Source organism: Ipomoea nil, unplaced genomic scaffold (genome assembly GCF_001879475.1).
Source record: "Ipomoea nil cultivar Tokyo-kokei standard unplaced genomic scaffold, Asagao_1.1 scaffold0319, whole genome shotgun sequence".
Taxonomy (NCBI): domain Eukaryota; kingdom Viridiplantae; phylum Streptophyta; class Magnoliopsida; order Solanales; family Convolvulaceae; genus Ipomoea; species Ipomoea nil.
The window spans coordinates 306,075-427,970 of NW_017616747.1; the positions used below are offsets into that span (position 1 = coordinate 306,075).

At 40.3% G+C, this 121,896-nt stretch overlaps 1 protein-coding gene, 2 long non-coding RNA genes and 1 pseudogene across 4 annotated transcripts; all 4 read left to right on the plus strand.

The window, feature by feature from the left end:
* The first annotated feature begins 15,382 nt into the window (after positions 1-15,382).
* Positions 15,383-19,575, plus strand: LOC109171494 (annotated as a pseudogene).
* Positions 19,576-68,974: 49,399 nt separating this feature from the next.
* On the plus strand, positions 68,975-70,040 carry LOC109171525. Its single transcript, XR_002052604.1, has 2 exons — positions 68,975-69,519; positions 69,595-70,040. It is a non-coding gene; the product is annotated as an uncharacterized LOC109171525 (long non-coding RNA).
* A 23,469-nt stretch (positions 70,041-93,509) lies between these two features.
* Positions 93,510-99,546, plus strand: LOC109171559 (cysteine-rich receptor-like protein kinase 2). 2 transcript variants are annotated; one of them, XM_019320602.1, is made up of 9 exons: positions 93,510-93,810; positions 95,045-95,583; positions 96,072-96,354; positions 96,447-96,560; positions 97,068-97,207; positions 97,306-97,516; positions 97,826-98,063; positions 98,159-98,309; positions 99,067-99,546. In XM_019320602.1, the coding sequence occupies exons 2-9, from the start codon at positions 95,083-95,085 to the stop codon at positions 99,406-99,408; spliced, it is 1,980 nt and encodes a 659-aa protein (XP_019176147.1). In that variant the 5' UTR covers positions 93,510-93,810; positions 95,045-95,082; the 3' UTR covers positions 99,409-99,546. The 2 variants fall into 2 exon arrangements, with proteins under 2 accessions (XP_019176147.1, XP_019176146.1); XM_019320601.1 differs by having other exon boundaries at positions 93,510-93,806; positions 95,050-95,583.
* A 4,359-nt stretch (positions 99,547-103,905) lies between these two features.
* LOC109171531 lies at positions 103,906-120,391 on the plus strand. The gene is made up of 3 exons (XR_002052608.1): positions 103,906-103,917; positions 105,901-105,917; positions 120,319-120,391. It is a non-coding gene; the product is annotated as an uncharacterized LOC109171531 (long non-coding RNA).
* The last annotated feature ends 1,505 nt before the right edge of the window (positions 120,392-121,896 follow it).

Below are 121,896 nucleotides of genomic sequence, written 5' to 3' on the forward strand. Positions count from 1 at the left end.
ACTAGTCTAACTCGATCAACTCTCAAACGCTAGGCCCACCTGAAAGGGGTTTTGCAAAATAACACATAGACAAGTAGGAAAACACCCGTTAGCACGAAGTTAAGTATAACCAAGCTCAACCATGTAAAGTACTTCAATATATACTTTGAAAAAAACATAATAAAGCAATCTCAGCACTTAGAAGGCTTTAAGATACATCACAGACTTTCTATATGGTTGCAACCTATAATATCATCAGGCATGCTCCAAATATATAAAACTCATCATAATAAATACTCCAACACATATTTCTCATAACAAATCTCATCATAACGAACTCATTCTATCAATCAATCTCATACTAAAAAAAATACGAAATTATATTCATGCTTTCAAGTTCTCATTATGCAAACTAGATATATAAGACATCAAAATACAACTAAGCAATCATGCTCAATATCCAAACTCAGTTAATCATTCTCATTATGCAATCTCATGCAATACAATACTCGAATGCAATCTTGTACAATACTATACTCAAATGCAATCTCGTGCAATACAATACTCAAATGCAATCTCATGCAAACATTCTCATTATGCAATCTCGTGCAATACTATAAGTATACTCATACACTCGTTTGTAAAATAGAATACTTTTCTGTGCGGGTTTCATAGAGTCACGAAGACTCGCTTTCTTTCTCTTGAGTCTCTTGACTCGATATCTTTCTTGTACAAACTTTCTCATGCTTCTCATTTCTCTTCTTGTGTGAGGCAGGTACTCCGCCACAGCGAAGCCCTAGCGTACGGTGCAATCTCGTGCATCCGCCACATCCGTAACTACGGAACCTCTAACTCGTGGGGAGGTAGGTCTTCACGAATCGTGAATGGACCTAACTGGCTCGGCAATCTAGCCGGCCACATACTCAACTCGCCCACGGAACCAATCTCGTGGTTCCAATACTCATACTCTATGGAATCAGGTATCGTACTTTTAGAGTGCACACCCCCTAACCAGGATTCCAAGCCTGGCGGGCAGTCTCCAACCTTGTAACGTGGGAATGCACCGCGTTACATGATAAATCTGTCGGATCGCAATATCCGTTACTTTCGCTTTTACTCCGAAAGGACATAGTCCCAACGGGCCCTCTAAAACCTCACTGATATATATATATATATATATATATATATATATATATATATATATATATATATATATATATATATATCATGCACCAAACCTATGCATGTCTCATCTCAACAACTTCTCAATACAACAAGGTAATGACATACCACATGCTCATGAATTTTGGAAAATAACACTTAGGCTCACGTTGGCCATATATGTGCTTTATAAAACATGGTATGCTTGGAATGCAATTTACTGTACAACATACTTCAATTCTATAAATTTCTATGAACTCTCAAAGGATACATAATCATGCTTGAAATTCATAATCTGACAAATAATAGCAAATAATTCTCATGCATTTGGAACTCTAATTGCTCAATTTAAACTCATTCTTTGGATAATCACATTCAAGACTAACATGCTCTGTATACTTCAAATACTTGGAATTTGACAAATAATCTCTATGAATCATAACACACTCTTTAGGCATGCTTTTCTAGCAAACTAATCAATTTGAGTTCATGCTTCTCAATTTTAATACACAAATAGCATCAGGGGAATAAACAAAGTAATTCCTATTACAGTGAACTCAAACAAATCATACTGTGAAGCAATTTCATCACTAAATCCATCATAACATACTCATTTCTAATCCAAATCCAACGAAATCAAAGCCAAAACGTGCGTCAAGACGGTCCCAAGGTACCGAGCCACAAGGGCCCGTGACACCCGGTCCGAAATGACACGTAGCTGAGCCACAAGGGCCCAGCCACTGCACAGAACTAAACCAACGGGGCTAGCGGCGGGAGCCCCGCTGCCTGGGACCGCCTCGGCAACTGCCTAGGGCCACGGCCCTTGCCTAGGGCCGTGCCCTAGGACCGGCCCATCATGGCCCTAGCAAGCGGCTCCCCTCATGGGCCGTTGGCTAGGCCTGTGACTCTATCTGGTGCACACTGTGTTGTGCACCAGAGTGTTCTTCTTCGTCTGTAAAGCATAACCAGGTATTTCTCCACTTCTAAAACATCAACAAAACATCATACAACACCAACAAATCATCTAATAGCTCAAACACACAACATTCTAGCATTTCTACTAATTTCTACCTATAAAACAAAGGCTTCACAGAGCCAAAACTAAGATGGGAGCCCATGGGGTTATACCTTTGTTGTTTCCTCTTCTTGTTGGGATTCCTCATTCTTCCCAAGTCAGCTACAACCCCCTTCACCACCTAAACATCCCAAACAAACCATACAACAAGCCTTAAGAGCTAAGTTTTCAGAGATGGAAGCTAGAAATCAAAGAAGCTAGGAGAAGAGTGGATGATTGGTTGATATAGGCTAAAACTTACTGTGTTTTTCTTTGGCTTCTTGCAGGGCTTCTTGGTAGGGAAAACAAGGTTGGAAATCAAGAGGCAATGGCTAAAAAAATTTCATTTTATAGGGCTCTAAACCCTAGGAGAAACATCAATGATTGGTGGAGGGCAAATGAGTAATTTAGCTTGGCTTCCAAACGATTAGACAATGTTTTGATAAAGCTTATGGTTCACCTTGCATCATGGACCATGGTCTAAAAAGATGATTTTAAATAGTTTGGGGTCAAAATAGATTTTTCCAAAGATGATTTCTAAACAAACACTTGGTTAAGGTTTCTCCCGGTCTCACTCAAATTGGTTTCTCAGTTTAAAACTTGGTACGCGAAGTACCTGAAAATTTAGGATTTTGGAATTAAAATAAGTTTCGGTGTTAAATTAATTTAAAATGTAACTCAAAATAATTTATTCAAACACTAATTCATCTCAAAAAATTTAACGGAGTGAAAATGGCTATTTTGAAATTTCTTAAAATTGGATTTATAAAATTAAATTTTGGGTTGTCACAAGCACTTATAACCTGACCCATGCTCAACGGCAATCAAGTCAAAGGTGGGTTTGTGCCTTTAGCACAGTAACCGCTAGGCTTGTACCTTTAGTACAATGACCGAGCACAAGTGGTGCCAACCGCCAATAATTCATTTCCACCAATCACAATCTCATCATCATTATCATCATCATCAGTCACACCGGCCATTGCGCAATGACCACGATACTTATCATCATTCCATCAATCAACACATAATCAATCAATAACAATCAAGACATAACCACAACGACACGTATTACACATAAATTCCTAAAACGGTACTCAAAATGCCAAATCGGACTCATACACGACAAGCGGGGCACAACGGGACACAGGGAAACAACAAACGGGGAAAAAATCACGACGTACCAACAAATTCTAGCGGGTGGTCGGCGGGCAGACCACCGCCCACCGGCTGCCCGCTGGAACAGTGTTCCCGGGCAGCGGGTAGGTGGCGGGTACCCGTGCCCCCACTTATCCCCCACTGATACTCAGGCAACTTTTCGTTCCCGGGATCTCTCGTGGAACCCGAAACCATGTCCAGACACATTCAAACACAGAACGACAACACCACAGATTCAATTAACGGAATTAAACCAAGAATCATACAAAATATGTTTTAACACGATTCCTAAACATGCCAAGACTTCACATTAATCATACAACGGTTCAAGAGCATCAGGAACCTCAAGAACATCAAGAAATCTATATGCAAAGTCCTAAATACAAGTCCTAGGCTAGACTCAACACCCGATCATGCACAATCCCACCCAAATATACCAAGAACATCATAATACGAAATTCACGCTATAAACCCTAGGGCTCTAGACATAATTAAAATACGAGATTATACGTATAGTCAATCACAATATCAAGAAGATCAAGATTATCAAATAAGCACAATATAAATCCTATGCAAGGGCTCTATCAAGACTCAATCACAGAATTACACATACGATTATCAAAGGAACCAATAAATAAGATATAGCAAGGAAAATAGGTGTTGTAAGACATGGGTTACCTCTTAGCCTTAATTAATCCTCCCTTGGCTATTAAGGTTATTCTCTAAGATTTCTATCCGATTGATCTCCCTAGGCTTGGCAGTGGGGAATATCTTAGGAATAATTTCGTGTAATATAACTATGGGTGGTAAGGGTTCTAATTTCCTTCTAATCCCCTATTTATAGAGTTAGGAATTCTAATCAGAGTCTGAAAACTAAAGACCTACTTTCTATTCCTAGCAGGTATATAGGTCTATGATTCCTAATTAGAATCTGAGTAGTCAAGGCCCACTTTCTTTATTCCTACCAGACTTAAAGTCCTTATTATAAACAAGGGTCCATGGTCCTTCGTGGACTACATTAATTATTTAAGGGATCCTGGCCAGATTATATCTTTTTTAACTATTCTTTAACGGAATTAATTAAATAATTAATCTGGGATTAAAGGGCGTAACACGGGGTGTTACAGTCAGATTTTGGTGCTACTACTCATGTCTCTCATATTTTGCAGGGATTCAGTTCGATCCAACCCACAAAAAGAACTGATAAATTCTTGTTTATGGAAAACAAGATGAAGGCACAGATAGAGGGAATATGGATGTATAGATTGATCTTAGATACTGGATATCATTTGGATCTAGCAAATGTCTCTATGTCCCTGACTGTGCTAGAAATCTCGTTTCAGTTAGTAGGTTGGATATGTTGGGATTTTACATCAAATTTGAGAATCGTACTTTTCATTTATGTAAGGACAATAAATATTATGGTTTTGGTACTTTAATTGATTCTCTTTATTGTTTTAATCTTGATGTAAATTTTGCTGAATCCTTATTTCAAGTTGAGACTAGTATATGAGTTAAACGTAGTGCATTAAAGGAAAACTCTGCTTACTTGTGGCATAAACATCTGGGACACATATCCAAGGAAACGTTAGTAAGGTTGGCAAAAAATGAAATCCTCCCTGCCTTGGACTTTAGTGATTGGGACGTGTGTGTAGATTGTATTAAGGGAAAACAAACCAAACACATAACAAGAAACCTACCACAAGGAGAAGTGAGCTGCTTGAAATAATTCACACCGACATTTGTGGACCTTTCGATGTTCCTTCTTGGGGCAGCGAAAGGTACTTGATCACCTTTATAGATGACTACTCATGATATGGATACATATATCTACTGCATGATAAATCTCAGTCTGTGAACACTTTAGAGGTGGTCATTAATGAGGTTGAAAGGCAATTAGATAGAAAAGTCAAAATTGTGAGGTCAGCCCGAGGGGGGTGAGTATTATTGTAGGTCTGACGAAAAAGGACAATGTCTAGGTCTTTTTTCTAAATTCCTTGAAGGTAAGGGTATTTGTGCACAGTATAAAATGCCCAGAACACCACAACAGAATGGTGTAGCTGAAAGGAGGAATCATAATGTAACACCCCACTTTTCTTAAACCTTACTAACAATACTTAACTTGGAAAGGAATACTAAACAAGCATAATAAATTTATTAATCAAACTTTAAGAGGTGTCACCGCCACAATCACCATATATGGTGATTGCACAGGCAAGGAAGGATCTAAACAAAAGCAAGCTTACTAACTTTAAACAAATCTTGGGGAATAACCCCGGTGTCCAACACCAACAAAAACATCTAAATAGGTCTACAACCAAGTCTCAAAATAAACATAACTGGTAAGAGTTTAGACTACAACTAGCACATTAAGCTAATCTAGTCTAACTCGATCGCTCTAAAGAACTGGGCCCACCTGAAAGGGGTTAACAAACAAATAAGTAAAAAAACAACCCGTTTGCACGAAGCTAAGTATAACGCCACTCAACCTTGTAAAATACTATAGCATAAACTTTTTGGAAAACATTTGTCACATACACTTAGATCAACTATTCTCAATCAATTAAACAACATTCAAACATACTCAACAGTATTTCTATATGCTTGTAACCTAATTATCAAACAGGCATACTTTCTCAATCATTTAACTCATCAACAATCTCAAGCTTTCACAGATATGACTATCGTGGCGAAATACATTACTTAAGCTCACCGAATGGATAAAAAGATACTAAATACTTTCCGCTTCACGCAAGAGCACGCGTCGAAGCTAACTTGCAATCTCATACTATCATATGTCTCAATATGCAATCTCATGCTATCATATATCTCAACAAGCAATCTCATGCTATCATATAATAAATAAACCACAATATAAAGTCATGCTTCTTTTCATACTTTCATGTAAAACATGAAACTCTTATAATCATCCAATAAAATGAACATGATGCTTTAGTATAAGTATAGATAGATATACATATACACTCTTTCTTTGGTAACAAGGAACACTTGTTCGAAGGAGGTTTCTTAGAGTCACAATGACTCACTTTTCTCTTCTTTCTCTAGAGTCACGTTGACTCGTTTTCTTTCTTTCTTTAGATTCACGATGACTCGCTTTCTCTCTATACTTTTACTCATGGGCGAGGTAGGAACTTCACCATAATGTGAACAGACCTATCTCGGCTCGGCATCTAGCCGGCCTAATACTCATCTCGCCCACCGAACCACTCTCTTGGTTCTTTTCTCAAACTCTGTGGAATGAGGTATCATACTTGTCAGTGTGCGGTGACACCCCGTAAATCTTAATACTAAATTGGGATTAATTGAAGAATTAATCCTAGCCTTCTTTGGTAATCCATGTCTAAAAATCCTGAAATTTAATAGTCGAGGGACTAGAATTTGACTAGTCACTTAAGTCAATCAATTATACCTTGTGCTTTATGGTTTGTGCCCTTACCCCCTTTGTCTTTCCAACCTTAGTAAGGGTAAAAGTGACCTTTCACCCGTGAATTGTTGTTCAAGCTATCCCTAGCAAGACATTTCATTCATTCCTCATTCAAACCTAAGTCTCAAACACTCTATCGTCTCTCTAAAAAGAACCTAGCTTATTCTTCAAGCAAAAAGGAGAACCTTCTAGATTTGCAAGATCCTTCATCAAGATTCCTACTTTCTTTTTCCCAAGCATAGGAAAGGGTAAGATTTTTGGCTACTTAGTGTTTTTAGCCATCTTTTGGGTGTCTTTATCTAAGTTAGAATCTTTCTTGTGTTTTGGCTTGTGTAAGAAGTTGTTGAGGAGGAAGAGCTCTAAGAAGAGGCTTAGGAGAGTGTTAAGGAAGAAGTTGTGATCTTCAAAGGTAACCCATGCTATACAAAACCTATTTTCTTACCTAAATCATGATTATTGGCTTCTATTTGATGTTCTTGATGTGATTTGTGAGATTTGATGCATGATCTTGTGATGATGCATGTCTATAGCTTGTCTTTAGGTTTGTTGAATGCCATTGCTTGGCTATTTCTTGGGTTCAAGTCATACCTTTGCTGCGTGTGAGATTTTGGGTGTTTTGGACTTGAACTTGACCTTGATGATGAAAATCCCCGAAGGGAATTTCTTGTACAGAGGTGTACCTCGTGGGCGGAATGGCGGGCAGTGGCCTACCCGCCGCCCCACCCGCGGGGAACGTGCCGGTGTGGGGAGTGTACCCCGCGGGCAGGCCCATGGGTGGGGGCCTACCAGTGGTCCCACCCGCGGGGAACGTGAAGGTGGGTTGCGGGGATTTGTTCCCCGTGATCCTTTTCTTCTTGGTATTGATGTTTTGACCTCCCGTTGTTGAATTATTGAGCTCTTTGTGAGTCTTCTTGATGTTTCGTATGTCTAGAACGATGTGTTAGGAATCCATGTTAGGATTTGGTGTCTTGAATCGTACTAAGGGTCCAACTTTGTGATTCGTTGGGCTATTATGAGTCTTGAAGGTTCGTTGGAACCCTTTTGGTTTATCCGTTTGATGAGCATGCTAGTTTGATGTTGATATTCTAGTATGTGCGGTTTGTTCCTTCTTATTGGGGTTGGCAACTTGCGTTGTCAATCATTTTGATGTTGGATTGTAATCCTTAATTGTTGAGTATTGTCTCATGCCTTTGTTGAAACCTCTTGATTGATTCATATGGTGTGATCGTGTACAAATTGTTGTACTCTTTGTTCATACTTGATTAGGGCTATTGATGAGCCTTAGTGTTCTTGATGATGATGACTATGTGTGATTATGAATGAGATTGGTGGTTTGATACTTGAGCTTTGCTCACATGAGATCGGTGGTATGTGACTATGAATTGAATAGTACCCTTGTGTACTTGAGATCAGTGGTATTCTGATTGGTGCTGTATATTGGTGGGGGACGACGGTCCCAGACCGGGAAATGGTTGGACTCAGAAGTACAGGGTGGCACTCGGAGGTATAGGTTGGAACTGAGATAAGGTCGGGGGTATCCATAAAGGTGGTACTAAGGTATAAGGTTGGAACTTGACATGAAATTGTCATTATGTGATTGTGAATTTCCTTGCTTATATGCATGTCTTTGATGAACTCTACCTTGTGAATGGTAGGTTGCATGTAGAGTTGTGTTGTCCCTTGTTGTTGTGATTTGTTGTCTTGTTGAGGTTGATGATCCTCGTTCTTGTTGAGAGTGTGATGAGTCTTTGATGTTGATTTTCTTCTGGCTGTGAAATGACTATATATTGTATTCCTCTGTTCCAAATGGCTTTGATTATATCTATCTATACTATGCTATTTAACGCGTATTGATGGGTTACCAGCATTATTCGCTAACCGGGTGTTATCCCCATGTTTTACAGGTTTTGATTAGTCCGGAGTGCGCGCTAGATGAAGACTCTAGATAGTGTAGCTCTTATGCTTAGATGTTTTGCTTTTGTTAGCCTGTGTGCCTAGACTAGTAGCCTGTGGGCCTAGACTCATGTTATGTTTGATGATTGTGATAGATTTAGCCTATGCACCCATAGTTTTATGGGTGTGGCATAACACCTTTCCCAGTTTTTAATAGCTTCCGCTTCATGTTTGTTTTGATGACTAGTTGTTTATCTTTGAATTTTAAGTTCTAAATTTGTTGAAAATCGGGGGTGTTACATGTGCACACCCCCTGACCGGGATTCCAAGCCCATCGGGTAGTATCCTACCTAGTAACTCGGGAATATCGACCTCGTTACTTCACATCAGATCGCAATATCCGTTTCTTTCTTTACTTTCTCTTTCCTTCCGAAAGGACATAGTCCTAACGGGCCTCCAAAACCTCAGATTACTAACACTAGGTACATATAGATATAACTCATGCATTTCATTCTCATGCAACAACTTTACTTTTGCAAACTTATGCACATAGCTTCTCAACAACTTTTCTTTTCTTACAAATTGGAAATCAAATATCATGCAACTTCTCAATGCAACTAGATAATGATTTTCCAAAATAGATATAGGTTTTGAAAGAATGCTTAGGCTTACTTAGAGCCGCTAATGCACTTAAGTTCATGATATAATAAACTTGCCCTTTTACTATAAAGAATATCTCAAATACTCTTTGACTATGCTTTAAGCCAACAATGAGCTATTTCATGCTTATCACTTCATAGATATCAAAACTTCTTAGCAAATACTTATCAAGTATTGATCATGCTCTTTGAACTCAAAATAGACATCATGCTCTAATATTTCACTTTACTAGACAAATAAGTTCATGCACTGTACAACCAAAATATCTCATATTCTAGACAAAATTCCCAGTAACTCACAATGGTTATTTAAACATGCTAATCAAGCAACTTGGCAAATAATGATCATGCTTCTTAATCCTACAGTCAAATAATTGTCATGCTTCTCATTCAAAAAGCTAGGTCTAAGAACTTCACATTTTCCTTCTCTATAAATACTACACACTACACCTCAATGGCAATTCTCAAACACAAAAGCTACTGTAATTTACTCATTTCAACTCCAAATTCAACGAAGTCAAATTCTACAAGTGCTTCGTAACAATCCCGAGTGTTCGAGCCTCATGGGCCTGCGAGTCTCGGTCCAAACGACACGTAGCTGAGCCACAAAGGGCCCGACCACTACACTGGATTGGCCTGGCGGAGCTTACGGCGGGGCTTGAGGAGCCCCGCCACTTGGCTCCGCCAAGTAGCGGCCTAGGACCACGGTTCTAGCTGAGAACCGTGCCTTGGGGCCATTCCTCCACGGGGCTTGCCAATGGTCTTTGCCTAGGACCGTTGGCTAGCTCCGTGACTCAACCTGGTGCACACTATCTGTGCACCAGTGGTATACAGTGAAAGGTTCCGGTGCGGTTGGGTGCTTCCCGTGCGATTGATTAATGTGCATGAGCTTTGTACTTAATGTGCGTGAGTCTTGTGCTTAATATGTCTGAGCTTTGTACTTAATGTGCGTGAGTGTGTAATGTTAATGTGCTTGAGTTTTATACTTAATGTGCCTGAGTCTTGTGTTTAATGTGCCTGAGATTTGTACTTAATGTGCGTGAGTGTGTAATGTTAATGTACTCATGTTGCTCTTGTACATATACGTCTTCGTCTTATCTTCATCTCTTTTCCCTTAATCCTCTCTCCCTCTCCCTCTGTTCTTCTTCATATACGTTTTCGTCTTCTCTTCCTATTCCCTTAATCCTCTCTTCCCCTCTCTCTGTTCTTCATCATATACGCCTTCGTCTACGTATTTAGCTTATCTTCCTATTCCCTTAATCCTCTCTTCCCCTCTCTCTGTTCTTCATCATATACGTCTTCGTCTTCGTCTGACTTTTGTGTTTAATGTGTGTGAGTTTGTGGTCTGAATGTATTTTGTTTCTAGCTTCCTGTGCGATTGTGTTAGAAGTCACGCACATTAAGCATAAACCTCTCGCACATTAAGCACAATACTCAGGCACATTAAGTACAAAACTCACGCACATTAACATTGCACCTGATCCCTTCCCTATACATATATATATATATATATATATATATATATATATAGAAAACTGTTCAGATGTGAATTCTCATTATCATGTGCATTTGTGCACCATATCCGGCCGTGCATTTCCTTTGATCAGTGGTCATTCTTGGGAGTGCCCTGCTGATTTGATGTAAGACTGAGCTTCTCTTTTTTTCTGTGTATAATAGGACTGGGGTCCCACCTCACCACTCCCCTTCCCCTCGGCCAACGACAACCTCTGAGATGCTGCTTTTCGTCGGCCGCTATGTCGGGATATCTTATCTGCTCTTCCAGGGAAATATATATCTCCAGAAAAGATTTTCAGTTCAATTCTTTTTTTTTTCCAACTACACAAGCAGTTGCACTTAAGCCGGCTAACACACCAACATTAACGCAAAACACATCCCCCAACCCGCACGCGTAGCGAAATTACCCTCCAGCTCGACGATTCAATTGCAAAGGTGCCCTCCACTCTCCGGCGAAGCGTGCGTTCCCGATCGCGTGATGACTCGATCGAGTGGTACACCGAGGCGGAAATGGCGCCTGCTACTCCGCCGTCGCATGGGTTGCGCAGGGTGGCGTCGGGGTCCCGGGCACATAGACGGCATCCTGGTCTCGGGTTGACGAATTCGACGGTTGTTGGGGGTGTCGGCAGGGCTTCTTCCGGGATAGCTTCTAGGGTTGCTGCCAGGCATCAGGGGTCGTACCCCTCGGATGTGGCAGGTGAGTATGACCCGAATCTTTTACTGTGTGTAAACTCCTACTTTAATTTGCACTTTAATTACCTCAGAGAGAGTAAACTCGTGTGTTTTACTGCATATATGTATATTTGTAAGTACAAGTTCAAATTTGGAACCTTATGTTGCTTTCTTTTTTGTTTTTTTTTTTTCTGTTTTTTTTTTTTTTTTTTTTTTTTTTTTATATAATGAATTCTAGATTGCATTCTGTTGGAACCTTATGTTGCTTTCTTAGTAGGGTGTTTTTATTTTTTTTATTTTTATAATGAATTCCAGGTTTCACAGAGGATGGGGGTCGGAATCCCAGATTGCAATCTGTGTTCTTCCAATGTGCATTTGAACTAGTGTATAAGTGTATTTATTAATTCTGTTGTGTAATCCATAAACCATAATAGTAGTTAGCTTCACAAAATTACCATATATCCCTTAACTAATAATATACTATATATCCTCTAGCATTTACCAGTCAGTTGGGATGGGTTAATACTATTATGTGCATCTGTAATAGTATTTGTTATGTGCACTGTTTTTGTTTCACAGAGGATGGGGGTTGGGTAATTAAAGGTAATTAAAACAATAGTGGGTGGGTAATTAAAGGTAATTAAAGTGGGCATTAAAGTAGGAGTTTGTATTTACTTATCAAAGTAGTAGAGTCGGATCTGCAATTGTGGTCGTTGATTACTTCTAAACTTATCTCCTCACTAAAATCAACACAAAAAGAGTGATGATAATTAGGTGACAAATCTAGAGAAACAAGGAAAGAATCCAACAACATATCTCAAATCTCTGATTCGCAGCCTAATAAATCTGCTGATCAACTTGTGTATTTATTATCTAGTGACTCTAAATAGGGAGCGTAGTTTTAAACAGTGATCTGGACTAGGACTCCCATGCAATCAAATTGTTATGTGCATGCATTGCATGTTTCAATGCGTAGTAGCATAATTAAGGTAAGACAAATTGGTACCTGTGTTACCACCTGCAGAGGTTATTAACAACAAAACTGTTGGTTCAATATGTTTGTGCACTGATTTTTGAAAACAATAGTGGGTGGGTACTGGGCACACAGTTATACAGGATTGAATAAAGTAAAAATTCTTGAAGTTTTGCTTGCCATATGGGAAGTGGGACCACTTAAAGATCTAGAAACAAAAATGCTCCAGAAACAATGAGGTATTAATCAAGGATTATTAGTTTATACATACTACTAGCTACCGTGTTCAAATTTTTGACTTTTAAATGGATGAAATTAATGTTTCTCATTTTCTTGGTCTACAAACCTGTGGCCAGACAAAATTCTTGAATTTATTCTATCCTAATGTTTCTTTTAGCAGCCAAAATAATTGTGTATGTACATTAATCATGTAAATACTATTTCCACTCAACAGCACACATTGCACTCTCACCAGCTCCACGGTATGAACACTGCACATATATGGCTCTATTTTCATTTCCTTCTCTGTAGACTATGGATTCAAGTAACTTGCCAGACCCTCTGATTTCTGACTGTTACTACAGTCACCATGTTATATGTTGCTTTCTTTTTTTGATTTTTTTTCCTGTTATTTTTTTTTATATATATAATGAATTCCAGGTTTCGTCTATTTAAGCCAGTTTCTTACTAGGGTGTTTTTTTTTTTTTTTTTTTTTTTTTTTTTTTATTTTTAATTTATAATGAATTCCAGGTTTCACAGAGGTTGGGGGTCGGAATTCCAGATTGCATTCTGGTTGTTCAAGTCTCATTTGCTACAGTTACCATGTTATATGTGAACTAACCATGTTTTTGTGTGTGGTGCCGCAGGTGTTGACGCCCGACAACCGATCATGTTGAGCGACGACGACAGCGATGCAGACGTGGAGTACCACACCTCCCCGTGTGAACCAGAAGAGGAAGAGCACGCAGAACCAGCAGACGAAGAGCACGGTGGACCAATGAGCACCCCCACGCGTGAACAGGTACAGGAGGGGGGTGCAGACCCGTTACCCCAGATCAAGACACGGGGGGGTCCGAGGGAACTCGTGCGCCTGGTCACATCACTGACGCCAAGGCAGAAAAAAGATGTTATTGCGATGGGCACGGGGGGGGGGGGGGGGTGGCTGCTAGGCCTCCGGGCAAAGGTATTACCCTCACGGATCGGGTATTGGGTGGCGGACAACTATGACCCCGAACAAATGGTATTGGAGTTGGGTTACGGGAGGAAGATAAGTGTCACGAACGATGATTGGCGAGTGTGCTTGGGCTCCCAAATGGGACTATTACGATGTCTGAGCGCGATACCCACATAGTGGGCCCCGACTTGAAGGCATGGCGGAGTAATGTTAAGAAGCGGAAGGGAAATATGATGAGGACATCACACAAGGAGACTCAAGTTCATTAGCTCAACACGAAAATAGGATGCAAGATCCATTACAAGTGTAGGATGGTCCTATGACACGAGCTCAGACTGCAAGGGTACGTGAGGCCATTTGTGCGTGGACAGAGAAGATTGAATGGAACAAAATTTATTCCTCTACAAAAGAGAATGGAGGAGAGAGTATGACCAGCAAAGGAGAAGGCCAATACTACCATATTATTACACTTAAAGAAGGCTAATGATAGCAGCACAAAGGACCGTATAAATGAGACATCATCTCATTATTTATAACTTATGTTAGGCTAAGTTCATATGTAATTATTTTAGCATAAGTTATTTTCTGAATTTTAGACTTCCAGCACAAATAAATAGGCTAGGACAAGCTTGAGAAGACATAGTCTTCTTTTAGTTACAAGAACACTAAGTCAAACACAAATATAGGATCATACAACCACTAGGAAGAATTTCTCTCCTTGTGGGGCTGAATTGTGTGGTTTTCCTTGCTTGAATAAGTGTATTTAAACCCCTCTATGTCTACTTTGAGGGACAGATTATGAATGAGACAATTGAGTTAGCTTTTGCATACTTCCAACTCTTGTGTTACATAGAGTCACCTCTAGAAGCTGTGAAGTGCATGCTGTGATTGTGTGTATGTAAGCTTCTATTTTTCTTCGTGTGATGCGAAGCTTCTATCCAAAAGAAAATCCTAAATACATTAAGTCTTTAGCCTTCCAAGAGTCACGTCACTTCCACCCAAAACAACATCCAAAACACTTCATGAAGAACCATACATAACGTGAAGCCTCCTGGCTGAGTTTTTAACACAGAACGGAGTGGAACAAGATGAATATTTGACACGAATCATATCATCTATTTTGGTATCAGAGCCAAGTAGTCATCCTCATCAAAATCAGGTTACAATGTCAAGTCCAGAACACAACCAAGATGTAAATGCTACGCTTAGATCCATGCAGCAACAATTTCAAAGGTTTAATGTTGTCTTCGATGGTATTAGAGACCAACTAGAATTACAAGACGCTGCTATCAAGGAACTTAGGCTTCAAGGCAGACCGGAATCCGAGAGGGGGAAGGAAGTGTTAGAGGTGGTGGAAGAAATCCTAGGGGAATTGGGAGAGAGGAAGAAGATGATGGGGAGGAAGAAACGTTTGAAAGGGGTAGAAGGGGATTTAGAAATATGAGGGACCATGACGAGAGGGATGATAACATAGGCAGCATTAAAATGCGTATCCCTTCTTTCCATGGGAAAAATGACCCCGAGGCTTATATTGAGTGGGAAAAGAGGGTAGAAAGAGTGTTTGATTGTCATCACTATTCTGAGAGGAAGAAGGTGAGCTTGGCAATAGTTGAGTTCAAGGACTATGCCAACACTTGGTGGGATAATTTAGTAATGAGTAGGAGAAGGAATGGTGAGGGCGCAATTGTTACCTGGCGTGAGATGAAGGCTGTGATGAGGAAGAGATTTGTACCAGCTTGGTATCACAGAGAGCTTTATCAAAAGCTCCAAAGTATTCTCCAAGGCTCTATGAGTGTTGCTGAATATGATCAAGAATTGGAGACCCTTTTGTCAAGACTACGCATAGATGAAGATGAAGAAGCGAAGATGGCCAGATTACTTAAGGGCCTAAATCACGACATTGCTGACATCGTGGAACGGACACCTTATCTTGATTATGATGAATTGTTTCAACTTGCTGTGAAAGTTGAGAAACAACTACGAAGAAGAAGATATGAACGTAACCAGCCAAGAGAACAAACCAAGCAATGGCGGACTGAAAAGGAGAAGAAAGGAGGGACAACTGCTACCTATTCCAAATCCAAAAGCAGCACGTCCAAGCCCACCCAAGACATGCTTAAAAATAAACAAGAGCAGAAGGGGAAGGAGAAAGTTGAAGCTCCTCCACGTAAGCTCCGAGATGTAAAGTGTTTCCGATGCTTGGGTTTTGGACACTATGCATATGATTGTCCTAATAAAAGGACCATGGTGGTGAAGCCCACAGGTGAAGTACAATCCGAGTCAGAGGAGGAGCAAATGGAAGAAGATATAACATTGGTGAGTGAAGAAGAACAACCACCTGCCGAAGGGGAACTCCTAGTAGCACGTCGGATTTTAAGCACACATGCTAAGGTGGAAGAGGACCAGCGTGAGAACTTATTCCACACACGCTGTTTGGTCAATGAAAAGGTATGTAGTGTGATCATTGATGGGGGCAGTTGCACGAATGTGGCCAGTACGGAGATGGTGAACAAACTAAAAGTCAAAACCAGCAAGCATCCAAACCCATACACCCTACAATGGCTTAATAACTCTGGAGAAATCAAGGTGGATCAACAAGTTCTAGTTACATTTTCCATTGGAAGATACGAGGAGCAAGTAATGTGTGATGTTGTACCAATGGAAGCCGCACACATCCTGTTGGGGAGACCGTGGCAGTTTGACAAGCGAGCCCAACATGACGGATACTCCAACAAGTATTCCTTCATGCACAAAGGAAAAAAGATTGTTTTGACTCCTTTGAGTCCAAAACAGCTTGTAAATGATCAAAAGAAAAAAAGTGAAAAAGAAGCAAAAGCCAAGAACAAAAAAGATAAAGATGAGAAAAAGCTCAAAAAAGGCATGAACCTAATGTGTAAAAAGAAAAATATTGAGAGGGCTCTTAACTCAGGAAGAACGATATACTTGTTACTTCTCAAAAGTGACAAGCCCATCGAAGCTAACAAAAGCCACCTCCCGGAGGCTATCTCTTCCCTTTTGCAGGAGTACATGGCATTATTTCCTAAGGAAATGCCTAAAGGGTTGCCTCCAATAAGAGGAATTGAACATCAAATTGATTTGGTACCAGGTGAACCATTACCAAATAGGCCAGCCTATAGATGCAATCCTGAAGAGACCAAAGAGATTCAACGCCAAGTTGAGGAATTGCTGACCAAAGGACACATTCAAGAGAGTCTTAGCCCTTGTGCAGTGCCAGTGCTACTCGTGCCCAAAAAAGATAGAAGCTGGCGCATGTGTGTGGACTGCCGAGCTATCAACAAGATCACGGTAAAGTATCGCTTTCCCATTCCTAGGTTAGATGATCTCTTGGATGAATTGCATGGATCACGAATATTTTCAAAAGTTGATCTTAAATTTGGTTATCATCAAATCCGTATATGTGAAGGTGATGAGTGGAAAACAGCATTCAAGACCAAACAAGGTCTGTATGAATGGCTTGTTATGCCATTTGGACTCACTAACGCACCTAGTACATTTATGAGGTTGATGAATCATGTTTTGAGAGACTTCATTGGAAAATTCGTAGTTGTGTATTTTGATGATATTCTGATATATAGCTTGAATCTAGAGCAGCATGTATCCCACTTACGTGCATTATTTGATGTTCTGATTGAGCATAAGCTATACGCAAACTTTGAAAAATGTGAATTTTGCACAACTTCTGTCAAATTCTTGGGCTATATTGTGTGTGATGAAGGAATTAAGGTTGACACTGAAAAAATAAAAGCAATCCAAGAATGGCCTACACCTAAATCAATTAGCGATGTTAGGAGTTTTCATGGGCTTGCTAGTTTCTATAGAAGGTTTGTTAGGGATTTTAGCTCTATTGCTTCACCATTAACTGAAATAATAAAAAAAGATGTTGGCTTTAGTTGGGGAGAGAAACAAGAAATGGCTTTTAATATTCTGAAAGATAAATTGTGTTCTTCACCTATTCTCGTCCTTCCTGATTTTAATGCTACATTTGAGATTGAATGTGATGCATCCGGAGTAGGAATAGGGGCTGTTCTGATGCAAGGGGGAAAACCAATCGCTTATTTTAGTGAAAAGTTGCATGGAGCTTGCCTAAATTATCCTACTTATGATAAGGAACTGTATGCATTAGTTCGTTCACTTGAGCATTGGGAGCAATACTTAAGACACAAAGAGTTCGTCATACATACTGATCATGAATCTCTTAAGTATTTGCGGGGCCAAGGGAAACTTAACCGCAGACATGCTAAATGGGTTGAATACATTGAGACTTTTCCTTATGTGATTAAGTATAAAAGTGGAAAGGAAAACGTGGTAGCTGATGCACTATCACGCAGGTATATTCTTATCACCTCATTGCAAGCCAAATTTCTAGGTCTTGAGCATATTAAAGGTTTGTATGAAAGTGACTCTGATTTTTGCACCCCTTATCTTGCTTGTAAGGATCACGCCTTTGGAAAATTTCATTTGCATGATGGGTACCTTCTTAAGGAAAACAGATTGTGCATTCCCTTTTGTTCAATGCGTGAATTACTAGTCAAGGAATCTCATGGGGGAGGGCTAATGGGGCACTTTGGAATTCAAAAGACATATGACATTTTGCATGAACATTTTTTTTTTGGCCAAAAATGAAACATGATGTTTATAAGTATTGTACTCATTGCATTGTTTGTAAACATGCTAAATCACATAGCATGCCCCATGGTTTGTACACTCCGCTGCCTGTGTCCACACATCCTTGGATTGATCTTTCAATTGATTTTGTTTTAGGCTTACCTAGGAGCAAAACTAACCATGACTCTATATTCGTAGTGGTGGACAGATTTTCAAAGATGGCCCACTTCATCCCCTGTAACAAAACTAAGGATGCCAGACATATAGCTCACATTTTCTTTAAAGAGATAGTTAGATTGCATGGATTACCTAGAACCATAGTATCTGATCGAGATGTAAAGTTCCTTAGTTATTTTTGGAAGACTCTGTGGTTAAAACTTGGAACTAAATTGTTGTTTTCTACTACTAATCACCCTCAAACGGATGGCCAAACTGAAGTGGTGAACAGAACATTAGGCACATTGTTACGGGTGTTGATTAGTAAGAATCTGAAAAATTGGGAGGAGTGTATCCCTTTTGCTGAATTTGCCTACAATAGACAAGTTCATAGCACTACGGGTTATTCTCCATTTCAAATTGTTTATGGTTTTAATCCACTAACTCCTCTAGATTTGTTGCCTTTACCTTGTCATGAAATGTTTAACCTTGATGGTGCAAAGAAGGCCGAAGTGGTGAAGTCACTACATGAACGAATTAGCCAAGCAATCGCCAAAAAGAACCAACAAGTGGCGGACAGGGTCAATCGAAGCCGGAAGAAAGTTGTATTTCAACCTGGAGATTGGGTTTGGGTCCATATGAGCAAGGAACGATTTCCTAATCAACGCAAGTCTAAGCTCATGCATAGAGGTGATGGTCCATTTCAGGTGCTATCCAGAATCAATGATAATGCCTATAAGATTGATCTTCCCGGGGAGTACGACAATGTTAGTACAACTTTCAATGTTGCTCACCTGACTCCTTTTGATATAAGTGCAAACCAAGATTCGTGGTCGAATCCTTCTATGGCGGGGGGAGCTGATGAGGACATCACACAAGGAGACTCAAGTTCATTAGCTCAACACGAAAATAGGATGCAAGATCCATTACAAGTGCAGGATGGTCCTATGACACGAGCTCGGACTGCAATGGTACGTGAGGCCATTTGTGCGTGGACAGAGAAGATTGAATGGAACAAAATTTATTCCTCTACAAAAGAGAATGGAGGAGAGAGTATGACCAGCAAAGGAGAAGGCCAATACTACCATATTATTACACTTAAAGAAGGCTAATGATAGCAGCACAAAGGACCGTATAAATGAGACATCATCTCATTATTTATAACTTATGTTAGGCTAAGTTCATATGTAATTATTTTAGCATAAGTTATTTTCTGAATTTTAGACTTCCAGCACAAATAAATAGGCTAGGACAAGCTTGAGAAGACATAGTCTTCTTTTAGTTACAAGAACACTAAGTCAAACACAAATATAGGATCATACAACCACTAGGAAGAATTTCTCTCCTTGTGGGGCTGAATTGTGTGGTTTTCCTTGCTTGAATAAGTGTATTTAAACCCCTCTATGTCTACTTTGAGGGACAGATTATGAATGAGACAATTGAGTTAGCTTTTGCATACTTCCAACTCTTGTGTTACATAGAGTCACCTCTAGAAGCTGTGAAGTGCATGCTGTGATTGTGTGTATGTAAGCTTCTATTGTTCTTCGTGTGATGCGAAGCTTCTATCCAAAAGAAAATCCTAAATACATTAAGTCTTTAGCCTTCCAAGAGCCACATCACTTCCACCCAAAACAACATCCAAAACACTTCATGAAGAACCATACATAACGTGAAGCCTCCTGGCTGAGTTTTTAGCACAGAACGGAGTGGAACAAGATGAATATTTGACACGAATCATATCATCTATTTTGGTATCAGAGCCAAGTAGTCATCCTCATCAAAATCAGGTTACAATGTCAAGTCCAGAACACAACCAAGATGTAAATGCTACGCTTAGATCCATGCAGCAACAATTTCAAAGGTTTAATGTTGTCTTCGATGGTATTAGAGACCAACTAGAATTACAAGACGCTGCTATCAAGGAACTTAGGCTTCAAGGCAGACCGGAATCCGAGAGGGGGGAAGGAAGTGTTAGAGGTGGTGGAAGAAATCCTAGGGGAATTGGGAGAGAGGAAGAAGATGATGGGGAGGAAGAAACGTTTGAAAGGGGTAGAAGGGGATTTAGAAATATGAGGGACCATGACGAGAGGGATGATAACATAGGTGACATTAACCCATAATAAGGAGCTGGATTGGTGTGGGTATCTGCTTCGCTCGCTGGCAAAAACCCATGCTAGGTGGTCTCTGAACACTCGGGGGAAATTCCTAGGCCCACTACTATTCTTGATTGTAAGTTATGTATCTCGTATGACTCATGGATGAATGTGTTGTTTGTTAGGTGTGTTTTAATGTGTGTAAATGTTGTGGTACAGCTCTTATATGTTGACAGGGTCGTTGTAGGCGCAAGAGATGTCCCACGGACCACCCCGGTGTCGCATGGGTGGACTTCTAAGGGGTTGGAAGCACGGGAGGAATGGGAGGTTGCAGCGGGCGGGGGGGGGGGGGGGGGGGGGGGGGGGCGGAGGGGTTGGCAACGGGCTGGTGGATGCACCGTTGCATCAATCAGCACCGTGACCACCGCGTCAAACTACTAGAAAGACTCCACTCGCCAGTCAACCACACGGTGCCCCACTCCAGGTGTCTTCACAAGTCCACCTTAGCTCAATGGCAAACACCCTCGTACTCAGGGGGTTATAATAACACCCTCACTAATAACATTGTAATGCACGCGCAGGATGGACCACGGAATCGTGCACCACCTCTGCCTACCGCACGTCCAACGTCTGCAGGGGATGCCTGACACGGACGACATGATCTTGGTGCATCGCCCTCACAGACCCAGTCCTCTAGCCGGCTAGGGGGTAATCACGTGCTTCCTGACCGTACTCCGGGTGTAACGATGGTATGCATAATTATTGGACTAATGGGGGTGGCATGTGGGTGAGGTGCTTTAACTTGTGGTCACATGCAGGGGTTGGCCCAGGGGTTCACCAACATGGCAACAGACCTTCGTTCTTTAGCTGTGAGGGTTGTAGTGGAGGTCCGCAGGAATCCTAGCGAGCCTCACGAACATCACGACTTCTAACAGATCATCGATGTAGCGGCTATACTGGCACCCCTAATCACGGAGCACTCAAAGAGAGCACCTCACCATATGCCGGGAGTAACGCGTGCACCCCTGGAGGATGCGGTGTGGCAGAGCACGCAGTTTTTGAGGCAGTTGGACCGGGTAGAAGAGGAAGCCACGCGGGCTAGAGCATTGCCAACTACACAGGTTCGGGGGTGCTATATTGTTTTGGAAAGTGTGTTGTGGCGGTAGAACCTGTTTTTTTCTAAACGGGGGCGTGCTGCTAATGTGTGGTCCTATTATTTTGTGCAGACACTGCACGAGGGGGGGGGCGGGGGGGGGGGGGGCTCCACCACGACAATGACGGAGTGGGACGCACCGAGCTTTAGTCTGGGAATGACGCAAGAACTAGCACCGCTGGTGGTGGATACCACAGCTGCCACGGCTGGTGTAATTACACCAACTGACAAGGTTTGTCATGGTACCTCAAGGATGGTGGGCTCTGTGGTGGGTAGTATAGTGGCATATCTCTATCTCTTTTAATGACAATGCTAGCCTGGTCTGTTGTGGGGTTTTAATTCTGTTTTTTTTCCCTGTTTTTTTTTTTTTTGTTTTTTTTTGTTTTTGTTTTTTTTTTTTAAATAATTTTTTTTTTCCTGTGTGTTAATTTGCTTTACTAGTAGCATGGTAATGTAGGGGAATGTAGATTACAATCCATTACAGATTACAATGTTCAAAAATGAAAGAAATGAGCATAGAATAAACATGTTAAAATTAAAGATCATTACCTTGTGCATTATCTTGTCCATTAAGTTTGGTCCTGTTATGGGGGGTGTGCTATAGTAGTGGGGGGTCATATTATATATATTGATATGGAATACATATACAGTGTACAACAATATATATATATATATATATATAACATCACTAATTGGCAGTAGGGTGAAGCATGAAGCAGGATGTGGTTTTTAGGCAATAGGAGGAGGGAAGTGCGGAATTGACAAGTCATTCCTTGTACCCTTGCATGCTTTTAGAATTCAATTTATGTACATCAATTACGGTTCCACTACCACTCTTTGAGGTGCCACTAGTGCACGGAACTGTGGGCTAGGGGGGGAGGGGGGGGGGGGGTTTGTGTGATTTATTTTTTCTATTTTTTTTTTTTTTTTTTTTATAATGAATTCCAGGTTTCGTCTATTTAAGCCAGTTTCTTAGTAGGGTGTTTTTATTTTTATTTTTTATTTTTATAATGAATGGGTGTTTGATAGCTGTGCATTTCTGGTGAGGTAAGTGTGCATTCCAGACCAAAAACTGCACGACTAACCAACCACATATATATGTATATATGTAGCTGTGTTACTAGTGCACGGAACTGTGTTGTGACTAATGTGTGTGCTATAGTAGTGTGGGGTTTGTTAGGGGGGGGGGGGGGTTGGGGGTTTGATAGTTGTGCATTTCTGCCCTTGAAGTGTGCATTCCAGACCTAAAAGTGCACGACTAACCAACTACATATATATGTATATATGTAGCTATGTTACTAGTGCACGGAACTGTGTTGCGATTAATGGGTGTAGATTAACCATGTTTAAATAAAAAATCAAAATGCAAGTGGTCCTGTTCTGCGAGCTCAGTTCATGGTGCACTCTATACGGGTCTGTTGGTGTTTTGTAATCTGATTTATGTGAATGAATTCAAGTTCTGGTGCAGTCCAGATCGATTACTGATGCTTGCACGGACTACTTGTTGCAGCCGTCATTCGTTCCAAGTTCTAGGCCAAGGGCCACGCCAGAATTAGCATCGCACCAGGAGAAAGGCACCACGGCTGGACCGTCAAATGAAGTGACGCCCACTGCGCAGGTATCATTGGTGATCTGTAGGTCTAAGATTTAACCTAAATACTATTGCAGGGCAGTGAATAACCTAAATACTATTGGCGAATATTGCTGATTTGTGAAGATAGTGATTTTCTGGATTGATAAATTGTTATGTGAATGCATCTCAGTTCTGGTGCAATTTTATTAACACGTATGGTTCATCATGCAGGTTCTACTACATGCGCCCGACAGGACCACCATATCGGAGTCACCACCTCAGTTAAGGGCAGACCACAAAGGGAAAAGGCCCATCGATCGGGAGCCTGAGCCTGTTGGCTTTTTTTCAGCACAGCGTCAGGCTACCCCGCAATTCCACTACCACCAATATATGTTGTCTGGATGTGGCTTTTTAATTCACCGCACGGTGACCGGTAAGTAGAGTACAACACATGTAGGGATATGGATGCAACCTCGTAAACTGTGTGTAACAACCGGTGTATGTTTAATTTGATAGCAAAGAAGTACTATTCGAGTATGCTAATCGAAAAGCGGTATGGGCTAACCTGCACACGCTAAAGGAGGGTACGAACGTCTCCAAGGCGGTAGTAGATGCTTGGTGTCTTGTGCTGAATGCGAGAGAGAGACCCAGGGGGCGGAATGTGCCTTCACGCTTGTTCTTTACAACAGCCGTTATGGTATGTACCTAGAAACGCACTAACGGGTGTAGGGGTCCGGTGCATTTTTCTCTTTCTGTGCAATATAACCTTCTGTGTAGTATGAAATTACCTGTGGGCAGTTCGGTGAGCCCGTTTAAAAAAAAATTGTACCATGCCTTGAACTTGAACTTGACTACATGCTTTGTTCCAACTCTAATTTTACTACATTGTGATGGTGTGTGTGTGTGTGCAGATTGGGGCTGTCGTGAATGTTGCTGCCAGCAGAAATGAAAGGCTTTCGTGGTTCACACGCCGTATTGATGCGGAGGTCCATGCTGTAGGGCACGTGGGGGTGGCCACGGTAGACATGGTAAGGACATGATCTGTGCATAAAATGTTCTGTAATATACACAATTTCGATGACATAATTGTACAACGTGGCAGTATATTTTTGCAATAATGCACCAAGCCCGTTACTATGTCATGAGCATCAATTTCAAGCATCCCGCCTTCGACATCATTGACAGTGCACCACCTACATACACAGGAGTCCAAATGTATGGGCGGGCTCCGGGCGAAATGGTAACCCCCATGCAATCATAGTCGTTCCCCCTACCGGTTAGTACCATTGCATGGCATATTGTAATCCGATGTTGTTTGCAGGTTGACCTGTTAGCTGCATACCTTGAAACGAAACATCAGCCAGTCCGTGCACTACAACTGAGGTCCATGACTCCCACGAGGATGCCGTTGGTATGGGGTGAAACCACGTGCGGCGCAGAATCGACAATATATACGATGCGCCATATGGAGTCGTTTATGGGGGACCGCTACCCAAAATGGTACACTGGATTACAAGCAGGGGACGCTTCATTGTTTCTGAACTTGCGCAGGCGTTATTTGCATAACATTCTGCTCAGTGAGGCAAATATCCACGTGCGTACCATTGTCACAAGGGTTGGGGAGTACGACTCCATCAGATCGGAACGGTTGCTTCATGGGTAGGGACGTCCACGACGGTACCATGGTAGGAAATGCAGAATGGGACAGTAAAAAAACTTGATAATGTTATTTTTTTGGTGTATATAAAGCCACTAGCATTAGCACGGTAGTGGTGCAACACATTTTATTCCGTGGAGGGTCGTTCAATAGCTTTTTTGACCACCCTATTTCGGTGGGGATTCTGGTTATGGTAGTGATGGAATAATTGGTTATGGTAGCTTTTTTATTATATTCATTTTTCTCCCCCTTGTGTGGTACTTTGCTACACTAGTAAATACTATCATGGAATAAATACCAAAATTCATAAATATTGTAGGGGTAATGCACGTTGGACTTGTCATAGTTATCAGTAGTACCGAATGCCAAAAATAGGCCCAAACGCACATGTCCTGTACATTAAATGGGGCGACCAAATGAAAGTCAGACAACATTTCTGTGCTTTGTTGTCGTTTTACTGTGCGAGAATATTCATGTTTAAATGGAAATTGGCCAATTAATATCCAATGACAGAATAGCATTCCAAATTATCAAGGTGAGCAACACAAAGTATGTGCTACACACAAGTTTAAAGGCCTACAGAAGAAGAGAAGTGTACCAACTGCCCGTTCTATGTGCAACAAATTGCACTTCATCAATTACAAACGCAATGCGTTTCAAAGATGGAAAAAAAAAAGGTGTCGACAAAGGAGTTACAATAAACAAAATAAATAAAATGATACCGTGGTCACAATGTCTACCAAGGGTAGATAAGGGGTGGGGGTTGTTATTCTGACTGTACCGCAACAACTACTTACTTATAAGGACAACTACGAGCGTTATGACGGGCGTACTCCCCGCACACACCGCATTTACGCCCTATTTTAGCACTGCTCAAAACAGCTAACTCACGTTGGCTTTTAATACGCTTGCCCGTCTCTTTGTTTTTATCTTGAGCAGGGGGCTTGATGGTGATCGATGCCGGGGGTGCAACGCCACATAAAGCCACGATGGCAGCATTGTTACCTTTTGCAGGGGCAACGTTTGGACCAGCACTCATAACTTCCCCTTTCAAATCTTCTAATACTTGCACCAGTCGCGACTGTCGTTCTGTGTTGCTGCCTACCAATGCAGCGCATGCGTGCATCGCATTCCATATCCGGCTAGGACCAGAGTCCGTAGAAGGAACATCGCAACACTGCCTGCAACATACAACACCTCCAACATGCCTACACCAACGTGGAAGAACATAGTCCAACGGCAAGCTTTTAATCTGTGCATCCCTGAACACCAAGAACATATGACGACAAACTAACCCCATCCGCTCAAATAGCTTGCAACTACAGGATGCATGATTCCCTATTGGGGTGTATTGCACAGTGTAGGTAGCGGTGCCTTCCCCTCTTATGTCGTAAGTGATGACCTCCCCCTCCTCACGGATACCAACCACTCGACAATAAAAACACCCAACTTAAATTTCTTGTTGTAGCTCATAAAAAATTGTTATCGTGAACATCTGTGCCAAATACCATTCAAGTGCCAAGGGGGTTTTGAAATCGGGCAAGTACCCCTCGCTCTCGGCGTTTAACTTGCTTTGCTTGTAACGCTGGGTCTCAAATACACTCTCATACTGCATATAAAACTCCACCAGACTGAAGTGGGGTCGAGAACACTTCCCGTAAACGCTGTTCTCTGCTTCAGATCGGGACGTAGTGCGCAACAGCCCACTCATGGGCAAATCTGTAAAATATGCAGGGATCCAGAACTCCCTTTCAGTTTACAACTTGGTGAACCAGCGGTGGGTTCTTAGGTTGTACTTTTCCATTAACAAATGCCATTGCACTTCGAACTCACCTACACTGATGGTCTCGTTCCAGGCGCTGGAGTTATGGCAAAAAAAACAAAAAAATAAAACCAAACAACAAGTGTACCACTCATACCTATTTGTACTGTAAGTAGCATCGAATGAGATCGTGTCGCCAAATAAGGAAAAATTGCGACGACCGATGGGGTCAGCCCAGAAAAGTCGCGCAACTCGGTTTTCTTCGTCCAGGTCGTAACTGAAAAAGAAGTTCTGGCACATAGCACACTTCGTTTTAACCTTCTCTATAATAATTTCACCGTCTTTGCCATCAACATATACCTGGAGGTCCAGTCTGAAATTGTGGAACTCGATGTCCATCGCACCAACATTTGCGTATGACCCGGTGACCTCCATGTATAGTTTGAAACCTTTGGAGGAACCAACATTCGCTCTAACACAGTTTGCTGCAAATGCCTGGTGTGCCACACCCAATTTTCGGTTAACTCTCATGAATAACTTCGATGCGTCAGAACACATACGATGACTGTGTCCCTCAACGAACACAGTTATCTCAAACTCCCCACTGCTCACCTTTCTAAAACATATCCGGGCTCTGCACTTAACCCTGTTAGATATCCATCTTCTTCGTTGCTTCCTCTTACCTCCACTATCCACGTGTGCACAGATAGGCTTGCTAATACCACCACCCTTAATGCCTTCCTGGTTACATACCAAATAACGCATCAAGTTCTCCCCGTCGCGGGCCCGTTGCATGGTGTAGAGCCGCACATCAAACCCGCAGACCCGTGCGTAGTTCGTGTAAAAGTCGATGCCTTCGTCCAATGTGCTGAAACGCCGCTCAACAACCGGGGTGATTTCGCTGTCCACAGCCGGACACCAATTCGTGGTTCGCTCTGCTAGTAGTTCGCGAACACCATGTGAGACGTAGTCACTGTCCGCCTCGCTCGCATGGGCACCTATGGACGAAAACACACACATAATACAATTGAGGCGAAAAATCCAGTAAAGAAAACCTGCCAGCCTGATGGGTCTATCACCAACAACCAACTTATAATAATATCAGTGAAAACATAAAATGGCATCCAAGATACAACACAGCATAATTAGTCCAATTTCCCCTTAAAATACAGTGATATTATTAGCATATACATATCATTCTCAAAATGATTTTTCTACCAGGCAGGCTAAAGTTGCAAGAATTTCGGGGTGAGCAATCCAAAACTGTACTTGGTCTTAGCAATTATCCGAGGGCAGAGAAACATAGACACCTCTAAATTAAAAGTGTTTCATTTTTTCATACGACAGACATTATTGTATAATCTTCTGTACCTTAATTAATACTATAATGTTGCAGTCTCACAGAACTACTGCTAATTGCTCTAAATTCATTCCTTTTTTCTATGTTGGTGGACTGCATCTGAACTGTTAGTTTAGAAGAACGCAAGAGAAATGAATTGAAGAATCAGACTCAAGTCAACAAGACGTGCTGAAGACCAAAACGACACTCAAAACTTCGAATCAGTTTTGACTATGATGCCAAACATTGATAAGAATACAATGGCATGCATTCTTAATAGAACAAGTGGCACATTGCAGTAGAATTCCAAGAAAACAAATTGCAGTAACGAACTAGAGTTAAAACAATGGGTATAACTTGCAAACATGTAAATAAAATTTCTATTTCAATTCTGTAAAGTGAATGTACTGGGTATAATTGCAATGCGAACTACCATTTTGACTGAACTGAATCATTCTTATTGCCAACAATATGACTAAACATGGATTCTAAGTTTAATTCTTCTTCATTGTAATACTACTAGAGCTAACAACAACTATACTCTGTAGTATGGGCGTAGGAGGTGAGTAAAAATGCACTCATTCTAATGCAATTACAAGGATATACAGAACTTCCTAACCCAACCCACACCACTAATTTCATCATACGCTCTTCTCCATCAGGACTAAGCACTGACGGGGGCAGATGCGTATGTAGTAAATAAAAATAGGGGGACATGCATGCGCAGGAATGCTAACCTGATATCGCTGGAGACCCCGTGTCACCCATCGCAAGTATGCCTACTGCACTCCACTAACTGATTCGCCCGGCCGTTGCAGAACACAATCACCGGCCGACGTGCACTGCGATGGGAGGCTGAACAATGGAGTTGCAATCACCCGATGTCTATACACCGCTCCACTCGTCGGAACTCCTCGCGTGTGTTTCCGTCAATCCCACACTTCCTCCGATAAACATGCACGAGAAGGCCTGTGTTTCCGTCACCTTCCGCCAACCTCAAACTTCCTCCGATAAACATGCACGTGAAGGTAGGTGTAGGGAGTCGGCAATTCAAAATTCAAAAAGAAGAATTTACGGAATTGCACTATGCCTATGTGTTCCGCAGGTACATCCCGAAAGGTGCACTGTAATTTTGAGCCATCGGATCAACAAAAATCACCGCACCATGGTGGTGCACAAGTTCACACAATAAGTGTGGTGTGCACCCGAAAAGCACCATATATATATATATATATATATATGTTGCTTTTACGGCCTTTGGTAGTCATTCGGCGGGCCAACACTACCGTAAAATACTTAGGGTGTTTCGTGAGTGAAAGACTAAGTGTAGCTGAGAGAATAATTCGATATTATTTCTCTAGGGTTTCGGCCGTTCGACCTCCTACATGATGATCTCATAGGGATATTTATGCAAGAGTACAAGATTCCTACAAGGAAAGTAGGGCTGACGTGGAGCCAAATCAGCTAGGGGATCCGGCCTTATTAATGGTAGAAATACCGAAATTAACAAAGAAAACTACTTGTCTTAAAAGAAGAAAGGGATTATGTGAAATCTACGGTAACCGCCTCTAGTTGAGCACTCGGGCGGGAATGTCGCGGCTGCCTGGCAAGCCGATCCACTCTAGAAGGGCTACGACTGTAACACCCCGTGTTACGGCCCTTAATCCCGAATTAATTATTTAATTAATTCCATTAATAATAATTAAAAAGGATTTAATTTGATTATAAATCCCTTTAATTAATTAATGTGGTCCACCACGGATCGTGGACCCTTGTCTAAACTAGAATCATAAGCCTATTAGAAATAAAGAAAGTATACCTTTACTATTCAGATTATGATTAGGATTCTCATTAATTAATTAATATGGTCCACCATGGACCATGGACCCTTATCCCTAAAACAAGTCCTTAGTCCTATAAGGAATAGAATTAGTAAACCCATACCATTCAGACCCTAATTAGGACTCCTAAATATATATATAAGGACATAGGAGGCACTTAGAAGTCACACCACAATAGATATCACCACACAAGAATTCCCAAGGGACTCCCCACCACCAAGCTTAGGGAGATCAAAACGGATGGAAATCTTAGGGAAGAACCTTAATAGCCAAGGGATGATTAATTAAGGCTAAGAGGTAACCCATGTCTCAACAAAACCTATTTTCTTCGCTATAATCTCCTTCCTTGGCCACCCTCTATATACTCGTGTCTTGATGAATTCTTCTATGTGAATTGTGATATATTCTTAATGATTGATAAGATGATTTATGTGTATTCTTGATGATCTTTATGATCTTGATGTTGAAAAGAGGTTCTTGATATTGATATGATGATTCTTGACGAATCTTGATATTTCTTGATAAAATATGACTTTGATGGTTTGGGTGGGATTAGTGTAACACCCCGACATTTTTAAACTTTTGAAGCTTATATAATAAAGGTGAAATCTCATTAATTCCCAAAACATAATACAAGGAGTACGGGGTGTTATGCCACACCTGAGCTATAGAACTCAGGTGCACAGGCTAACTAACTATTATCCTCAGAAATGCAATACATAATCATGGCACGCATGCCGAAAGGGAAACTAACTACTTCTACGCTTCAAGGTTCTAGCGCGCTCCAGTGTCTACTCTTCTGTGCCTGAAAGCCAAATATATCTGTTCAGCGAGAGATGCTGGTAACCCACTCCAACACGTTGAAATACGATACATATAGATATATACATAGTTATACGAAAAACCATTTCGAAGCATGAAGATATATCCTAAGAGACTCTAGCTTTCAAAACAGGGAATAGACTCGACAGATAGAGCTAAGCACAGACAATAGTTATACCAAGCATATACAGTTTACAACAAGGGGAAACAGGCAGGGCAGATAAAGATAAGCACAGTCAATATCCATAACCCAACATATACGATTCCCGACATAAATCCCAAAGTCACCTCCCAAGACACTCATAACGACAACTCATCCATATTTCATCACACAAGCACACTTTGTTGGCGCCACAGGACCAATCGCATGCCCATACATGAGGGTCAGCGCATATAGCTCTGACACGGCCCCGCAGCACCCTGCCCCGTATCGCAACACGGAGGGGTCGATCGCAACCGACCGATGAACCGCAGCTCATCATAGTTTGATCGCAACCAAACAGTGGACCGCAGCCCAAGAGTATGTCATCTGACCGCAGCCAGGAAATATGAACCGCAGCTCATGTAGAAACGTTTGATCGCAACCAAACGGTGGACCACAGCCCAAGAGTGTAAATCTGACCGCAGCCAGCTTCTGAACCGCAGCTCAGGAATAACCAATCCGATCGCAACCGGATTGGGGTATCATGCACATATAACACATAGCAAGCACATGCAGCCCACATTAGCACATTGGGAAGGGGGAGAAATCGTATAACGAAACCTATGCGTGATCAGCCACATACTAAGAACAATCCTAAGGGGTTCATACTTCTTACACCTAGGCCAACGGGATACCAATTCACTAGCATGCAATATATATAAGACTTATTCAACCTACGAATGGTACCCGAACATCAAACTAGACACAGGTACGATGGACGGAGTCCGTTGGGACACCACGGGGGTCGGGGGAACATCAAACGGGGAAGCCAGAATCCCGATGTGGGGTATTTTCCAGCGGGTAGCCGGTGGGTGAGGGTTCACCCGCCGGCTGCCCGCCGGTGGCGTAATTCCGGGCAGCGGGTGCCCGGCGGGCAGGTGCCCGCCCGCCGGCTGCCCGCTGCCGGCGTTGCCCATGTTGGCCGCGGGTAGGTGGCGGGTCCCCTACCCCCACCTACCCCCCACTGACTCTTTTTCACCAAAAACGCCCCAGGAACCTTTGTGGAACCCGGAACCATGCTTAGACACTTTCAAACGCAATTGACAACAATACGTAGACAATTAATGGATTCAAAAGCAAGAACATACTGCACATAACCTATCATGCTTTTCTAAACATAATCAACACCCAAACATACGAATTCCCACCCAATATACCAAGAACAATACCATACGAGTTCCACGATACAACCTAGGGTTCTAATTACTTTTAAATCAACAAGAACACAATTCATCTTCTAATATCAAGATTCGGTAGGAATATCACATAAACATCAAGAACATCATATAATCATCAAGAACATCAAGAACACCATATAATCATCAAGAACCTCTTAATACCATCAAGATCATCAAGATCACCCATGGAATCATAACACCAATTACCAAGATCAATATAACGAATCATCAACACACAAGAATATGGGGGAAATCCTAAGAGGGGAATCATAGCTATGAAAATAGGTTTTGTTGAGACATGGGTTACCTCTTAGCCTTAATTAATTCCTTGGCTATGAAGGGTTTTTCTTTAAGCTTCCTTCTTTCTTGATTTCTCCTAGGGGAATTCTTAGAATTCTTGGTGTGGTGAGAGATTATTGTGGTGGGGGTTCTAGGTGCCTCCTATGCTCCCTATTTATATACCTAAGAGTCTTACTTAGGGTCCAAATATTATAGGCTTGCTAACTCTATTCCTTTTAGGACTAGGATTTGGGTTTTAGAGATGAGGGCCCATGGACTATGGTGGGCCTCTTCCTAATTAATTATTGTAATTTTATTCTTTCTTTTGGACAATTGGTTAAATGATTACTTGGTTTTAGGAGTCGTAACACGGGGTGTTATAATTAGAGCCCTAGGATGGGTTGGGAATTTGTGTTGTATTGTTCTTGATATATATTTGGGTGGGAATTCGCATGTTCGGGTGTTGTTTATATATTAGAAGTCATAATAGGATAAGTCCTACGTGATTCTTGCTTTTGATCCGTTAATTGTCTACGTGGTGTCGCTATGTGCGCGTAAAAAGTGTCTAAGCATGGTTTCTGGTTCCACAAGGGTTCCCGGGACGAAATATTGATGAATGAGTCAGTGGGGGGTAGGTGGGGGTAGGGGTACCCGCCACCTACCCGCTGCCCGAAGATCACTACCGGGCAGCGGGCAGGCGCCGGGCAGGCGTCCGCCCGCCGGTAACCCGCTGCAGGCGGGTGATCCCTCACCCACCGGCTACCCGCTGGTTCGTGACCCACCCCGGGTCCCCGGCTTCCCCGTTTGATGTCCCCCATTCCCCGTGGCGTCCCAACGGAACCCGTTTGTCGTGCCTGAGTCTAGTTGGATGTTTCGGGTACCGTTCGTAGGATAGATGAATCTTAGGAATCGCATGCTAGTTGAATTGGTAGCCCGTTGACCTAGGTGGAAGTGGTATGAACCCATTAGGACGATTCTTAGTATGTGAATGATCACACGTAAGTTTAATTATATGTCTCCCCTTCCTAATGTGCTATTATGTGCTATAATGTGTTATGTGATGCATGATTCCCCAATTTGGTTGCGCTCAGATTGGCTATACGGGCAGTTGGATGGGTTGAGAACCATACCAGCTGTTAACCAGGCCGGTTGCGATCGGTCAGGTATATAAATATTATATAGGGTTGCGGTGCACTGTTTGACTACTTATGAGCTGCGGTTCATTCTCCTGGCTGCGGTCAGTGATAGACTTCTTGGGCTGCGGTCCACATGGGCCTCGGTGCTATGACCCACCGGACCTGAACGCGCCAGGACGGTGTGTAGGGCCAATAAGCCGAGGAAGGCTGTAGTCCACCGATCCAAATCGGGGCGGTGTGTAGGGCTACGGCTGGCTGCGACCCACCGAGCGATGGGACGACGGTGTGTAGGGCCATAGTCTCCGAGGATCTTCGCCCACCGACTAAGTATAGCTCCGCGATGTGTCGGGCTTGATCCGCTATGGTCCACCGGCGTACCCATCGGCGGTGTGTAGGGTCGTAAGTCCCCCCTTGAAAAGGGGATCGCGGTCAACCGACTGGGTGCGTCAGCGGTGTGTAGGATCGTGGTCCGACATTGAGTTCGTCAACGGTTCTCAAAGGGTTGGTTGCGATCAACTCCCCTCATACCGCGGTACTGAGGTAGGGTGCTGCGGGGCCGTGTTAATGCTATAAGCATTAACCCTCATGTTCGGGGCATGCGATTGGTCCCGTGGCGCCATCAACGATTATGTGATGTGAATGATGATTGAATGATGATGTGATTTGGAAATTTGGAAAGTGTTATGTGACCATAGATGCGTGTTCCTTATGAAGTTATCTCTACTTAACTGTTTATTGTTGATTGATGAACTTATCCCTATTTGCTGAGTCTATTCCCGGTTTTAAAGCTAGAGTCTCCTAAGTATATATCTTCTCGCTTCAAAATGGTTTTCCTATATCTATATCTATATACATACCTATATTGTATTTCAACGCGTTGGAGTGGGTTATCAGCATCTCTCGCTGAACAGATATATTTGGCTTTCAAGCACAGATGAGTAGATCCCAGAGCGCGCTAGAAGAATCATGGATTAGATAGATAGTTTTTCCTTTCGGCCTGCGTGCCATGATGATGTATTGAGGATATTTAGCTAGTTTAGCCTGTGCATCTGAGTTCTCCAACTCAGATGTGGAATAGCACCCCGCACACTTATAATTAGTAATGCTCTGTTTGGGATTTTATGGGAAATTACCTTTATTATATAAGTTTTAAAAGTTTCAAAATTTCGGGGTGTTACAACGACACCCAGGCGATGACACATCGTCCGCTAAGCCTGTTCGCCTGTCTGGGTTCTCCATGGGAGCCCGGTCGGGGACACGCCGCCTCTTGAGCCTGGTTGCCCATCTGGGTTCCCGAGGGGATCTCGGTCGGGACTCGCCAACTACTGAGGCTAGTCGCCCAGTTGAGTCCTGAGTGCGAACCTAGTAGAGGATATACCAGCTACAGGAACTGGTCGCTCTGCCTGAGCCAGCCGGCCCCCATTGGACGACAAGTCAACTGCGTCCTCCCTAGCGTGCTTCAAGATAAGCGGGGACCGCTGCTGTCTTCTTCCTTGATCATGAAGTGTCGTGTCGCACTTGACCCTAACTGCCTCGCCTTGTGCTCCTGACCCGACGCCATCAAAACGGGCTTAGCCCGTCGGGCTTTACTGCTAAAAGGGCGGGGCGGGCTCGTGTTTTAAAAGCTCGTTTTAAAAATGGGTTTTTTTCCCGCCCCTGTCTAGCCCGCAGGCTAGCCCGCCAGCCCGCCTTTTTTTTTTTAAAGGGTCTAAATCTTAAATTCCTAATCCTAAAATAAAATAAAACTTAAACTATATAATGCTATTGGTAAGTTATTATGTTTCTTTACAAAATAATGAAATATTTGATTATATTTTAGTTAGTTGATATTTTGGTGTATTGTAATTAAATTTTTAACTCTCTTTTATGGTGAATTTTTATGTAGATACTGAAGAAAGTTCAAATGCAACATCAAATTTTTCATATAAAGATTCAAATGTTGTAAATTTTGTTGATGACAATGAGGAAAATGAAGATGAAGAAGATGTGAATCTTGGAATGTTTGAATAATGTAATGGACTTATGAATTTATGAACTTATGTACTTAATTAGTTATGTTTTGTACTTTTGTGGAGTTTGAACTTTGAATGTTTGGTTTATGAACTTATGCAGTATGGTGTATTGACTATTTGGACTTAATGGACTCTATGGTATCATAGGTGTCATGATGTGATAAACAAATTTGTGTTATTTACTTATTTTTAATGATTTGTGAACTTTTTACAACTATATATAATGACGGGCTTTGGCGGCGGCCCGCGGGCCCAGGGGCAGCAAATTATGTTGTGCATTCGTGGTGCATACAGATGCAAAAATGACGTCGTTTTGCATCAAAACACGTGTCCTACTTAAAAAATTAGTTTCGATTCCTAGTAACAACATTATGTTATTCATTTTTTAGTTCATTCATTCTGAATTTTTAGTTATGAAATTCTGGGTGTATAGTTATGCAATTCTTGGTGTACAGTTATGCAATTCTGGATGTGTAGTTATGAAGTTATGGATTTATAGTTATGAAGTTATGGATGTGTAGTTATGCAATTCTGGATGTATAGTTATGAAGTTATGGATGTGTAGTTATGCAATTCGGGATTTATAGTTATGAAATTATGGATTTATAGTTATGTAATTCTGGATGTATAGTTATGAAATTATGGATGTGATGAAATTATAGATATGTAGTTATGCAATTCTGTATTTTTTTTTTTCAAAGTTAGACATCAAAATGACGTCGTTTTTGCATCCGTATGCACCATGCATGGTGCATGCAGATGCACAACATAACGATTGCCTAGGGGCAGGGCGGGCTGCCCCTACCTAGGCGTATTTTAAAACGGGCTTTTTAGCCCACCCCGTCAGCCCGCATTGACAGCTCTACCGGCGTCTAATTCTGGGTATATATATATATATATATATATATATATATATATATATATATATATATATAGAATTAGGTTCTGTGCGGTTAGGGTGCCCAGGTGCAGTTGTGCGGTTTAATCTGGGTTATTCATCTCACTTCAATCAACGTCCAGGATTACTAATATTTTTTTTAAAAAATGCGGTGGCAATTTTGTAATTTTTGCATCTTGGTCAAAATTAAGGTGAGCGGTTCTGTGATTAATGTGCGTGAGTTTTTTATATAAGATGGAGTGAGTCTTGTGCGTAAGGTGTGTGAGCTTTGTGCATAATGTGCGTGGGGTTGTGCTGAATGTGAGTAGTTGTTAAAACTTAAAGTGTGGTCTTTTGTGCTTAAGGTGCGTGATATTTGTTCTTAATGTGAGTGGATTTTGTTTTTAATGTGCGTAGGGTTTGTGCTTAATGTGTGTGAGGTTAGTGATTAATGTCAGTAGTTGTTGAAACTTAAGGTCTGTGACTTAATACTTAAAGTGCGCGGGTTTTGTGCTTAAAGTGCTTGAGTTTTGTGCTTAATACTTGAAGTGCGTGGGTTTTGATCAGAAAGGTGGGGGTACCCAAAGCAAACTAAAAGGGATCAAACACGTCCCAAAACATTCTGGCTGCCCCTTCTCAAGAAGCTTGCTCCCAATTTATCATGCTTTGCAATATTCTGGATCTCCATCAATGGAACAGAGATAATTCAAAGCCCAACCGGGTGGGCAAGAGCCGTGTTCGCGAGGGCATCCGCTAACTTGTTGTGCTCCCGGTGAATGTGCGTAACCTTGACTGTGACACCCCAAAAATCCACATTCAATCCATGGATTAATTGAGTAATTAATCGTATATTATTTGAGGAATTGATTCCTAAAATCCTGATTTTTAATACTCAAGGACTAGTATTTGACTAGTCAATCTTTAAGTTGTGTTGTACCTTGAGCTTTGAGGGGAGTTCCCTTGTTCCTTACACTTTCTAAGGGTTAGTAAGGGTATTCTTGACTTTTTACCAAGAGTTAGTATTGTAACCTAACCTAGAAGACTTCTTCATTTCATTCCTTACAATTCCTAGAAAATTTCTCTATCTTCTCTCTAGAAAAGAGGAGTAGTTTATTCTCCAAGCTAAGTTGAGACCCTTGTCAAGATTTCAAGTTTTGCTTCCAAGATTGAACCTTTCACCTATTTGGGCATCTAGGAGGGTAAGATCTAAGTCTATCTTGCCTTTTTGGTTCCATCTTAGTTGTCTTTTTCTTAAAGGTAGGATCTTTATGATCTTTTGGTTTGATCTTGAAGTGGGTTTGGAAAGTAAGCCTTGTAAGAAGCTTGTTGAGGGTAAAGTGAAGTCTTTTGGTCTACAAGAGGTAACCCATGCTCTACTAAAACCTATTTTGCTTACCTATATGTGATTTCTTGGATTCTACTTGTTCTTTGCTATGAAATGTGAGGGTTTATGCATTTGTCTTGTGATATTGCATATCTAGAGCTTGTGTTTAGGTTTCCTTTGTGCCATTGCTTGGCATTTTCCATAGTTCAAGTCATTTTGTTGTATTGGGTGAGATTTGGCATGTTTTGGACTTGAATTTGTGTTTGGAGAAGAAAATCCCCGAAGGGATTTATTGTGGAACAGGAGTGTTCCCGCGGGCAGAACGGCGGGCGGGGCACCACCCGCCGGCCTACCCGCGGGTACACAGCCTCGTGGGAAAGTGTTCCCGAGGGCGGAACCACGGGTGGGGCACTACCCGTGGGTCCACCCGCGGGTACACGGTTGTTGTTGTGAAGGGATTTGTTCCCCGTGATTCGTTTGTCTCGGTATTTGGTCTTTTGACTTCCCGATGTCCTTTTGTGGAACTATTTGAGTGTCTTCTTGATGTTTCGTATGTCTAGAACTATATGGTAGGGATCCATGTAGGACTTTGGTGTGTTGAATCGTGCTAAGTGTTCAACATTGTGTTTCGTTAGACCGAGAGGTGTCTTGTGTGTTCCTCGAAACTATCTAGAGTTTCCCCGTTGATAAGCATGCTAGTTTGTTGTCTAAATGCTAGCATGTGTGTGGTTTGTACCTTCCGTTTGGTTGATGATAACTCGTGTTATTCATCGTTGATGTTGTTGGGCTGTGACCCGTTCCTTGATTGAGTATGTTTCATACCTTCGTTGCGATCCGTTGATTGACTCGTGTTGAGTTGTGCTGCGTGTGTGGCTTTACCTGGATTGGACGATTAGTGGTATGGGACACTAGTCACCAAGGTATTGCAGCGGTCCTCGTGGTGGCCGTGGCGTGATTATGGAGCTGTGGCCTTTGTGTAAGGTTCACGTTTTTGGGGGATAACAGGTGTTATCCAGGCATGTGTGCCATGTGCGTGATAGTGCCGCGGGTACTATGAATTGGTGGTGTTTGTCGGAGGTCTGTTGAAGGGGGAATGACGATTCCCGGCGGAATAAGGTTGGACTGTATGTACAGGGGTCTTGGAGATAAAGGTTGGAACAAGATATAAGGTTGGGGGTAGCCATAAGGTTGGAACAGGGCATAAGGAAGGCATATCAACTCGTGGCGGGGGATGTCACGAGGGCTTGTGTAGCCGTGGTTGTGTGTTCTCTCTTGTGACGTGTGTAGTCACAAAGGCATGTGTTGCCGGTTGTCGTGTCTTTATTCTTGTGGTGTTGTTATCCGTTGTGGTCTTGGGATGTGTTCCCATGGTGTTTGTTGATGAGTGTTGTGTCTTGAGTTGGTGTTTACTCCTGGTTTTACACTTATATATATGTATTCCGTTTCGAAATGATTTTGTATATATATCCTACCTATGTATGATACTTAATAGGTATTGGTGGGTTACCAGCATTATCGCTGACCGGGCGTCGTCCCAATGTTTATCTTTGTATCTTTCAGGTGATGTCTAGACGAGCGCGATGTTTAGAAGCCGGTAGTCTAGTACCTTTACCTTCGTTTTGTGGCCTGTGTGCCATTGTAGTGTTAGACTGTTACCTTTTGGGATAGATGTATACACTTGTAGATTGGCTGCCGTAGCGTTTAACGGGTTTGGTAGACGTGGCATAACACCCCGTTGGATTTCTTTTTATCCAGTTTCCATTTTATCTTCCGCTGTGCTAGTTTTGTTGTTTGATCTGCAGGTGTTAAGACCTTTTATATAGGTCGTGTTTGGGGGGTGTTACATTGACTTCCGGAATGTGTGCGGCTTCATGCACGCATCGGCGAATTATGTTACTGGTTGGGGTCAGACCGTCCAGCGCCAAGATCATCCTATCTACGATCCTCATAGAGTCACACTCCACGACAACCTAGAGGGCGCCGTGAACTCTCGCCATTCGAAGACCCTGCAGAATCCCCCATGCCTCAGCTTCCTCGGCTGTGCAACGACCAATATTGTACGTAAATCCCTTCTGCCAAACACCTTGCGAGTCTCTTAGAACACCCCCACAGCCTACTAGGTTGCCCCCTTTACTACAACCGTATACATTAAGCTTGAGCTATCCAGTATCTGGTCATTGCTATCCCACTCGGGCGGTGGTTGTCATCGTGCCACCCGATGCCGGCGACCACTGCTTGGTGAAGGCGATTTTTACCTCCATATCATATCGTATTAGCCAGTCGCGCTTTTGTCCAGCCGGAAATGCCTTAGAGTTGAAGACCTCGTCATTTCGACATCGCCACAGCCACCACAGTCGCACAGCTAATCGCTCCAACCAATCCTCATCGAAGAACCATTTCGTATCGCCCCTCTGGTTCACCGCAAACCAGTCATCCTAATTCAGGTTTCTGTGCTTGGATCTTGTACTCCAGTGCATAGACGCTTCCCACACCTCTTTCGCAGTCGGGCACAATCGGAAGATATGGTCTAGATTTTCCACCTGACCTGCACAATGAAAACACGTATCGTTAGTCGTTAGTTTCCGCCTAGACCTTTCAGCATTCATAAGAATCTTTCAATGTTTAACCAGCCAATCTTTACGATCATGGTATATGCAGATTTTATGGAGAATTTGCCATCATCCTCCAAAGCCCAGCCTGTGTCGTCCTACGTCTCTCTTTATGATAAAATGAAACTCGCTAACCTCTCCTTCATCTCCAAGGGAAGAACTTGCTCAAAAGCTTCCCATTTCCAACCACGATTCTCATCCCAGAAGTCTCTCACGTTAGCATACAGTTCGGGAAGGCTGAGAGGGCCTCGCATGTGCCCGTACAAAGGCTCCAGGGCCAACCATCTATCCACCCAAAATCTGGTGGTGTTGCCATTGTGTACAATGCGCTTGATACCTTTCTCGACATATATCTGGGCAGCTGATATTCCACGCCAGGCATTAGAGATCGAACGTCTACTTGAAGGCCCAGCATGAGCCGCTCCTGGCTTGTAATACTTCGTGGCTAGGGTTCGGGCCCATAGACTGTTCGGTTCTTTCCGCATCCGCCAGCCCAATTTGGCCATATAAGCTTGGTTCATCTCATGGAGGCGCTTGATGCCCAGACCCCCCAGATCCTTTGGTGAAGTGACAACGTCCCACCTTGCTAAGCTCAATTTATTGTTCATGCCACTCCCTCCCCAACTAAATATGCGGGTTCGCATCTCGATCTCTGCACAAATGCTTTTTGGTAGCACGACAGTTTGCATGGTGTACGCAGGCATGGCATTCAAGACCGACCTGGACAAGACGATCCTCCCTGCCACAGAAAGAGTCTTTGACTTCCATCCTTCTAGCCGGCCAGACACCCTGGAAAGGAGGTCCGCATAAGTATTATGGGTAACTCGCCCATGGAGGGTTAGGATACCAAGGTACTTGCCGAGGTCATCTGTAGCTGCAATGTTGAGCCGGTTATGGCCTCCGTGAGGTCCCGGTTCATGTTTTTGGAAAAAAGAACCTGAGACTTGCTCAAACTAATCCTTTGGCCGGAAGCCCTGCAAAATCTGTCCAGGCATTCCTGGATCACTTCAACCTGGTCTAGCGTTGCCTCCGTGAATAAAACCATGTCATCGGCAAAGCAAAGGTGAGTTAGTACGGGTCCTGAAGACGCAAGCTTAATACCTTTCCACCTGTTTTCGTTCACTTCAGACACAATGAGTTGGCTTTGTCTCTCCATGCAGAGGAAAAAAATCGCCGAAGACATGACATCCCCTTGCCTAATTCCTCGTTCCGGGCTAAACGGCCGTAACCTCTCGCCAATCCATATAATTGAAAGCGTGGGGGTGCGGATGCAAGTCATCATGAGGGTTCTCCAACTCGCGCTGAAGCCAGCTAGGTCAAGGGTTTCGTGGATGAAATCCCAGGATAGCCGATCATAGGCTTTCTCCAAATCTAGTTTGATGGCCATGTAGCCCGTAGATCCTCGTTTTTCCCGCATGGACTACACAAATTCCTAAAAAATTAACACATTATTAGTAATCTGCTTCCTCAAGACAAATGAGCTCTGGTAAGGCCCCACGATCTTGGGAAGAATGAGCTTAAGCCTGTCGGTGATAGTCTTGGTGATGAGCTTGTAACTAACATTACACAAACTGATGGGTCAGAACTGTTTAATCGTGTCAGGGGCCCTGACTTTTGGAATAAGGGCAAGAAGGGTTTCGTTCAGACCGTCTGGGAGTGCGCCCGTCCTGACCGCCTCCTTCACCATATTGAAAAGGCTAGTTCCCGTCGTGTCCCACGTGTTTTAGTAAAAACCTGCTTGGAACCCATCTGGTTCTAGTGCTTTAAAAGGCTTCATGTCCTTTAGGGCAGTGTGCACTTCTTCCTTCGATATCGGTCTGTTGAAACACATCCAATCTATGTCCCGGAGGGCGAGGAAATTCGTGTCAAGTTCATCATGGGTGATCGCATTGTCCTCCTTCTTAAAGAGCTGGATGTAGAAAGATTGGATATGGTCCCGGAGTTCATTCTCACATGTTAACCAAGTGTCGTTCTCGTCTATGAGCGTAGTGCTAGTGCTTCAAGATTTGCGGACCGCCGCGGCCGCATGGTAGAAGGCAGTGTTCCTATCCCCGGAGCGTATCTACTCTTCCCTGGAGCACTGATACCAAAAGATTTCTTCTTGATGCAAAACGTCTTCCAGGTCCTCCCTTAGTTTCCTTTCGAACTTGACTAGTCCCTTGTGATACTTCGTAGATAGGGCTCGCTGAACACCACTAATCATGGATAGTAAGATCCTTTTGCGTTTAAAAACGTTGCCAAAATTTGTTTTGTTCTAATCTGCCAACTTAATAGCCAGCCCTCGGGTATTTTCCGTGATTGCAGCGTCCGACTTCCAAACATGCTCAACGACCTCTTGAAAATCGGCGTGAGTGAGCCATACAACCTGGAACACGAAGGGCGTCGCCTGTAGCGTGTGTCGCTCACCTTCTAACTGGACCAGCAGGGGCGCATGATCCGACTTAACGCGGGCTAAATGGGAAACTCGAGCGTCTTTGAATCTTGTGCGTCACTCGGTGTTACAAAGCGCTCGGTCGAGCCGTGCGCCTTTAGCGTTCTCGGATTCCCCATCTTTAACCCAAGTTAAACTGGGCCCCGAGATTCCCAAGTCTATGAGCCCCTCATCCTGCACCCAATTAACAAAATCAGAGTTGCGGTGGGAAAACGAGGAAGTTTAATTACGAGTTTCTTCGTGGAGAAGAACATAATTAAAATCCCCAGCAACTAGCTAGGGCCCCGAAATGTTTCGGGCCGACTGTCTCAAGTCCCGCCAAAGCCTACGGCGAAGGTGGTGGGCCGGGCTCCAATAAACCGACGCTAGGGTCCATGGAGCACTACTACAGAAATGATATACTACATCGCTTAATAGAATGCGGTTTTTTAAATAACCGCCTTCTATTATATTTTGTTATACTACGACACATAATAGACGTCGGTTTTCTAAATAACCGCCTTCTATTATATACTACGGCACATAATAGACGGCTGTCTTTAAATAACCGCCTTCTATTATATACTACGACACTTAATAGACGGCGGTCTTTAAATAACCGCCGTCTATTATATACGGCGTCACTTAATAGACGGCGGTTGTTAAATAATCGCCTTCTAATATATATTTACGTCACTTAATAGACGGCGGTTTCAAATAACCGCCTTCTAATATATATTTACGTCACTTAATAGACGGCGGTTTTAAATAACCGCCGTCTAATATATATTTACGTCAATTAATAGACGGCGGTTCTTAAATAACCGCCGTCTAATATATATTTACGTCACTTAATAGACGACGGTTGTAAATAACCGCCTTCTAATATATATTTACGTCACTTAATAGACGGCGGTTTTAAACCGCCTTCTAATATATATTTACGCCACTTAATAGACGGCGGTTTTAAATAACCGCGGTCTAATATATATTTACGTCAATTAATAGACAGCGGTTCTTAAATAACCGCCGTCTAATTTATATTTACGTCACTTAATAGACGGCGGTTGTAAATAACAGCCTTCTAATATATATTTACGTCACTTAATAGACGACGATTTTAAATAACCGCCTTCTAATATATATTTACGTCACTTAATAGACGGCGGTTCTTAAATAACCGCCTTCTAATATATATTTACATCACTTAATAGACGGCGGTTCTTAAATAACCGCTATCTAATTTATATTTACGTCACTTAATAGACGGCGGTTGTAAATAACCGCCTTCTAATATATATTTACGTCACTTAATAGACGGCGGTTTTAAATAACCGCCTTCTAATATATATTTACGTCACTTAATAAACAGTGGTTCTTAAATAACCGCCTTCTAATATATATTTACGTCACTTAATAGACGGCGGTCGCCGTGTAAAGGTGTGATACTCCATATTTTTTTGGGCATTGTACGAGGACCGTATGTGCATACGACTAATTTTATTAAATTTTCCTAAATCAATATTATTCATTAAGCTTAATAGTTTCTTAATCCAAGAAAACCTAGTATTTTCTAATTATATACATGTGCACGTATATTATGTTCCTACATAGCATAATTAACCATCTCCCTTGTGGTCTGATGGTATTTGGTATGGACCTTCAAAAAGGCAGGCCAAGGATCGATTCCCATCCCAAGCGTGGGTTGGATTATTGTTGATAAAAATGATCCTTGGCCTTACACTGCACCCTGGGCTTAGGGCCCTAAGTTCCCTGAACCCTCAAAACAACTGCACCTTGGGCTTGGGGCCCTGATGAACCAAGTGACCCCAAGAGCCATCGAATATATAATGTAATTTTATTTTATTTTCTTTTAAGGTGAAAATTATATGTATAGACGGCGGTTCCTCAAGACAACCGCCGTCTATACATATGCATAGACGGCGGTTCCTCAAGACAACCGCCGTCTATACATATGCATAGACGGCGGTTCTTACATTGAACCGCCGTCTATTCATATGTATTGACGACGGTTTTTACATTGAACCGCCGTGTAAAAACCGCCGTCAATACATATGAATAGACGGCGGTTCTTATATTGTACCGCTGTCTATACATATGAATAGACGGCGGTTCCTCAAGAAAAGCGCCGTCTATACATATAATTGTTGAGATTACACGACATACATCGTGAGATTAGACGGCCGTGTTTTAGAAGTATACACGGCGGTTCAAATAACCGCCGTAGAAAGTTTTTATTTACAAAGGCGGTCACTTACACGGCACTTCAAGAACCGCCGTGTATTTATAAAAATAACTGCCGTGGTAAGTGTGTTTTGTAGTAGTGGAGGATGATTGTGCGCCCTTACCTGCATTAAAAAAACTGGGGGTGAGTAGAAAGAATTGATATTTGCATCGGGTCCCTCCAAAAGACCCAGATTCCACCGCTGAAGCCTACAGTTTCCACTCGGTTCCAGTCTGAAAAACCAAGCTGTTTACAAATGGAATCGACATTAACGCTCGACACTTTCGACTCGATGAGACCCAAAATGCACGACTTATGCACCTTGAGAAATTTTTTAGGGCTCGGAGGAACCGTTTGCCTCCCGCGCCTTGGCAGTTCCAGAAAACACAATCCATAACAACAAAAAGAAAAAGAAAGGAAACCACAAACTCCATCGTCGTTCTCACAGCTCGAGGCGGGATACCCAGTTCGACCGGGAGCATTATCTTTCCTTCCGGGTGAATGGTGTCGTCGGTGAATCCCGACAGGGGGGAGGCAATGGGCATCAGCTCGATCGAGTCAAGGTTTAGCTTCCGAAATACTTCAAGGTACAGCACGTTGACGCTGCTTCTGATGTCGATCAATACCCGCTGCACATCTACTTCCATTATATCCATTGTTACCACGAGGGCCTCCGCACCGTGGTCTGTCCCGGTGGGCATGTCGATTGAGTTTAATATGATGGGTTCGGTTTTCTGTCTCTTTTGGCTCCCCGACCCTTCCTCCACGATGCCAACCGGTATGTGCTCGGTCGGCTCGCCATTATCTTCCAGACCACCGAAGATGACGTGGATCACCTGCTTGGCGGTCAGGGGCGAGGGGGGGGGGGGGGGTCATTCTTTGGGTCCCGGTCCTTCTTGTCTTTCTTATCCTTCTTGAATATTTTCTTCCAGCCGGACTTCTTGCCCTCCTTTTGGCAAGGAACTGATCTAGCTTTCCGGTCTAAAGTAGGTCCTCAATCAACTGCTTTTGGTATGTACACTCTTCTGTCTCGTGTCCCTTGCACCGATGGTATGGGCAATATTTTGTCTTGTCCTTGCCATCTTTGTACGGGCCCGGGAGCTGAATCATGTTGCATGACTGAGCATATTCAAAAATATCGACCATGGGACGCGTCAGTGGGGTGAAGTCTGTTCGGCCACGACCTCTCCCAAACAGCTCTGGCTGTGGGCCCTCGGGCCGGCCACGGCCCCTGCTAGAGCCCCCTTCTTGGAGCCGTTTTGCTGCAATTGCCTCTCCGGCGTTCGCATGGTTAGTAACGTGGGGGATAGCCTCATCGTACATTGTCGAGGGTGGAGGATGAAGTCTTCGTACAACGCCCCTGTCCGAAGGCAAGAATCCAGCGTGTTGATCACTGTTTGGTCATCCATGGGCTCCACTTCGCCGACCGTGTTTTTCCATTTTGCAAGGAAATCGGAAAGCGAATCGCCTTCCAATTGCTTGACCTTTTCCAGATACATGAAGTGTTTTCTGACTGCTCGGGACGTGGCAAACTTCCTTACGAATTTCGCCGCCAAGTCGGTAAAGCAAGTGATGGATCCCGGCTCTAAGGATTTGAACCAATCGGCCGCTCTACCTGTCAAGGTGGAATAGAAGGCCCTACACATCACGGAATCGGTAACGCCCATCATCAGCATCTTGCTGTAGTATGATTTAACGTGCGCTTCGGGGTCAGTCTTCCCATCGTAATCCTTGCTGCCCGGGACCCGGAGGTCGTGGGGGTAAAGCTGACTCATCAATTCAACTGTGAAGGGGGTTCGCAGTAGCGCGAGACCGTTTCCACCGGGCTGGAGCCGTGCTCCTGTTTCCAACGATTGAACTCTTGGCGAACTTGATCGAGTTATCCTCGGGCGTCGGTCTCCGTGTTAGTTTGACCTTTCCCACGCATCTCATCTGACGGGCCGATTGAACTGAGTTGACCTCTTCCGAACCTTCCTGGAGGCTAACCTTCGGCCCATTTGCATATTCACGAGCCTCGTCGCGAGATCCAAGGCGCTGCTGCACCGGTCGGCGGAGTCGGGCGAAGGCGCTGGTCCTCTCGTTTTGGCCCCCGCTGTTATCCCTAGGGGGGTCATCGGTTTCGAGCCTTGATCGCACGGGGCGACGCTCTGACTGAGCCCGGCGATGCTCTGGTGCGCTGGTTCCGGAAGTGGTATGAGAAGGCACAGTCTCCGGTGTGCCAGGCCTCAGCGCCTATGGATACGGTTGATAAGCGGGCAGGATCGGCTGGATCGGATACTACGGGGCATAGAACCGCGGTGGGTTCTGCCAAAATTGGTAGGTGGGGTCATACATTCCAGGTGGGTACGCTGGGTACTGGAAAGGTATCTGCCCCGCCGCTGCGGGGTAGGCCTGCCCCTGCTGGATGACATTGACAGGGTCGGGGGTCGGGCCTCTCCCGGGGGAACTATTGAGATCCAGTCGTGAACTGGGATGCGATCGAAAGTCCGAGGAGCTTGATTCGACTTTCGCGTCGTTGCGTGGGTTCACAAACGGATACATAGCATTGGGATTTGTACTTGTCGTACTAAGCGGCTTCTTGTACCGTCCCCCAAAGACGGCGCCAAAATGATATTGTATATACGATTTCCTCTACGGTTTCGTACGTGTTTAGGGCTTGAGCTCGGGGTTAGTCAACAGCTGGTCGAACAGCTCCCGGTCAAGCTTTGAGTCCACAGTCCCTTCCCAGTGTCATAAATGCGAGTATTTATAGAGGGTGAGGGGAGAGATCCGAGGTCTCGGCATGTCGGCCGCGTGGCCGTCATGCACCCGCGAGCCCTCTGCCCAAGGAGCACCGCCACGTGGCACAGGCCTTCTGCCATTATTCCGCAGAATTTCACCCCGACCGAGGCGGTCGGGTCATTCATGTGGGCCGTTGGGCAAGGCCGGTCGGTATCAAACGGGTTCCACATCCCCTACAAGTCTCGACCGACGGACCGTACGTGTAACGGGTAATAGTCTACTAGTGCTTAATGTGCGTGAGATTGTGCTTAATGTGCATGAGTTTTGTACTTAATGTGCGTGAATTTGTGTTTAAGATCTAACACTTAAGGTGCATGTTTCTATCACTTAAGGTGCGCCATTTTTAGCTTATGCTTCTTTCTTCCAGACACGCGTTTTTTTTTTTCATTGATCAACGGCTCAGATGTAACCGCACAACCACACGAGAAGCTATACCCGTACCTGAACCCTTTCCTATATATATATATATATATATATATATATATATATATATATATATATATATATATATATATATATATGGATGGCTCGCAAGCAACTTAACGAGCCACGAGTCGGGCCAAGAGTATCGAATTGATGGACTATAATTTACGGAGTAATAATTATTGCACAAAAATGGATGACTTTGAAAATTCACGTTGGATGGAAAAAAAAAATATTTCAAGAAAAAACTTTTCTTTAAATTTGAAGACAATGAAACTATTTTTTCCACAAGAAAATTTTTTCTTTATTTATGAGGAATTTTTTTCACGTGGAGAGGTGGCATTTTATTTTCTGTGGAATATGGAAACAAAAAATAACTGACATGATTATTATGTCCTTGTGATTCATTCATATTTTATTTTTTTGAAAATCATTCATACTTTTATTATCATTAGAGTGAAATCCATTTTTGGTCCTATTGTTATAGGGGTGTTTCGAATTTTAGTCCACCTTAATTTATTTTGCCACATTGCGACCACTGTTATTGAACATTTTCCACTTTTAGTCCACCTTTAATATTTTCGTCAGTTGGCTGTTTATCCAAGGATATTTTGGTCTTTCTATGATTGTCTATTCGGTGGTCGGTTCCGTGACGTCTTCTGTCACGAATATTCGAAAGATGTTGGGGCAGCTATGTCGTGAAGGTTATGTATTCTCCAAGGAGGCGATTGGCTGGATCCTGGCCGGCGAACCTCTGCCTAGACCATCCAAATCCTTTTTCCGGCCTCTTCCTGGTCATCGCCTGTTGAGGCTTAGTTTTAGGCTTTTGTTATGTTTATCTGGTTATGTTTATTCTTCTGTTTATTTCTTTACCTAGTCTTGTGGTTTAGGTATAACCACTCATCTTTTCATGATCTTGTACTCTATTTAAGCATTGTGCTTTACGTTGAATAAACACAATTGATTACACTCCAACATGGTATCAGAGCCAACACTCTAGCGAGAAAAATTATTATCATTATTTTTGGTTTCCCTCCCTATCACCACCCATGGTTGTCGTTAACACTCCTCCCATTACTCACCTTCACGCTCCAACCCACTTGCCGATTAAACTCACTCATTCGAACTTCCCTATTTGGAAGAAACGGGTTGAGTCTACACTTATGGGACTCGATCTTCTAGGCTACGTTACGGGCTCCACTAAAGCTTCGGCACAGTATTCCGATGCCACTCGCACTGCAATAAATCCCGCCTACACAACTTGGTTCAGGCAGGATCAAATTATTTTGAGTGCTATCTTCAGCAGCCTCTCAGATGTCTTGTAGCCGATCATCTCATCCGTTGTCTCTGCGAGTGATGCCTGGACACGTCTATCCACGAGTTGTGCTGCTGTGTCTTGGGGACGTGTGGCTTCGCTAAAGGTTAAACTTGCCAAAAATCCTAGGGCCAACCAGCCTATTGACTCGTATATGAGGGAAATGCGAGCAATTGCTGATGATCTGGAGCTAGCTCAAAGTTCGGTTAGCGAAGAAAATCTCGTGGTACATATATTCACGCAGCTTGGCGATGTATACAATCCCATTGTGGCGGCTCTTCGCGTACGAACCGAGGTCATCTCTTTTAGTGAGTTGTAGGATGTTCTCACTGACTACGAAAGGTTGATGAAGGATAACGAAGCTGCCTCGCACATTCACATGCCTACTACAAATGCCACCCAACGGCGCTATAACAGCTCATCTGACTCTCAGTTTCAAAGTTACAATCGTCGTGGCCAAGGGGGTTCTGCTTCTTCAAATGGGTGACAACACCAAGTAAGGAATAGCGGGAACCGGCCTCCCAGGTACTGTAACTTTTGTGACTACCCCGGGCACGACATCAAGTTCTGCCGCAAGTTGGCCAAATTTTTAAAGGAGAACAATGTGGTCGTGCTCGACCCTCAAAACACTACTCGGCAATCTCCCTCGGTTCATGCTACGTCCACCATGGCATCACCTACTCAGTCCTGGCTTAAGGACTCTGGAGCCTCGCATCACACGGTTAATGATGCCACCTCGCTCCACACTCTCTCAGACTACAACGGACTTGACGAGATAATGCTAGGCGATGGTAAGTCACTATGTATCTCACACACTTAGTCTGTCTCTATACCCGCTACTAATCGGTCTCTTCTCTTGTTCGATGTGTTGTGTGTTCCAAGTTTGCATAAAAATCTACAGTCGGGAACTCCTCTCGTACGGGGCCCAGTCGTGAGTGACGTCTACAGCCTCCCTATCTAGCGGCCTCAGCTTAATGTCGCTACCAAGTCCTCCCTGTCACATTGGCACCATCAGTTTGGTCATCCCAGCTCTAAGGTGTTAGTTTATCTGCTTAGAGATAATAGTGTCAATTTTACACCTGATGATCTCAAGGCATTGTCTTGTAATTCTTTCCACATTAGTAAGAGTCACAAACTTCCTTTTTCTTTCAGCTCCATGTCCAGTTCACGACCGTTGCAAGTAATTTACACGAATGTGTAGAGTTCTACAACGGTCTCTGTAGATGGGTTTAAGTATTACCTCAATATTGTTGATCACTATATCAAATATGTCTGGTTATTTCCTATCAAACTAAAGTCAGATGTTCCCACTATATTCCTCTGGTTCAAACGTATGGTAGAAACCTATTTTGGCCATAATATTGTTTCAATATTTTCTGATAATGGGGGGGAGTACATCAAGTTAATGCATATTTTTAGCTCACTGGGGATTTCACATTTCACTTCACCACCACATACTCCGGAACACAATGGTCCCGTTGAACGCCGGCACATGCATATTGTCGAGACCGGTATGGCGCTACTCCGTTATGCGTCCATGCCATCTTCCTATTGGCCCTATGCGTTTCAAATCGTTGTGTATCTAATAAATAGAATGCCCACTGTGATTCTCAGTCACTCTACACCGTATGAAAAATTATTTAATAAGCAACCGAACTACCAAAAAATGCAGCCTTTTGGGTACCTATGTTATCCCTGGTTAAAGCCGTACTTCCCAGCTAAATTGAGTCCAAAGTCCCTACCATATGTCTTCTTAGGTTATTCGTTGAGTCAGTCCGCTTACAAATGTCTAGTAACATCCAGTGGTCGGGTCTATATTTCACGTCACGTCAGGTTTGTGCCAAATGAATTTTCGTATAGTAGCATTGTTCGTCAGTCTGTGTCCTCTAACCTAGGTGTGTGTTCGAACGTAAGTGTACCTCTGCCTTTGTCTTTCTCTTGCACTGCAGGTAATGCTATACCGCGGCCCACGGGTCCTAATCAGCTGCCTGGTTTATCCTCGACGTCGGGCGTGGCTTCAACGTCGGCACAGGTTCAGCCTCACCCACGGTTGGCTTCAGCGCTCGACGTCGTGGGGTCGCCGTCCAATACTTCGCCGGTGCCAGCTGGTCGGAGCTCGAGAGATCGCACACCACTCCTCCCTCCTGCTATGTCATCGCCCATGTCGGCCGTTCCTGGTGATGAGCCCTCGGCGGTTGTCTTGGGAGTCTCAGACTCGTCGCAGGCTGCTAGTTCTCCAGGGCAGTCGCGATCCGAACATCTATCTCAAGCGGTGGAGTTGGTGCCCGTAAAGGGTTCAGGTTCGTCTGTCGGCTCCATGCAAGCTACCTCCACGCAACTTGGAACCGTGACAAATGTTCTACGCGACACAACAGCTTCGACAGATCAGATGGTTGCAGTTGCTCCTCTGTGTCGGTCGAACAGGGACAGGCGTCCTAATCCTAAATATTTTGGCAAGAAATTTGTGAATTTGACCATTTCTCATCTGGTTACTCCGTCTGTTGAACCACGTAGTATAGACCAGGCATTGAAGAATGACTTGTGGCAGGCTATTATGACAGACGAATTCAATGCAGTCGTGAGGAACCCCACTTGGGAGTTAGTGCCCCGGGCCAATTGTCATGTGGTTGGCTGCAAGTGGGTGCTTAGGGTGAAGCGCCGAGCTGATGGTTCGGTATACAGGTTCAAGGCTCGGCTAGTGGCTAAGGGGTTTTTACAAGAACCAAGTCGAGACTATTTTTAAACCTTTAGCCCGGTGGTAAAACTGGTCACTGTGCGCATCATTCTTAGCATCACGTTATCCCAGGGTTGGTCGTTGCGTCAATTGGATGTCAATAATGCTTTTTTGAATGGTACACTGTTCGAGGAGGTTTATATGGCGCAGCCTGCAGGGTTTGTTGATAAGGAGAAGCCTAATCATGTTTGCCGGTTGAAGAAGGGGATATATGGGCTAAAACGATCCCCTCGGGCTTGGTATATTGAGTTGTCTGACTTTCTGATTTCTTTTGGCTTTAAGAAGTCTGTAGCCGATTCTTCTTTATTTATTTATTGTTCGTGTAATATCGTTCTGTATTTTTTAATATATGTCGACGACATTATCGTCACAGGCAACAATGATGCCTTCACTGCTGCCTTTATTCGGCGCCTTGCTAAGCGGTTCTCCTTGAAGGATTTGGGTCCGTTGCACCATTTCTTGGGTGTTGAAGTGGTGTCTACAGTAACTGGCTTGTTTTTGTCTCAGGGTCAGTACGTGGTTGACATACAAGACCAGTTTAGCATGACGGGGGCGAAATCATTCTCTACTCCAATGTGTCCATAGGTTAATTTGGGTGCGGATGCCGTGACGTTTGACTCCACGACTTATCGACGCGCCATTGGTCGCTTGCAGTATCTGGCGATTACCAGGCCTGATGTTTCATTTGTAGTGAATCTGTAACACCCCCGATTTTTACCACATTTTTAAAACTTAAATGCACAGGAAAACATCTAATCATCAAGACATAAAGCAAGCGGAAGCTATATAAAATCGGTACGTGTTATGCCACACCTATCTCAGACATAGGTGCGCAAGCGGGAAAACTAACAATTCAACAAAACGTAAAGTGTCTAGGCACACAGGCCGCTAAACTAGGCTCACAGGCCAACAAAATATAACATCTACACAGGACAGCTAAACTATCTAGCGATCCACGTCTAGCGCTCTCAGACATCTACTCAAAACCTGTAGAACAAGGGAATAAACATGGGGATAACACCCGGTCAGCGAATATTGCTGGTAACCCATCAATACGCGTTAAATAACATGCATATATAGATAAGTATAATCAAAACCATTTTGAAACGAAATACGGTATATATCATTTCAAAACCAAGGAGAGAAGTCAACTTCAAAGGCTCATCAAATCACTCTCAAAAAAATAGGAATCACCATCCTCACAACAACGACAAGACAATACAACTCAGGATGCATCCTACTGATCACAACGTAGAATACATCAAGACATGCTCATAAGCAAGGGAAAACACATTCACATAGTGACAACCACAGGTCACGGTGACAACTACATGTCACAAGTTTCATAGTTCCAACCTTATGCCCTGTTCCAACCTTATGGCTACCCCCGGCCTTATTTCAGTTCCAACCATTACCTCCTAGTGCCACCCTATACTTCTGAATCCAACCTTATACCGCCAGTGTAACACCCCGAAATTTTTAAACTTTTGAAACTTATATAATAAAGGTAAATTCTCATTAAATCCCAAAACATAATAAAAGAGTACGGGGTGCTAGGCCACACCTGAGCTGGAGAACTCAGGTGCACAGGCTCACTAACTAAAATCCTCAACAATATCAATACATAAGTATGGCACGCAGGCCGAAAGGGAAACTATCTACTCTACGCTTCGGGTCTCTAGCGCGCTCCAGTGTCTACTCGTCAGTGCCTGAAAGCCAAATATATCTGTTCAGCGAGAGATGCTGGTAACCCACTCCAACGCGTTGAAATACAATACATATAGGCATATATATAGATATAAGAAAAACCATTTCGAAGCATGAAGATATATCCTAAGAGACTCTAGCTTTTAAAACAGGGAATAGACTCGACAGATAGGGATAAGCACAGTCAACAGTCATAACCAAGCATATACAATTTACTAGCACAGGGAACAGACTTGACAGATAGAGATAAGCACAGCCAATAATCATAACCAAGCATATACAGTTTACTAGCATGTATCCTATGGTCACGCTTTCATAACGTTCATAACATCAAACCATCCATATCTCATCACATAGCACACTTTGATGGCGCCACAGGACCAATCGCATGCCCATACAAGAGGGTCAGCGCATATAGCTCTGACACGGCCCCGCAGCACCCTGCCTCGTATCGCAACACGAAGGGGTCGATCGCAACCGACCGATGAACCGCAACTCATCATAATGTTTGATCGCAACCAAACATTGGACCGCAACCCAAGAGTAGTCATCTGACCGCAGCCTGGAATATGAACCGCAGCTCATGTAAAATGTTTGATCGCAACCAAACGGTGGACCGCAGCCCGAGAGTGTTATTCTGACCGCAGCCAGCTTCTGAACCGCAGCTCAGGAATAACCAATTTGATCGCAACCAAATTGGGGTATCATGCACACATAACACATAACAGGTACATGCAACCCACATTGACACATTGGGAAGGGGGAGAAATCGTATAACGAAACCTATGCGTGATCATCCACATACTAAGAATAATCCTAAGGGGTTCATACTTCTTGCACCTAGGTCAACGGGATACAAATTCAACTAGCATGTAATATATAAGACTTATTCAACCTACGAATGGTACCCGAAACATCAAACTAGACATAGGCACGATAGACGGAGTCCGTTGGGACGCCACGGGGGTCGGGGGAACATCAAACGGGGAAGCCGGAATCCCGAGGTGGGATAATTTCCAGCGGGTAGCCGGTGGATGAAGGGTCACCCGCCGGCTGCCCGCCGGCGACAAGTCTCCGGGCAGCGGGTGCCCGGCGGGCAGTCGCCTGCCCGCCGGCTGCCCGCTGCCGGCGACGTCAATTCTGGCCGCGGGTAGGTGGCGGGTCCCCTACCCCCCACTGACTCTCTTTCACAATAAACGCCTCGGGATCCATCGTGGAACCCGAAACCATGCTTAGACACTTTTAAACGCAATCGATGACACCACGTAGACAATTAACGGATCAAAAGCGAGAAACGTACGGCACGTACTCTATCATGCTTCCTAAATACAATTAACGCCCAAACATGCGAATTCCCACCCAATATATCAAGAATAACACCACACGAGTTTCACGATACATCCTAGGGCTCTAATTATATATAAATCATCAAGAACGTAATTCATCCTTTAACGTCAAGAACCAATACAATTCATCAAGAATATCACATAATTATCAAGAATCCGAATTCCTCAAGAATATCACCCAATCATCAAGAAACCCTTATCATCATCAAGATTATCAAGATAAAACCATATCACCAATTCTCAAGATCACATCATCAATATCATAAACAATTCATCAAGACACAAGAATATAGGGGGATGCCTAAGATGGAGATCATAGCTAAGAAAATAGGTTTTGTTGAGACATGGGTTACCTCTTAGCCTTAATTAATTTCCTTGGCTATGAAGGGTCTTTCTCTAAGTCTTTCTTCTTTCTTGATTCCTCTAGGGGAATTCTTGGAACTCCTTGTGTCGTGAGATATTATTGTGGTGGGGGTTCTAGGTGCCTCCTATGTCCCCTATTTATATATCTAAGAGTCCTAATTAGGGCCCAAATACTATAGGCTTGCTAACTTTATTCCTTTTAGGACTAGGGTTTGGGTTTAGAGGTGAGGGCCCACGAACTATGGTGGGCCTTTTCCTAATTAACTATTGTAATTTAATTCTTTCTTTGGATAATTGGTTAAATGATTAATTGGTTTTAGGGGTCGTAACACGGGGTGTTACAGCCAGGGACCGTCATCCCCCCTCCAACAACCTCCAACATACCGCCGAACTCTCTGTACACGAGGGTACCATTAATTTCACAATCACAAAACCGCCAAACTCGTGAGCAAAGCTCAAGTAAGAAACCACCAATCTCAACCATAATCACACACAAGGTCATCATCATTACCAAGAAGACTAAGACTCAACAATAGTCTTAATCAAGTATCAACAAAGGTACAACGATTTACATACGACCATATCATAGGAATCAATCAAGAGATCACAATAAAGACATGAGCCCATACTCAATCAAGAAAGGATTTCAATCCAACACCAAATGATTGTCAACACAAATTGGCAATCTCAATACGAAGGAACAAACCACACGCACTAGCATATCAACATCAAGCTAGCATGCTTATCAAACGGGTAAACCAAAATTAGTTCCAAAGAACGTTCAAGACTCATATTAGCCCAACGAATCACAAAGTTGGAACTTTAGCACGATTCATGACACCAAATCCTACATGGATTCCTAACAAACCGTTCTAGACATACGAAACATCAAGAAGACTCACAAATAGCCCAATAAAACAACATCGGGAGGTCAAAACATCAATACCGAGACAAAAGAATCACGGGGAAAAAATCCCCGCCAACAACCAACCACGTTCCCCGCGGGTGGGGGCCACGGGTGGACCTCCACCCATGAGTCCGCCTGCGGGTACATACCCACAAGAGGCCACGTATCCCGCGGGTGGGGCGGCGGGTAAGCCTCTGCCCGCCGTTCCGCCCGCGGGTACCTCCTTTACACCAAAATTATCCCTTCGGGGATTTTCAACAAAAATGCCAAGTTCACTCCAAAAAGCAAACGTGCACTCCAACTTTCCCAACAGACGACTCTTATTATTATTGGGCAACAAACAGTCAGAAACAAGCATGACCGAAATCCTTTGCTCAGCAGATAACCACTTTCTTTCCGACCTCGTGGCCTGGGTAAAACCACTTGTTCTCCCCAACAGGTAACTCAGGTAATCCCGACAACTCATGTTGTCCGTCCCAATCCAAGAGTCACCACTGTACTGCGAGACTCTCGCAGTTGTTAAACTCAACAGTTGAGCCAACCTTTTCTCAGTCAAAACAACCTTTACACCTCCCACTTTAGAGGTAACCTCCAACCTTCCACTATCCTTAGTCACACTCATGTGACGGTAGAACTCTTTCACCAAGCTTGGGTAAGTCTCGGTCCTAATGGCGAGAAACCCATCCAACAACCCTCGGTAGTTCAACATTTCCAACAAAGAACTTGAAAAAGAGTCGAGATCAAAAGCTTTACCTTCTAACACTAGGTAGTGGGCATCCACCCATTCCACTCTCCTCATCAAATTAGACCTCCTAGGCATGATTTTGAGATGACCCAAACTTCTTCCTCTTTTTCTTTTCCCTTCCTCGGTTTCTCGGCGAGTCCGACAGCAGGTCACGGCGGCGGCGGCCGCTTCTGGCTGCGATGGCTTCGGGCGGTGGTTGATCGGCGACGGCAGGGAGTGGTCGACGGGCGGAAGGCTGTCGAGGGGTGGAGGTGGGTCGGCTGCTACTCGTGGGTGGGAGAGAAGATAAGAGGGGAAGGGTTTTGGGAATTTTGGGGAAAATTTTGGGAAAAGAAGATTTTAATTTGGGGTTTTCTATTAAGATGGAAATTATAGGTTAAAAGGAATTTAAGTGGGATAGGGTTCAAGAAATATAATTGGTTTCGATGGTTTAAGGGCTGGGTTGGTAACTTGGACACTTGGGTTTGAAACTTGGTGGCTATGAGTTAATTCTTTTTTGTCTTTTTAGGCTTCACATGAAGGGATTTTCTATAAGTTGACTATTCTAAATTTAAGGGTAACAAATTAGGCTTGGATGGCCCAAAGGAAAGAGGTTTGAATTAAAAAGCATATTCGTAAGGCTTCGTGATTTCAACTAACATTAAACCATTCAGAATTAACAATCAATTCACGGGAAGCTCACTTGAAAGGCATAAGAGGGTCACATAGAAAAGAATGAGGAAAACATAGTAAGGCACACTCTCAAACACTCAGCCCGAAGGCTTCGCTCCAGCTACACCTCGGCCCGAACTCCCTCCCGCGGGTCCACTAGGTCTCACACCGGATGGTGAAGCTCTCTGATTGGGTTGGAATCGACATTCAAATGCCTTGTGTCCTCTTTCCCCGCACTTGAAACATCAAAGTGTGAATCCTTGGCAATCTTTCCCCACATGCTCCTTTCCACATCTCTTGCATGCAAACGTCTTCTCTTGAGCTCCATTCTCCGCCCGAGTTGATCCTTGAGGCGGGGAGGACACGGGTCTGGATCGGAAGTCTTGTTTCGGTTTCTTGAAACTGTGCGTCCCACTTCCCTCATTCCTCTTCTTGTCAGGGCATCCCACAACGGCGGAGATCTTATTAAGGGTCCGGATCCACTCCTCGAGTATCACAGGATCCTCCTCGCCAGCGAACACTGGTGGCCTATGTCCCGAGACTAAACGTCCCACATCCCGATTTCCGGCAGGCTGCGACGGAGGAGCAGGATGGTTGTTGTGCAGAAGGGCTTCACTCAAGGTCTGCATCGTTTGCGTGAGATGTTGCAAGTTCTGAGCCAGCAGCTAGGTGGTCAATGTCTTGGGCGTGCGAGCGTGGTGACGAGGCGGAGCCATGACGAAACTTCTACAGAAACAACAAGGTTACGGTAGGCACAAACAAACAACGCACCCTTACCTGGCGCTAGCTACAAGAACGCTAAAGCTAAACAGAAACAACAAGGCAAACAGAGCAAACGGTAACAACGCACAGCTCACCACGCGTCCTATAAGTCTTAAGTCCTAAACACCTAGGTACTTAAGGGTCATCTTAGGGTCTCAAACCACTCTTAACTTCTTAAAGGTCAGACTCTAACATCCTAGGCTCAAACCTAGGCTCTGATACCAACTGTAACACCCCCGATTTTACCATAATTTTAAAACTTAAATGCAAGAGATAAACAATCTAGATAACCATTAAACACAAAGCGGAAGCAAGTCTAATCGGGAGTATTATGCCACATCTTAAATACTAAAGATGCACAGGCGGGAAAAAACTAAACCATTCAACAGAGTATAAAGAGTATCTAGGCACACAGGCCGCTACAACAGGCTCACGGGCCAACAAAACCAAGCGCCTAAACAAGGTGACTAGGCTATCTATTGCTCCAAGTCTAGCGCTCTCGGGTCTCTACTCAAAACCTATAGAACAAGGAAAACATAACATGGGGATGACACCCGGTCAGCGAACATTGCTGGTAACCCATCAATACGCATTAAATAGCATATATAGATAAGTATAAGTCAAACCATTTTCGCAACGGAATACAGTATATATCATTTCAAAAGCCATAGAGAGAAGTCAACTTCAAAGACTCATTCACACTCTCAAAAGCAAAAGGAAATGAACATCCTTACGACAGCAACAAGACAAGAATCATGAAAGACAATGCTCATTAGCAAAGAAAACACATTCACACATTGGCAACTACATGCCACAGTGACAACTACATGTCACAAGTTTCATAGTTCCAACCTTATGCCCTGTTCCAACCTTATGGCTACCCCCGGCCTTATTTCAGTTCCAACCATTACCTCCTAGTGTCACCCTGTACTTCTTAGTCCAACCTTATACTGCCAGGGACCGTCGTCCCCACTCCAACAATCTCCAACAAACCACCTACATATCAGTACACGAGGGTACTATTCCACTACAAGAAAAATCACGAATAGCGATGGAAACCTCACGACAGAACATAATCTGTTTCCATTTTGCGATGGTTTTTGCGAGGGAACGCGTTCTGTTGCGATAATGTAACGGAAATGGTGACAGAATTAAATTCCGTAGCAATTTTTGGCGCAAAGTGAGAAAAAGCTCGCGAAATCTTGGCGCTAAAATTTTGATGACGGATTTTGCGACGAAATGATGTTCTGTCGCCACATTAACGACAGAAAATGCAACAACTGATATTTCCGTCTCGATTTTGCGACAAATTTGCGACGAGAGTTAATTCCGTTGCGATTTTTGACGCAAAGTGGGAAATACTCCCGCATAATCTTAGCGCCAATGAATTGACGACGGTGGATGACGACGGAAATTGCGACAATCATTTTTTCCGTCGCGAAAATATTTAATTTTTTAAGTAAAGTTTATTTTCGCTATAGAATAGATGATGGAATGAATTCCGTCGCCAATGTGTTAACATAGTGGCAACAGAAAATGCGACGCCATACATGAGCGTCGCGCTATGGCGATGGAATTGGCAACGAAAATTAATTATGTTGCAATGTTTTGGCTAAAAGAGAGATTTGTTGTTTGAGGTTAGCGACGGAATTTGCGGCGATCATTTTTTCCGTCGCGAAGATATTTAATTTTTTAAGTAAAGTTTAATTTCGCTACAGAAAAATGACGAAATCAATTCCGTCACCAATATGTTGACATAGTGGCGACAGAAAATGCGACACCCTACATGTCCGTCGTGCTATGGCGATGGAATTGGCCACGAATATTAATTATGTTGCAATGTTTGGCTAAAAGAGAGATTTGTCGTTTGAGGTTGGCGACAGAACTTGCGACGATCATTTTTTCCGTCGCGAAGATATTTAATTTTTTAAGTAAAGTTTATTTTTGCTACAGAATAGATGACGGAATCATTTCCGTCGCCAACATGTTAACATAGTGGCGATATAAAATGCGACGCCCTACATGTCCATCGCGCTATGACAATGGAATTGGCAACATGAATTAATTATGTTGCAATGTTTGGCTAAAAGAGAGATTTGTCGTTTGAGGTTGGTGACGAAACTTGCAACGATTATTTTTTTTCCGTTGCGAAGATATTTAATTTTTTAATTAGAGTTTATTTTCGCTATAGAATGCCCCTACCGTTATAACTTCCATTATCTTTTTTCATTATTGTCGCCATGCACTTGCATCCACCATATATATACTTATATCTTTAATTGTAATAATATATGTAAATATTATATTAGAGTAATATAATATGGAGTGAATAAATTTTATTTCATTTATATTTTAGTTAGTAAAAATTAGTTAGTTATTTTGTAAAAAATAAATATCGAACTTATAAAAATAGTTTACATTATTATTATTATTATTATTATTATTATTATTATTATTATTATTATTATTATTATTATTATTATCATTATTATAACATAAATATCTAAAATCTATAATAACAAATTATAAGAGTGTATCAAGATTAGTACTCTTGATTTATGTTAGCATTTCTATACTTATTGAGTTGTACATTAATATTATATTTTCATTCTTACCAAACAAAATTACCTTACACGGTTAAACTTCGGTTAATTTGTATTAAGTGATATCATAATTATATTTAATCATTTACCAAATTTAAAATTTGTACTTTAAAAATTATTAATCATACCATAATTATTAACCAAATTGTCAACTACACTTTTTAATATATAACAATATATATTACATCTACAACTATAAATTTTATGATTAAAAAAAATATATAAAATATTAATTTTTTTTAAAAAAATTATAACAATAATTTTAACATTAAGTACTAATGTTGAGCATTTATTTTTGCACCTCATACAAAGCATAGTTCAAGCGAACCCACTTAAAATCTTTACTGAAGTATGACCGGCCATCATATTAGCAAATAAACGTATTCTTGAGCATCGAAAAAATTAATACACACACACACAAATTATAACTATATATGATTTTAACATTGAGTACTAATGTTGGACATTTATTTTTGCACACACACACACATAAACTATTACTTAATCGATTTGTTAATTCAGTTAATTAATTAATACTTTATAACCAAATTATCAATAACCAAAATGTTTAGAAATCGTTAACCATTGATCGAACTGGAATATTTTGTTTAAAAACTTATTAACTGAAATTCTTCGAAACGTTAGGCGCCCCCTAATCGGCGCCTAGGCACCGATTTTTTATTTTATTTTTAAATTTTTTTATTTTTTTAAATTTTTATTTAATTAAAAATAAAATTAAAAATTAAAAAATTTCAAAATTTAGTAATAAAACATAAGGTTTATATAGTTATTTCTTACAAACTATTTACGTAAGTGGTTGATTGTTTAAACTATCTAAATACATACAAAACTAAAATTAAGAGCAAAAGAAGCATTTTTTTGAGAAATTAGTGGACCAAACTGCCTTCGGCGAAAAAAAAGTGATGCCTTCCCGAACTTGAAAAAATACGCGATTTGAAAAAAAAAATTGTCCAAAACGAACAACCGAGTCAAAAGTTATGCCTTCCCGAACTTTTCGCAATTTAAAACGCAAAAAAAAATAATAATAATAAATAAAATATTAAAGCGCCGGTTCAGCCGGCTAGGCGGCCGCCTAGACCGCCTAGCCGGCCGGCCGCGGAAGAGGCCGATTCCGGCCTTCTTCGCGGCGGCGGCTGGGCGCCTAGCGCCTAGGCGTGATTTTTGCAACCATGACTAAAATTATTCGATTCGATCGTTGTGAACACACGCCTAAAGATAATAATTAAAGTTTATGTCAATATTTAAATATAAGAAAATTTTGATTATACACAAATGTAAAAAATAATTAAATATTTAAGTTTCTCAATTAATTATTTGGGTAGATATCTTTTGTAATCATTAATCTAAAATGACGTCGTGTGTGTACATATACATATATATATATATATATATATATATATATATATATATATATATATATATATATATATAATATTATAATTTAAAAATTTATTTTTAACAATTAAAAATTAAAAATTAAAATTAAATTAAAATCCAAAACCCCTAATAAATAAAATTTATATTAAAATATATATAATATTGTAATTAAGAATATTAACTCTTTACCAATAATAAAAGACTAAAACCTAATTTCCTAAAATCTAAGTCAAACCGAAAATCCCTAACCACTAATTCCTAAGAGACTAAAACTACTCTGAGAGCTGCGATCTGCATCGCTCCTCCAAAATTTTCGGCAACACTATGAACGTGTCTCCTCTTCCTGCTGCGATCTGCTACGAATCGTGCCTCCTCCTGCTGTGACACCGAGTCTCTGTTGCGACGAAACTCCCTGCTGCGACACTGACACCTTGCTGCCAACGCTAACTCGAGGTATTTCTTTGATTTTTTGACTGAAATCGTTGATATTTTGGTATGGTAGTATCTTTGATATCTTTGGTATTTTTATTTGGTTGTTATGAATGTATGAAACAAGTTTATTAATTTCATATTTTTGTTTACCATCTTGTTGTGGTAGTTGAATGAAACAAGTTGTGTTATCTTTGCTCCAAATCCAGTTTGCTCTTCTATGATTGCATAACTAATAAAAACAAAAACCTGAGAAAAATTTTAACCTATGTATTCCTAAATCATTGACCAAAAACCAAAGACCACAGATTAGATATTATGGTTTTTCCATGGCTACGCCATACGAAAAAAGCTATATATATATATATATATATATATATATATATATATATATATATATATATATATATATATATATATATATATATATTTCATCCAGAAAATGCTATATTTAATTAATTGAAACAAATAGCTCAAAAATTAAACTACGAAATTGAAAAAAAAAAAATTAAAGTGCATACAAAGCTAAAATATAAATATTTAAATTTAAATTAAAGGTTAATTTTTTAAAAAAATAAATAAATAAATTTAGTTGCTGAGTTGCTGCAACGGCAGCTGCAAAGAAAGAATGAGATCGTTTTATACATGCATTGAAATAAATGTTCTGTGCATTCTTTCTCATGGCTATTTATAATTGTAGTGTAATAGAGTTCAAACTTCAATTCAAGTATATATGCTTCTTCTATGTCCCTATCTTATTAGTCTTGGATACTTATCTCAATATTATACATTACATGTGTGAAGTATGTTTTAGAATTGAGAGAAAATGAAATAGAAATAAAAATAGAAATAGTTTTATATGTTCTTTAAGTTTAGTGTCTATTTGTCATATTTCGAGATCAGCAAATTATACAATTCATGCTTTGGCTAAAGTTACGGTCTTTTAGTTTGATCTATCTAGTATTTTTATATAGTTCTTTTTCAATCATGTTTTGTACTATGGACAGAATTTCCTTATAATGGAATGGATGTATATATATTGTATGTCTGCACATGTCTTTTTGTAATCAATTTTCATGCTCTATAGGTCTCAGTATACGATATGGACTAGTCATGCCCTACTGCAGTTGTTGGAAATGAGAATAGGTAATCTTAATTCCCTACTTTAGTGTATGCAGTTCACTGGGATCAGTTTCTGAGAAACATTTTGCCCGGTATATTTGGGTGATATTGTTAACCGTCATGACCTTATTTTTGTCATATATATGTGACGCTAAATTAACATATTTTGGTTCTGAAACATATAATTTTAAGAACTTTGTTCTTGAATCCTATGAGTTTACTAATCTTGAGTAGGTTATGCTCTTTTCCAGATGTCTCAAATCAAGCTGCAATATGGTAAATGAAATTGTAATTGCAGGGGAATAAGCAATGAGGATCTTGAATTCTCAGACTGCATATTCCAATGAAAGACATGGTAGACTCCTTCAATGTTTCAGTATCTGCAGGAATTCTTATGCACCATGCTGTGTGTGACAGATCTTCCCGCATGGTAGGGATTTTATTAAGGGCAATTCTACCATTTGATAAAAACAAAAAGATTGCACTTTTTTTTTTTTTTTTTTTTTGCTGAACGATACTCGTTTTTATTGTTTGATTAGTTTGTGTTTTCCCTGCTTAATTAATATTATTTATATTGTGTATTGTAGAAGTATTTTGATCGGAGTGCTGCTAAAAAGAAGATATGTTGATTATATAAGCAGAATGAAGAACAAGCCAAGACCTCTCTATATCATACGAAATATGGGCTAAGTAGAATGATGTTTGGAATTCCAAAGATAGTTAGAAAAAATTATAATCGAATTGAATTTGATATTGATTTTTCTTTTATGGATTACTATATTGTTGTTTTTACATGAATTTGGTATTAAGTATAACGTTTAATTTTTTTAACAACAAATAGTATCACTTTTATATAACAAATTATATTATATTTTAGTTTGCATATTAATATTTTAAATACAACTATTAGAATTTTAAAAAATAAGAATAATTTAAAAATATTTAAAAAATAATAATTTAGTAGAATTGCGATAAAATATGATTTTAACGATGCGACGGAATCATGGTAGTGAATAGTTTCGTTATTTTTTGTATAACGAAATTTTATGACGGAAAACAAACTTTGCAACGGAATATCGAGCGATGGAATCACTACGGAAATTTGTTCCGTCGTTTTCTAACGATGAAATTTTGCGATGGAAGATAAAATTCGCAAAGAAACGTTAGCGACGGAATCACGACGACAATTTGTTCCGTCATTTTTTTACCACAGAATTTTATGACGGAATAGAAAATTTTCAACGAAAATGTTAGCAACGGAATTGCGAAAATAATTATTTCCGTCGTTATATTTCACGACAGAAATATGCAACGGAATATGAATTCCACGACGGAGTATTTTTTTCACGCGATGGCGACAAAACAAACATTTTCGTTGCCAAAACTGCGACGGACTTGCGACAGAATGGTTTCCGTCGCTTACTTTGCGACGAAAAATTCTGTCACCATTTTCCGTCGCCACTGCTCACGACGAAAATAATCCGTCGCGAAATGAAATACGACAAGCCTTGACACTACGGAATGGATTCCGTCGCGAAAATGTAAAATTCCGTCGCAAATTGCGTTTTGCGACGGAATTTGGCGTTTTCACGACAGAATTTTTTCGTCGCGAATCGGGATTTTTCTTGTAGTGTTCATTTCATTCACACAACCACCTACATGTAAGCAAAGCTCAAGTAACAACCACCCACATTAAATCATAGTCACATAAGTCATCATCATTACCAAGAAGACTAAGGTTCCACAATAACCTTAATCAAGTATCAATCAACGGGTACAACGATTACATACGTTCATATCATAGGAATCAATCAATGGATCACAACAAAGATATGAAACCATACTCAACAGCAAAGGATCTCAATCCGACACCAAACGATGGTCAACACAAGTTGCCAATCCCATTAAGAAAGAACAAACCGCACATACTAGCATTTCAACATCAAACTAGCATGCTTATCAAACGGGTAAACCAAAAGTAGTTCCATAGAACATTCAAGACTAACAATAGTCCAACGAATCACAAAGTCGGACCCTTAGCACGATACAAGACACAAAATCCTACATGGATTCCTAACATACCGTTCTAGACATACGAAACATCAAGAAGACTCACAAATATCCCAATAAAACAACATCGGGAGGTCAAAACATCAATACCGAGTCAAGAGAATCACGGGGAACAAATCCCTGCACATCACCAACCATGTTCCCCGCGGGTGGGGCCACGGGTGGACAACCACCCACAGTTCCGCCCGCAGGTACCAAGCCCACAAGACACATGTACCCTGCGGGTGGAGCGGCGGGTGGTGCCCTGCCCGCCGTTCCGCCCGCGGGTACACCCTGTACACCAACATAATCCCTTCGGGGATTTTCAACAAGTCCAAATTCAAGTCCAAGACACCCAAAATCTCACACAAAACAACAATATGACTTGAACCCAAGAAATAGCCAAGCAATGGCATTCAAGAACCCTAAGAACAAGCTCTAAACATGCATCACCACAAGACAATGCATCAAACCTCACAAATCAACACAAGAATCACAAGTAGAAGCCAAGAATCATCATATAAGTAAGAATATAGGTTTTGTAAAGCATGGGTTACCTTTGTAGCCTAAAACTTCACTTTCTCACCCTTAGAAAGCCTCTCCTAAAGCTCTTCTTCCACACCAACTTCATAAACAAACCAAAAGACAACAAATATTCTATTTTTAGAAAAAGACATCTAAAAAGATGTTAAAAACACCAAAAGATCAAGGATCTTACCCTCCCCTATGCTCAAGATTAGAAAAGTAGGAATCTTGGAAGACAACCTGCAAGATTTAGGATGCCCAAATTTTGGCTTGGAGAAGAAGCTACCACTTCTTAGAGAGAAGTTAGAGATTTTGTGTTTAGATTGTTGGTGAATGAAATGAAGAGATGTTGCTAGGTTAGCTTGAAGCACAAACCTTAGGTAGAAAGACACCTTTGCCCTTACTAAAGTTGGAAGAATAAGGAAACAGGGGAACAACCCAAAAAACATAAGGTACAACCCTTTGACCTTGAATGACTAGTCAAACTCTAGTCGTTCGACTATTGAATTTTCAGGATTTTTAGGAATAAATTAACAAGGAGACTAGGATTAATTCTCTAATTAATCCTTGATTAGGGTTTGGATTTACGGGGTGTCACAGGCCACGTACCCCGCGGGTGGGGCGGCGGGTAGTCTTCTGCCCTTCGTTCCGCCCGCGGGTACCACCTGTACACCAAAATTATCCCTTCGGGAATTTTCAACAAAAATTCCAAGTTCAAGTCCAAAACACCCAAAATCTCACACACAACAACAATATGACTTGAACCCAAGAAATAGCCAAGCAATAGCATTCAAGAACCCTAAGAACAAGCTCTAAACATGCATCACCACAAGACAATGCATCAAATCTTACAAATCAACACAAGAATCACAAGTAGAAGCCAAGAAATCATCATATAAGTAAGAAAATAGGTTTTGTAAAGCATAGGTTACCTTTGTAGCCTAACAACTTTCCATTTTCACCCTTAAAAGCCTTTCCTAGAGCTCCTCTTCCACACCAACTTCATACACAAACCAAAACACAACAAAGATCCTATCTTTAGAAAAAGACACCTAAAAGAAGGTTAAAAACACCAAAAGGCCAAGGATCTTACCCTCCCCTATGCTCAAGATGAAGAAAGTAGGAATCTTGGGAGACAATCTTGCAAGACTTGGATGCTCAAATTCTAGCTTGGAGAAGAAGCTAAACCATTTTAGAGAGAGACTAGAGGATTTTGTGTTTTAGATTGAAGGGTGAATGAAATGAAAGAATATTGCTAGGTTAGCTTGAATCACAAACCTTAGGTAGAAAGACATTCCTACCCTAACTAATGTTGGAAAGACAAGGGAACAGGGGCACAATTCAAGAAGCACAAGGTACAACCCTTTGACTTAAGTGACTAGTCAAAATCTAGTCCCTCGACTATTAAATTTCAGGATTTTTAGGAATAGATTAGCAAAGAGGCTTAGATTAATTCTTCAATTAATCCTTGATTAGTGTTTGGATTTACGGGGTGTCACATAATCTTTTGGCTCAATCTATGGACTCACCGACTGAGAGTCATTGGCAAGCTGTGAAGCGAGTCATGCGCTACTTGAAGGGTACGTTGCATTTTGGCCTTCATTTCCGGCGTGGTTGCCCACTCTCGCTGGTGACATATTCAGACTCCGACTAGGGTGGTATTCGTGACGAGGGGCGATCAACCACGGCCTATTGTGTTTTTTTTTTTCTTTTTTGCTCCAACCTCATTTCCTGGAAGTCTTCTAAACAACGATCAATGTCTCGGTCGTCCACGGAAGCCGAGTTCCGGGCTCTTGCTAATTCTGCTGCTGAAGTAATGTGGGTCGAGAGTCTGTTGCGGGAGCTTGGTTTTTATCTACGGTCTACTCCCTGCTTCATAACGGATAATTTAAGTGCCACTTATGTGTGCAAAAATCCAGTGTTTCACTCTAGGATGAAGCACTTGGCGCTTGACTATTTTTTTGTCTGTGAACAGGTTACTTCTGGTGTCCTATGTGTCGGCTATGTTCGTTCCGCTGAATAGGTGGTTGACCTCCTTACTAAGCCTCTTGGTTCTCATTTGTTTGCTGTGTTTAGGTCCAAGCTTGGGCTCACTGACGGAGCATCAATCTTGCGGGGGCGTATTTAAGCATTGTGTTTTACGTTGAATAAACACAATTGATTACACTCCAACATCGCCCTCAACAATTGAGCAATCGAACTCCTTCTGCGAACAATCGCGACCAACCTCTGGTCTCATCATTGGCGGCCCTGCTGGTCGTCTAACCGTCCGATCAAGCTTTAGATTATGTGGATGGTGTTGGGGATGAGGCAGGAATGATATTTGGTGGTCCAATTGGTGATCGGTCGGGGTCTAAGAACTCTCGCGATCGGACCCAGATTTCGGCGATGGTGGATTTACCGGCGACCCAACTGTTGCATGGACGATCAGAGAGTCCGATGGCTGCTCTTTCTCCCAGTTGCTGGCCGGCACCATGGCTTTCCCACTAGCGAAACCCAGTCTTTTGGAGGATAGCTCATCGAAGAAGGCGAGTTCTGGGTGGGGTAGTGAGAAATGATCCGGGTATAAGCAGAATCGGCTGGTGAGCTTGGCAGGGGCTGCTCTTTCGTTGCTCTTAGTTGTCCCGTCGGGGTTAAGTCCTTCCGGGTTGCTCAATTCACCCGGGTTCCTCTTTCCGCTTCATGTAATTTGCTCAATTGCTCAATTTCATTAATTATTACGATGGATTCTCTATTTCGATGGCTGCTCTTTCTCCTAGCTGCTGACCGGCGCCATGGCTTCCCCACTCGCGAAACATAGTCTTTTGGAGGATAGCTCATCGCAAAAGGCAAGTTCTAGGGCGGGGAGTGAGAAACAATCCAGGTATAAGCAGAATCGACCAGTGAGCTTGGTAGGGGCTGTTCTTTCGCTATTGTTGATAGTTGTCCCGCTGGGGTTAAGTCCTTCCAGGTTGCTCAATTCACCCGAGTTCCTCTCTCCGCTTCAGGTAATTCGCTCAATTGCTCATTTTCATTGATTATTACGATGGGTTCTCTATTTTGATGTTCTTAATTAGCTTTTTGTTTTTCCCCCTTTCTTTGGGTTTCAATTTCTCACTCAATTTTTTTTTCTTCTCCCCTAAATTGTATGTTGCCATAGATTCCTGCTAGCATTCCTTTTTCCATGGCATGCTTTGTTCTTGCTAATGTAATGTTATGTTAAAGATTCTTGATTTACAAGGTCACGCCGGCCACTATTACAAATTGGCTGAGAAAGGAAAATGGAAACCAGTGAAAAGCTTAAAGGAGAAGAGACAAAGGTGGAAATACCAAAATATCCGTGGATTAAATGGGCAACTGACGGAAATATTAACGGTGGACTAAAAGTAGAAACACATTCAATAACAGTGGTCGCAATGTGGCAAAAAAAATTAAGGTCGACTAAAATTAGAAACGCCCCTATAACAGTAGGTCCAAAAATGGAATTCAGTCTTATCATTATTATTGTATAGGGCATATAGGCCTTTATACTCATTTATCCGGTACAATTTCAAATCCAACCAAACAATGGAATCAAAATTCTTAATAATTTATTTTCGGGGAAATCACCATTTTGGTCCTTCAACTGTTTCTCAACTTTCAATGTAGTTCATAGTTTTCAATTTCAGTAAATTTGATATCTGAATTGTTAAAAATTTCGTCAATTAAACCATTCCAGGGACCAAATTGACGAAATTTTAAAAATGTGAAAATCACCATTGTGATCCTTGAAAGAGTTTAACTGGCGAAATTTTAAATAATTCAATGATCAAATTGGTTGAAATTGAAAACTAGAGACTACATTAAGGATTGGGAATCAAATAAGGGCCAAATGGTGATTAACTCTTTATTTTCCACCGATCAAACAATAGAATCAATCTTCATAATAATTGTTTTTCCATAGAATTTCAATTCCATTTTCCCTCATGCGTTGGTCGAAAAAAGAATTCGCTATATTCCAAGATGGTTGACTTGATTAGTCTCCAATCTCCATTAGTGTTCTAGCTTATAAGGTGTTTTGGATGCATTGGTGGAAAATAGAGGGCAAGAATTGGAAGAAAGAAAATTATAAATAGGAATTAAAAAAAAAAAAAAAAAGTTTTGCTTTATAAAATGCGACCGTTTACCAGCACACCATTTTCTAATGATGATATGACCAATTAATTGATTATGGGTAGCAATGAATTAGGTATCCATTCATATATTTCAAAAAAAAAAGCTATCCATTCATATAAAATTATCTAAATTCAAATCCGCTTTGAACTTGATTAATGTTTAACCGTACTCTCTCAAATTCATTTATCGCTAACTACATAGTACTCGATCTCGTAGGCCAGCACAAAATAAACAAAAGCAAATTCTAATTAATGGAATAATTATCGTTTTATTTTAAATCTCTTCCTTGCTAATTCGTTTTCATATGTAACTAAATAGAGTGCTACAAAACTAATTTATAATAATAATAATAATAATAATTATTATTATTATTATTATTATTATTATTATTATTATATTTAGACACCCGACCGTCCAAAGGGCGACTAGCGATGATTTTTTCAATCATGTTTTTAAGTAAAATCAACTGTGAGAAATGAGCCCACAAAAGAACTTTCAAAGTCTTCGTTTAGAAAATGTTGTCCAAACCAATAAAGAAATGCTTATTATCTTATCAGCTTGACTTCCCTGACATACAACTTGCAAGCTAAGTCCACCATCGCTTTTTTTCTTCATCTGTATTTTCGTTCAATTCATCACTGTTCTCATCTTTCATTCTTCGTTATCATACACACACAGATATATACATACCCATCTGTTATAATAATAATAATGATATTATTATTATTATTAGTAATATTAAACCAAGTAGTTAGCAGTTAATTTGTTAAAAAATAAAAGGAGGTGTGTGAATGTGGATGCATGCATAGCACTACGTGGAAATGGAGTACATGGAATCATGGCCTCTAATTACTTCCTAAACTTTAGCATTGTTGCTTTTCTCTTTCACTATAAATATGTGACTTTTGTTTATTCATAATCATCAATCAAATCACTTATCTATTCCCCTCTCTCTCTTCTCAATATATATAAATATAATATATAAATATATTATATTTAATATATATTATAGATATATTATATTATATTTAATATATATTATATTAAATATATTATATTTAATATATCTTACATTTGGTATCAGAGCCAGTCAACCTTTCAATCCCGAGATATTATTCGTAGTGAAATATGACTTCAAATTTCAATATTGTATGGTCGGGTCCCAAATTGGACGGGAAACTCGATTACAATTATTGGCAAATTATGATGTCCACACATTTGAAAGCTCAAAATCTTTGGAGCTTTGTTGATCCCGGTCTACCCGAAGGAGCAGATGCAGCCCAAACACGATGAGATCAGTTGGCTTTAGGTCAGATTCACCAAGGTGTTCATTACTCCATTTTTGGGCAATTAGCTCGTGTCAAACAGCAAAGCAAGCATGGGACATCTTAAAGGTGTCAAACAAATGAGTCGATCGGGCACTGAAGTCTAAGTTGCAGTCGTTGAGAAGGTTGTACGATAATTGTGAGATAACCTCTACGAAATAGTAGATGCGTATTTCACTCGTCTTATTGATATGGTGAATAAGATGAGGTTATACGAAGATACGATTGAAAATGGTTCAGTGGTTGAAAAAGTTCTTCGAACTATGCAGATGAAGTATGACCATGTGGTGGCTTCGATCACAGAGTCACACAAAACTGAGCTCTTATCAATTGCAGAGCTGAAAGGTATGGTAGAAAGTCATATTGACAGGATTGCGTCAAAATCGGAACCACTAGCAGAAGAAGCTTTTAAGAGTCAAGTCACCCTTAATGTGACTGGCACTAATCAAAGAGGTGGAGGATCTGGTATAGGTCGTGGAAGAGGAAGAGGAGGTTCTAGTGGAAGAGGTCGTGGTAACTTCAACCAAGGAGGAGGACGTGGTAACTCCAACCAGGGAAGAGGTGGAGGTAATACCAAACAAGGTAAATTTCCATTTCCTTGCTACAATTGTGGCAAATATGGACACAAGATTGCAGATTAGTGGTATAATGAGGACAATCGGAGTTTTTACCCATTTTGGTCCCTTGACTATGACTCATTCTCAATTTTGCATTTCGACTTTCAATTGCACCCAATGTGGTCCCTTGACTTTTAAAAATTATCTCAAATTGGTCCTCCATTAGGTTTTGCGTCAACTGACTGTTAAATGTGGGGGTATTTCAGTCAATTCACACTAAATGACTATTCTAGGGCTTTGTGGGCGACTTTTCTGATCAACACCCTGAGCATCGGATTCCACTACTCCATTCCATCGGCGCTACATACTCTGCCGCCACAAACTCTGTCTCTTCCGTGATTATTCTCTGGAGCAACCCCTCCACTTCAAGCCAAACCCTAGTCGACCCCAATATCGAGTCCATCAACTTCGCCTTCAACGTCTGGAAATCCAATCCGGATCGCCTGGTTGGGTTCTTCGCCCGGGCCGACGGCGGTCACCGCGCTAAGGAGATAGCGAGAGATGGCAGTCGCGACTGGGTCTGAGATTCCTGAGAGGGTTTGAAGCAGCGGTAGTCACGACGGAGGAACTAATACATACCAATCACCGGCGAGGCAGCGAGCGGGGATGATGGTGGTTGCTCACCATTCTTTCTGAGCTTCTTTATAATTCCATCAATTTTGTCTGTTTGATGTCTTTTCTTTCTGAGCTTCTTTATAATTTCATCAATTTTTCCTATTTGATGTCTTTTCTTTCTGAGCTTCTTTATAATTTCATCAATTTTGCCTTTTTCTTTCTAAGCTTCTTTATAATTTCATCAATTTTGCCTTTTTTCTTTCTGATATTCTTTATAATTTCGCCAATTTTGCCTTTTTCTTTTTGAGCTTCTTTATAATTTCATCAATTTTGCCTATTCTGATGTCTTTTTTATGATGGCAGTGACGGAGGTAGAGGTACGGTAGTTGCGGTGGTGGATGTGGTTGGTGAGGCTGTGGTGGATGTCGGAGATCTTCAGTTTTTCCAGTGAGCTTACCGTCGGTGGCGGTTGGATTACTTCGGTGGCGATGAAATTGGGAAAATTCCACAATAACATTAATATTGGGGTGAATTGACTGAAATACCCCCACATTTTACAGTCAATTGACGCAAAACCTAACGGATGACCAATTTCGGATAATTTTTAAAAGTCAATGGACCACATTGGGTGCAATTGAAAGTCGAAATGCAAAATTGAGAATGAGTCATAGTCAAGGGACCAAAATGGGTAAAAAGTCGGACAATCGTGGAAATCAAGCAAACATTGGTGAAAACACTGCTGAAAATTCTGGTGAGAGTTCTGAAACATTACTTTTGGCCATCAATAGTTTTTCTGCAGATAAGAACATATGGTTCTTGGATACTGGGTGTAGTAACCATATGTGTGGGAAGAAAGAATTGTTTTCTGAACTGGATGAATTAGTCCGGCCTGAAGTGACATTTGGAAATAAGTCAAAAGTGCTAATTTTGGGAAAAGGTAAAATCTCTATTCAGTTGAAGGATGGTACTCGCAATTTTATATCCGATGTGTTCTATGTTCCTGAACTACACGAAAATTTGTTGAGTATGGGTCAGTTAGAAAATGGATATAAGATACATATTGCTCAGGGGTGTTGTACCATTGCAGATGCTAAAGGAGTTTTGATTGCAAAGGTAAATATGTCCCAAAATCGACTATTTCCTTTGAAAATTAAGCATACTCTCATTGCTTGCTTTAATTATGAAGTTTGCGATGATAATTGGTTATGGCATATGCGGTTTGGGCATTTTCATTTCTCTGGATTAAACTATCTTGTGAGAAAGGAACTTGTTTCTGATTTACCTATTGTGAATGTCCCTGATCGTATCTGTGAGATTTGTGTGATGGGGAAAAAGCATAGGGATCCCTTTCCCGTGGGCAAGTTAAGGAGAGCTACAAAACAGTTGGAGATTATTCACTCAGACCTGTGTTTGTTGGAGGTTCCCTCACATGGAGGTTGTAAGTACTTTATTACTTTCATTGATGATTTCAGTAGGAAAACATGGGTTTACTTTCTAAAGCAAAAGTCTGAAGCATGTGATGTTTTCAAACAGTTTAAGGCTTTTGTTGAGAAGCAAAGTGGTTATGAAATTAAAATCTTGAGAACTAATAGAGGTACATAATATATTGCCTATGATGATTTTCTGAAGAAGAAGGGTATCTAACACCAGATGACAGCTAGATACACTCCACAACAAAACGGAGTGGCTAAGAGGAAGAATAGGTTTATCATGGATATGGTAAGGTGCATGTTGAAATCTAAGAATCTGCCTAAGCCTTTTTGGGCAGAAGCTGTTGCTTGTGCTGTCTATGTGTTGAATAGGTGTCCAACAAAAAGTGTCCGTGATAAGACACCTGAAGAAGCTTGGGGTGGGAGAAAACCCTCTATCAAATATCTCAAGGTTTTTGGATGTTTGGCATATGCACATGTGCCAGATCCATTGAGAAAGAAGTTGGATGATAAAGGTGAGAAGTGCATATTCATTGGTTATAGTGACGATTCCAAGGCTTATAAACTATACAATCCTGAAACTAAAAATGTTGTTATAAGTCGTGATGTCACTTTTGATGAATATGGTGCCTGGGATTGGTTAGCTAAAGATGAAAGTTCAGCTGTTATTCCTTTTGTTGAAAATATTGTTGATGAGCAACCGATTCCAGATAATGTCCAGTCTCCTTCACAGCTAGAGTCGTCAGTTCAACGATCTCAGCGCGAGCGCCACTTACCAGCTCGCTTGCAAGATTATGTTTTGGGTCATGATAATGACATGTCTGATGAAGAGATTGTTCAATTTGCTCTCTTTGCAGATTGTGATCCTTTAACTTTTGAGGAGGCTGCTACAGAAACTCATTGGCTTAAGGCGATGGATGAGGAGATACGTGTCATTGAAAAGAATTGTACCTGGGAGTTAACAGATTTACCTCATGGAAAGAAGTCAATTGGAGTGAAGTGGGTTTACAGAACGAAATACAAATCAAATGGAGAAATTGACCGTTTTAAGGCACGATTGGTAGCAAAAGATTACAAGCAGAAACCAGGTATTGATTATTTTGAGGTTTTTGCTCATGTGAGTAGACTTGATACAGTTTGAATGGTTATTTCTCTCGCTGCTCAAAATGATTGGAAATTGCATCAAATGGATGTCAAGTCTGCTTTTTTGAATGGTTTTCTTGAAGAAGAAATATATGTTGAGCAACCTGCATGATTTCTGAAGAAAGGGGAGGAAAATAAAGTGTACAGGTTGAGAAAAGCCTTATATGGCTTAAAGCAAGCGCCTAGGGCGTGGTATGTTTGCATTGACTCATATTTTGTTGAAAGTGGTTTTATGAGATGTCCTCATGAACACACATTGTATGTCAAATGCACGAATTCTGGTGATATTGTTCTAATCTGTTTGTATGTTGATTGTGACACCCCAAAAATCCACATTCTATCCATGGATTAATTGAGTAATTAATCCTATTTCATTTGAGGAATTAATTCCTAAAATCCTGATTTTTAATACTCAAGGACTTGAATTTGACTAGTCAACCTTAAAGTTGTGTTGTACCTTGAGCTTTGAGGGGAGTTCCCTTGTTCCTTACTGTTGGTCCCGATAGGGTGGTGAAAGTCTAGAGAGGGGGGGGGGGTGAATAGACTTTCAAGCTTTTTCAAATTAAATAACTCTTCGGTAACTTCAACTCTAAGTAACAAGTAAATAGAGCAAGTTTGTACTGCACAGCGGAATAATAGTAAAGAGTTATGCCCAACTAGTAAATTAAGTGTGCAAGTATGAGTAAGATAGGTACAAATGATATGTAAAGTGACAGAGATATCTTGAATATATAAAGGAGATGGTGCACTCAATATATAATAACAATATTCAAGATTGTAAATAAATATCGTGTCACGTCGTCCGTGCGACGAATGTTACATGCAGCACGTCAAACTTGCTTAGAATAAATTAGTATTTAAGCTCGAGAAGTTTGAGTCACATGCATACGTGAGAACACACTAAACCCGGATGATTAAGATTAACTGTGAATAGTAAACGGGTTAGTCGGATGAGATAGATAGATATAGCAAATAATGTAAGTGCGGTATGTAAATGAGAGAGGCAATTTATAGTGGTTCGGAAGTGGCGTAATCTTCCTAGTACACTTTTCTCCTTTCACGTCTAGGAGAAATTCACTATTTTCCACACACAGTTATAATAGTGAACAAGTGCTACACAGGCACTTCCTCCGGATGTCTTGCACACAGCTACACCCAACTCTGAGTGTTTCGCACACAGCTACACTCAACTCCCGAGTATTTCGCACACAGCTATACTCAACGCCAACTAAGTGTCTTGCACACAGCTACACTTAGCAACTACGAGTGTTTTGCACACAGCTACACTCACTAGAGTATTTTGAACACAGCTATACTCTTTCTACAATTTACAAATACAAGGATTTGTATTTCTCTCTCCAACTAGATTTGAGACTATTCAGACTAAGTCTCTTAGAATATTTTGAGCACTAGCACTTTTGAATTTTGCACTTGTATTGCACTTCTATCTCGTTCACCTCTGCTCCACACACACTTTGTCTTCAAGTCTTCATGGCTTTTTATAGTCAATCAAATATATCCGTTGGAGTGGGATAATTTGATGCCTTCCTCATACCATATGATGCACTCTTCTAGACTTTTTCCATCTTGTAGCTCGGTATCATTGACTTTGATGTAGTCCCTTAGAACCATAATCATCAAGGCTCTAGCATAGCTTTGAATTCTTCTGAAATTTTCACTTGAAACCCACATGTTTTGATCACTAGGACCACTTTTCTTCATTCCTTTTGGTAGATCATTCAAAGTCACCAACTTTGGCATTTCAACTCTATCATCTCTCGGTGTGGATTCCAAATAAAGAGCTGCACGGTTGTACCAATTTATTTGCACAATGTTTCCTCCTACACAAACAATATCACGAAAAGAATGGTTAGTGGTATTTGCACTGCTTGATCCTCCTGGACTGCCAGCTTCACCACCACCGAACCAATACTCCAATCCTCCTCTTCTTGGTGCATTTCTTCCAGCAGATCTGCCTCCTCCACCTCTACTACTGCTTGTGCCAACATTTCTGCTAGCCATGGCAGTCATCATCATCTCAATCATGCTCTCCAAATGACTGAATCTCTCTTCCCCCTTTTTGGCGTAATCAAGAAGTGTATGAACCGATTCACGAAGAGATGAAATGGATTCGGAAATATTCTCATAAGAACCCCGAAGACAGCCCACTTTGGTGTTAACTGAGATGAGATCCGTGTGGACATCACTAATCTGCTTTTCATGTTGATGAACAACATTGAGAATACCTTGGCTTTGGCTCACGGCAATTGCTTCATTTACCTTTCCAGAATTCTTGAGGATTTGGGAAAGTTGGATATAGAACTCATTGAGTTGCCCTTTGACATTGTTATTCAAACTTCCAACTTGTATTTCAAGTGCTTGGTGGGTATCAATCAAATGTTGTTGACTTCTCCGATTTTCATCAAAAGATGCTTCGAATTTTCCACCTTGAATATTGACAACTTGATCCACATGAGTGTAGATCCCTTGAAACATGCTCTCCATTCGGTCAACAAGGCTTAAGACAACATTCTCCAGATTTTTTAATTTCTCATTTGTAGGTGTGCCATCAAGTTCTTGCTCTTCTCGGGATGAGGGAAAACACCTTGCTCCTTCTTGAGCAAAATTGGCTTCAAGCATGTGAGATTGAGCTTGATTTTCCACTAGATTTCCTTCCCTTTCCGGAGTGTGTAGCACGTGAGTGTCACCATGTGCACTTTCTGCATTAATAGATTGAATTTCCTCCGTATGTTGACTAGCTTGCATGGCATTTTGGTCTTGACTTATTTCAGTGAGATTTAACACACTCACATCATATAAGCCACTATCCATCAAATGTACACCATACGTGACATTTTCTTCAACATCCCTTGTATTTGGGTTAAGACATGTGATAGGATTTTGGCTTGTGGTAGGGTTAAGGCTTGAGGTAGGGTTATGGCTTGTGTTTGGATTTTGGCTTGATGTAGGGTTTTCATGGGATTGAGAGGGTAGACCAAGAATTTCTGCAACTGGTCTTTTTCTAGCTGGGATACCTCTCGGCTTCCTCTTTCTTTTGGAATTTAGATCACTAATCACTTCATGATCTTTAAACAAGATTCTATTACTCCCAAAAGGCTTCTTTGACCTCATAGTCAACCCTGTTTTTTTGATAATCTCACCAATGAGCAAACCGAACCCTAATATACGGTTGAACTTCACATTCCTTATTTTTGCACCTTTCACAAAGTGTGCAATTCGGCTCAAGACAAGCTTACTCCAATCACCCCTAACAACATTCATGATAGCATGTACATAACCAATTCTTACGGGTGAAATATCTTCCATGCTATTTAATTTGCACAACACACATTTGTAGAGAATTTTAACAAGCATTTCATACTCCAACTTCAACTCAGATTTTTGACCGGAAAGATTTGGTTCGAGAGAGGCATTCTCATTCCGAATTTCTGTCCAAATTTCCGTATGATCATATAAATGAACATCTAAGTCCAACAGTGGTTGTTCTGGACTAGATATGGGCAGTCCAAAGGTTGTGTGTAACTCGTGTTCATCAATGGTGATGAGAGTTCCATTCACGGTGGACTCAATGGTCCATCCAACAACCTTGGCATTCATATAAAACTCTGCTACATCTTCATCATAAAATCCAGAATATGAGTAAGAACATAACCTCATTAGATTGCTTTGTTGAAGTGCATTGATGATTCTTTGTGCAAGATGAGAGTTCTCGGCTTCTTTGAGGAATCCTTGAGGGTCAAAACTTCCTCCGGCCTTGATTCCCACTGCTAGCTTTGTAAGGTTGAGTTGTGTGGTGTGTTCTTCATTCGGTTGTGAGCTTGTATCTCCAATGGTGGCCATAATGCGATTGATATTTTTAGGAGATTTGAGGGATTGAGAATTTTTGGAAGAAGAGGTTTGTATTTCGGCTATGGAAGATGAAAGGCTTTTGAAAATTTGAGTGTGATGGTGGCTTCTCCAACCGATTGGGTAGAAAAGAGGTGTCTTTACACAAATATCCTCACAATTAAATGTTGACTTTTAATAAGTGAGGGGTATTTTTGAAATTCCAATAGCTTCCAACCTTTGACTTAACTGATAGTTAGTTTAGGTTATATATTCTCCATCCATTTTGTCTGCTGATGTGGCGCCAAAAATTTAGATACTCGGACTGATTTTACCTGAAATAAAATTCAAAGAGCACTAAATCTGTTCGAAAATAATATGTATGTATCTACACGTTTTTATGTAGATGGAAGAAAGAGAAATCTATTCTTTCTAGACTATTTATTGTGCACAACTACCATAAAAAGGTGTTCTCATTTAAGACATTCTATCATCACACCATCTTATCACTCTTAAATGGTAAGATTTGGCATATCTAAATGATTTCTACTTGTATATATGTATATAGATATACGGTTAGAAAGATATATAAGCACTATGTGCTTTAACACCATTTAATAGATATAGGTGGACTTTAAAAAGATGTGACATTTTTTGCATGTGTGACACATAGGCACGAAAATTTAAATCAGATAAAGTGTCGAAATATCAGATGAAAAATTGAGCTTATAATTAGAATAGAGTTTAGAAACTTAGCTCAATTCAATCATGCCCATTTCGTGTCTCAATTTCGAAAATCTTGATTCACACAGAGGCTTTGTGAGAATATCAGCTAATTGATTCTCGGTCGGGATATATTCGATTGATAATTCCTTCTTTTCAACATGATCCCGGATAAAATGATGTCTCACATCAATGTGTTTTGTTCTTGAATGTAACACGGGATTATGTGTTATGGCAATAGCACTTGTATTGTCACACAATATATTGACATTTTCACAATTCACGCCATAATCTTTCAGCTGTTGTTTCATCCAAAGAATTTGCGCACAACAACTTCCAGCAGCTATATATTCAGATTCGGCTGTACTTGTAGCTATGGAGGTTTGCTTTTTGCTGAACCATGAAACCAACCTTCCCCCTAAGAACTGGCACGTTCCTGAGGTACTTTTGCGATCGATTTTACATCCTGCAAAATCTACATCTGAGAAACCAGTTAGTGTAAAATTACCTTCTTTGGGATACCATAATCCCACATTGACTGTTCCTTTTAAGTATCGGATGATTTTCTTGGTAGCCAGAAGATGACTCTCTTTTGGCTTTGACTGGAACCTAGCACATACTCCCACTGAGTAAGATATATCTGGTCGACTTGCAGTGAGGTATAGTAATGATCCAATCATTCCTTGATATTTTGTTTCGTCAACATCCTTGCCTTCATCATCTTTATCTAATCGTAAAGATGTGCTCATCGGGATCTTGATTGAGGGTTTTCCATCTTGACCAAATTTCCTTATCAGATCTTTTGTGTACTTGGCCTGATTGATGAATATTCCTTCGCTGAGTTGCTTTACTTGTAGTCTAAGAAAGTAATTCAATTCTCCCATCATGCTCATCTCAAACTTATTCTGCATGAGCTTAGAAAATTTCTCACAAAGAATTTTATTAGTACTTCCAAAGATAATATCATCAACATAAATTTGTACCAATAAAATGTGATCATTTTCTTGAATTCTAAATAAGGTTTTATCAACAAGGCCTTTTGTGAAACCACAGTTAATTAGGAACGTTGATAGGGTGTCATACCAAGCTCTCGGTGCTTGTTTTAACCCATATAACGCCTTCTTTAATCTGTAGACCTTATTAATATCACCTTTTACCTCGAAACCGGGAGGTTGCTCAACGTAGACTTCCTCTTCAAGTAATCCGTTTAAAAATGCACTTTTCACGTCCATTTGATAGACAGTGAAATTCTTGTATGCGGCATAAGCTAGAAATATTCTGATGGCTTCTAGTCTTGCAACGGGTGCAAACGTTTCATCGAAATCTATGCCTTCTTCTTGTGAATATCCTTTTGCCACTAAACATGCTTTATTTCGAATGACGATTCCATCCTCATTAGCTTTATTCCGAAAGACCCATTTTGTTCCAATTACATTGTAATTTTCAGGTCTTGGAACTAATTCCCATACGTCATTTCTCTTAAACTGTTCAAGCTCTTCTTGCATTGCATTGATCCAATCTAGATCACTTAGTGCTTCTTCAATGCTTGTGGGCTCCACCTGAGAAAGAAAACAAGAGAATAAAGAATTTATACTTGAGGACCTTGTTTTTACTCCTTCTCGTGGATCTCCAATCACTAGCTCTGGAGGGTGATTTTTGAGCCATCTCAAGTCAGGTTGTAGATTGTATGAGCTTTCCACGTTTCCCTGTTCAGTAGGTAAATTGGAGGTAGACACATTTTGCTCATCAGATTGATCTCCAATTTGTATATTGACTTGAGAGTTTTGATTTTCCACGTGTGCATATTCATTGGCTTCCACGTGTCCTTCACTATTGCAATCAATGTCCAATTGCTCCATACCCTGTACAATTTGATCTTTAAAAGATATGTCAGCATCATTAAATGATTTTTCAACTTGACAAATCTCCTGATCATTTTTGTTGCTTTGGGTTTCCTTCATATGAGCTTCATCAAATGTGACATGAATTGATTCTTCTACCACCATTGATTTCTTGTTCAATACTCTGAATGCTTTACTGGTAGATGAATATCCCAAAAATATTCCTTCATCTGCACGCTCATCAAAAGTCTTTAGATATGTTTTTCCATTATTAAGAATAAAACATTTGATACCAAAAGTATGGAAATAGTTGAGTTTAGGTTTTCTCCCTTTCCATAATTCGTACGGAGTCTTATTGTAAGATTTATGTATCAAGCTCCGATTTTGTGTGTAGCAAGTGGTGTTGATTGCTTCAGCCCAATATCTTTTAGGTAGCTCGGCTGACGTAATCATCACTCGTGCGGCTTCTTTTAGCGTTCTATTTCTTCTTTCGGCTACACCGTTTTGTTGAGGTGTACGTGCGGCAGATAGTTGATGTAGAATTCCTTGGGAATTGCAGTAGGCTTCAATCACTTGATTCACGAACTCAGTTCCACGATCCGTTCGGATTTTTGCAATTTTCAAGTCTTTCTCATTTTGTAGTAGCTTCAGTAGCTCTAGCAACTTTTGCTCCACTTCATTTTTCTTTTTGAGAAATATTGTCCATGTGTACCTGGAAAAGTCATCAACAACAACTAGTGTATATTTCTTACCACTTAGACTTGTTGGGTCTACTGGACCAAATAGATCCATGTGTAGTAGACTTAGCGGTCTTGTTGTAGATTCTTGAGCTTTGGATTTGAAAGATGACTTGACTTGCTTTCCTCTTTGGCAAGCATCACATATTTGATCTTTCTTGTAGACAATGTCGGGTAGACCTTCAACTAATTTGTTTCTTGCTAGCTTGTTGATAGTCTTGAAGTTTAGATGATTCAACTTCTTGTGCCATTCCCAACTTGTTGCGTGTGAGTTGTTTGCTAGTAGACACACTGATTCTTTTGTTGTGTTTCAATCCACAACGTACATATTTTTCTTTCTTATTCCTTCGAGAACAACTTCTCCTGTGGAATTATTTTTCACTTGGCACTTCTCTTTGAAGAACTCTACTAGATATCCTTTGTCACAAAATTGACTTGTACTTAACAAGTTGAATTTTAGACCTTCAACAAAGGATACATCTTCGATTTTCAAACCATTTCGAAATATTGTACCGATTTCTTTTGTTATGCCGTATCGTTCATTTCCACCGAATACGACTTTTGGTCCTTCGATATTTTTAAGATTCACAAGACTTGATTTATTTCCAGTCATGTGTCTAGAACATCCACTATCGAAGTACCAAACTTCCTGCAAATGAATTAAACATTTTTAGGTACCCAACTTGACTTGGGTCCTTGGGTGTTAGTCATTTTTGGTACCCAAATCCACCTTGTACTCACTGATCTAAGTTTAGGTGATTGGTAACCATTAAACACATTATAATCATATTTAATTTTTGAAAACATTTTCTGTGCCGGTTTTTGAAAATTGACTCGATTTCTTGGCACGTGGGATATAGATTGTTTGGGCCTGTGATAAGCATTAAATCTGGACTTAGTCCATGGTTTAATATTTCCAAACCAATCTTGTTTAGAGGGATAGAATCTCCCTGCCCCAATCCTCGGATTTCTTCCCATTTTCCTATGAGGACTTTGTGCACTAGACTCATTGGTATATTTCCATTTAGGAACAAACTTTTGTCTTTTAGTGTACTGTTTGGACGAAATATTGTTTCTTTGAGGCTTTGGTCCAACAGTGTTAATTTTGACATCAGTTTGGTAACCAATTCCTTGTCTCACTGTGCTTTCTTGACCTTTTACAAATTTTACTACTTGAACTTTATTACTTAAAGTAGTAGTAGAATTGGTCAATTTCTCGGAGGCTTGAGAACATGATGGATCATAACCAAGTCCGGTTTTATCACTTGAGGGTTTTTGCATATTTACCATTTTGTCCATTATTTTGGATGAATGCGTAAATGTTGCTATAACCTCTCTGAGGTTGTGTTCTCTCACTTCCCTTGATTTACACTCTTCTTGAAGACAAATAATTTTATCTTTCAAGTCTTTCACTTCAAGTAGAGCATTTTGAAATTTTTCATTTAATTGATCTTTTTCAAGAATCAGATGATTATTGCGCTCTTTGAGTTGAGAGTGAGTGTCCATTACGGTTTGACATTCTTCCATTAAGTGAAAGAGGGACTTTCTAGAAAATGAAGAATTAACAGAGTCATAAGATTTAGATGTTACCTCATTTTCTTCATGTCCATTAGCCATAAGACACATGTCCTCGTGTGGTGTGTTGTTGGAGATGGTCATGCAAAACATTGCATTGTCATCCTTTGAGGTGTCACTTTCATCACTTGAAGATTCTTCTGACTCACTTATTTCAAGTGGGTCACTGATGAGTGCTTTTCTTCTTTCTTTTAATCTTTTATCTTTGGGCTTGAATTCTTCCTGTTGAGGGTTAGTAACATTTGTGTACTGACTTTTACTCACCTTGGGATATGGACAACTTGCTGCAAAGTGTCCCGGTTTTCTACAGTTGTAACACAAATTTGAATCTTCCTCAATAATTTCTTTCTTCGAATTCTTCGTTGTATTCCATGATTTCCCTTGTGGATTTTTCTTGTAGTTGCTTCTCTTCATGAATTTCCTGAATTTCTTGACAAAGAGAGAAAATTGATCATTAGGCAATAATTCAACATTTTGTACTGACCTTGAGGTTGATGGTTGCTCGGCTATAAGCGCGTTGTTCTTTTCTTCATGATCTTCCTCTAATCTTGATTTCATCTCAAATTCATAAGCTTTTAGATCAATAAAGAGCTTATCGGTTGATAGGGTTTTTAGATCCCTATGATCTCTCATGGCTGTGACCTTCATGTCCCATGTAGATGGTAGACCACGTAGAATTTTGAGTGAGATTTCTTTTTGATTAATATCTTTACCAAGATCATTAATCTCTCCTAAGATTTTGGCAAATCTTGTTTCCATGTCGGTAATATTCTCGCCGGTTAGCATTTTGAAATCCTCGAATTTCTTTAATGCTATAGTGAGTTTATTATCCTTTTCTTGTTCGTCTCCTTCACCAATTTGAATGAGCGTTTCACATACTTCCTTCGCGGATTGACACTTTCGAACTTTTGAAAATATCGTGTCATCGATAGATTTAAACAAAATATCCTTGGCAATATTGTCCAAGTTATTTCTTGTTCTATCTTCACGAGACCATTCCACTTTTGGTTTTGGAATGTACTGTGGAGTGTCACTTGTTTGTACGGATGAAGTGTTGACTTGTAAAATCTCAATAGGACCACTTGTAACTATTTCCCACATTTCATCGTGTAATGCGGATAAATGTACCTACATGCGAATTTTCCAATCGTCAAATTTTTCTAAGGAAAATAATAAATTTTGGGCAAGAGCATTATCTCTTTTCATCATCTTGATTTTCCGAGATCTGTCTAGCAGTCAAAATTGACTCAAATAGACAACCGCTCTGATACCAATTGTTGGTCCCGATAGGGTGGTGAAAGTCTAGAGGGGGGGGGGGTGAATAGACTTTCAAGCTTTTTCAAATTAAATAACTCTTCGGTAACTTCAACTCTAAGTAACAAGTAAATAGAGCAAGTTTGTACTGCACAGCGGAATAATAGTAAATAGTTATGCCCAACTAGTAAATTAAGTGTGAAGTATGAGTAAGATAGGTACAAATGATATGTAAAGTGACAGAGATATCTTGAATATATAAAGGAGATGGTGCACTCAATATATAATAACAATATTCAAGATTGTAAATAAATATCGTGTCACGTCGTCCGTGTGACGAATGTTACATGCAGCACGTCAAACTTGCTTAGAATAAATTAGTATTTAAGCTCGAGAAGTTTGAGTCACATGCATACGTGAGAACACACTAAACCCGGATGATTAAGATTAACTGTGAATAGTAAACGGGTTAGTCGGATGAGATAGATAGATATAGCAAATAATGTAAGTGCGGTATGTAAATGAGAGAGGCAATTTATAGTGGTTCGGAAGTGGCGTAATCTTCCTAGTCCACTTTTCTCCTTTCACGTCTAGGAGAAATTCACTATTTTCCACACACAGTTACAATAGTGAACAAGTGCTACACAGGCACTTCCTCCAGATGTCTTGCACACAGCTACACCCAACTCTGAGTGTTTCGCACACAGCTACACTCAACTCCCGAGTATTTCGCACACAGCTATACTCAACGCCAACTAAGTGTCTTGCACACAGCTACACTTAGCAACTACGAGTGTTTTGCACACAGCTACACTCACTAGAGTATTTTGCACACAGCTATACTCTTTCTACAATTTACAAATACAAGGATTTGTATTTCTCTCTCCAACTAGATTTGAGACTATTCAGACTAAGTCTCTTAGAATATTTTGAGCACTAGCACTTTTGAATTTTGCACTTGTATTGCACTTCTATCTCGTTCACCTCTGCTCCACACACACTTTGTCTTCAAGTCTTCATGGCTTTTTATAGTCAATCAAATATATCCGTTGGAGTGGGATAATTTGATATTTGAAATTTGAATCTTCATAGCCTGATATTGTTGACAGTAGTAGATCTTCAATTTTGATTTGATTTGTCAACTTGCCTGACAAAGTAATTCTTTAGCACAACTTTGATTTTCTAGTTGTTTCTAAAAATATTACTTTAATTGTCAATTTGAATATCCAACGAATCTTTGAAATAAATTCATCTGATAGAATTTATTTCTAGGATAAGTTTTTATATTCATGCCTTCATAAATATTTTTCCGTTCTGATCAAATGTCTTTCAGGCAATTTTGGAGTCTTGTGGCATGTGGGTGGACTTGGAGTAAATTCCTTCGAATTTATCCAATTTCTGATCATCTTGCTCTTTTGCCACATTGTGCTCCTTTGACTTGAACATCGTGCTCCTTGACTTTGAACATTGTGCTTCTTTCGATACATTGTGCTCTTCTGACAACATTGTGCTTCTTAGACAACATTGTGCTTCTTAGGTAGCATTGTGCTCTTCTGATAGCATTGTGCTTCTTAGACAACATTGTGCTCTACTGACAGCATTGTGCTTCTTAGACAACATTGTGCTTCTTAGGTGGCATTGTGCTCCTTTCAGATTTGGTCACATTGTGCTCCTTTCAGATTTGGTCACATTGTGCTCCTTCGGACACATTGTGCTCTTTTAGACACATCGAGCTCCTTCAAAATCTGCCTTATAAAAAACATAGGTCCTTAGGGGGAATTGATCTCGGGTGTGATCGTTTAGAGTAAAGACCTCTACCATTTCACCATTAGGCTCATCCGATCATTCCTTGCAACGCCATTGCTTTATGCTTCTTTCACGGATGAATACTCGTAAGACCAAAATTAATTTCTCAAATTAATTTTGTTCTTCCTATGGTAGATTCCTTCTGATTTCAATATTCTGATTTTTTATGCTTGTACTAAAGACTTAAAAACTAAGGGGATCTAAAGATACATTTGGCTCATCAAAACTTACAAAAATATTCCTATCACTTACACTTTCTAAAGGTTAGTAAGGGTATTCTTGACTTTTCACAAAGAGTTATTATTGTAACCTAACCTAGAAGACTTCTTCATTTCATTCCTTACAATTCCTAGAAATTAGCTCTACCTTCTCTCTAGAAAAGAAGTGTAGCTTATTCTCCAAGCCAAGTTGAGACCCTTATCAAGATTCCAAGTTTTGCTTCCAAGATTCAACCTTTCACATATTTGGGCATCTAGGAGGGTAAGATCTAAGTCTATCTTGTGTTTTTGGTTCCATCTTAGATGTCTTTTTCTTAAAAGTAGGATCTTTATGATCTTTTGGTTTGATCTTGAAGTGGGTTTGGAAAGTAAGCCTTGTAAGCAGCTTGTTGAGGTGTAAAGTGAAGTCTTTTGGCTACAAGAGGTAACCCATGCTCTACTAAAACCTATTTTGCTTACCTATATGTGATTTCTGGATTCTCCTTGTGTTTTGCTATGAAATGTGAGTGTTTATGCATTTGTCTTGTGAAAATGCATATCTAAAGCTTGTGTTTAGGGTTCTTGTGTGCCATTGCTTTGGCATTTTCCATGATTCAAGTCATTTTATTGTATTGGGTGAGATTTGGCATGTTTTGGACTTGAATTTGTGTTTGGAGAAGAAAATCCCCGAAGGGATTTGTTGTGGTCCAAGTGTGTACACGCGATCGGAACGGCGGGCGGGGCACCACCTGCCGGCCTACCCGCGGGTACATGGCCTTGTGGGAAGGTGTTCCCGTGGGCGGGACCACGGGTGGGGCACTACCCGTGGGTCCACCCGCGGGTACACAGGTGGTGATGTGAGGTGTTTTGTTCCCCGTGATTCGTTTGACTCGGCATTTGGTCTTTTGACTTCCCGATGTTCTTTTGTGGAACTATTTGAGTGTCTTCTTGATGTTTCGTATGTCTAGAACTATATGGTAGGTATCCATGTAGGACTTTGGTGTTTTGAATTGTGCTAAGTGTTCAACATTGTGTTTCGTTGGACCGAGAGGTGTCTTGTGTGTTCTTCGGAACTATCTTGAGTTTCCCCGTTGATGGGCATGCTAGTTTGTTGTCTAAATGCTAGCGTGTGTGTGGTTTGTACCTTCCGTTTGGTTGATGATAACTTGTGTTATTCATCGTTGTTGTTGTTGGGCTGTGACCCATTCCTTGATTGAGTATGTTTCATACCTTCGTTGTGATCCGTTGTTTGACTCTTGTTGAGTTGTGGTGCGTGTGTGGCTTTACCTGGATTGCACGATTAGTGGTATGGGACACTAGTCACCAAGGTATTGCAGCGGTCCTCGTGGTGGCCGTGGCGTGATTATGGAGCTGTGGCCTTTATGTAAGGTTCACGTATTTGGGGGATAACATGTGTTATCCGGACATGTGTTGCCATGTGCGTGTACGGTACCTCGTGTACTATAAAATCGGTGGCTTTGTTGGAGGGATTGTTGGAGGGGGAATGACGATTCCTGGGGGATTAAGGTTGGACTGTATGTACAGGGGTCCTGGAGGTAAAGGTTGGAACTAGATATAAGGTTGGGGGTAGCCATAAGGTTGGAACAGGGCATAAGGAAGGCATATCAACTCGTGGCGGGTGATGTCACGAGGGCTTGTGTAGCCGTGGTTTGTGTTCTCTCTTGTGACGTGTGTAGTCACAAAGGCATGTGTTGCCGTTTGTCGTGTCTTTATCCTTGTGATGTTGTTATCCGTTGTGGTCTTGGGATGTGTTCCCGTGGTGTTTGTTGATGAGTGTTGAGTCTTGAGTTGGTGTTTACTCTCGATTTTACACACATATATATATGTATTCCGTTTCGAAATGATTTTTGTATATATATATATACCCTACCTATGTATGATACTTAACAGGTATTGGTGGGTTACCAGCATTATCGCTGACCGGGCGTCGTCCCAATGTTTATCTTTGTGTCTTTCAGGTGATGTCTAGACGAGCGCGATGTTTAGTGGCCGGTAGTCTAGTATCTTTACCTTTGTTTCGTGGCCTGTGTGCCGTTGTAGTTGTAGACTGATGTTTTTGGGATAGATGTATACACTTTGCAGATTGTTCGCCGTAGCGTTTGCCGTGGTGGTAAACGTGGCATAACACCCCGTTTGGATTCCTTTTTATCCAGTTTTCGTTTTATCTTCCGCTGTGCTAGTTTTTGTTGTGTAATCTGCAGGTGTTAAGGCCTTTTTATATAGGTCGTGTTTGGGGGTGTTACATTGATGATATGGTTTTTACTGGAAATAACTTGAAGCTAATCTCAGAATTCAGGGAGGCACTCATTAAGAGGTTTGAAATGAACGATATGAGCCTTTTGTCTTACTTTCTTGGCCTTGAGATTGTTCAGATGGATTGTGGAATCTTTATTTCACAAAAGAAGTATGCTGCTGATATTTTGAAAAAGTTCAAAATGGAAAACTCCAAACCAGTTTCAACGCCGTTAGCTGAAAAGTTAAAGGTGTCCAAAGATGAGTGTGATAAGAATGTGAATGTTACAACTTATAAAAGCTTAATTGGGAGTTTGAGGTATCTGGTGGCAACAAGGCCAGATATTTCTTTTGGAGTTGGAATACTTAGCAGATTCATGGAGGAACCAAAAGAATCACATTGGGCTGCATGCAGCAAAGCGAATTCTGAGATATGTCAAAGGTACGAGTAATGATGAAATTTTTTACTCTACAAATGAAGTTGTGAAGCTTGTTGGGTATACAGACAGTGATTGGGCTGGAGATGTTGAGACCAGAAAAAGCACATTAGGATATGCCTTCTATCTTGGTTCAGCCATATTTTCTTGGTCTTAAAAGAAGCAGCAGATTGTAGCACTTTCAACCACAGAAGCAGAATATATTGCAGCAGCAAACTGTGCTACTCAAGCAGTTTGGCTGAGGAGAATTTTGGAGTTCCTACAACACAAGCAGGAAGCACCTACAACTATTTTTTGTGAAAACAAGTCAGCAATTTCGTTGTCCAAGAATCCTATCTTTCATGGTCGCAGCAAGCATATTGATATCAAGTATCACAAAATCAGAGAGTTGGTTGCTGAAAAGCAAATCAACATTGAGTATTGTTCAAGTGAATGTCAAGTTGCAGATATCTTTACGAAGCCGTTGAAGACGGAGACATTTCTCATATTGAAGAACGAAATTGGTATGACCAATATATCCAACTTGGTTTAAAGGAGGCAATGTTATAATAATAATAATAATAATAATATTATTATTATTATTATTATTATTATTATTATTATTAGTAATATTAAACCAAGTAGTTACCAGTTAATTTGTTAAAAAATAAGAGGTGTGTGAACGTGGATGCATGCATAGCACTACGTGGAAATGGAGTACATGGAATCATGGCCTCTAATTACTTCCTAAACTTTAGCATTGTTGCTTTTCTCTTTCACTATAAATATGTAGCTTTTGTTTATTCATAATCATCAATCAAATTACTTATCTATTCCTCTCTCTCTTCTCAATATATATAAATATAATATATAGATATATTATATTTAATATATCTTATAAATATATTATATTATATTTAATATATATTATATTAAATATATTATATTTAATATAGGAAAAATGACACTTTTTCCCCCTGAGTTATATACTTATAGCATTTTTCTCCCTGAATTATTTAAGTGGTTATTTTACCCCCTAAAATGTTAAATGAACATATTTACCCTTAAAATAAATATTTAAAATAAATATTTCATTTATTTTTCTTCTCCAACAAATTATTACTATAATTTGGTTCAAACCAAACAGATACTATAGCAACCAAACCAAAATATTCTAATTACAATTTAGAATCAAAACGCGATATTTAGAGTTTATTAAAATCGCAAATCGGAATGGCCGGTTCATGTTCCGAACTGAAAAAATAAAATACATTTATTGTTGAATTTAGACTATTTTAAAATAAAAAATAAAATAAAATTTTAAAATAAAGACGATTCAAAATCGCGAACCAGATCCGAAACCGCCGGTTCACGGTTCATGATCCAGTTTTTTTGGTTCATAAATTTAATAAATTGAAATCTAAATATTGGATTCTAGATCTGAATCATAACCGAAAACTTTTAATTCGATTGCTATAGTGTCCGGTTCAGTTCGAACCGAACCGTGGCCATAGCTACATATACACAATAATTTGTTGGAGAAGTAAAATAAATAAAATGTTTACTTTAAGGGTAGAAATGTCAATTTAATATATCAGGGGGAAAAACCACCACTTTTAAAATAATTGAGGGGGCTAATGTGTTTACATAAATAATTGAAGGGGAAAAAGTGCTATAAGTATATAACTTAGGGAGAAAAAGTGTCATTTTCCCTTTAATATATATTACATTTATTATATTTAGACACCAGAATGTCCAAAGGGCGACTAGCGATAATTTTTTCAAGGAATAAGGGTCAAATAGGCCATCGAACTGCACACGAGAATGCAATTAGGCCACCGAACTTAAAAAACCTACAATTAGGTCCCTAAACTAACCAATTTCATTCAATTTGTCCATTTTACAGGTTTCTAACAGGTTACTCCTCCACCGAGGATGCATATGTGGCATTTTAAAAAAATTATTTATTTTTAAATTAGTTTTTTAATGTTTAATATATAAAAACTAAAATAATTTTATTTTTTAAAATAAAATATTTTTTTAATTTGTTTAAAATTTGCAAATGACCAATACAAACTAATTATTTTAAAATTCAAAAAATACCAAATCACGATAGTTTCTATTAAATAATTTGTTGATTTTTTATTTGTTCCTGGCCAAAGCATATTACAAAGGGAAATAAAGCAGTAAAAGCAATATATTAGAAAGCAGTAATACTATTACTAAATGTATCATATTATTAAACAAAACTATTATTAATAGTTTTAGTATTATTATTAGCAGTAATATAATTTATTGTTTTTTTAAAAAAAAGAAGCAGTATTAGTATTATTAGCAACAAAGAATAATCAGTATAGAAATAAAAAAAAATCAACAAATTATTTAATAAAAACTATCGTGATTGGTGATTTTTGAATTTTAAAATAATTAATTTATATTAGTGATTTGCGAATTTTAAAAAAATTAACAAATTATTTTATTTAAAAAAGAAAAAACAAATTATTTTAGTTTTTATTTACTAAATATTAAAAAACTAATTTAAAACTAAATAATTTTTAAAAAATGCCACATATGCATCCTAGGTGGAGGGATAATTAACCTTTTAGAAACTTAAGAAACCTGCAAAATGGACAAATTGAATGAAATTCGTTAGTTTAGGGACTTAATTGTTGATTTTTTAAGTTCAATGGCCTAATTGCATTCTCGTGTGCAGTTCGATGGCCTATTTGACCCTTATTCCTTTTTTCAATCATGTTTTTAAGTAAAATCAACAGTCAGAAATAAGCCCACAAAAGAACTTTCAAAGTCTTCGTTTAGAAAATGTTGTCCAAAACCAATAAAGAAATGCTTTTTATCTTATCAGCTTGACTTCCCTGACATACAACTTGCAAGCTAAGTCCACCATCGATCGCTTTTTTTCTTCATCTGTATTTTCATTCAATTCATCACTGTTCTCATCTTTCATTCTTCGTTATCATACACACACAGATATATACATACCCATCTATCATATGTATAGTATGTTGCTGTGGCCTGTGAAGCAACGTTTTAACTTATAAGAAATGAAGCAAGCAAGAATCTTCATCTGATAATCCGAACGTGAATTTCGAAAAGTCCCTGTAAGTGAGCATTGTAGTCTCCAGTTTCTTTTGTGTCTCCTATGAATAAAATGTTATTATTGTGTAATCTGATCAGTTTCTAAATTTCATTTCCGTATCTTTTTTAGGGGGATCAATTTTGATTTTTTTTTTATTTGTTATTGTTATTATTAAGCTAAGAGCTAAGCTTAATAAAATGTTATTATATATCATCAATTTTTAATTTTTGTGTCTTTGTTATTATATTCAGCAATTTGTAATTTATTTATAATTTAGTTATATTACTAAAGGATAATTTAATCAAAAATTTCTTTAATATATATAGTTAGCAGTTCATTGCTTAATTGTTTGTTATTAATTCAGTCTCGTCTCAATAGAGTATGAAGTGTGTTCTTTATATATCATAATTTTTTTTTTTTTGTGTCTTTGTTATTATATATTCATCAATTTTTAATTTATTTATAATTTAGTTACTAGAGTTTAGACTAGGTTTAGAAGCTTTGATTTAGTGATGATGGGGAAATCATTAATGTAGGTTAATTAATGTATGACGACATATATTTTGTTGCTTCATGTTTTTTTTTTATTATTATTATTTAGTCAAATGCAGGCGGAGGTCGATAAAGTGTCAAGTTTAGTACCAGATGACTAAGGAATTATTTGGCGGAGGCCTAAAGGGCTAAGTCCAGAACCTTATTTCTCAAAAATGTGACAGAAATAAAGTTGTGCCCTTTGTTGCTAACTATAGTTTTTGAGATAGTGATAAATTGTTTGATTCTAAAAGTAGTATGATTAGAGTAAGGCTGGCAAGTGCTGTGGGAAATTGTTGGGTGGAGGCCTGAAGGGCCAAGTCCAGCATCCTGCCTCTTGAAAATGTGGGGAAAATAAAGTTGTGTCCTTTGCTGCTAGCTATAGTTTTTGAGATAGTGATAAATTGTTTGATCCTAAAAGTAGTATGATTAGAGTAAGGCGGGCAGGTGCTGTGGGAAATTGTTGGGTGGAGGCCTGAAGGGCCAAGTCCAACATCCTGCCTCTCAAAAATGTGGGAGAAATAAAATTGTACCCTTTGCTATTAACTATAATTTTTGAAGTATTGGTAATTCCTTTGATCCTAACAAGTGATATCAGTCACGGATTAAAATAAGGCAGGCAGGTGCTATAGGAAATTGTTGGACACAGTCCTAAAGGCCACACCCAACCTTTCCTAAGAAAATAGTGTACTGGTAAGAGCATGATCTTAACATTCATTTTATATGTTGAACAGGGTGGCCCGGAATCAAAACATCAAATTGGAAACATGAAGAAAACAGCCCTTTTGGTCCCAATGCCATATGTTCCTTTGATACTTGTGACAACTCTGGTTTTACTAGATGTTTGTAATGGTGCCCCAAGAACTCAAACAGTCAAAATGATTTGTGCACACCAAGTGGAGAATAACTTCTCAGTTTTTGTCCCGAATTTTGTTGCAACCATGGAAAACATAAGCACCCAAATGCGCACTCAAGGCTGGGGTGTTTCAATAACCGGCAAAGGACCCGATGCCAACTTCGGGCTCGCACAATGCTATGGCGATCTTTCCTTACTCGATTGCGCATTGTGCTATGCCGAAGCACGCACTGTTCTGCCCCAGTGCTTCCCTTTCAATGGTGGCAGAATTTACCTCGACGGTTGTTTCATGCGCGCTGAGAACTATAGCTTCTTTCAACAGAGTTTAGGTGCAGAGGATACATATGTTTGTGGGAACAAAACTAGGAAGGATGGCTTGTTCCAAGATACAGCTAAGAGGGCTGTGTTGCAGGTAGGGCCGCTAACGAACTGAACACGAACAGATAGTGGCTGTTCGTATTTGTTTGTTAAAATTGTTAGTGTTCATCTTCGTATTTTCGTTTGTTAAATTTTTAAAAATTGTGTTCGTGTTCGTTTATTAAGCTGACGTTAACGTTCAATGAACACGTTTGCGAACAAGTTCACAAACGTGTTAGTTACATGTTCACGAACACTAAACAAACAAACAAACAAATGTACATGTTAAACGAACACTAAACTATCATGTTTGTGTGCATTATTAACTGAAAATTAAATGAGTTTGTTCATGAACATTATTAAACGTACAATAATGAACGTGTTCACAAGCTCTTAGCAAAGAAGCATACAAATGTTTAGACTTGATCTGTTCGTTTATTAAACAAATTCTAAAATTTGTTCATTTATGTTTGAACATAAATGAATGCTACCCTTATCGAATAGTTTATTAAAAGTTCTGTTCACTAACACTCCTAGTTGCAGGCAGTTGCAAACGCGCCAAATAACAATGGCTACGCGCGTGTTGAACTCCCAAAACCTAGGAGACACAGTGAGTCGGCGGCGGCGGCGGCATATGTTTTGGCCAATTGTTGGAAGACTGTGAATGCCAGTGGTTGCCGAAGATGTTTGGAGAATGCGGCTAAGTCCATGTTAAAATGTCTGCCTTGGTCTGAGGGTCGTGCGTTGTACACTGGGTGCTTCATCAGATACTCTGATACCAACTTTCTTAATTCTGTTCCATCTACTGGAGCCTCATCTTCAAGAGGTAATATAATGTTAATTACTAAGCTGTTTTTTTTAATGAAAGTATTCCTTAATTTGATCGAATTATGACTGTTTAAACGATTTTGTTTGCAGCAAATATAATACTCATTGTACTGTTAGTTGTTTGCTCTGCAATTCTTTTTGTCGTGGGGGTTTTCATTGGCTTTTACATTTGGAAACAGAAAAGACTAGAGAAGAAAAGAAAAGGTATGTATGTAAACAGTACACAATATAGCTGATAGTAAGGGCCTCCGCCTAACAATTTACATTTTCGAGACGTTGGATGGTGGACTTGACCCTTTTAAGTCCCTTTACCGCCCAACAATTTTCCTTCCCAGCACCAACTCAAACCACTTGTTAAGATTAAGCGCTTACTACTATGCCAAAAGTTATAGCTAGTAGCAAAGGCGCAATTTTATTTCTTTACAGACCGGCATAACATTTTCGACAGGCTGGGTGCTGGACTTGACTGACCTTTTGAAGGCCCCGGCATCCGCCCAACAATCTCTCAGCCACTAGGTGCTAAACTTGGCCTTTACTGGCCTCTGTCCAACAATGTTTATATTTTATATTCGTGACCTTTGACATGAGTTAGTTGGCTATGAAATATACTAGCATCTCAACTAAATAGTTGGACTGCACATTTATGTTTATATATTATATTATATGCTCAATATTGTTGACATTCATGTTATTATCATATTTCCTATCTAGGTCCAAATGATGTCAAGAAATTAGTGAAGATCCTTCATGACAGCAGCTTGAACTTCAAATATTCCACACTCGAGAAAGCTACTGGATCTTTTGATGAAGCCAACAAGCTAGGACAAGGCGGATATGGCATTGTTTACAAGGTTGATATAGTGTATATATATATATATAATGGTTGATCCTAGCATGTTGATATCTTAAGGATTCTAAATTTTGTGATTTGATAACATTATCATTGCAGGGGGTTTTAGTAGATGGAAGAGATGTTGCAGTGAAGAGGCTTTTTTTTAATAACAAACATCGAGCAACAGATTTTTACAATGAAGTTAACATTATTAGCCAAGTAGAGCACAAAAATCTTGTCAGATTATTGGGTTGCAGCTGTTCTGGACCCGAAAGCCTTCTTGTATATGAATTTCTACCAAATCTGAGTCTTGATCGCTTCATTTTTGGTGAGTGTTAGTTTATACTAAATTATACATCATAAATTAATATTGTGTTGGGTGGAGGCCGGTGAAGGGTCAAGTCCAGCACCAACTGGTTAGTGAGATTACTTGGGAGAGGCAAAATCTAGTATCTTGCCTCCCGAAAATGTCGTGGTAAAGTCTCGAAGATTAAAAATTGTACAATTAAGACTGAAAATTGCTGGGAAGGAAAATTGTTGAGTTGAGGCCGATAAAGGACCATGTCCAACATTATATAGCTAAAGGTAAGCGTTTAATCCTAATATAACAGAATGCTTGCTTTATCACATATGACAGATCAAAACAAAGGCAAAGGTTTAAACTGGGAAAAGAGATTCAGCATAATTATAGGAACAGCAGAAGGATTAGTATACCTTCATGAAAACTCGAACATACGTATTATTCATCGAGATATCAAAGCCAGCAATATTTTGTTAGACTCGAGGTTCCAAGCTAAAATTGCAGATTTTGGATTGGCTAGATCTTTCCAAGATGATGATAAGAGCCATATAAGCACTGCTATTGCCGGAACATTGTCAGTAACTACTGCTATATTTTTCAAAATAATCGAGCTTTTGATAGAGCTAGGTTCAATTAAATGGTTGATTTTCTCACTTAAATTTATTGCAGGGGATACATGGCTCCCGAGTACTTAGCAAATGGGCAATTGACAGAAAAGGCAGATATTTACAGTTTTGGAGTATTACTGTTGGAAATTGTAACGGGAAAGCAAAACAACAGGAGCAAAAACACAGAATACGCCGACAGCATAGTGAATGTAGTATGTTTTAGCACCTTGCATCAATCTCTATTGTTTTATATTTATATATGTCGGATGGAGGCCGGTGAAGGACCAAGTCCAACACCAAGTGGTTAGGAATTGTTAGGCGGAGGCTTAAAAGGTCAAGTCCAGCACCTACCTCTAAAAAATATGATGGTATAGGGAAATGAAGATGCGCGTTCATTTATATATAGCTTTTGGCATAGTGGTAATGTTGGGTGGAGACCGGTAAGGACCAAGCCCAACACCATGTGGCTAGTGTGACTGTTGGGCGAACCCGTAAAGGACCAAGTCCAGCACCTTGCCTCTCGAAAATATATATATTTGAGTTATCATGAAGGTATATACTAATCCTAGCTTCTGTTGTTCCTATAATTATGCCAAATCTCTTTTTCACATTGAAGGGTCAAGTCCAGCATGGGGCGAATCTAGTGTAGGGGCAGTGGAAGCAATTGCCCCCTCCCTCACACCTTATATATAGGCGCCTTTGTGTATATATAGAGTAAATGTTTAAACATAACTAAGTAATATAAAAAAAATTACTAAAAGATGAGTTGGGTTAAATGGTTAAGTACATGGCCTTGCCCTTATCCAGGTAATTAGGGAATTGTTGGGGAGGTATGACTGATCAAGTCCAGAACCTGCCTCTCAAAAACATGACAATATAAAGAAATGTTGCCCCCTCGCTGCAAGCTGTAACTTTTGGAGTAATGGTAAGCGTTTATGATCTAACAATAATATAATTTTGAATGTGCAGGCATGGATGCATTTCCAAGAGGGGACAGCGGAAGAGCTGTTTGATCCAAACCTAATGCTTCATAACTACCACGATGTGAGTGTGAAATCTGAGGTTCTAAGAGTGCTTCAAGTTGGGCTATTATGCATACAAGAGATGCCATCACTAAGGCCATCCATGTCCAAGGTGTTACACATGCTTGTGAAGAAGGAAGAAGAGTTGCCTCCTCCTTCTAACCCTCCTTTCCTGGATGAGAAAACCATGGAATTTAAGAGTTCTTGGGATAGCCCAATGTACCGTCACAAAAACGAAGACTTTGCTTCAAATGCCAGTTTGTCTCATAGCTCTTTCTACCCCAGGTGATGTTGTAGTTGGTATATATGAAAAAGAGTTAATGCCAGATGAAGTATTTTCTTTGTAATTTACCTTCGTTGTGTTTGCGTATTTAATGGAACGTAGAAACATTTGTGATTGAAATAAGTTCTTCCGTGATTTTTCTAATTATACTATATTTTCTTCAAGGGAGCAAGAAGAATAAAGTGATAGTAGATGATTTTGGCATCATTTATTTAATGAAACTAGGATTTTCGCTCTTGCGTTAGGTTGCACCAAATGGATTTGTTATAATATTTTAGGAATATTTGGATATGATGGTTTTATTAGGACTGGATCCATCATAAATCGATTATAGAAATATAGAACGGGGTAGAAAAAAGAGTAGCTTTATTACCCTAGGCGCATGCCCAAAATAATACGTACAAATCCTGATGTACGGCCCAAAATGGCGATTCAAATACAAAGAACAAGGCCCAAATTAAAGGAAGGGCTATAGCTAACTATGCTATCGACAATAATCAAACCCAAGTGAGAGGGTTGAGAGTATGAGACCAAGACCACTAGATCAGGGTGAAAGGGATTGATGCGGGGTTTTTTTTTTTTCTTTTTTCTCTTAGCTTGATTTTCTTAGAAAAGTTTAATTGTGTTGGGATGAATCCTAGATTTTTTCGTACTCAAGGGATGGTCGCTTGGAGTTACCCTTAAGTTGCTAAGGTTGGAAAGTAAAGACATCGGTAATGTTTGCAAGCATGTCACGCGCACACAATTGAATAACATCGTATAGTAGTGAATGAACGAAATGAATGCTAACAACAACGAACAAAATGATAAACAAGTAAGGTTGGATTACTTAGTGTGGATGAAGATGCTAAGGGGATCATTTGACATAGGGAAAGAGGATGTCATTGCTAAGTCTAGGGAGTGGCTTACGTCCTTTCGTAACTTAGACTACTAGGACTTTGCTTAGGTTTTCACCTAAGCCTTTCCTCGAATACCTTACCTTCAACCCCTTCATAACCAAGCGCCGTAGGATTCCTTGAGCTAGGAAATGCTAAGGATAGGAGCTTGGATTGACCTAGCAAAGGTCAATCCCTCAACACCATAGGAGGTGATCAAGTTCTTAGGTTCCATACAAGACAAACCTCAACAACAAGACATAGAAGCAATGTTATCAATCAATCCATAATTTGAGAACAAAGTCATGGAAGCATCATCAACACACACTTTCACAATCCAAACCCTAACAAGACTAGCCTACAATAGACATGAAAATCACAAAAGCATTCATAGATCTAACCCTAGCAAAGCAAGTAGAAATAGAAAAGAGTAGAAAATTATACCCAAAAGTAGATTAGGAAAATGAAATCAAGTCTTGCAAGATCTCTTGAAATGGAGTTTGTCAAGCTCTTCCTTCAATCAATATCTCAAGAACTAAGCTTGGATCTATCAAATCTTCTCTACAAAAGTGTTTCTCTCTAATTCTAAATGCTAAGCTATCTATTTCTCTTTCTAAAATTGTGTCTCTCCCCTTTTACAAATATGATCTAAAACACTTTAAATAGCCTCCCTTTCATTTCCTTTCGCATCCCCATCAACGCAGCTTCCAACGCCTGGACAACGTGCGTTGTCCGGGAATTTACTCTGCCCAACGTGTGTCACAACGCACGTTGTGCTTGGCGTGGAAGTTTCTGGAATTTCAGCCCTGTTTGTGTCTCTCCACAACGTGTGCTGCAACGTACGTTGTGGACTCGTTGCTAGGTCTCGGCTTGTCTTCTTATCCCGCTTTCATTCCAGTTTTGCCACTTTGCCTCGTTTAGGCCCGAAACTTACCTAAAAACCTGTAAAACGTAAAGTGCGGTGGTAATTTCCAATACAATGCAAAACATAGCTAATTGGCACAATATTGCTACACAAAGGATTACTTTTAGCCTAGAATTCACCCTAAATAGACCTTAAAAGTATGCGTCTCTGACACTTATCAGTGAGTGAAGGGTGCCTTATATAGTGTAGATGGGCTTCCGGATTGTTGACAAGTGTACGACATCAACTAGTCTTCCTTATCCATCCTCCATGTGCCCATGCATGCCTCGTGCCTTCACCTACATCTCCACCTTCTCTACCACCCCTCTCTACCCCTTACTACCACTTCCAGTCGGTGGAGGCGCTGATGGTGCACCGGGGGGTGCATGGTCCATGCTAGTCACACCATGCCATGGGGAGTCCATGGGCTAACATTGTTAGCCATGCGCTAGCCGGAAGGGTCGATTACCAATCCCCCATGTACTGATGTACGCATCTGCAATACTATCCTCCCCCCCTCAAGTGGGGGCGCCGTTGCCGTGCCCGGGAGCACACCTCCCCCACTGGACACGCCATGGCATGAGGTGGCCGGCAGGCCACGCCGCTGGTCATGGTCGATGCATGGTTAATGTTGCCAGCCCGAAAATATAGGAACAAATATATATTGTAGCGCTTTAATACACAATAACTGTTATGGCCTGGTGGGTTGAGGCGTGCCTGCTATGCTAGAGATTTTAGGTTTTCGATCCCTACTGGCAACATCTTTTACTCCTTTTTACTCCAACTCCAGCCTGCCTGCCTTCACTTGCCGTGCCGACCAAGACTCCGGCGGGCTGCCCCACCGAACCTTAACTGGCCGCACCGGTAGGGCGCCGCCGACCCGACGAGACCACACCGGCCATGCCTCGTCGCTAGGACTCTGGCGGGTTGCCCTGCCGATCAGTAGTTGATCGGCCGCTGGTGGTTCTTCCTTGTCAACTCCTTCTCTCTCCTCCTTTGGACCACCACGCATGCCATGCTTGTGTCTCTAGCCCAACAAGACTTGGGACCAACCTCATTCTTCCACCACCAGCTCCTTTGGACCACGTACCATGCATGCCATGCTTCTCTCTCTAGCCCACCAAGATTTGGGTCAACCTCCTTCTTCCACCACCTCTTCCTTTGGACCAGCATGCATGCAATGCTTCTCTCTCTTGCCCAACAAGACTTGGGCCAACCTCCTTCTCCCACCCCCACTTGAACAACGAATATATGTTTTCTGATGTTATCCTTGTTTGAATTCGAACAAATAATTGTTCAATTACCCGTGTGATGCACAGATAAAATTTGTTATTATATATTTAGATAATAAAATTAAATATGAAATTATAAACAATTCTAATATTTGAAAGTGTATATTTATTTAATTATAATATTAGTGCAAAAGTATCACTCAATTAATCGAATAATATATGACTCGTTTGTCTGTAATTATCTCTAAAATAATCGATATGTAATTTGATTTATGTAATTATATTATTACTAAAATAAATATGAAAAAAAAGGAGAAATAATTTAATTGTAATTATTATAAAAATAAATCCAACGACCCATGTTTAACTTAATTATCATAATAATTATTAGGTAATTATACTAATATCTGTGCAATTATACTTTTATACCTTTAAGTATATTCTTTTTCACCCTATCGCCTTCACTTTTTTCTTCCTCAATATCTGAATGAATTAATTCTCATTAGAAAAAAAAAAAACAACGACGCATGTTTAATTGTAATTATACTATTATTATGGTAATTATTAGCTTAATTACCATAGTAATAATTAGTCAATTATACTAATATTCGTGTACTTATTAGCTTAATTACCATAATAATCATTAGATTTTATATACTAAAAGTTTGGGGAGGTAGTTTGGGCGGAAAGTTGCAAAAAGTAGGATTTTGTTTTTATTAGTAGTATAGATAGTTTATGATAATTATTAGCTTAATTACCTGATGGGGATATCATGAAAGCTTGGGAACTAGAGGTTGAGTTTGAGAAAGAAAGGATGTGGTTGTACCGAATTCTACTTCCTTTAGGCATCAAGATACTTAAAAGAAGTGGGGGACTTGTGATGGGGATATGGGACCCTAGGGGGTCCATTTTATTGGGAAAGTATTGACCCAAGTGGGGGTGGTGAAAGAAGGAGGTTGGCCCAAGTCTTGTTGGGCTACGAAGACAACCACGCATGGTGGGCCGGGGTGAAGAGCATGGACCGGAAGGGGAGAGGTAGGTATGGCGTGAGGGGGGAGGTAGGTACGGCGTGAGGGGGGAAGAGGTAGGTACAACGTGAGGGGGGAGGTAGGTACGACATGAGGGGGGGAGGTAGGTACGGCGTGAGGGGGGAGGTAGGTACGGCGTGAGGGGGGAGGTAGGTGCGGGAGGTAGGTACGACGTGAGAGGGGGGGGGGGGGAGGTAGGTGCGGCGTGCATGGTGGAGGATGTTAGTCAGCGTGCGCGGTGTGGAAGCGGGAGTCGCGGGGATAGCGGCGACGTGACTTGCATGGCGAAAAACAAGCGGAGTGGGGGAGGAACAATGTGGGACACGCGAACGCCAGAGGAGGAGGGGGGCTTGTTATAAATAGGGGCCCTAGATCTTTGGCTAAGGGCAACTCAGACACGACAGGCACTATAGTCTCGTGGTCTTGATCTATACTCTGAATCCAGTCACCTGGGTTCGATTCTTATTAGTAGCATAGTTAGCTATAGCCCACCCCGTGGGCCTTGTTATTTGTATTTGGGCCGCCATTCTGGGCTTGTACCTCGGGCTTTGTACGCATTACTTTGGGCCTGGCGCCCCGGGTAAAAAAGTCATTACTTTCCTACCCCCGTCCTATGTTCCTATACCCGGTTTATGGTGGGCCTGGCGCCCCGGGTAAAAAAGTCATTACTTTCCTACCCCCGTCCTATGTTCCTATACCCGGTTTATGGTGGACCCGGTCCCAATAAAACCATCATTGGCACCGTCTGTGGGGATCGCTACGATTAGCCCGTGTTTGTAGTCTCTACCGTCCTAGCAAGATTCTGAGGTACGCCGAAATGGCTGGCTCACAAGGAGAGCATTTACCCATTCAACCACGCAGTGGGGGTGGGCGAAACACTGGTCGCGGTGTGACGGAGGCGCCCGCCCCACTTCATGCCGGAGGAGGAAGACAGGAGGACGAACGAGAAGGGAAGAGATGAAACTCTTACTGAGTTCATCTCGCGGTGGAGGAAAGAAGAGGCCGAGGTTGAAGATATGGATGGCGGATCGGCGATGGCCATGTTCATTGCCGCGCTCCGCGCCGGAGACTTATACAAGAGCCTGCGGCGCAAAACCCGAAGTCGTACTCGGCATTGATGATGAAAGCATATCGGTATGCTGAGGCGAAGGAAGCTAATCGCCTAAAGTATCTAGAGGAGGGTGAAGGTGGTAAGATGCCATGGCTCGAAGGGCCGCCAAAAACCTAGGGAAAGGGCCAACCGCCTGTCTGGAAGCTTAGATGGAAGAATAAGGTAGCTTGCATAGCTTTACCACTTTACGTTACATCATGCGAATAATAATATCAGTACTCTTTTCCCAAACATGTGCTCCTATGTACTATGCATGCGCGGCCTATGGTCACCTCAACTATGTTCTCCTATGTGCTACGCATGCATGGCCTACGACCACCTCACTTATGTGCTCCTATGTGCTATGCATGCTGGCCCTACGGCCATGGCGGATGGGGCATGTGGCTTATCACAACTCACATGCGCGGACTTGCCCCCGGCAAGCCGCATGGTATTGGCGGATGGGGCGTGTGGGTTATTGCAACCCACATGCGCGGATTTACCCCCGGCAAGCCGCATGGTGTTGGCGAATGGGGCATGAGGGTTATCGCAACCCACATGCGCGGACTTGCCCCCGGCAAGCCGCATGGTGTTGGCGATTGGGGCGTGTGGGTTATCGCAACCCACACGCGCGGACTTTCCCCCGGCAAGCCGCATGGTGTTGGCGGATAGGGTGTGTGGGTTATCGCAACCCACACGCGCGGACTTGCCCCCGGCAAGCCGCATGGTGTTGGTGGATGGGGCGTGTGGGTTATCGCAACCCACATGCGCGGACTTGCCCCCGGAAAGCCGCATGGTGTTGGTGGATGGGGCGTGTGGGTTATCGCAACCCACATGCGCGGACTTGCCCCCGGAAAGCCGCATGGTGTTGGTGGATGGGGCGTGTGGGTTATCGCAACCCACACGCACGGAATTGCCCCCGGCAAGCCGCATGGTGTTAGCAGATGGGGCGTGTCGGTTATCGCAACCCACACGCGCGGACTTGCCCCCGGCAAGCCGCATGGTGTTGGTGGATGGGGCGTGTGGGTTATCGCAACCCACATGCGCGGACTTGCCCCCGGAAAGCCGCATGGTGTTGGCGGATGGGGCATGTCGGTTATCGCAACCCACACGCGCGGACTTGCCCCCGGCAAGCCGCATGGTGTTGGCGGATGGAGTGTGTGGGTTATTGCAACCCACATGCGCGGACTTGCCCCCGGAAAGCCGCATGGTTTTTGGCGGATAGGGCGTGTGGATTATCGCAACCCACACTGCCCCTACTACCATCGGTTACCTTAATCGGGAAAAAAAAAAAAAAAAAAAAAAGGTCCCGTGCAGGTGCAGTATGGAGAAACTAACAAACGCAGGACAAAATAGCAATAGAGAACAGTGTGAAAAACAACATATGTAAAAGAAGTCGGGTACTGACTAGCAAGGAAGATATCCAATGCAAAAAGTGTGTACAGAAAACAAGATCCTGAAGGCGAGGTGATGAAGCAAGTAATGAGTCGATGGTCGTCAGGGCCGTGCGATAGCGACGCGCAGTAATGGTATGACGTGTGGCAATCGCGGGGATGGCAGGTGGTAGCGACGCACGATGGTGGCAGGAACCTACAAATATCTAAAAAATTTGAGTTGGGGATAGAGAGGAGGTGGTGATACCGAATTCTACTTCCTTTAGGCATCAAGATACCTAAAAGAAGTGGGGGACTTGTGATGGGGATATCATGAAAGCTTGGGAACTAGAGGTTGAGTTTGAGAAAGAAAGGAGGTGGTTGTACCGAATTCTACTTCCTTTAGGCATCAAGATACCTAAAAGAAGTGGGGGACTTGTGATGGGGATATGGGACCCTAGGGGGTTCATTTTATTGGGAAAGTATTGGCCCAAGTGGGGGTGGTGAAAGAAGGAGGTTGGCCCAAGTCTTGTTGGGCTAGGAAGACAACCACCCATGGTGGGCCGGGGTGAAGAGCATGGACCGAAAGGAGGGAGGTAGGTATGGCGTGAGGGTGGAGGTAGGTACGGCATGAGGGGGAGAGGTAGGTACGGCGTGAGGGGGGAAGAGGTAGGTGTAGGAGGTAGGTACAACGTGAGGGGGGAGGTAGGTGCGGTATGAGGGGGGGGGGGGAGGTAGGTACGACGTGAGGGGGGGAAGGTAGGTATGGCGTTAGGGGGGAGGTAGGTGCGGCGTGCATGGTGGAGGATGTTAGACAGCGTGCGCGGTGTGGAAGCGGGAGTCGCGGGGATAGCGGCGACGTGACATGCATGGCGACAAACAAAGCGGAGTGGAGGAGGAACAACGTGGGACACGCGGACGCCAGAAGAGGAGGGGGGCTTGCTATAAATAGGGGCCCTGGATCTTTGGCTTTGGGCAACTCAGACACGACAGGCACTATAGTCTCGTGATCTTGATCTACTCTCAATCCAGTCACCTGGGTTTGATTCTTACTAGTAGCATAGTTAGCTATAGCCCACCCTGTGGGCCTTGTTATTTGTATTTGGGCGGGCCTGTACCTCGGGCTTTGTACACATTACTTTGGGCCTGGCGCCCCGGGTAATAAAGTCATTACTTTCCTACCCCCGTCCTATGTTCATATACCCGGTTTATGTTGGACTTGGTCCCAATAAAATCATCATTACCATAATAATTATTAGTCAATTAAACTAATATTCATGTAATTATTAGCTTAATTACCATAATAATTATTTGATTTTATATCTACTATCTACTAAAGAATATCCGTCCAATTATTTGATAGAATGAATGGTTCAGATTATTTTATTTTAGCATTTTATTTTTATTTTCCTACTTTATCCTCTACTATATTATTTTCTTCCTTTAAATAACCGCACATTCCGTTAGTATAAACTTTAGTAACGGAATATTCGGTTAACTATTTATTATTCTTAACTTACTCATTGATTTCTATAAAAAAGGTCTTAGGTTCGGATCTCATTCCAATCAGAGTTGGCATAATTGTTAAACACAACAGAATATTCTGTTACTATTTATTATTCTTAACTTACTCATTGATTTCTATAAGAAAGGTCTTAGGTTCAAACCTCATTTCAATCATAATTGACATAATTGTTAAACATATACTACGAAATATATGTTAGAGTGTATTAAAAAAATAGTTAAAATACAATATAAAATTTAACATAAACTTTGATCAAATAATTAGCCCGACTAATACATAGCTTTCAAAGTTGATCATCAATGATTATAATTAAGAAATCTTGAAAATCATTTTCTTGCGTTTAAAAAAAAAAAAACAAATTTAGGTTAAATTTTTTTTCATTTTTTTTTTTGTTTAATTAATCTTCTTTTGATTATTTAGAACAAGACTCAATATTTCAATTATGGTTTTGCATTATTGGGAATGATTTAGGTCATTATGGTATTAATATTTTTTGTATGTATTTCTATAATGGTACAATTGTACATTACTTTATAACTATTGTACTATTATTTTTTTTATCAGACAAAATTGTTATTACATCTTTGTTGCGCAACCTAACTACAAAATTGTTGATCATAAATACAATTACACTTGGACTCTAAACGGTATGACCATTATCCAAAAAATTGACAATGTTGACATCCCACTGGCTCAAATTGAATAAGTTTATATATCATTCTTAGAATTTTATCAATGCATGAAAAGTTCTAAAGAAATTTGTATGTTAATTTTCATTATATCATTATAACAATATCTATTGTAACTATATATTTTGAATTATTTATCATCATCCTCTATTGAAAAGAATTGTATAAATTATCATTGACAAAGTCCCAAAACAATTTGTCTCAACAACAAATGGAAATAAGAAAATAAAAAAAAATCAGTGACTTCATTGTTGTGGCTTAAAACTGAGTACCCACTCTATTACTCTTATTAAATTAAATAAATTAATAGCTACAACCAAAAATAATATTTATGCATTTCTTTAATTTAAAATTAGATATCTACAATGCCTTTATTAAAAAAAATCCTTATAAAAAATATATATAATTTCATTGGTTATATTGTCCTTATTTTCTACAATGCAAAGATTCATTACCTTCAAATTCATTAATTAATTACATTCGCTACATTGTCCATTGTCTTCTTTTTACACTATTTTGTAATTAATTATCAAAGTTATAATACAAAATAATGTTATATATTTATTTACCAAGTATTTTATTAATACCATGGAAAAAAATTAAAAAAATAAAACAGTTTGAAGCCAATCATATTAACTACTTGGGGAGGATTTGTAGTCAAAGGGAGTAAACCGGTTTGGGCCGATTTATTAGATTTTGATATTATTGAACGGTTTGGGCGTATATACATAATTTTTTTTCATTATTATAGTGGATCTTCCAAAAAAAGGAGTTTGTATCGAATAAAGTATGTACTTCGAGCTCGTAAACATGACCTTCCACTTAAGAGAGTCACTTCATGCCGGTTGACCACAAGGTCTCTAGCACTAATCTAATTCCTTAAATAAACTAGGAATTTCTCTATCCACAAGAACTTATTCAACAATAATGGTTGAATCAAAAGTATCTCGAGCAGAACACTTAAAGGACTGGTATGCTTTTAAGCTAATAATAATATGTAAATTGTAATTATATCAGTATATTACGTAGCTATATTTAAAACCCATTATTAAAAATGTCAATGTAGGGTAATAGAACCTCGTGACACACTTGACGCATTGCAAAGATGCCAAGACTACAACAATACTGCAATCAATCTTGCAAATTCATAAAATGAAGAAATTTAAAAAATAGCCACGGTTGTAGCATTCATTGATCTTGTATGTAAAATACTTATTGTGCATTCTTTAAAAACATTAGAACTAATATAAATTTATAATTCATTTCATTTTCTAAACTCAACCTGTTTGGATTAAAGGAAAAATCAACATCAACCTTGACAACAAAAATACTCAGTATTCGGACTACCTGCAAAGTCATTGTTGTTACTATCAAGTAAATAAGTTATAGAATTAGAACAAGAGGTACTACTCATGAACCTTCTACAAATATAATAAATATTAATATTTTGTTCAATACTTTCACATGAGAATCTACGATACACATCTCACAATACATGAAACATGAAGGGGAAAAAACTACTATTGCCAAATATCAACAAGCGCTTGTAAGATCAAGAGTTCATAGTACAACTAAGATCCCAGTCATATACACAATAAAGCAACATCCACAACTTCCTACACCATAATGTCATTGCATGACGATGCCCTCTATGCTACCACCAGTAACCCAATTGCACATGACACACTACCAATATAAAAGAATATGACAAGTACTGAAGATAAAGACAATGACAACGCTACCAAAAGAGATGAATTAAGAAAACTTAGAGAAATTCAAATCAAAAGTAGTATTTATTTAGAATATCGTTTTTAGACTAAGTATTTAGACTAACGTTATTACAAAGTTGCAAACATTTATTTTAGTGACAATTATAATCAATCTCTCCTGCATTATCTAGTAATCATAACGCGAAGAAAAATAAGTTTAAAATGTGCTTCCACTTAAAAATAATCGTTACAAGTAGTACCAAACATGGATGACACTTAAAATTATATAATTGTTGTGAAAATAGACGTATCCTCGCATGTATATATCGTTTCGATTGTACACAGCTGGAAATCTCGCGTTTTCTGTTGGACGGAAAACGCGATATATTGGTCGGAAACGAGCTCTCCGTCCAACATACCGACCAAAACGAAGGTTCGGAAAAATCATTATTAGAAATTCCGTCCAACTACAATTTCTGGTCGGAAATAACGTCCAACGAACAAAAAATAGACGAAAATTCCGAATAGAAACCCACCATTTTAAAACGTGGGAATTTCCGTCCAACTTCGTGTGTTGGTCAGAAATTCTGACCAACGTTGGATAGAAAATTCGTATATCATATTTTTTTTGTTTTCCTTCCAACTATTAATTAGACGGAAATTCTGACGAACTGTTGGACAGAAATATCAAGTACTGAATGTTATAAATTTCCTTCCAACTGTTGGTAAGAAAATCGTAAATCATATTAAATGTTTTTATTATTTTTATATTACCATAACTAGTATTTTCACCCGTGCGATGCACGGAATGAATTTGTTGTAATATATTAAGAATATTTGGATCGATATATAATTATTTAAATTAGAACATCAAATACTATATAGTGCAATTGAAGATGTGTTTTGGATCATTTATGTGTTTCGATGTTATCATTGCTTGAATTTGAGCAAATAATTACTCAAATTAATAACTAATGGGTAGATATACGCATGCGGTGCTGTAACTTTGGAGATTTTATTTATCATTATTTAATATTTTTTTTATAAATTAGGCAAATTTGCTCGTTCTCTAGAATGAATTACTATCTTAATTCATTTGTATGGAAGATATATATTTTTTGTCTAGATATATAGCAATTTTTTCATTTAAAAAAATATAATATCAATGATTGTATTTACACATTATTGAAACCTCTTTGTAGACGACATTGGTAGTAGCATCACAATCTTGTCCATCATCGTCTAGAGCTAACACCTTCAGTCCACCAAGATGTGTGACTCGGGTGAAAATATATAATGGTAGAATATTAGTCAATTAGCGATCCTTTTATATTTTAAGTCAATTAGTAATATCAGATTCATTTTCAGCCAATTATTCTTTTTTATTTTTAGTCAATTAGGCAATTAGATCATATGCAGTGATATTTTTTACTAATTTCTGTTTCATTTTTAATTGATGATGTATAATATTATTATTGAAATATTTCCGTTCCATTTTTAATTAAAATGCAATGACCTAACCATTTATTTTTTCATATTAGTCAATTATAGATCATTTTTTTTAGTTACAATCAAATATTAATATTCATTTCCTTTTATATTTTCAGTCAATTAGTAATATCATATTCATTTTCGGACAATTATTCTTTTTTTTTTTATTTTCAGTCAATTAGTCAATTAGTCAATTAGAATACAGATGCAGTGATATTTTTACCTAATTTTCGTTCCATTTTTAATTGATGATGTAGAATATTATTATTGAAATATTTCCATTTCATTTTTAATTTTTATTGCATTTTTAATTTTGTTAGGAATAAATTGTAAAGTTTTGATGAGTCAAATGTATTTTGAAAAATTTAGTAGTCCCCAATTTTATTTTATTTGAGTCAGTTTATGATCCACAAGAGTATGGTGCACCCTTGCCATGAAACCTATGTGAATATCTGGATGTTCTTATTTTGCTTGAAGAGAATTGAGCAGGAGTGAAGCTTAACATATTTATGAAGCAGTAAAATCATCAAAAGTTTTGCTTGAAGAGATGGAAGGAGACTTGTGCAACCATAAGATATGATATACTTGGTTTGAATCTTGATGCAAGCTTTTGGAAAGTCCTTAGACAGGTTGTGCATTAGACGAGCCACGTTTTAGACAGGTTGTGTTAGATCGATGATGACGGGCTACATTTTTAGACATGCTGAGGCAATGCACTGTGTCTTCTATTGCAATGCACCAAGAAAAGAAAAATTGCCCAAAATGAATTTATGAAGAATATCATTTTTACGAATGGAACCCGAAGGAGCTGATTCACGAAGAACTCTTTTATACTCAAGCAAGAATCAGCAGGCAATTTATTATTTGATCAACTTGACATATCAGATCAATAATGCAACAAAGTCAAGCATGAGATTATTCAAATTTGGAGGCTACACATTTCAAAAAAGCTTTTGGCAGTTGCAAAGACAAGCAACGACAATTTATTCAAATCATCTGACAAACGGTGGAATGACTTCTACCTAATGTTGCAGACCAAGTTGATACAATTATTTGATCAACTACATTCAAAATGAACGATCAAGATCGAAAGTTGATCAACGGGTAAATAGCTTTTATTAGCTATAAATACCCATGAAGACTTGAAGACCAATTAAGCACGGCTGATCGATCAAGCTACACAAGCAATAGAAAAGCAAGCAATATTCAAATCAGCCAACAAGGGGGATCTAAGCTTCATTAGAAAAATATTCAAGTCTGAGATAGAAATATTCTATTTCTTTGTAAACATCTCTACTGAGTGTAGAAAGAGGGTGGAGTAACTAGAGAGAGTGAAAAACCTGGTTGAGTGTAGCTTTGTGCGTAGCACTCGTTGTAAAGGGAAGAGTAACAAGGGGAGCTTGTGAAAACCATGTGAGAGCGTAGCTTTGTGCGTAGTTCTCGTGGTGTAGGAATAGAGCTTGGTGCGAAGTACTCGAGAAGGCGGAGTAACAAGAGGATCTTGTGAAAAATCTTGGAGGAGTGTAGCTTTGTGCGAAGCACTCGGGCAGGGTCGGCGGGCACTGATTCACTATTGTATCTGGGTGATCGAAGAATAGTGAATTTCCTCCTTGGAGTGAAAGGAGAAGAGTGGAGTAGGAGAATTACACCATCTCCGAACTACTATAAATCTCTCTCTCTCTCTCTCTCCCTCTCTTTTCTCTCTCTCTCTCTCTCTCTCTCTCTCTCTCTCTCTCCCTCTCTCCCTCTCTCTCCCTCTCTCTCTCTCTCCCTCTCTCTCTCCTCTCTCTTTTCTCTCTCTCTCTCTCTCTCTCTCTCTCTCTCTCTCTCTCTCTCTCTCTCTCTCTCTTTCTCTCTCTCTCTACTTTGTTTACTACTTATTTATTTTCTGCATGCTTTTATTAACTGCGAACTAACCCTGTTATTATCGATAGCCTATCTTTATCTGTCTGGGTTTAATAGTTCCCACGATTGCATGCAAGCCAAACTTTACATACATCATCCTTAGACTATATTAAGTGTTTTGGACGTATTACATGTAAAGAATTCATCCTTGAGCACTGCACAATCAAGCATAACACTTTACCGTTAACTATTCCGTTGTGCACTCTAAGTTGTTTAATTGCTTATGCTTATTACTTAGAGTTGAAATTACCAAAGTGTTGTGTATCTTGTAAAAGTTTAAGAAAAGTTAGAAAAGTCTATTCACCTCCCTTCTAGACTTTTCGCCACGCATTCAGTACCAACAAATTTACCTTAACTATTGTTTAAAATATGCATTTACTATTGATGATGTAAAATATTATTATTGAAATATTTCTTTTTCATTTTTAATTTATCTTTACTTGATGATGTAGAATATTATTATTGAAATATTTCCGTTGCATTTTTAATTTCCGTTTCATTATTTAAAATTGTGAAAGATTTATGACATAATTTTGATTTGATGTATTATATTGTGTAATATTATTGTGAAAAATTAAAATGCAATGATCTGAACGTTTCTTTTTCCATTTTTGTCAATTATGGATATTTTTATTTTTAGTCAATTATTAATATTCATTTCCTTTTTCAATTAACCTAATTTCTGTTCTTTTTTTCATTTTTAATTTTTAGTCAATTATTAATATTCACTTTTTTTTTTCAATTTACCTAATTTCCATTCCTTTTTTAATTGATGATGCAGAATATTGTTGTGAAATATTTCTATTCTTTTTTTCATTTCTTTTTTAATTTACCTCTATTATTTACTATTGTTTGGATGAGAAATCAAGTGAATAGGATTTTGTTTTTAATTATAATATAGATTTTGTTAATTTTATAATTTCATTTCCTTAATTATATTTCATATTTTATTAATTACTCCGTATAATTTAATGAAATTGCCACAAATATTGAAATGAAAGAAATATTATATTTTTCAATTTCATTAATTATATTAATTATAATTACCAAATATTGTGACAATTATTATAATAATTTCATTAAATATATTAATTATAATATTTATTCTCTTCCAATATTGAAGTATCTTAACATAAAATTACCATAATAATTAATGAAATTGCCAAAATTTTGAAATATATTACCATATTGTCATAATAATTACATGCATTACCAGAATAAATACCATTAATAACAATTAGGAAATTATATTTAAAATTAATTATATATTAAGGTAACTATAATTTATTTTGTGCCAATAATATTATACCTTAAGTATAAAAATATATATGTATATAGATCACCATAAAATAACTATAATAATTACACTGAAATAGGTGAAGAGAATTAGAATAAATAATTATTAGACAATAATATTAATAATTAATTATTAAGGCAAGTATAATTTATTTTGTACTAATATTATTATACATTAAGTGTGTGTGTGTGTGTGTGTCTATATATATATATATATATATATATATATATATATATATATATATATATATATATATATATATTTAATTCTATATTGATAAGCATAATATGTGTACATTAGGAAAATATTCGTTATTAAAAAGGGGATATAATTTAAAAAATAAATTATTAATTAGATTGCCTAATATAATTGTCCTACTAATTGATTCTATGTTACAATAATTTATACATTTGAAGAATTTTTAAAACTAAATACCTATTAATTGCCTTAATAATTAAGGTAATCCTTAGTCACATCATTAGTACTAAAAGTATTACTTTAAATTTTTATAAATAAGTTATAATATTGTTAAATTAAAATAATTAAAAATAATGTGTCCACAGTACAAAAGATTTTATAATTGACTTAATAATTAATTATTAATTTTTATTGCCTAATATAAATTGTCAATTATTAAATATTAATTATGATAATTATTGTATGCCATGTAATACTAAAATTATTATTTTTATAATTAAGGTATAATAATAATAATATTATTATTATTAGTGTCAAGATTATGTGGTTTAATGGTACCCAGTTGGACTTTCATTTGGAAGGTTGTGAGTTTGAGCCTTAGTAGAGGCATTTTTGGCTCTTTGTGTTTCAGTAGGTTGAGAAAGTATATGAACAGATACTACATTGTAATAGAGTCAGTAATATTAAAAAAAAAAGGTATAATATTATTAAATCATTAGGAAAAATCTTATTAATTTCGGATATTAATACTATATATTTATATTCAAGGTGAAGTTATAAATAATTAAGTTTTAATAAGTTTAGTTATGTAAATTGCTATGGCATTATATATCGTGGCCTCTCTCTGAGTCATGCTTAGAGAGTATCTCCCTAGCATCCTAGGGTTCCTCTACCCCACTATGGCGGTTTTATTCCCACTACTGCAATTTTCTTACCTCCACGTCTCATGGCTTTGTGTTTATACATGCGATCTGTGCATGGGTATTATAATATGTGTTTCTTGGGCAAAGGTTTTTATCTACGATCATCTCACGTACATTCTCATCTGTATCAACCTAACGTGCGATCTATTTTATGATCTCTGTGCGGGTAAGATCTTCTACGATCTTGTCACGACGGATCCTTTGTGCGATCATCCATTCGATTATCATCCTATGGAGATCAGTGCGATCGAGGAAGGCTATGCGGTGCTATCCCTGGCAGCGGAGGAGACGGGGGCATTGGAAGCCCCCGACATTCATTCGTCGGAAGTAGAGACGGCTCATCACGACCTAGGCGGCCGTTTTCTGACCGATCGATCGATCAAATTCGATCACATGCAACAGGTGTTGGCCTCAATCTGGCGCCCGGTGATGGGGATGCGTGTCTTGCCGATCGACGACAACCTATTCCTGTTCCAGTTTCCGCACTTGAAAGACATGCAACGGGTGATGGATGATGGTCCTTGGTCTTTTGAGAACCATACCCTCGTTTGCGGACAAGTCCCGATCGGAGGTAATCTGGAGGAGGTACCACTCAACGACGTCTCCCTTTGGGTGCAGATCCACGATCTGCCCACGGTTTATGCTTCACCAGATTTATCAATCGCATCGGCGACTACGTCGGTGTCTTCCTTGCAACTGATCCTAATAATTTTGGGGGTGCTTGGAGAAGCTTTTTCAGAATCAGGGTGCGGCTTGACGTGAGTGTTCCACTGAAGAGGCGCATGAAGCTGAGTCGAAAAAATGGTTCAGTGCACTGGGTAAGTTTTAAATATGAACGTCTTGGAACTTTCTGTTTCTGTTGTGGGGTGCTAGGAAACTCTGAAGCGTTCCCTTATGGTTCCTGGATGAGGGCGGGTGCTCGAAGACAAGCCCGTCCAGTAGGGGCGAAGTGGTTACTAGCGGAGCTTCCACCGGCTCCGGCGCGATCACAGGTCTTCAGTTCGGGGGCGGTGTCTCGGGATGTGGTGGCAGTGGAGGAAGGGGGATTGACATGAGAGTCTCACTGCCAGGGAAACCAGAATGGAGGCTTACTTGTTTTTATGGTAATCCTGATCAGTCACAAAGATACATGTCTTGGGATCAACTCCGAGCGCTCAAGGGTCAATCAGATCTTCCCTGGGTCGTCCTTGGTGATTTCAATGACATTGCTTGCCAATCTGAAAAACGTGGGCCGCATCCGCAACCCATGTTTCTCATCGAAGGTTTCAATGATGCATTAAACGATTGCCAACTGAATGACCTAGGCATGATAGGCAGCAAATTTACTTGGGATCGAGGACGGGGTACATCGGGTGGGTAGAATAATGTCTCGATCGGGCGGTGGAAGATTTGCGGTGGTTGGATATCTATGAGGAGGCAGTGGTTCAGAATTTATTAACGTTCTCATCCGATCACAATGCTATTTTTCTCGATCTAGAGGCAAGAAGTATCCGTGCTGGATGGAGGACCTTCAGGTTTGAGTCCGCCTGGGTACTGGAGGAGGGATGCGGTAGGGTGATTGAGCAAGTGTGGAGGCAGTCCGCCGGGATGGATTTCCAGAAGCGTATTTATGAATGCGGTCGTCGGTTGAGTCGCTGGGGAGAGGAATTCTTCAGGCGTTTTGGACACACATGAAACAGCTTCGTGCCAGGTTGGACATTCTCACGGACTCCAGGGAACCACAGGCAGTGCAAGAATATTTGGCGGTGGAAAGGGAGGTAGTAACTTTGTTACGACAAGAAGAGATTTTCTGGAAACAACGGTTGAAACAACTCTGGTTGCAACACGGTGATATGAACATGAAATATTTCCACAAGGCGGCGTCATCACGGCGACGAAGGAATCTGCTGTTGCGAATTAAGGACACGGATAACCACTGGGTAGAGGGGCCGGGGCTGAATACGGAGATTCTTAGATATTACAATGCCATTTTTGAGTCGTCGGGCACGACGACTGGTTTTTTTAGTAGAGTGGCAGGTCGAGTCACAGCGGACATGAATGCGGCGTTGTTACTTCCAGTCACTATGGATGAAATCAAGGTTGCGTTATTTGTAATGGCCCCTGAGAAAGCGCCAGGGCCGGATGGGATGTCACCTGCTTTTTACCAACATTACTAGTCTTTAATTGGGCATGATCTGACTCTGTTCGTTATGAATTGTATCACTAACCGTAGACTACCACAGGGTCTTAACGAATCCAACATTGTTCTGATCCCAAAAAAAAAAAGGTCCCCAAGAAGGTTTCCGATTTACGCCCAATTGCTTTGTGTAACGTGGCGTACAAAGTTCTGGCGAAAACGTTGGCCAACCGGCTCAAGGAAGTTCTTCAGAGAGTGGTGTCGACTTCTCAAAGCGCGTTTGTGCCCGACAGGCTTTTATCCGATAACATCATTGTAGCTGGGGAAGTGGGCCACTTTTTGAGAAGGAAAACTAGCGGGGTGATGGGCTGGACTGCTCTTAAGCTCAATATGGCCAAGGCCTACGATCGGATGGAATGGGGTTTTTTTTGAGGGGATGTTGGCGGCACTGGGTTTTGAGCGTGGACGGATAGATTTGTTAATGATGTGCGTTACGACCGTGACATACAACATTCAGGTTAATGGTGATGCGGTGGGTTCGGTTTGTCCTACTCGTGGCATCCGGCAAGAAGATTCGATATCCCCATATCTGTTTATTTTGTGTGTTGAAGGCCTGTCCATCCTATTACAACAGGCTGAAGCACGAGGGGATATCCAAGGGGTCAGAATCGCGAGGAGAGCTCCATCTGTTTCACACCTCTTCTTCGCGGACGACAGCCTGCTATTTTTCAGAGCTACTCACGGGGAAGCGCAAAAGATAAGAGAGTGTCTAGAGGCTTACAGCGCTGTCTCGGGGCAGGTTATTAACTACGAGAAGTCAAATGCCATGTTTAGCACGAACACTTCCCGGGATACGTGAAACTTAGTGGCAGATTGTGTGGGGTTTAAAGAAGCCGTTGATTTGGGTCGATATTTAGGCCTGCCTTCGGCAATGGGACGCAATAAAACAGCGACGTTTTGTTACATCGAACAGAAGGTCCGGGAGAGAATTGGAGGATGGCACCAAAATCTCCTGTCCAAAGCAGGTAAAGAGGTACTTATGAAAAGCACTGCACAGGCTCTTCCCATCTTCACTATGTCCGTTTTCCTCTTACCTGACCGTGTGTGCTCCACCATTGAGAATTTATTTAATCGGTATTGGTGGGGAGGGGGTGGATCGGGCCACAGAGGTATTCACTGGTTGAGTTGGTCAAGACTTTGTGTTCCAAAGAAACTTGGCGGTTTGGGATTTAAACGGCTACACGAATTTAATGTAGCGCTTTTGGCCAAGCAAGGATGGCGCTTGATGATTTATCCAAATTCTCTGGTGCGTACACTTTTGAAGGCCAAATATTTTCCGCACTGCAACTTTCTTGAGGCACAGTTAGGCAGAAATCCGAGCTATATTTGGCGTAGCATCATGGTAGGTCAATCTCTCTTAAAGAAAGGTGCTGCCCGACGCATTGGTAACAGCATTGACTCTAAGATTTGGGGATGGCCGTGGTTGTCAGATCCGGTGGCCCCGACTCTTAATACTCCATGCATCGACGCTTTGAAGGAGGCTACTGTAGATGGACTGGTCACAACGAATGGAAACTGGGACGTGGACATCCTACGCGATCTCTTTCTTGAGAGTGATGTTACTAGAATCTTGGCAACGCCTTTGTCCATTACCCATCAAGATTCCTGGAGGTGGAAGGGTGACATCCGAGGCATGTACACGGTTATCAATTGCTAACGGCATCCATCACTGAGTTGGGTCCGGTCGACGGTTTCACGGAGTGGAAGCGACTATGGGGCCTACCGGTGCCACCTAAGGTGAAAAGTTTGTTGTGGAGATGTGCTCGTGGTATCCTCCCAGTAAAGGAGATCTTGAAGAGTCGAAGAGTGTGGATTGGAGGAGGCTGCCCGCTTTGTAACCATCCAGTAGAAACCATGGAGCACCTGTTATGCGAATGTGCTCTTGCGAGGCAAGTGTGGGAAGTTGATGACATTCTGAGAGGGCGAACGGTACGGGGTTTCATGGAGGCTATGCTGGGAAGCGATGATGCATGCACGTCCAGCTATCCGCATGGCTGCCGTGTTCTGGGTCTTGTGGAATGCGCGCAACGATCGGGTGTGGAGGGAGGAGACGAAATCTCTAGAGAACCTCCATAATCAAGTCCAAGCGGCGCAAGAGACCTGGGCTGCTGTTCACGCGAGTCCTAGGAAGGCTTCAACACCAGGTGTGACCGCGGCTCTCTAGAAGGCTCCACCACAGGGTTGGGTCAAGTGCAACGTCGACGCTGCTTTATTCGGGGATGGCGCGAGTTTTGGTGCTATGGTTCGCGACCATGCGGGCCTTTTTGTCGTGGCACATAGCGACGAATTGGGACATGTGCGTGATCCTCTTTTGGCAGAAGCGACGGTCGTTGCTAGAGCATTGAGTTGGCTCAGGAGTCTTGGTCTAAATAATGTGATCGTAGAAACTGATTGTTGGAGTGTTTCTATGGCTTTTAATTCTCGTTATTGCGATTTTTCTTACGTAGGATCGATTGTAAAGCAATGTTTGCAGCTTGCTGGTGACATTAGGAACGTCAAAGTTCACCATGTCAAGAGGTCAGCGAATCATATCGCTCATGTGCTTGCACGGGCAACTGGTTCCTCGTCTGTCCTGGAGTCGTGGTTTATTCACCTGCCATTGTGTATCTCTGCTCTTTTAAGTCGTTAATGAAGTTTGTTTGGTTTGGTTTCAAATATTTATATATATATATATATATATATATATATATATATATATATATATGGTTAATAATGAATATTTTCCTATATTAGATTATGTTTATATATGGTTTACCCGTATTAACTATCACTATATTAGATTAATATATAATTCTTTTAATATAATATATTATTAAAACTAAACATATGGTTAATATTTATTAAATATTATTACGAAAGTATTACAATTATAAATTTTACAATTATAGCTTTGTATATGAAAAACTTAGAAACTTGAATAGCTTTAATCAAAATTATTAAAAATAATGTGTCTACAGTACAAAATAAATTATACTTGCTTTAATAAATAATTATTAATATAATTGGCTAATCTGAATTTACAATTATTAATAATTATTTATGGTAATTATTAGGAATTTAAAAAAAGATAAATAAAAAGAAAAAGAAAAACACAAGAGTAAAGCATATATAGATGTCACACAATAATTTTTTTTAAAAAAAAATTGTCATACAATATCTTATATAAGGTAAATTGATATAAAATTTAATAATTACATTGAAATCAAATACAGAAAATATTGTAGGAACATTGCAATATTACAATTAAAAAAATATACTATTATTTTATTGATTTCCAAAAACATCGCCGACCAAATCAGTCATTTCTTCTGGTCGGCGGTGGCGTCGTCCTCTTCAAAGGTAAAAACGGGATAGGAGCAAGAGAGTCCAGCCACAGTCGCGAATGTGATTTTACCGGCGTTCGGATTAGGGATAGAAATATGGGTGAGCGTGACCCAAAGTACCAAACTCCTTACTCCTGACCGCGGTGGCATGGCTTCAGGCGGCGGTCCTCCACGAAAGCGGTGACCTCGTGCATATTACATGTCAATTATAAAGTTGTAATATAATTTTTTCACGGGCGGTGGAAGAAGGAAATGAGAGAATCACCTGGAAGGGAAAAGAGGGATGCAATGTGAAATGAAGACTTATAATATTTTTGGTCATTAACTCATTGTATTTATATGTGAAAAATATGAGAATTATAAATTTGAAAGATTTCTCAAAAGGGAGGAGTGTATTTATTTATTTAAGGTATTCCCCTAATCAATTCATTATATTGATATTCCTAATCAATTCATTATAATAATATTCCTAATTAATTTTTATTGCCAAATACAAATATATATATATATATATATATATATATATATATATATATATATATATATATATATATATATATATATATATATATAGAATCCGGATCAGGTGAGGACCTAATCTTAGGTGATGACGTGAGGACTAATCTTGTGCGTTTGTTTTTTTATTTGGATGGTCCAAATTTGAGTTCTTGAGATGACATGGATTGATCTTTTTTGTTAAAGTGGGATAATAGTGTCTTTTTCTATTTTTTAAGTGTGAACGCATGTATAATCCTG

What these genes read in the sequence shown, in the direction of transcription:
- LOC109171559 (XM_019320602.1), top strand. Translation starts at nt 95,083, where the DNA reads ATGAAGAAAACAGCCCTTTTGGTCCCAATGCCATATGTTCCTTTGATA. An exon ending in CTAAGAGGGCTGTGTTGCAG is followed by an intron (nt 95,584 to 96,071) that starts GTAGGGCCGCTA and finishes TCCTAGTTGCAG; the next exon opens with GCAGTTGCAAACGCGCCAAA. An exon ending in ACTGCTATTGCCGGAACATT is followed by an intron (nt 98,064 to 98,158) that starts GTCAGTAACTAC and finishes AATTTATTGCAG; the next exon opens with GGGATACATGGCTCCCGAGT.